Source organism: Sceloporus occidentalis, unplaced genomic scaffold (assembly GCF_023333645.1).
Source record: "Sceloporus occidentalis isolate IW3139 unplaced genomic scaffold, rSceOcc1.0.p SCAF_299, whole genome shotgun sequence".
Taxonomy (NCBI): domain Eukaryota; kingdom Metazoa; phylum Chordata; class Lepidosauria; order Squamata; family Phrynosomatidae; genus Sceloporus; species Sceloporus occidentalis.
Window position 1 is genome coordinate 114874 of NW_028317279.1, and position 144179 is coordinate 259052.

Genomic DNA, 144179 nt, shown 5'->3' on the forward strand with positions numbered 1-144179 from the left:
GAAACCGTCCTTGTACCCTGCCGAATGGACATTAGTCGTTTGGCAGCCGAAGCAGAGCAGGCCGGTACATCAAATACCCTTTTTAGAGACGCAACAAACTCCGGGTAATTGTGTACTAAAGGTTTCTGTGTCTCCCAAAGGGGATTCGCCCATGCCAAGGCCCTGTCTGAGAGTAAAGAAATTACGAAGCCCACCTTACTCCTGTCAGACGGAAAGGCCTGAGGTACCATCTCCAGATAGATACTGACCTGGTTCAGGAAACCTCTGCACAAATTAGGGTCGCCCCCATAACGCTCGGGAAGCGGGGTAGACCCTGTCAAGCCTCAGTGGGGAACTGAGATGGCAGAGCCAGAACGCAAATTGGCCCACGCGCTGGTCTACCTGGTCCAGCCTGGTAAAAACATTTGGTGGATTGCCTGCCCCTTCTGGGTTCATCACCCTTGTGTAATGTTAGGGACCAGGAACCAGACGGACACGAAATGTAAAATGCAATCACCTTTATTGTAATAACAATAGTGAACAAAGCCAAATCGTGATCCAAGAGCATATACCAAAAGACAAGCCGGGGTCAGGAACCAAGACGCGTACTCAGACAAGCCGGGGTCAGGAATACGGAGATCAGCAAAGTTAGGAACAAGCCAGGAATCAGGAGCCGGGAGGGACGACAGAGAAAGCCAGGTCATGCACAGGAATTCAGGAACACAGAGATAGCACTTGCAGCCGGAAAAAACAACGGCAAGGAGAAAGTGAAGTTTAGCTGCTTAAATAGCCAAAAGGGGCTGGCTGTGGGCTGGACAATGGGCTGAGTCACAGGAGTGTAGCCATGGCAACCCAGCCAGGCTGTATAGCCTCCAGCAATGCAGCAGAAAAGCAGGTAGACCATAACACTACCCTCTCCCTAACCCCCCTTCTCACTATCTACCCTCTCCCTTTGTAGTTCACTTACCGTGTAGTCCTGTGGTGGGTGCGCGAGGCCTCTGTGTCGCTGCTCTGCTGTGGTGCGCGCGGCTTCACTGCTGAGCGCCGGCATATGACGTCATATGCCGGCGCTCAGCGTGAAGTGCCGGCACCTGAGACAGACGCCTCACGCTCCCACCACTGCAATCGGGGCAGCGCTGAGGCAGGCGGCGGCAGGGAGCAGAGGAGACAGAAGGGTTTTCAGCAACCGCACGGCACCCCTTGGGCCTCCCTGACTGGCAGAAATCCAGGGCCCGGTAGTTCCGCCACTGATTCCATAGTTGACCTTAGCCCGTCAAAGTTTGCTTTTCTGAAATTGAGTGTTTTGGTAGTAGTTACCCATTCTTTAATTGTAGTCAGGGCTACACAATGTGTGCAACAAAAAAAAAAGACTACCACAAACATTGACAAATGCTGATGGTAGAATTATTGCATAAAAACTGTTAAATTACCAGAATTTGAAATACCTAAGGTTGTTGAGATTACAAGATTAACCTCTTCGTGACATGCTCATGCTTATCTGTAATTTTCTGTACCCACACAAGTTATCTATTGATTTTTTTTTCAGGACGAGAAGGGCTTTCTTGAGATGTCATTATTTGGATTGTATCATATCATTCATTATATAAAAAAAGTATAAACTATGGTGAAAAATGGAGAAAATGTATTTTTACTTGAAAAATCTTTTACTCGTCCATGAAAGTTAATGTAAAAAACTGCTTAATAGATTCTACTAAGTGTCCTGAGTTTAGAAACACCCAATGTTTTTCTGATAATTACAAGTAGCGTTTAACTATTTCAAAACCATTTTTTCCAAATCTGGTAATTCTGTAGCCATGTGCAATACAATTTACCCCTTTAAACCATAGATTGTTGAAAACTAGACATCCCAAGGTATTTCAAATCCTGGTATTTAAACCCTTTCCAGGCACTAATTCTACAACCAGCTGTAGTAAAAGTTTGTAGTAGTAATTTTTGTGGGGTTTTTTCCCCCACACACATTGTACTTTTGGTATTAATTTACCGCTCCTGGTATATGTCCCAATATGTGTTCAGAAACATCTCCTGAATACAGTGATACCTCCCATGCATGGGTTTGTCAGCTTGTTTGGTGACTAAAAGCCCAAATTTGGGAAGTGTGCATTTTTCAAATTGGAATCTTGACATATTGAAAATTCTGCCCACATATACCGTAATTATTATAAGACGACCCCAATTATAAGATGACCCTTCAAAATCTAAATATTAAGGAAAAAAAGAAAAAGCCTGACTATAAGACTACCCTATAGGAAAAAAAGTTTTACTAGTATATATTAATTCATATAAACTATTTTTTCATATTTAATAAAAGCTATGATTGATAAAAATATTTTTTGTTTTTATTTCCTTTTTTCGCCAACCTGCCCCCCAGTTATACACATCTGCCCCCAGGCTTGCCACTCTGCCCCACGATGTGCCTTTTAACCCTCTATATGCCACTCTGCCTCCAGAAATGTCTTATACCCTCCTATATGCCACTGTGCCCCATGATATGCCTTATACCCCTATATGCCACTCTGGCATATAGGGGGTTAAAAGGCATATCATGGGGCAGAGTGGCATATAGGGGGTTAAAAGGCATTTCTGGCGGTATATATATATATATATATATATATATATATAATTGCTAACAGCAATCGGTACATACAGCCCAGGCAATCGGTACATGCTGAAACCTGGGGACAATAGAAGTGTGATTACAGCCTCCCTATGCCATGCTCAGGGCCGGCCTTTGGGGTGTGCGACCTGTGCGACCGCCGCGGGTAATGTCCGCCGCTGGAGGAGCAGGCTCGCAAGGGAGCGGTATCGGAGGTCTTTAACAGACCTCCGGCTCCCTTGAGTGATTTTAATCCGGTTCAAGGATCTCCCGGCGCACAACACTGAAGCCGCGCCCACCGCTGTCCGTGCCCTCTGACCCGGAAGAAGACAGAAGAACTGAAGAAGAGGAGCGAAGAGAAGGAAAAGAGCTGTAAGGAGAAAAGAGGAAAGGTAGGAAAGCATTCAGTGAGAGTGAGAGTGGATTGGTATATGTGTGGATTAGTATGTGTGTGGATTGGTATGTGTGTGGATTAGTGTATATGTGTGGATTGGTATATATGTGTGGATTAGTGTATATGTGTGGATTGGTAAATGTGGATTGGTATATATGTGTGGATTGGTATACGTGTGGATTGGTATACGTGTGGATTGGTATACGTGTGGATTGGTATACGTGTGGATTGGTATGTGTGTGGATTAGTATATATGTGTGGATTAGTATGTGTGGATTGGTATGTGTGTGGATTGGTGTATATGTGTAGATTGGTATATATGTGTGGATTGGTATATATGTGTGGATTGGTATATATGTGTGGATTGGTATATATGTGTGGATTAGTGTATATGTGTAGATTGGTATACGTGTGGATTGGTATATGTGTGGATTAGTATATGTGTGGATTGGTAAGTGTGTGAGAGTGATGGGTGTTATGCTGTACCATTTCCAATGTCTTTTTCATTATCTAATTATGCTCTAAAAGTACATCATAACTCCCATCATTCTATACTGTTCCATACAGAGCTGGGAGGCAGAGGCCTTGCACCCCCACCGCAGGACTCCTGAAAGGTAAGTGAACTTCAAAGAGGGAAAGGGTAGATAGTTAGGAGGGGGTAGATAGGGAGAAGGGAGTGAGACAGGGGAAAGGGGGTAGATAGGGAGAAGGGAGTGAGAAGGGGTAGATAGGGCAGAAGAGAGTGAGAAGGGGTAGATAGGGCAATTATACTCCTATCATGCCAAGTCTGTGAGTAAATCCTGGAATCTGGGTATGCCTGGGCATGATAGGAATGTGATTGCTGTTAATCATATATATATATATATATAATATTATTTAATTGTTTTGTCCTATTTTGGTGTGTTACTTACTTTAAATAAAAGTGTTAGATTTTTTTATGGTGTGTGGGGGGTCATATTCGGTTTTGGCCAGGTAAATTCTGCACTTTCGGTTTCAGTCCACAATTTGTTTCGGTGCATCCCTACTACTAAGCCAGACAATGAAGTGGTTTTGTTACAAGTTTTTATTCTTTTCTTTTTTTGGGATGGGGGGGCGCCAGAGGAGTAGTCCGCACAGGGCGCCAGAACACCTAAGGCCGGCTCTGGCCATGCTATCCCCCCTTACACATCCATGCTATCCCACCTTACACATCCATGCTATCCCACACACACACTCATTCACAAACATTTAAATACTCATTCATTCCATTAATCACACATACTTGCTCAAAAACCCGGCTGTGCGAACAACTCCTCTGTCCCCGCTAGCATAAGAGACGCTGCTCACAACCAAAGCACCGGAAAGCAGCCTGGCCCCAGCGGACATTTTTTTCCAGCTATTTGAGGTCTGATTAGAAAATGACCTCAATTATAAGACGAGGGGTATTTTTCAGAGCATTTGCTTATAATCGAGCAAATAGGGTAATATTTGGGATATATCTGAAGCTGGTCAGTTCAATTTACCCCATCAAATCATAGACACCCCAGGCTGGTATTTTAACCCTTTCCATGAACTAATTTTACCACCAGCCTTTGTCAAAATTTGTGGTGGTATTTCTTGTGTGTTTTTTTTCACACACATTGTACTTCAGGAATTTACCCCTCCTGGTATATGTCACTGTCAAACAACACCCCATCAAATCATACATTCTTTAAAAATAGACACCCCATGGGCATTTAAGACGCCAAAATTTTTTATATTTTTGTGAATATATAGCGCACATTTTTTGGATTTGCTCATAAAAATTTACTTACATATAAATATATACCGCATTTGCTCGATTATAAGACAGTCCCCCAAAATTTGAATATTAGTTTTTTCATATTTAATAAAAAACTATGATTGAAAAAAAAATCATTTTTTGTTTTTATTTCCTTTTATTTGCCAACCTGCCCCCCAGTTAGGCATATCTGCCCCATGGCTTGCTACGCAGCCCCCCAGATATGCCTTATACCCCTATATGCCACTCTGACACCCGGATATGCCTTATACCCCCCTATTTGCCAGTCTGCCCCCTGATATGCCTCATACCCCCCTATATGCCCCCCCCCAACTTACCGATGCATCCATAGACCTGTCCTCCGTGCTCCAGACTCCCTGGTGTTGAGTGGGGGCAGCCGGTGGACGTCACAAAAGCCCCGACGGAAGTGTCGGGTCCTCCTCTCTGTCAGCCGGTGGACGTCTGCTCGATGCGCTGCTGGCCGGTACTTCCCCCGGGGCTTCTATGGTGAAGCACCGAAAGATCAGGTCACGCCGGCACTCCGTCATAGAAGCCCCGGCAGAAGCAGTGGTTGTCTGCGCATTTTGCACAGACGTCCACCAAGTGCCAGAGAGGCGGATCCAGATCCCCTGTAGTGCTGCGGAGGATCTGAATCTTAGTCTCGTAGTCAGACCTCTATTTGAAGTCTGATTATAAGATGAGGGGTATTTTTCAGAGTCTTATAATCAAGCAAATACAGATATATATATCTATTTGTGTTAAAAATCAATTGAACAGGTGTACCTAATAAAGTGGCCAGTTAGTGTGTGTGTGTATATACACACACACACTAACTGGCCACTTTATTAGGTACACCTGTTCAATTGATTTTTAACACAAATAGATAGTCAGCCAATCACATGTCAGCAACGCAATTCAAACTTGAGCATCAGAATGGGGAAGAAAGGGTATTTAAATTACTTTGAACGTGGCATGGTTGTTGGTGCCAGACGGGCTGGTCTGAGTATTTCAGAAACTGCTGATCTACTGGGATTTTCACGCACAACCATCTCTAGGGTTTACAGCGAATGGTCCGAAAAAGAGAAAATATCCAGTGAGCGGCAGTTGTGTGGATGAAAATGGCTTGTCGATGTCAGAGGTCAGTGGAGAATGGGCAGACTGGTTTGAGATTACAGAAAGGCAACAGTAACTCAAATAACCACTCACTACAACCAAAGTATGCAGAATACCATCTGTGAAAGCACAACACCGGGTGCCACTCCTGTCAGCGAAGATCAGGAAACTGAGGCTACATTTCACACCAGAATTGGACAATGGAAGACTATGGCGTAAATAACATGAAAGCGTGGATCCATCCTGCCTTGTATTAACGGTTCAGACTGGTGGTGGTGTAATGGTGTAGGGGACATTTTCTTGACACACTTTGGGCCCCTTAGTACCAACAGTATTGTTGCTGACCATGTCCATCCCTTTATGACCACAGTGTACCCATCTTCTGATGGCTACTTCCAGCAGGATAATGCACCATGTCACAAAGCGCACATCATCTCAAACTGGTTTCTTGAACATAACAACTAGTTCACTATACTCCAATGGCCTCCACAGTCACCAGATCTCAATCCTATAGCGAACCTTTGGGATGTAGTGGAAGGGGAGATTCACATCATGGATGTGCAGCTGACAAATCTGCAGCAACTGCTTGATGCTATCATGTCTATATGGACCAAAATCTCTGAGGAAGGTTCCTAGCACATTGTAGAAAGTATGCCATGAAGAATGAAGGCAGTTCTGAAGGAAAAAGAGGTCTAACCGGTTACTTGCAAGGTGTACCTTATAAAGTGGCCAGTTAATGTGTGTGTGTATATATATAAATATATATATATATATATATATATATATATATATATATATATATATATATATATATATATATATATATATATATATATATATATATATATATACACACTGCTGCCGATCTTGGTGTTGCTGAATGCCTCAACAGCGAGACATTACTGCATCCGTTTAACGTCAATTGTCGCCAACAGGATGTATTCGTGATGTGCCTGGCACGTCCATTGTTGTGAAGGATTTTTTTTTTTTTTTTTAATTAGCATGTGTAGATGAGTAAAATATTTTTTAAATGAAACAGACTTTTTTTTTAAAAAATTTCAGCATATTTTACTATTGCTTTTATAGTAAATAAGATGACATGATCAATAAATGGTATCTAAAGAAAGCTTCTTGTCCTGAAAAAAACCAGCTACGCACTAGCACCTCAACAATGTTAACAGCCTTGGTCACGAAGGGTCCAAAAGAAAAAAAATTAGCCCGGTCCTTAAGTGGTTAAACTGTATACTTAGTGCAGGCAGTATGTTGTTATTGTTACCTTATCTCAACAACAGAACATTTTCAAGCTGTGCAAATGATGTATAATCTTTCCAGATTTTAGGATACTGTATGTAAAATGGATAAAACCCTCCTTGCAGAACACAAAAATAAATGCTCCATGACTTAGACTCTTTTTTAAAACCAGCCTTGCTCTCATGTGACTTTATTTAATAGTGGAGATGCTGAGGCTGAAGGCTTAAATCCAAGGACTAGGATGAAGATCTTTAATGCGGTCCTATAAGACAAAGTCTGAATATGATAAAGGCAAAGAAAAGTTTAGGAAAAAAGATACACAGACATTACAGGAGCATAAATAGAAAAACAAATACATAGAATGAGACCCATGGAGATTGAGAGAACAAGCATTTACACAAAAAATAGAAGCACTCACAGTGTACTCACCAATATAAGTGTACTATTAACGACAACTTTATGTTCTCAATGAGATGCACTGAAAATCCTTTATAAAATCATCGTTTTACCCCTCAAAACACCTTCACTAACATGAATCCACAGTAGATTTGGAAAGTGTGATTTGCATGCTTTAGATGTCAGGTGATATAGTCTCCTCCTCTTTTCAAGCTTTAGTATTGTGCAAATTTTACACTTTCTGTTGGGACGTACTAAACAGCATATTGGGGATGATGGGATGATTGGCTGCAATGCTCAGCACTATATATAGGTGTCAGTATACTTTTTACACTCATGGTAAATCAAAGTATGTTCTTTTTGGTAGTTCTTGATACTAAATTGCAACGAATACATTGCAAAAAGAAGCTGCAAATGTTTAACTATTTACTTGCTGAAATATATACAGTTTTATAACTGAATCATAGTAAATTCTATAGAAATAGAAAAATGTTATGTAATCAAAATATTGATTTAATATGGTACATGTGTGTGTGCAAACACCATATTTTACCTGTCTTGATTGGCAGTATCTGGGAATAATATGGGAATGTTTTTATTTTTAATATGGGTGGAATACATTGCAAAAAGAAGCTGCAAATGTTTAACTATTTACTTGCTGAAATATATACAGTTTTATAACTGAATCATAGTAAATTCTATAGAAATAGAAAAATGTTATGTAATCAAAATATTGATTTAATATGGTACATGTGTGTGTGCAAACACCATATTTTACCTGTCTTGATTGGCAGTATCTGGGAATAATATGGGAATGTTTTTATTTTTAATATGGGTGGAATATTATAGTTACACATTCTAAGGAACATATTTGACCTTTTTCTGATAAGAATATGGCTATAAATATTTTTTTACATGGGGATTATGGGTGGAATATCATATTTACACATGCCAAAGAACACATTTGACCTGTTTCTGATAACAATATGGGAATATTATTATTTTTACATGGGGATTATGGGTGGAATATTATAGTTACACATGCTAAGGAACACATTTGACCCATTTCTGCTAAGAATATGGGAATATTATTTTTACATGTGGATTATGGGTGGAATATTATAGTTACACATGCTAAGGAACATATTTGACCTGTTTCTGATAATAATATGGGTATAATTATTTTTTACATGGGGATTATGGGTGGAATGGGTTGTTCCTTGGCATGGTTACAGGTGCCAAGGAACAATTTTGACCTTTTTCTGACAGGAATATGGGAATATTATTATTTTTATATGGGGATTATGGGTGGAATATTATAGTTACACATGCTAAGTAACATATTTGTCCCATTTCTGACAAGAATATGGGTATAATTCGTTTTTTTACGGGGGGATTATGGGTGGAATGTTATAGTTACACATGCCAAGGAACACATTTGACCTTTTTCCGATAGGAATATAGGAGTGTTATTATTTTTACATGGGATCATGGTTACAGATGCCAAGGAACACATTTGACCCATTTCTGATAAGAATATGGGCATTTTAGTATTTTTACATGGGGATTATGGGTGGAATATCATGGTTACACATGCTAAGGAACATATTTGACCTGTTTCTGATAAGAAAATGGGTATAATCTTTATTTTACATGGAGATTATGGGTGGAATATCATGGTTACAGATGCCAAGGAACACATTTGACCCATTTCTGATAAGAATATGGGCATTTTAGTATTTTACATGGGGACTATGGGTGGAATATCATGGTTACACATGCTAAGGAACATATTTGACCTGTTTCTGATAAGAAAATGGATATAATCTTTTTTTACATGGAGATTATGGGTGGAATATTATAGTTACACATGCTAAGGAACATATTTAGCCTGTTTCTGATAATAATATGGGTATAATTATTTTTAAAGGGGGATTATGGGTGGAATATTATAGTTACACATGCTAAGGAGCATATTTGACCTTTTACTGATAAGAATATGGGAATATTATTTTTTTACATGGGGATTATGGGTGGAATATTATAGTTACACATGCCAAAGAACACATTTGACCCATTTCTGATAAGAATATGGGTATAATCTTTATTTTACATGGGGATTATGGGTGGAATATCATGGATACAGATGCCAAGGAACACATTTCACCCATTTCTGATAAGAATATGGGTATATTATTATTTTTACATGGGGATTATGGGTGGAATATAATAGTTACACATGCTAAGGAACACATTTGACCTGTTTCTGATAAGAATATGGGAATATTATTATTTTTACATGGGGATTATGGGTGGGATATTATAGTTACACATGCTAAGGAACACATTTGACCTGTTTCTGATAAGAATATGGCTATAAATATTTTTTTACATGGGGATTATGGGTGGAATATCATATTTACACATGCCAAAGAACACATTTGACCTGTTTCTGATAAGAATATGGGAATATTATTATTTTTACATGGGGATTATGGGTGGAATATCATGGTTACACATGCTAAGGAACACATTTGACCTGTTTCTGATAAGAATATGGTAGTATTATTATTTTTACATGGGGATTATGGGTGGAATATTATAGTTACACATGCTAAGGAACATATTTGACCTGTTTCTGATAATAATATGGGTATAATTATTTTAAGGGGGGATTATGGGTGGAATATTATAGTTACACATGCTAAGGAACATATTTGACCTTTTTTCTGATAAGAATATGGGTATAATCTTTTTTTTACATGGGGATTATGGGTGGAATATCATATTTACACATGCCAAAGAACACATTTGACCTGTTTCTGATAAGAATATGGGAATATTATTATTTTTACATGGGGATTATGGGTGGAATATCATTGTTACACTTGCTAAGGAACACATTTGACCTGTTTCTGATAAGAATATGGGAGTATGATTATTTTTACATGGGGATTATGGGTGGAATATTATAGTTACACATGCTAAGGAACATATTTGACCTGTTTCTGATAATAATATGGGTATAATTATTTTTAAGGGAGGATTATGGGTGGAATATTATAGTTACACATGCTAAGGAACATATTTGACCTTTTTTCTGATAAGAATATGGGAATATTATTTTTTTACATGGGGATTATGGGTGGAATATCATGGATACAGATGCCAAGGAACACATTTCACCCATTTCTGATAAGAATATGGGAATATTATTATTTTTACATGGGGATTATGGGTGGAATATTATAGTTTCACATGCTAAGGAACATATTTGACCTGTTTCTGATAAGAATATGGGTATACTCATTTTTTTACATGGGGATTATGGGTGGAATATTATAGTTAGACATGCTAAGTAACACATTTGAACCATTTCTGATAAGAATATGGCTATAAATATTTTTTTTACATGGGGATTATGGGTGGAATATCATGGTTACACATGCTAAGGAACACATTTGACCTGTTTCTGATGAGAATATGGCTATAAATATTTTTTTACATGGGGATTATGGGTGGAATATCATATTTACACATGCCAAAGAACACATTTGACCTGTTTCTGATAACAATATGGGAATATTATTATTTTTACATGGGGATTATGGGTGGAATATTATAGTTACACATGCTAAGGAACACATTTGATCTATTTCTGATAAGAATATGGGTGTACTCATTTTTTTACATGGGGATTATTGGTGGAATATTATAGTTACACATGCTAAGTAACATATTTGACCCATTTCTGATAAGAATCTGGGTATAATATTTTTTTTTACATGGGGATTGTGGGTGGAATGTTATAGTTACACATGCTAAGGAACACATTTGATCTATTTCTGATAAGAATATGGGTGTACTCATTTTTTTACATGGGGATTATTGGTGGAATATTATAGTTACACATGCTAAGTAACATATTTGACCCATTTCTGATAAGAATATGGGTATAATATTTTTTTACATGGGATTATGGGAGGAATATCATACCCATATTGTTATCAGAAACAGGTCAAATATGTTCCTTTGTATGTGTATACTAAGGAACATATTTGACCTGTTTCTGATAACAATATGGGTATAATTATTTTTTTTACATGGGGATTGTGGGTGGAATATTATAGTTACACATGCTAAGTAACACATTTGACCTTTTTCTAAAAGAATATGGCTATAATTTTTTTTTTTACATGGGGATTATGGGTGGAATATAATGGTTACAGATGCCAAGGAACAAATTTGATGTTTTTCTGACAGGAATATGGGAGTATTATTATTATTTGTATATGGGGATTATGGGTGGAATATTATAGTTACACATGCTAAGGAACATATTTGACCCATTTCTGAGAAGAATATGGGTATAATTATTTTTTTACATGGGGATTATGGGTGGAATATCATGGTTACACATGCTAAGGAACATATTTGACCTGTTTCGGATAAGAATATGGGTATAATTATTTTTTGCGGGGGGGATTATGGGTAGAATCCCCAAGGAACACATTTGACCCATTTGACCCATTTCTGATAAGAATGTGGGTATAATATTTTTTTTACATGGGGATTATGGGTGGAATATTATAGTTACACATTTGACCTTTTTCTGATAAGAATATGGGTATATTATTATTTTTACATGGGGATTATGGGTCAAATATTATAGTAACACATTTGACCTGTTTCTGATAAGAATTTGGTTATCTTTTTTTTTACATGGGGATTATGGGTGGAATATTATAGTTACACATGCTAAATAACATATTTGACCTGTTTGATAAGAATATGGGAATGTTTTTATTGTTACATGGCGATTATGGGTGAAATATCATGGTTACACGTGCCCAGTAACATATTTGATGTGTTTCTTTTAAGTAAACGGGTATAATTATATTCATAGAAGAGGATTATGCGTGGAATATCATGGTTACACATGCTAACTCAAATATCTGGCCTTTTTCTGATAAGAATATGGCTATCATGTTTCAACATGGGGATTATGGGTGCATTTTCATGATTACACATGGTAAGGAACACATTGGACCTTTTTCTGATTGAAATATGGCTTATTATTTTTATTATTATTTTTCAGTGGGAATAATGGTGGAATAGCATAGTTGCACTATGATGTTTTGATATATTTTTCATTGTAATTGGCCATTAAGCCATCACTTCTAAAGAGGATTGCTTTTTCTTTTCTTATGCCGGTAAATATATAGTGCCCGAGGTGTGGCATAGTGCACCATTTCCACCAGTTTCATTAATTACCTAATTAAGATGGAATCATTGTCCATAATGTATTTTTATATGGCCAACGCTTTGCAAAAGTTCTTGTTATTTATTTCTCTAAAGCATTTTAATTTGTACCCTGCTGCCTGCTGACTACCACGCTTGGCTACCCTGCCCTGTGGGGCTGAGTACCTTGCACAGCTACCCTGCCTCTTGCGGCTTAATACCACGCACATCTACTCTAGATGTATTTTCCTCTATTGATGTGAAAATGTTAGACTTCCTTACAAGACAAGAGGGAAGCTTCATATATTTAGGCTGGTATTGAGAATTTTTCATGGTTTATGCCAAATATAACAAAAGGAAAATATATTATGGAAAATTTTGCGTTATTTTTTTTTGCACTGTACACAAACAAAATATTTTGGTGGTCTACCCATTTGTCCCCCACAATTCTGGTGATACCAATTTCACAACACACAGGATCTGTTTTTCGTCATGGTCAATGTCACCAGAGCAGTTACAAGAGGCACAAAATGTCCAGCCTTCTGAGTTGCAGTAACGTGATAGGAGAGTGCTTGTGTGAGTCCTGTTCCGTTGTTTTGACCATTGGTGGGCTGTATTTCTCCATTTTTCTGGCTACAAATGTGTGTTTTGCGGTTTGTTTAGTGGTCAGGTATGAGTGATCCACTTGCCTAATCTTGGTATGTATCCACTGTCTAACTCTATTACTGTCAAAACTTTTAATGTATTTTAGTCCATTACATATAACGTACGAATTTAGGATTACGTGCACTCCACAGTCATAAGAATTACTTTGTTTTGGGCAGTCAGTGCTCACAATCCAAGTCCAGTCTGCTTCAAGAAACTCTACAGAGGAACAGAGAGTATGGATGCCATAGAGCATTTTTTGGAGAACAGCACAGTATGTGTTATACTCATTGGTTAGAGAGTCCATTATTGTCACTGTTTTAGATTTTAGGTCTGATAAAGCCAAAAACCAGTGCAAACCTCGTCCATATTAGGTTAGGTCACTGTTAATTGGGAAGAGTAAAACATCATAGTTTAAAAGTGATAAGGAATCTGCAAATGTTACAAAGGATGCATGTCCTCCATTACTAACAGCATGGAAATAATGTGGTGGAACAGCAAAACAACACGTGGACATTACAGATTCCTTAACTAACTGTATTAAAGCAAATTCTATTACGTCTCCTTCAAGCCAGGCCTTTGGCTCAAGACATCGTGTCAGATTGTCGATTGGGCCTATATTTCCATCCCAAGGCTTTCCTACTATAAAGCTACCTGATTTTTTTGGTGTGCTTTCATACTTTGGAGACTGGAATTCAACATTCTCATCTGTGAATTGTGTAGGGCTCTTGCAGGATATTTGTGAAAAAGTTGGATCATCATTTTGTTGTGGTGAGACGGCATACTGGACTTCAGCATTCTCCTCAGTTAATTCTATGAATGTATGACTCTTGCAGGATTGTTGAAAAATTTGGTTGTCATTTTGTGGCAGTGAGATGGCATGAGATTTAACATCTGTATTCTCCTCTGTGAATTTTCTGGTTGTGATGAGTTTGCCATCTGGGAATCTGGTGCTGCCTCAGTTTGACAGTCATAATCTTTTTTCCTAGCCTTTTTCCGTCCTGATTTCCCTTCTTTCCGATGTACTCTTTTTCTCAGAGAAGAAAGATTATAGGTGAAATTATCTGGGATGAAAATTCCAGATGCCTTTTGGACTGCAATTAAATGAAAACAAAGTCCAGTGCTTTTACAGGAACATTTTGGCTTTGGTGACAAGCACACAGAATGTACCTCATTTTTAAATCGACTTTTAACAACAAACACCTGCAGTTGTCCATTCAGAGAAACCAAATTGTTTTCAATGCATAAGTTTGCAATTGCTGTCTGTGTCATTTTGTGAACAGACTCTTTTTTAAAGCTAGAAACAATTGTGGGATTTTCTGATTTCACCTTCTCAACAATTTTCTCAACTGGCAGGTATAATGGGAAACATGTGTTCTCATTGGGGACTTTCTGCAACTTCTTGAATGTTTTTTTCAACGTATACATTCCAAGACTATAGTAAGCCCTCTGGAACTCATCAAGGTAAAACAATTGTAAATGAAGTAAACACAGTAGAAGGCAGTCCAAAGATAATTCTTTCCACTCTGTAGCATTTTTCAGTATTTTGTTTATGCTTTCACTTGCTTTATTCGTTGACGCCTTATCTTGAAACGCTGGAAACTTCTTTGTATAGAACCGACTCGCAAATTTGAATATGTGTTCATGCAAATTATTTTCAAAATATTCAGTTAAAGTGGGACCACAGGATTTTGAACTTTTCATACTTGTTCATCCATTCTTCTGCACTTTCACAATCTTTAAGCTGTTCCACATGATCCTTTAATACCTTTATATCATCTTTTTTTCCTCCGGCAGATTTGACCCAATATTCAATATCTTTCAAAATATGATTTCCACATAAAACAAGTGAAATAGATGGTGCCACTTTCTTTACAGCATTAAGAATTCCTTTTTCACGATCAGTCACAAATGGAATAGTTTGGATGTCCTTTAGATTTAACTGATTCACAAGTTCTCCAATGAACAGTTCATGGTATTTTTGAAACTTCCTTTCATGAATCATAAATGCTACTGGAAAAATTGGGTTTGTTTCCAAAATTGTATTTCTAATGACAAAGGTCGACATGTAGAAATCACCTAGATTAAAGGTGGTGTCATAGGCAAACATTTGTTCTGTAGGCAAACATTTGTTCTTGTAAGGCAGTTTTTATCAACTCTTTCCCCAAATCCAATAACTCTTTTGACCAAGGAAACACAACAAGATCAGGATAAATTGTGACATGCCTTACAAAATCTGTTTGCTCTGCCAGCTGCAGTATACAGAATATTTCATCTTTACCAATTTTTTGTCGGATACTTTCTGAATAGAGAATATTTTATACTTGCTTCAAATTTCTTGGGCGAGTTACTGCTGCTCTTCCATCATCTCCTCCTGCCGATGCCTCACTGTGTAATTTTGAGTATACATTTCTTGGAAAATTGGAATACTGATTTCTACATTCTGTTAATAGTGATGGAGTGGATGCTATGAAAGAACGGTTGGATTTTGAATTTCCATGTGGGGTTGGAAAATGGACAGAATGATCACCAAGATACTGTATAATTTTGATATGTTTGTGTGGCCCAGTCATGTATTGCCATACCTGAAAAAAGTATAAAATAATGATGTTTAACAATAAAGATCAATTATGGGAGGTTTTGCTATCTCTCATATAATTTGCCAGAGGCATGTGTATATTGTTTGTTTGGGGGAAGCAAGGATTATAAAATAACATGTCCTCCCATCAACCAAGTAAACCTCACGTGCGTATTTATGAATACAGAGCATGTTTAATCTCGCACAGATGGCATACGGGATCCTACTGCCGGTGCCTGCAGTGGGCTGTGATGAGCTGCTTTTTCTAAGGCGTTACATGCTGTTTGCATGTCGTTTGTTATGACAGCATGTAGCATCCTAATGCGTTAAGAGATTCTGTGAAGTATTGTAATGTGATGTATGTAGGGCTACGTTTGAGTAACCAGGCCTCAAATTTCTGTTGCACGCCATGTACTGTTCTTATTTATTTTGCACAAGCACAGTTTAATGTAATTAGAGTAATTAATGTATCATTTGACAAAAAACGACGATTTCTATATTTGCTGTACCTGTTTCCTGAATGTCAAAACATATTGTTTTCCTTTGCCACGTGGATCCTTTAAAGCAAAATACCTACAAAAGGATTATTTTAATACTTAATTGTAGTAAACATAATGTAAACTATAAATAAAAGAATAGAGTTCAAAATATAAAATTAAATAGTACATTATTTACCTGGAGTAATAATTCTACTACTGTCACCATTTAGGTTTCCAGTACTTACTTGGTTCCCCAGTCTTGGGACCAGGGTTGCCAACTCTTCCACGCATAATCCCTTTATATGAAAATAATTATACCCGTTTACTTAAAAGAAACACTTCAAATATGTTACTGGGCACGTGTAACCATGATATTCCACCCATAATCCCCATGTAAAAAATATCTATAACTATATAGATAATATAACTAAATAACTATATCAGAAACAGGTCAAATGTGTCCCTTGGCATGTGTAACCATGCTATTCCTCCCATAATCCCTATGTAGAACAAATATACCATCATTCTTGTGTTCAAAATATTTTATTGACATTTGTTATAAAAGGAAATAAATACATACAAATATAAAATACAGAATGTTTGTCACAACCCAAAAGAGTTTGTTTCTCCAACTGAAGTTCTGCTATTTCTTTAGTTAACTGAAGATTTGGATTTAATTTATTGGTACATTCGATTTTTGCCAATGCTATGTATAGAGCTGAAATAGAGCTACCTTTTTGTTTTCTAAGAAAGGCATCAGTTTGTACATTTTACTGCACCCCAAAGAGTAAAATCCTGAACTGACCCGTTATCGTTTATCTGAATAAATTGTTGAACTTCTTTGTACAGATTTTGTTTGGCTAGATCAGTTTTTAAATTAAATTCATTGAGTCTCCAGTCTGGTCTGGGATTATAATTAAGACAGTCTGTTAACGTAATTGCCAATTCGAGAGGAGATAGAGTTTTTTAAAGCTGTTAAATTGGTATACAACGCGTTGATCCTAGAGTATGAGAGATGCCTATTAGAAAATAATGTGTAATCCTTCTCTGTGGGGTGCTGAGTCCTCCATATGTTAAATAAATTATGTTTATCCATAAGTCTGACAAGTCTCAGAGCCATACTCCCTGTCAGAGTCTTACCATCCTTTAATCTCTTAAAATGTAAATTTATTACACAGTTCAGGTCTCCACCAAATATTAATGTCGCTTTTCTGATTTCCTCTGTCCTTGTAATAAGAGAAGCCAAAAATTTTACAGGATAATCGTTAGGAGCATACAAGTTTACCAAAGCAGAAAAGAGTAATTTCATTTACAAATGAGAATAATATATCTGCCATATGGACCATGCTCATGAAATATATAATTAAATTTGACAATTATCGCAGCACCCCTCTTTTTTTTATTTGTTAGATTAGAAGAGTATACTATAGGATATTTTTGACCCATTGACCACATGCTAATTTTTGACCCATTTCTGATAAGAATATAGGTATAATATTTTTTTACATGGGGATTATGGGTGGAATATCATGGTTACAGATGCCAAGGAACAAATTTGACCCATTTTTTATAAGAATATGGGCGTTTTATTATTTTTACATGGGGAATATGGGTGGAATATTATAGTTTCACATGCCAAGGAACACAAATTAACTATAATATTCCACCCATAATACCCATGTAAAAAGTATTTATAGCCATATTCTTATCAGAAACAGGTCAAATATGTTACTTAGCATGTGTAACTATAATATTCCGCCCATAATCCCCATGCAAAAATAATAATACTCCCATATTCCTATCGTATCATGGTTACAGATGCCAAGGAACAAATTTGACCCATTTTTTATAAGAATATGGGCGTTTTATTATTTTTACATGGGGAATATGGGTGGAATATTATAGTTTCACATGCCAAGGAACACAAATTAACTATAATATTCCACCCATAATCCCCATGTAAAAAGTATTTATAGCCATATTCTTATCAGAAACAGGTGAAATATGTTACTTAGCATGTGTAACTATAATATTCCGCCCATAATCCCCATGCAAAAATAATAATACTCCCATATTCCTATCGGAAAAAGGTCAGATTTGTTCCTTGGCATCTGTAACCATGATATTCCACCCAAAATTCCAATGTAAAAAAATATACCGATATTCTTATCAGAAATGGGTCAAATGTGTTCCTTGGCATGTGTAAGTATAATATTCCACCCATAATCCCCCTGTAAAAAAAATTATACCCATATTCTTATCCGAAACAGGACAAATATGTTCCTTAGCATGTGTAACCATGATATTCCACCCATAATCCCCATGTAAAAAAATGAGTACACCCATATTATTATCAGAAATAGATCAAATGTGTTCCTTAGCATGTGTAACTATAATATTCCACCCACAATCCCCATGTAAAAAAAATAATTATACCCATATTGTTATCAGAAACAGGTCAAATATGTTACTTAGCATGTGTAACTATAATATTCCGCCCATAATCCCCATGCAAAAATAATAATACTCCCATATTCCTATCGGAAAAAGGTCAGATTTGTTCCTTGGCATCTGTAACCATGATATTCCACCCAAAATCCCAATGTAAAAAAAAATACCGATATTCTTATCAGAAATGGGTCAAATGTGTTCCTTGGCATGTGTAACTATAATATTCCACCCATAATCCCCCTGTAAAAAAAATTATACCCATATTCTTATCCGAAACAGGACAAATATGTTCCTTAGCATGTGTAACCATGATATTCCACCCATAATCCCCATGTAAAAAAATGAGTACACCCATATTATTATCAGAAATAGATCAAATGTGTTCCTTAGCATGTATAACTATAATATTCCACCCACAATCCCCATGTAAAAATAATAAAATGACCATATTCTTATCAAAAATGGGTCAAATTTGTTCATTGGCATCTGCAACCATGATATTCCACCCATATTCCCCATGTAAAAAAATATTATACCCATATTCTTATCAGAAATGGGTCAAATGTGTTCCTTAGCATGTGTAACTATAATATTCCACCCACAATCCCCATGTAAAAAAAATAATTATACCCATATTGTTATCAGAAACAGGTCAAATATGTTACTTAGCATGTGTAACTATAATATTCCGCCCATAATCCCCATGTAAAAATAATAATACTCCCATATTCCTATCGGAAAAAGGTCAAATGTGTTCCTTGGCATGTGTAACTATGATATTCCGCCCATAATCCCCATGCAAAAATAATAATACTCCCATATTCCTATCGGAAAAAGGTCGAATTTGTTCCTTGGCATGTGTAACTATAATATTCCACCCATATTCCCCATGTAAAAAAAATATTATACCCATATTCTTATCAGAAACGGGTCAAATGTGTTCCTTAGCATATGTAACCATGATATTCCATCCATAATCCCCATGTAAAAAAATATTTATAGCCATATTCTTATCAAAAACAGGTCAAATGTGTTCCTTAGCATGTGTAACTATAATATTACACCCATAATCCCCATGTGAAAAAATGAGTACACCCATATTCTTATCCGAAACAGGTCAAATATGTTCCGTAGCATGTGTAACCATGATATTCCACCCATAATCCCCATGTAAAAAAAATTATTATACCCATATTCTTATCAGAAATGGGTCAAATATGTTCCTTAGCATGTGTAACTATAATATTCCACCCATAATCCCCATGTAAAAATAATATTACTCCCATATTCCTGTCAGAAAAAGGTCAAATTTGTTCCTTGGCATCTGTAACCATGATATTCAACCCATAATCCCCATGTAGAAATAATAATATTCCCATATTTTTATCAGAAATGGGTCAAATGTGTCCTTGGCATGTGAAACTATAATATTCCACCCATAATCCCCATGTAAAAATAAAAACATTCCCATATTATTCCCAGATACTGCCAATCAAAACAGGAAAATATGGTGTTTGCACACACATGTACCATATTAAATCAATATTTTGATTACATAACATTTTTCTATTTCTATAGAATTTACTATGATTCAGTTATAAAACTGTATATATTTCAGCAAGTAAATAGTTAAACATTTGCAGCTTCTTTTTGCAATGTATTCGTTGCAATTTAGTATCAAGAACTACCAAAAAGAACATACTTTGATTTACTATGAGTGTAAAAAGTATACTGACACCTATTGATAGTGCTGAGCATTGCAGCCAATCATCCCATCATCCCATCATCCCCAAAATGCTGTTTAGTACGTCCCCCTTCTGTTGCTTCGTTTATAAGAGTACTTAGCAAATTCCATGTCACTGGACAGAGGAAATCATAAATCTGATCCTGCTCATCGAAACTTTTAACCCGTTTCATTTATATGATCTTGGTCGATCTCATAGTAAGTGAATAACTTTTTGTGCATGCTACGCCCTCAAATTGTAGATGAACCAGCAATTTACATTTTAAAATTATCGGTTTAAAAAATGAGGTGTTTTAAAAACACCAAATTATATAGAGGGAAATAATATTTTATTTGTTACAAATTGTTTGGTTCTATGAGGAACCCTTCAAAATAGCATTTAATATGGGACATAAAAAGAACTAATTAAGTCAGCTGTTTTTAATTCTGTTACTGAACAGTTTACAGATTTTGTAAATGAGCCTGTTTCTCTTGCTCAGTGTGGCAGTGATAAGGGAACACAACTAAAACTAAATGTCATAATTTAAATTTACTCCATCTTTGGCAAATTGCCAAATTAGTTGTTTCATTTTACCTGTGGATCACAATAAGAAGGGATAGTCTTAACTACATTACTGTATATACATTAATTATTTGGGGTTTTATATCAAAACGTTTCTCAAATGTATGTCGTGTTCATACGAATCATAGCATCTGCTGCGTTGCATATAAAATGTCCTCAAAGGTACAATATATAACTAACCCTAAATAAACAAGCAGCACTAATTTATTGAGATTAAAGAACCCAATGCTATTTCAAATTATGAAATATATTTTTTTGGTCTATGGGGAGAAAAAGAAAAAAATGTCTGCAATTATTTGTCTTTAAATAAGTTATTTATTGATATTGCCAGCCTGGGACTTTTCAGGGAGTGCAGCTTACATGGAACAGTACATTGTTTGTATGAAACACACACAAGGTTCCTTCATTTTCACTTTACGGTATGGCATTTTTTTTTACAAAGGTTTCATTCATTCAGAGAAATGTTTGGTCTACAAAAAATGTATTTAGTGTAATGTGATGCACTTATTTCACAACATTTGACAAGAAAAATAACCATATTCACATTCACGGAATGAGCTACAGAACTAAGATTAACCCCTTTGTGACAATGACTGATTTTATTTTCTGTACCCTTCGTGACAATGTCGGTTTTAACATTTCTGCGCTGCTCATGTTTAGCTGTAATTTTATTCTTTCACGTTTACCGTTTACTGAACCCACACAAGTTATATAGAAGGGCTTTCTTTAGATTTCGTTGATTTGATTGTATCGTATTATTTACTATAAAAAAAAGTATAAAATATGGTGAAACATATACAAATAAAGAGCTTTTTCTATCTTTTACTTGAAAAATCTTTTACTCTGCTGAAAAAACCTGCTGAATAGATTCTACTATTCGTCCTGAGTTTAGAAATACCCAATCTTTTTTTGCCTTTTTCTGCACGTTATTGGCCAATAAGTACAGGTAGTGTTTTGCTATTTCAAAAACATTTTTCCAAATCTGGTAATACTCCCCCCCCATGTGCCCTTTCCGGTATCTTTGAAGCTGGCCACTGCAAGTTACCCCATCAAACCATGTATTTTTGAAAACTAGACACCCCAGGGTATTTCAAATGCTAGTATTTTAACTCTTTCCATGCACTAATTCTACCACCGGTCTTTGTCAAACTTTGTGGTAGTCAGCGGAAGTTGTCTACGCGAATCGCGTAGAGTTCTACACGCTGCCCGGACTAAGCACCAGTTTAGCACCACTAAACTTCCGCTCAGGGAGTGCTCTGTGAAATGCCTTTTAACCCCCTTAATGCCACTCTGCCTCCAGAAATGCCTTTTAACCCTCTATACGCCACTCTGCCTCCTGAAATGCCTTATACCTCCCTATATGCCACTCTGCCCCATAATATGCCTTTGAACCCCCTAAATGCCAGAGTGGCATATAGGGGTATAAGGCAGTTCTGGAGGCAGAGTGGCACATAGGGGGTCAAAAGGCATATCATGGGGCACAGTGGCATATAGAGGGTTAAAAGGTGTATCATGGGGCACAGTGGCATTTAGAGGGTTAAAAGGCATATCATGGAGCACCGTGCATTTCTGGGGCAAAGGGGCAAGCCTGGGGACAGATGTGCATAACTGGAAATAAAAACAAAATTTTTCTCAATCGTAGCTTTTATTAACAAACAATTGTTCACATAGTTTACATGAATTAACATTTACTGGTAAAACTTTTTTCCTATAGGGTCATCTTATATTCAGGCGTTTTCTTTTTTTCATAAATTAATATTAAGATTTTGGGGGGTCGTCTTATAATCAGGGTTGTCTTATAATCGAGCAAATACGGTCGTCCGAAAAAGGCATTATCCGCAAAATGCCAAAACAAAACAAAAAAACGGCCGAAAATAATCGTCCGCAGGGGCTGGGCTGCTTACTTGTGCGTTGGTCGCACAGTGTGCGAGCAGTATCTCGGCCAGGAAAAGCACATCACGTGACCCTGCTCGATTCCTCCTTCCACTGGGGGCGGGGCCAGAGAAGTTGCTCCTACAGCCGGGACCCTGCAGAAGTCTGCGAGTGAGAAATCTGCAGTTTAGGTTAGGTGATGGTGGACGGTGTATGAGCAAGTATGTGTGATTAAGGGAATGAGTGAGTTAGGGCTGCAACTAATGATTATTTTCATAATCGATTAGTTGGCTGATTACTTTTTCGATTAGTCGGATAAAAAAATGTAAATATTGAATTTATTTAAAATAATTTAATAAACAAACATGATGTTAAAAATAAACAGCAGAATAAATTTTTTTTATAAAATGCATTTCTTGTTTTTATTTCCCCACCTGCCCCCTCAGTTATGCACATTTGAGCCCAGGCTTGCCACACTGCCTCCCAGATTTGCCACATACCCCCAGATATGCCACATACCCCCAGATATGCCACTCCACCCTCCCACATATCAGAGTTCCCCGTGATCTCTGACAGCCGATGAAGGTCTGCGCGATGGACGCTAACCGCACCTCCTCCCGGCTGCAGCGGATGTTGTGTATGCGAATCGCGTAGAGCTCTACACGCTGCCCGGACTACGCACCGGGGACTCAGAAGTACCAGTAAATTGGGGGGGGGGGGGGAGGCAGAGTGGCACATAGGGGTCAAAAGGCATATCATGGGGCACAGTGGCATATAGGGGGTATAAGGCATTTCTGGGGCAGAGTGGCAAGCCAGGGGAGAGATGTGCATAACTGGGGGGGTTGGAAAAAAAAAAAGGAAATAAAAACAAAATATTTTTCTCAATCATAGCTTTTATTAACAAACAATTGTTCACATAGTTTACATGAATTAACATTTACTGGTAAAACTTTTTTCCTATAGGGTCGTCTTATATTCAGGCTTATTCTATTTTTCATAAATTAATAGATTTTGGGGGGTCGTCTTATAATCGAGCAAATACGATAAGTAACACACCAGAATTGGGCAGAACAAAAACAATAACAATATTAATATACACAGTATTGGCTCGAATATAGGCCGCACCCAAAAAAATTCTGCCCCCCCGAGATATGCTGCCACTCTGTCTCGAAGATGTGCCCCCCGATATATGCTGGCACTCTATCCCCCCTGAGATATGCTGCCACTCTGCCCCCAAGATGTGCCCCCCTGAGATATGCTGCCACTCTACCCCCCCCCAGATATGCTGCCACTCTGTCCCCAAGATCCCCCCCCTGCCAGACTTACCGGTGCAGACTCCATGGGGTCTTGCGGGGCCGCCGTAGGAAGTACCGACAAGGAAGATTGTTAACGTACGTTGCGCAGACGTTCATCGTCTGCGGTGATCCGAGCATAAACAACCTCCGCTGGCGGCATGTCTGCACAATGTGCTTTAACAATTTCCCTTGCCGGGACTCCCCCCCCGTGGGAATTCCCGGCAAGGGAGATTTTTAAAGCACATCGTGCACACGTGCCGGCAGCGGAGGCTGTTACTGCGCATCGCCGCTGCCGGTGAACGTATGCACGATGCGCTTAGACAACCTCCCGTGCCGGCACTCCCCCCCCCTGTGGAAAGTGCTGGCAGGGGAGGCTGTCTCAGCGTATCCTAGAGTAGGATACAGGTCCCCTGCACCGCTGCGGGGGATCTGCATCCTAACCCTGCTGCCTGCCCGGCGCCCGGAACTATATGTCCTGGGCGTCGGGCGCTAGACTGAATATAGGCTGCACCCCCACTTTAAAGACTTAAAGTGGGGGGAAAAAAGTGTGGCCTATATTCGGGCAAATACGGTATATATGATTAACAGCAATCACACTCCTATCATGCCAAGTCAGCCAGTACATGGTGGAATCTGGGTATGCCTGGGCATGATAGGAGTGTGATTGCTGTTTATCATATATATATTAATATTAATGATCTTGATTTTTTTTGTCTAATTTTGGTGTGTTAATTACTTTTATTAAGTGTGGCTATTTTTTTATTTTTTTTAATTTAAAGGTTGGGGGGTCATTTTCGGTTTCGACAAAGTGAATCCTGAAATTTCGGTCCAGAATTTTCATTTCGGTGCATCTATATATGTGTGTGTATATAATATAATATAATATAATATATATATATATATATATATATATATATATATATATATATATATGTGTGTGTGTGTGTTTAGCATTGTTCAGGACGTAGCGTTTAGAACTTAATTTGATGCAACCCAACTATTTGTTTAAAGCGGGGAAAGCCTGTATTTTATAGTTCTAAATACTAAATAAACAGTGTTTACAGGTTAAACATGCAATTTTTTGTGCATCATAGCAGGGGAGGGCTGGCAGCCTAAGGCCTGGGGGGCAAGTCAAGTCAAGTGGCCCATTGTGCCACCGAATCAGCCCATCTTTTCCTGATTTTCTAACGCATATTGATTATAAAAATACATATATGATTCAAATGTGGTTTAACATAAGTAAATTTAATAGCAACAAAGGATAGTAAAAAAACCGCAAAACCTAATGTCCCCCTGATGCTCAGCCAGGTATTTGTCCCCCATGATACTGGCTGAGAATTATGGGACGTATAGTACACATCAGCAGGGAAAGTGTTTTTAAGGCTAATATGAGTACCCTACCAGGATCAAGTAGGCCCATACACTCTCAAATATTAATTCCCTGGAAGAGCTGATTGGGGACAGAGCTGACACTGGAGAGCTGAATGGGGACAGTAATGACATGGGGGGCTGAATGGGGACAGAGGTGACACTGGGAGGGGCTGATTGGGGACAGTAATGACATGGGGGGATGAATGGGGACAGAGGTGACACTGGAGAGCTGAATGGGGACAGTAATGACACGGGGGGCTGAATGGGGACAGAGGTGACACTTGGAGGGGCTGATTGGTGACAGAGGTGACACTGGTGAGCTGAATGGGTACAGAGGTGACACTGGAGAGCTGAATGGGGATAGTAATGACACTGGGAGGGGCTGATTGTGGACAGAGGTGACACCGGGAGGGTATGATTGGGGACACAGGTAACACTGGGGAGCTGAATGTGGACAGCAATGACATGGGGGTGCTGAATGCAGACAAAGGTGACACTGGGAGGGGCTGATTGGGGATAGAGGTGATACTAGAGAGCTGAATAGGGACAGCAATGACATGGGGGGCTGATTGGGGACAGTAATGACATGGGAGGCTGATTGGGGACAGAGATGACACTGGTTGGGGCTGATGGGGGACAGCAATGACATGGGGAGCTGAAAGGGGACAAAGGTGACACTGGGAGGGGTTAATTGGGGACAGAGGTGACACTACCTTTTTTTTTTTTTTTTTACCGAATACAAAAGAATAATATATAATTTGTACAAAGATTGGTTTAATAACCTTCTTCCACTTCTTTGTCTAGGCCTCCGTCTCCTCGTAGCTGCAGACTGCCGTTTCTACTTTGTGTCACTAACATCCGGTGCTCCAGCAGTCTGAACGCGAGGGGGCGGAGCTTTCACTCCTGACGCTGCTCCCATCATCACCAGGCAGCCAATCTAATCTAAACGGCCGATGCGTGCTGCTGATGCCGCCGGCCGGAGCTTCTTTAATACTTTTTTTTAAAATTTATTATGGCAAGCCAATCTGGCTTGCCATATTAAATAAAAAAAAAAAATTAAAGTAGCGCCGGCCGGCGGCATCAGCAGCACGCATCGGCTGTTTAGATTGGATTGGCCGCATAGTGATGGGAGCAGCGTGAGGGGTGAAAGCTCCGTGCAAGGGGGCGGAGCTTTCAACCCTCACGCTGGCACTGCTCCCTTCACTAGGCGGCCATCGCACACAGCCGCTGGGTGCTGATGCTGCCGGCCGGCTCTGCTTTTTTAAAGGATCGGCTTGCCGCTTGCCATAGTAAGTAAGTAAAAAAAAAAAAAAAAAAAAAAAAAAAGTATTATAGTAGCACCGGCCAGCGGCCGTTTAGATTCGATTTCGGGCGGCCTAGGGGGCAATTGCCCCCCTGCCCCCCGGCCCAGCCCGCCCCTGCATCATAGAAGCCACTCTCTTAATTCTCTGCTCTCAGAATCTGCATAATTCCTCCTCATTATGTTATCGCTCTCATCATTTTAGTATATTTAGCACTTTTTCCAAGTCAATATAAAATAAAGTTCTTAAATATATTACTGTACATATTTTTTTTTTTTATTTGGGGCTTTATAGCAAAAAGTTTATCTCAAATGTATGTTTTATTAAATACATTTTTGGACTAAGGGGAGAAAAAGTCTTAATGTTTTGATTTTTTGTGTCTTTAAATATGCTGTTTTGGCACTTTAGTTGGAGGGCAGTTCACTTGGAACAGTACATTATTTGTATGAAAGATACACAAAGCTAGTTATTATTGCTTCAGTTTTATGGCATATTTTTTACAAGCAGAGGTTTCATTCATTCTGAGAAATGTTTGGTCTACAAAACACTTCTTTGGTTGTAATAGTGTAGTGTAATGTGATGCACTTATTTCACATTTGACAAAAAAATAACCATATATTCAGTGAATGAGCTATAGGACTTAAAAAGTAATTTAATGCTGAAGTATTTCTGCTGACTGCATGTACAATCATTTTACAACGTATATAATTATATATTTTTTTAACTTCATATGTCAGTATGCACTTATTTATGATATATAATATTTATAATATATTGTGAGCTACAATCATATAGCCACACAGTCTTAGGGCTGGAAATGCCATACAAGGTTGTATCTCTTTAGAAATCATAGTCCATTTATTAAAAGGTCTGTCACACAAAACATAAATAAAACCAAGAAAAGAAAAGCATTGCTCTCTGAGCACTAACATTTGTAAATTACTATACAGTGAAGGAAAAAATAATTTGATCCCCTGCTGATTTTGTACGTTTGCCCATGATCAGTCTATAACTTTAATGGTAGGTTTATTTGAACATTGAGAGATAGAACAAAAAAAATCCAAAATAACGCATTTCAAATAAGTTATATATTGATTTGCATTTTACTCAGTGAAATACGTTTTTGACCCCTTTGCAAAACATGACTTAGTACTTGGTGGCAAAACAGTTGTTGGCAATCACAGAGGTCAGACGTTTCTTGTAGTTGGCCACCAGGTTTGCACACATCTCAGGAGGGATTTTGTCCCACTCCTCTTTGTGGATCCTCTCCAAATCATTAAGGTTTTGAGGTTTGGCAACTCGAACCTTCAGCTCCCTCCACAGATTTTCTATTGAATTAAGGTCTGGAGACTGGCTAGGCCACTCCAAGACCTTAGTGTCCTTCTTCTTGAGCCACTCCTTTGTTGCCTTGGCCGTGTGTTTTGGGTCATTGTCGTTCTGGAATACCCATCCACGACCCATTTTCAATGCCCCGGCTGAGGGAAGAAGGTTGTTACCCCAGATTTGACTGTACATGGGCCCCATCCATCATCCCTTTGATGTGGTGAATTTGTCCTGCCCCCTCAGCAGAAAAACACCCCCAAAGCATAATGTTTCCACCTCCATGACGGTGGGGATTGTGTTCTTAGGGTCCTCCTCCTCCTCCTCCAAACATGGAGAGTTATGAACAAGATCCTCCCTGTGTAGTTCTAGGCTGATTCCTCATCGTTCTCATGTTCATTGAAACTCCATGAGGTGAGATCTTGCATGGAGCCCCAGACCTAGGGAGATTGACAGTTTTTTTGTGTTTCTTCCATTTGCGAATAATCGCACCAACTGTTAGCACATTCTCACCACATTCTCTACAGTCTTGTCCCTGACATCCTTGAACAGCTCTTTGGTCTTGGCCATGGTGGAGAGTTTGGAATCTGATTGATTGCTTCTGTGGACAGGTGTCTTTTTATACAGGTAACAAGCTGAGATTAGGAGCACTCCTAACAGGTCAACAGGTCGGGTAGGAGCCCAATTGCAGGTGATATCTGAGGCTTTGTCTGTACTCAGAGATGCAAATTGACAGACAGGTAAGTGCAGACAAGAGATAGCAGTCACACACCAGGCTGGTATACAAGAACAGAGTAGCTATTATGATATCTAAGGAAGTAAAATATGAACTGTTCCCTAAGATAATGGTCTCTTTTGAAATAAACTCAAAAAAGAAATTGCCCATGGGGAATACTAAAACATATAATTTTAAGAAGGCCAATTTCAATAAGATAGGGGCAGCTTTACAAATTTAGTATTTTCAAACAAATATTAGCAGGGTACGCTTCTCAGTATGTACCACTAGGAAGCAAATATAAAAGAAACAAATTGAAACTGATGTGGCTTAGTGGGGACGTTAAGCAGAAAATTAAAAATAAGAAAATGGCTTTTACAGCATTTAAATCAGATATAAGGAAGCCAATAAAGAATGCAAAAAGGTGATTAGATGGGCTAAACTAGAAAATGAGAGAGTGATAGCGAAAGAGAGCAAAACTAACCCCCAAAATTCTTTAAGTACATAAATTCTAAAAAAACAAAAATGAAAACATAGGTTCATTAAAAACAGAGATGGGAGTGTTGGTTAAGGAGGACCAGGAAAAAGCAGATACTTTAAATAACTATTTTTCCTCAGTATATATTAAGGAGGAACCTATGGCAATGGATATACATAGGACTACTGAAAAAAAATTGCAGTCAGACTGTGATTGGATGGCTCAGGACAAGGTGCTGCAGCAACTAAAGAAAGTTAATGTTAAGAAACCTTCGGGGCCTGACGGTATTCACCCACGAGTACTTAAGGAGCTGAGTCAGGAAATAAGTGAACCTCTGTTTCTAATCTTTCGGGATTCTTTTCATTCAGGAATTGTACCAGATAATTGGAGGAAGGACGATGTGGCTCCAATATTCAAAAAGGGTTCAAACTCTGTACCCAGAAATTATAGACCTGTGAGCTTAACTGTGGTTGGGAAAGTATTTGAAGGGCTGTTTAGGGATAACATTCAAGAATTCATTGGGAAGAACAGTATTATTAGCAAAAATCAGCATGGTTCTATGAAACATAGGTCCTGTCAAACTAATTTAATTGCATTCTATGAAGAACTAAGTATAAGTGTAGATCAGGGTGTTGCAGTGGATGTAATTTACTTGGATTTTGCCAAGGCATTTGACACGGTTCCACACAATAGGTTAGTATTCAAACTGAAGGAAACTGGTCTAGATGCAAATTCTTGTTCTTGGGTAGAACATTGGCTTAGAGATAGAGAACAGAGAGTTGTTATAAATGGTAAATTTTCAAGCTGGTCAAAAGTGGTAAGTGGTGTCCCTCAGGGTTCTGTTCTGGACCAATTTTATTCAACATATTCATAAATGACCTGGCAATAGGCGTTGAAAGTCATGTTTCTGTGTTTGCAGATGACACTAAACTATTTAACGTAATACAGTGCGAGCAGGATATTACAGTGCTGCAGAGTGATCTAGATAGACTGGGGGACTGGGCACACAAATGACAGATGAAATTCAATGTAGATAAATATAAAGTTATGCACTTCGGGGTAGGGGAATGCACAAGCAACCTACACCCTAAACGGTAGTGAATTAGGGGTAACTACAAATGAGAAGGATTTGGGAATTGTTATAGACAACAAACTAGGCAACAATGTGCAATGTCAGTCAGCAGTTGCTAAGGCCAGTAAGGTATTGTCGTGTTTAAAAAGGGGCATCAATTCACGGGATAAAAATATAATTTTGCCTCTGTATAAATCAATAGTAAGGCCGCACCTTGAATATGAATTTTGGGTACCTATTCTAAAGAAGGATATCATAGCACTAGAAAGGGTGCAGAGGCGGGCTAAAAAATTAATAAAAGGAATGGAGCGCTATAGTTATGAAGAAAAGTTTACAAATTGAACTCTGTTTAGTTTAGAAAAACAGCACCTCATAGCATTATATAAATATATTCGGGGCCAATACAAACCATTGTGTGGAAATCTGTTCATAAACAGGACTATGCATAGGACACGTGGTCACACATTTAGACTGGAAGAAAGGAGATTTAGTCTAAAGCAGAGGAAAGGGTTTTTTTACAGTAAGGACAATAAAGATGTGGAATTCTCTGCCTGCAGAGGGAGTTTTATCTGAGTCTGTACAGACGTTTAAACAGCAACTGGATGGATACTTGAAAAAACATAATATTCGGGGATATAATCTTTAATTATGGGGAAACTGCTTATTGATCCAAGGAGAAATCTGACTGCCATTTTGGGGTCAAGAAGGAATTTTTTCCCTGGTTAGTGCAAGATTGGAAAGAGCCAAACTGGGGTTTTTTGCCTTGATGGACGCATGTCTTTTTTCAGCCAATATAACTATGTAACTATATAATATATGGAAGGAAGATATATTCTTCTAGTCTGTAAGATAAATGATAAAGTGTACTCAATTCTGAATATTTACACCCCCAACAGAGGTCAGATTCGATTCCTGAATGGTGTCATGAATCAGATACATGGACCTAATTCAGGGAACATTAATCTTTGCTGGAGACTTTGTCTAGCTGACCCAGATATTGATAAGCTCCTAGCAAAGGGAGTAAAGATAAAATGGTCAATTTATGGCCTAGCAAGAAAATTTAAGAACTTTATAGGTAAACATAAAATATAAGACTTATGACGAATGCTTAGTACCGAGGTAAAGGAGTATACTTTTTTCTCTAAAGTCTTTAATTCTTTTTCCAGACTGGCTATGGTGATGGTGAAAGATGAGACAATCAGGTGGTGTAAAGACATTTTGATTAACCCAATATCGTGGTCAGACCATAATCCAGAGCTCAAAACTAATTATAACCCTGTAAGAACAACATGGCATTTGAATAATAGCATTCTAGGTGATAAAGATTATATAACACTATTATTAAAAATATCCGATCACTTTTTTAATTTAAAACTTGACTGTGTAAGCCTAAGTAATATTTGGTGTGCTTACTTAGAGGACACTTAAGTAGTAAAACCGCATATCTCAATAAACATAAATCCAAAACCCTGGCGGAACTATATATATTACATCTGATAATATGACCCCGGGACATGTAGAGGAACAGGCTCGTCTCAAATTAGAGGTTAATGAGCAGCTGATGAGCAAACACCATCTTACTTAGAGTTAAACAGAAGGAAATAAACCAGACAAATTACCGTGTTTGCTCGATTATAAGACAAGTTTTTTTCAAGAGCAAACAGCTCAAGAGCTATCGCCCAATATCTCTAACATAAAAAAGAAAATCTATTATGTGATTATATTGGAGGACTTGATGCATGGCAACCAAACAGGCTTCATTCAAGGAAGGAACTCCTATGATATTTGAAAGATGAAAAATCTTTGAGGATTCAGTCAGATCCAGGGATCCCATGTTGGCTCTGTCACTAAATGCTGAGAAGGCCTTTGACAGAGTCAGCTGGGTCTTCCTGGAGGAAACAATTAGGACTATGGAGTTTGTATACGAATCCAACAGCAAAAATAGCGGGCCAAGGAATTGAATCAAATTGGTTTAATGTAGGCAATGGTACATTCCAGGGATGCCCCCTGGCCCCAATGTTTTATATTATCTCCCTTGAGCCTTTGGCGATTAAAATAAGGGGAAACCCTCAGACAAAAGGTAAATAAAATGGAAAAGAATTAGAAATTAAAATGTCTTTATACGCCGACGACATGCTCTCGACGCTGGTGGATCCATGGACATCAATTCCAGCATTGATGGCCGAGATTGAATCATATGGAGCTTTATCGAGTTATAGACTAAACATAACTAAATCCCAGGCAACATGTATATCAATATCAAATGAGGAACAGGCATTAATTGAACACAAATTCCCATTTATGTGGTTGTCACGTCCTACCCAGGCTGTGGCGCTGCATATCTCACTCTTGGTTCAGTTTCCCTGTTTTGCTTCAATCCATTCCTGGATTTCCTTTTACTTTGTTCTGATCTTCCATTCCTTGCTTCTGTTTCAGCTCTTTGCTTCAGCTTTGTTTCCTTTATAAGGTGTGTCCCACCCGTGTGTTCTGTTTGTCTGAGTCTGCAGTATAAAGGTATGTCTCAGTGCTATGTGTTTGGATTTCATGTTTGGTTTGTTTCGTACCACTGTTACCACGCGTTAGGACCCACCGTCATTGGAGTACTTTGGCTTAGTGGTAGGCTAAGCATACTATGGCCATAAGATGTGACGGAATCTCCAATAGTTATGAAATAGTCCTAGGCTAGTTTCTGTATTTGTGTGTCAGTCTGGTATGAAACCTGTGGGGTGTCCTGTCCTGTCTTGTATACCCCCGGTATAGAGGGGTGTCCTGTCCTGTATCCCCGGTAGAGGGGTGTCCTATCTTGTTCGTGTCTGATCTTGTGTATTCCTTGTCTTGTTCACTGTTGTGCCCTGTAACATGCATATCTTGTCTGGTTATGTTTATTCCTTGTCTTGTGCCCTGTATCATGTATATCTTGTCTGTTATGTTTCTTGCCTGGTCTCCCTATACCTTGCTTGTTATGTTTCAGCTATATACTCTGCTTAGCCAACAGAGGGCAGCATTCTGTCCGAACATATATTAGCCATATGTGGTAGTGTGCTCATTTGCATTTAGTCAAATAAAATATATTCCCATGATCCTTTCGTGTAATGGTTTAATACAAAAAAAACCCCAAAATAAATAGAAAAAAAGAGTTTGCAAGTTCGACAGAATTAATGTCCGCGAGTGCGGACATTTAACTGTTGCAGCGGGGAGACCAGCGGATCATGGGGATATATTTTATTTAAATAATTAATAAATGAAAATGAACACACTGCCACATATGGCTAATATATCTTCGGACAGAATGCTGCCCTCTGTTGGTTTTACACTGAGTAGCATAATAACTTTGGATTTCAAGCATATGCTACTTAATGTAAAACCAACAGAGGGCAGTATTGTGTCCGAAGTTATAGTAAGTTATTTATGCTAAGTTAAATGTCCGTACCGGCGACTTTGTTGGTCGCTGGCACTGACATTTAACTGACACAGCGGGGAGACCACTGGTCTCCCTGCTGTGTCAGTTAAATGTCCGTACCGGCGACTTTGTTGGTCGCTGGCACGGACTTTTAACTGTTGCAGCAGGGTCCCAGGTTGATTTTTTTTTCTGCCTAGCAACTAGTGGTAATGGGCCGTGCGAGTGAGCCTATTGGTCGCTTGCACAGCCCTTTACCCTACGGATTTCTGCTCCCGTTATCCAACGCAGCATCGCAGGGGTTAACGGGAGCGGAAATCAGGAGTTAAAAAGGCAGTGCGAGTGAGCCCTATTGGTCACCTGCAGGGTCTTCCTCTGGCATCAACCAATTGGTTGATGCCAGAGGAAGACCCTGCAGGTGACCAATAGGCTCACTCACACTGCCCTGTAACCCCTGACGACGAACCTGCGGATTTCCACTTCAGTCAACTCCCGCGATGCTGTGAAGATAAGGTAAGTTAGATGGGGAAGGGACCGGGGAGAACAGTAGACGAAGGCGAAGATTCTTCGTGTGTGAGTCTTCGTCTACATTTTACCGGCACTGTCTTCTCTTCTTCATGTCTTCGGAACGAACACGAAAACGCACTCTTCGTGTTCGTTTTCATGTTCGCCCGAAGACGAATGCACCTTCTCTAGACTCACTTGCTTCTATAATCATTCAAGATACAGCTGTCTCCTGGATCTCCTCATATCTGTCTAACCGTTCCTTCTCTGTCAAGTTCTCTGGCAAGACATCATTGCCCCTTCCACTTTTGGTTGGTGTTCTCCAAGGTTCAGTTCTTGGCCCTCTGCTGTTCTCTCTTTATACTTGGCAAACTAATCAACTCATTTGGCCTCCAGTATCAGATGATATCCAAATCTACCAGTCTTCTCCTGATCTTTCTCTATCTCTCACGTCCCGTAATTACCAATTGCTTGTCTGCTATTTCTTAATGGATGTCACAACGCTACCTGAAACTTAATCTTTCCAAAACTGAACTTATCTTCCCTCCCTCCATCTCCACTCCACTACCTGAATTCTCTATCACCATTAACAACACGACTATCTCTCCTACTAACCAGGCCCGATGCCTTGGGGTCATCCTTGACGCTAACCTTTCCTTCATCCCTCACATTCAGTCCCTCACCAGATCCTGCCGCTTGCACCTAAAAAAACATCTCTCGTATCCACCCATTCCTTACCCAAGAATTCACAAAAAATCTGGATCATTCACTTATCATTTCCCGTCTTGACTACTGCAACACTCCACTGTCTCGACTCACTCCTCTACAGTCTATCCTAAATGCTGCTTCTAGGCTTACTTTCCTTGCATGTCGCTCTTCTTCTGCTTCCCCCCTCTGTGAAACCCTCCACTGGCTGCCAGTTAAATTTAAAATCCTGGTACTGACATATAAGGCCATCCATAATACTGTTCCTCCATACATTTCTAACCTCATTAGCAAATACTCTCTTACTCGATCCCTACTTTCTTCCCATGGGCTAAGGCTCTCCTCCTCACTTATCACCTCTTCCTTTTCCCATCTGCAAGATTTCACTCGAGCTGCCCCATATATCTGGAATCTACTCCCAAGGAACCTTCAGCATTCACCCTCCCTCCCGAAACATCTAAAAACCCACTTCTTCAGAGAAGCATACCATCTTAGCTGCTAGAACTTCCTTGTCATCGATAAAATTACCACACTACCTCTCACCCTTTCTCTGTGCCTTATGTTTGTCACCCCATTTCCCTCTAGATTGTAAGCTTGCGAGCAGGGCTCTCTCCACCAAATGTATCGGTTTGTCTTAGTCTGTCAATTCTTGTCTTGTCATATCCCTTGGATTTATGTATTGTATTAAGCGCTGCGTAAACTGTTGGCGCTATATAAATAAAAGATAATAATAATAATAACCTGCTCCCCAGATGGCTTTATGTCCTCCAGATGATTCCAGGAAAGTTACATAAAGAAATAAGGAATTTACAAAAAAATATTTTTTAATTTATCTGGCGGGGCAAAAAGCTCAGAGTTAGTAGAAATTAGACTTGCGCATTCGTCTTCGGGCGAACATGAAAACGAGCACGAAGAGGCCGGTTTTTTGTTCGTTCCGAAGACACGCCGAAGAGAATACAGTGCCGGCAAAACGTAGGAGAAGACGAAGACTCCCAACCACGAAGAATCGTCTTCGTTTTTGCCGCGCAGCCGCCAAAATTTCAAACAGGAGTGAGCTGATCTCGTCTGTCCAATCAGCTCACTCTTGTGACGTCACGCTAAGGGTCTCGTCCAATGCCTGTGCTGCTGTTTTTTGAATTCTGAAGGCGCCTTTATAAGACCAGAGCTTGCCTGAGAGATCCATTCATTTTTCGCTGTGACTGCTTTGGCAACACTCCTGTGCTGCATCCGAGCGTTACAGAGAGATTGTTCTGTTCTGTGTGAGACTGGTAAGCCTTAGCCTGCCATTTCTCACAGTGTACTTCATCCTCACTTCAGTGCTACTTAATATAATTAATAATAATAATTTGATTAATTTTTTTTTTTTTTTTATTTAATTTGTCATCAACTGTAGTGTAAGTGCTGTTGAGTTGACAGTGCACCCAGTGTCTCAGTGGCACTGGGGTGCCCTTGCCCTGGGCTGGCACTAGTGCCTACTGCCTGTCCTGCTTAAATAAATTAAATAGAATTTATAACTAATAATTTAATAGAGTCTATAATTTAATAGTTCATTATAATATTATATATATATATATTTGTCAGTCATATATATATATACACTATAGTATACTAGTGTAGAGTGTACTGTAGACATTCATCTACTAGTGTCTAATTTAAAATCAGTAATATTAATTAATATAATTAATAATTGAATTCATTATAAAATTATATATATATTTGTCAGTTATAGTTAGTAATAGTATACTAGTGTAGAGTGTACTGTAGACATTCAAGACATCTACTAGTGTCTAATCTAAAATCAGTAATATCAATAATTCTATAATTCTTTCTTATCTTAATAGTTAATTAAATAAAAGTAATAATATTAATTAATTACTACTAGTGTAGTTCAGCTAATCTTATTAGTACTGGTGCTGCAGCTCTATAGTTTGTGCTTTGTTTTAGCAACAGCAAGAGACCAAGTCAATTTTTCTTAATTAATAATCTTTCATTTTATTTCATTTGTTTTGCTCACCTCAGTCCATCAGTGAAGTGAATTTGTTGGGCTAGTGAGTGCAGCCGCATAAGTGCTGTGTGTTTTTGTTCAGCAAGCAGTGACGTTAACTGTTTTGCAAAGATTTTCTCATTTATTTTACATTTTATTTCAATTTTATTAAAAGTACCCTTAGTGTTTTGCTCACCTCAGTCCATCAGTGAAGTGAACTTGTTGGGCTAGTGAGTGCAGCCGCATAAGTGCTGTGTGTTTTTGTTCAGCAAGCAGTGAAGCTAACTGTTTTGCTGTGACATTTCTAATTCTTTTCAAGAAAAATTGACTGTGACGAGCTGTACTAAGCAAAGCTTCAAGCTACTAGCTGTAGTACTAAAATAATTCTAATCTTCTTTAATCTTAATCTATAATATATTATAAATAATATAACAATATAAATTCTAATTCATAATCTATAATATAAGTAATTCTAATTCTAAATTCTAATTCATAATCTATATTCTTCTATCTATAATACATAATATATAAGTACATTATTTCTAATCTATTAATATTATATAACTTAATATTAATTAATAAATCATATACTGAATCTGATTTAACCTCACTTTAGCTTAGTGGGTTTGAGAGCGTCTGCCTAGAGGTAGACTTATAGTAAGAAAATATAGCTTTAGGCTAGCATAGTAGTAGGCTAAGCTCTTAGGCCCGTGTAAATTCAAATTAAAAATAAAATACTGCTAGTTATTAAATAGTTAATAATTTAAATAACTTTAGCACTTTGCCAGATTGCACACAACAGCACAGTGCAGTAGTGCATAGTTTTACTTTTTAAGCAGTAGCACTGAAGAGAACTTCCTCTAATTTTTTTGTCTTTAATTCATTTTTCCTTTTTTTTTTATTTTGTTTTATTTTTTATTTTTTTATAGTTTTTTAAACACTACACTACACTACACACACAACACAAAATTTGAAATGGATCCTCCTTTTGGGACTAAAGAGGGACAAGCTCCATCTACCACCACCACCACCACCACCACCAGCACCACCACCACCAGTTCTAAGATGCAGCCTTTGCGTCAGTCTAGTCGGCCAAGTAGGCCAAGCTCTCGCTTATCATTTGGGGAAGCATTGCTTGAAGGATCATCAAGTAAAGGAAAGGCACCAAAAGCAGGCAGTAGTAGTGCGGCTAGGCCCACAAGCTCTATGGTTTTTTACGGAAAGCCTAAAGCACCAGAAGCACGTTCAAAGTTAAAGGGTAGCACAAGTAGTACCAGCCCAGTGACTAAAAAGAAGTGCCTTTTGCCCCAAGCAGCATCTTCCCCATCCACAAGCAGCATGCAAGGTACCAAGCAGAGCCAAATTAGCAGCAAGACTCAGAGGGGTCCCAAACAAAAGCGATCTCATTCCTTTGTAGGGAAAACCACCACCACCACCCCCACCGCCTCTACCACCACTAGTGCTGCACCTACTGTTCCCACTGGTACCGCCACGCCATGTCCTCCTAGTACCTCTAGCAAGCCACCAAGTCCTTACAACATTTTTGTAAAGACAGTTAGAGAGAGGGCTACACATAGTGGGACTCCACCTAGCGAGGTAGCAGAGGAGCCTGAGACTGAGAGGCCAAGTGCAGAGTCTATTCTTCCTGCTCGCACTACTACTAGTCACGAGTCTCACGACGATATCAGTCTTAGCTCCAGCCTAGCAGGAATTCCATTCGATCTGGCTAATGAAGAGCTAGACTATGAGCCAGAGGAAGTAGAGGAGATGAGTGGTCAGGAATCAGATTCCTCAGGGAGCAGTGTCCAAATGACTAGTGCACAATTTTCCCCTGAGCCTCCACCTTCTCCGCTACGATCATCACCATCACCACCACCACCAGCAGCAACAGCAGCAGCAAAACCTAGCAAATCTAAAGCATTTAGCAGTCCCACTATGGCCAGTACTGTTACCACCAGTCCCACCACCACTAGTTCTGCCTCTGTTCATCCACCCCGAGCAGTAGGAGCAGCACCCAAGGCACACTCCAAGGCTATGCGCGCCCCAATTTGGGAGCACTTTGAAAATGTTGAAGAAGGGCGCTATGGAAAGTGCAAACATTGTGGGAAGCTAATAAGCAGAGGGAAAGTGTCTGGCCATTTTACCAGTGCTAGCATGAAGCATCACCTCAGCACTCAACACAACGCTGTGCTATTGGGGAAAGATGCAGAAGTAAAACTTAGTGCAGGCAGCATAGCTGGTGGCCGTGGAAAAACCCCAACAGCTTCTTCTTCTGAGCCAATAGCAGCAGCAGCAGCAGCAGCAGCAGCTAGTGCTGGCAGCCAGAGACCAAGGCAGGTTGGAGCACTGCATGTCCAGCCCACCCTGGAACAATTTGTGGCATTCCAATCCAAAAGGTCAATGCCCAAACAGCAGGCCAATAAAGTAACGCGACTGATTGGTCAGTTCATTGCTGTTGGAGGGGCATCCTTCTCTATGATCGAAGGGGAGCCTTTCAAACAATTGATGGCGGCTGTGGCTCCACAATATACAGTTCCGTCACGTTCCACTTTCAGCAGGAACATTGTCCCCTCATTGTATCGGTCCTGTGTTGCAGCAGTGAAAGAGGAGCTTTCCAAGGCTGCTGGTCAGTGTGTTCATTTCACTACAGATTTGTGGAGTGCACCTAGCGGCCAGCATGCCTTTCTTTCTTTGACAGCACACTGGTGGCAGCCCGGTGTGTCTAAGGAAGCTGCTGCAGCAGGCTACCGATCTTTCCTTCTCCATGCAGAAGTGATGGATGAAAAGCACACTTCCCAAAATATTCTGCATGCAATGAGGAAAATGTTTAGCCTTTGGGTGGGAGCAGAGGCGGGCACCAATGTTGAAGTTGGTTTTGTGGTAACTGACGGAGGTGCCAATATGGTGAAAGCGCTGCGAGATGGTCATATTGTTGGTGTGCGCTGTGCAGCCCACATCATCCATCTTGTAGTGAAGGCAGCAATGTCAGAAGGAACTAATGTGGCAGCAGTAGTTCTGTCCCGCTGCAGAAAGATCGCTGGGCACTTTCACCATAGTGTTAAGGCTAGCCAACTTTTGAGGGAAGAGCAAGAGAGGTCAGGTCTTCCCGTACACTGCCTACGCCAGGATGTCAGTACACGGTGGAACTCCACGTTAGACATGCTGGAGAGGATTTTGGAGCAGCAGAGGGCAATCCATAATCTTGCCTCAGAGCACAATATTGGGATTACCTCTCCATTGAATAGGGAGGATTGGACAGTGATCGCCCAGCTAGTGGCAGTCCTTAAACCATTCAGGGATGCCACAGAAAATTTAAGCTCAAACACTGCCAGTCTGGCCCAGGTAATCCCAGTGTTCTCCCATCTAGGCAGCAAGATGGATGTGTTCCTTGGAAACCGTGAGGCTGTTCAAGGTGGCACTCTACATCCTGACGTAGCAGCCATAGCCAGGAAGCTGAAGGATCTGCTAAAAGTACACCTTCGCAAACGAATGGAAGAGAGTCCCGAAATGATGCTAGCGTGCCTTTGCGATCCAAGAATTAAGGGAAAGCTAGCTTTGAAATTTAATGTTCTCAGTAGCTACCGGGAGCAATTGGTCAACAAGGTGCGTGACTGGCAGCGTAAAATGGGAATGCTGTCCGAGGAGGGAGAGGTGCAGGAAGAGGAAGAGATGATGTGGTCTGCTACTCCTAGCAGCAGCATCAGCAGCAGTGCCACAAGCAGCACAACACAGCTAAGTGGAGCAGCTGCGTTTTGGGAAGAGGCACTTGGGAGTATAGTTGGACCATCTGACAGAGCTAGCAGCAGAAAGGAGAGTAGTGCTGCTGAAATGGTCAAACTTTACCTCTGTGAAGTTCCTTCTGCGCATAATGTTGATCCTCTTAGCTACTGGGATGAAAAGAAGAGTGTGTGGCCTGCACTCTCATGGGTTGCGCAGCAGCTACTATCATGTCCGCCAACCACTGTTCAAAGTGAGCGCGTGTTTTCTATGACTGGAAACATACTGAGTCCACAGCGCTCACGCATGGCACCTCATCTGATGGAGCAGATTGCCTTTCTTAAATTCAATCTGCCCAAATTGGGTTACCCAGCTCTTAGCTTGGAAAGTTAATTTTTTTTCTCTGTAATGTTTAAGGTAGTTTCTCCCCCTGGTTGCACGTGTTTGTGGTGTGGCAACGTCTGCTACCTCCGCCGGTGTAGCCAATTTACGCTAGGGCCTAGTGTCTGAGTTCTGGAAGTCCGCTCCCAAACGCCAAGGACTGACAGTCTTCGGATGCTTTGCCCTGGGGTGAAACAGGTGAGCGGGTCGTCAATTGCCCACTCATTCACCTTTTTCCGTTTCCAACGCTGCTGCTGGTGGTGGTGCCAGTATCTTTTGCCAGTTCGCTTCCTGGCTGAAATCATGCCTCAAATGTCCCTAATGGAGAGGGTAGTTTCTCCCCCTGGTTGCACTTGCTGCGGTGTGGCAATGCCTGCTACCTCCGCCGGTGTAGCCAATTTACGCTAGGGCCTAGTGTCTGAGTTCTGGAAGTCTGCTCCCAAACGCCAAGGACTGACAGTCTTTGGATGCTTTGCCCTGGGGTGAAACAGGTGAGCGGGTCGTCAATTGCCCACTCATTCACCTTTTCTAATGCTGCTACTGCTGCTGGTGGTGGTGGTGCCAGCGTCTCTTCTCTGCCAGTTCGCTTCCTGGCTAGTGTCATGCCTTAAATGTCCCTAATGGAGAGGGTAGTTTCTCCCCCCTGGCTGCGTCTGTTTGCGGTGTGGCAACGCCTGCTACCTCCGCCAGAGTGGCCAGCTTACGCTAGGGCCTAGTGTCTGAGCTCTGGAAGTCTGCTGCCAAACGTCTAAGACTGACAGTGTTTGGATGCTTTGCCCTGGGGTGAAACAGGTGAGTGGGTCGCCAATTGCCCACTCATTCGCCTTTCCCAATTCTGCTGCTGCTGCTGGTGGTGCCAGCGTCTCTTCAATGCCAGTTCGCTTCCTGGCTAGTGTCATGCCTCAAATGTCCCTAATGGTAAGGGCAGTTTCTCCCCCCTGGTTGCACTTGCTGCGGAGTGGCAACGCCTGCTACCTCCGCCAGTGTAGCCAGCTTACGCTAGGGCCTTGTGTCTGAGTTCTGGAAGTCCGCTCCCAAACGCCAAGGACTGACAGTGTTTGGATGCTTTGCCCTGGGGTGAAACAGGTGAGTGGGTTGTCAATTGCCCACTCATTCGCCTTTCCCAATTCTGCTGCTGCTGCTGGTGGTGCCAGCGTCTCTTCAATGCCAGTTCGCTTCCTGGCTGGTGTCATGCCCAAAATGTCCCTAATGGTGAGGGCAGTTTCTCCCCCCTGGCTGCGTCTGTTTGCGGTGTGGCAACGCCTGCTACCTCCACCGGAGTGGCCAGCTTACGCTATGGCCTAGTGTCTGAGCTCTGGAAGTCTGCTGCCAAACGTCTAAGACTGACAGTGTTTGGATGCTTTGCCCTGGGGTGAAACAGGTGAGTGGGTCGCCAATTGCCCACTCATTCGCCTTTCCCATTTTTCACTGCTGCTGCTGGTGGTGGTGGTGCCAGCATCTCTTCCGTGCCAGTTTGCTTCCTGGCTAGAGTCATGCCCAAAATGTCCCTAATGGTAAGGGCAGTTTCTCCCCCCTGGCTGCGTCTGTTTGCGGTGTGGCAACGCCTGCTACCTCCGCCGGAGTGGCCAGCTTACGCTAGGGCCTAGTGTCTGAGCTCTGGAAGTCTGCTGCCAAACGTCTAAGACTGACAGTGTTTGGGTGCTTTGCCCTGGGGTGAAACAGGTGAGTGGGTCGCCAATTGCCCACTCATTCGCCTTTCCCATTTTTCAATGCTGCTGCTGGTGGTGGTGGTTGTGGTGGTGCCAGCATCTCTTCTGTGCCAGTTCGCTTCCTGGCTAGAGTCATGCCCAAAATGTCCCTAATGGTAAGGGCAGTTTCTCCCCCCTGGCTGCGTCTGTTTGCGGTGTGGCAACGCCTGCTACCTCCGCCGGAGTGGCCAGCTTACGCTAGGGCCTTGTGTCTGAGCTCTGGAAGTCCGCTGCCAAACGTCTAGGACTGACAGTGTTTGGATGCTTTGCTCTGGGGTGAAACAGGTGAGTGGGTCGCCAATTGCCCACTCATTCGCCTTTTCCATTTCCTTTTCCATTTCCATTTCATTATTTTCCTTCTGATACACAACCAACCAACCAAACATAACACACACAATAACACAAATAACACAGTGACATAATACATAACACATATAACACACAGTGACAACACACATAACACACATAACACATACACGTACAATGCACAAATCACAAGGACCTTTCCTCTTGTTATTTGTCCTGGCCTTCACTTCTACACTCACTAGCATTAACGCTATAACTCACACTTCATACTATAACATTTTTCCATCCACATACCTGCCAACAGACCCAACTTTTTCAGGGACAGTCCTGCTTTTTTCCAGTCCTGTCCCATCTAATTTAGCTATCTAGGTATGCAAATACACGTTGGTAGTTATAGCTCGGTAGGTAGCACTAGTATAAACATTAAATAAATATAATAAAGTACTAAATAATAAATCTAACTTTAAAATACATTTAAATAAACCCCTTAATTTTTTAAAACCCATTAAAATTAAAATTAAATTATTATTTAGACATAATACATCTTTAACCAAACCAGTGCACTGCTACTAATCTTAAACATAACCGTACATTAACCCTAAGCTATTTTTTAGTTCTTGTCCAACATTTTTCCATCCGCATACCTGCCAACACACCTAAGATTTTGGTGGACAGTCCTGCTTTTTTCCAGTCCTGTCCAGTAAAAGTTGGGTTGTTGCAAAGTATGCCATTGTGAATAGGTAGCAAATGTTAGGCATGTATTACAAGTGGTCCAAAATCAATTTAAAAATGTAAAATAATCCCTATTCTTTTATTAAACATCTATGGATGTCTGACTGTGTATGATAAACGGAGGCCAAGTTCCTTGGAGCATTTGTCTCTAGGTCATTTTGTGTACAGTACACCTCAGTACGTGTGTGCAACTCTATTGGTCGTTTCGGCAGGGGGCTGGCCTGCCATCAACGAATGAAGTGCGTTCTGCAATTCACTTGTTGATGCCAGACCAGCCCCCTGCCGAAACGACCAATAGAGTTGCACACACGTTCCTTCACGGCAGCTGCTGCTGCTCCGATGTGTTGTTAACCCCGTATTAACCCCTGCTAGGCAACCGGGAAGGAAAAGAAGATTAAACGAGCACGAAGAATGTCCGCGAATATTCGCCCGAAGAGAAGACAGGCACGGGCGAATATTAGCGGAATACGAAGGTTTTTTTCCCCCCGAAGACGAGCACGAAGACGAACACGAAGAGCCCCCTGGTGCCCAAGTCTAGTAGAAATACCCTATACCTCGATCTGAACGAAGGGGGGACTTGGAGTACCTAATCTTCAAGAATATTGGGAGGCCAGAAGTGAAAATGTGTTAAGTTTCAGTATTCAAGTAGCTTAGCATTAGTTTAGCAGTTAAAGATCGTTAGAGTCTGTCCCAGAGATTAATCTACATGTATTTTACATGTATCACTGTATAAATTGATAGAATCCATAGACTTTCCTCTTTATACAGCAAATTGCATGTTGCATAAGCTAGCTGCTCTCAGCTGAACTGACGCTTAGTACTTCATAAGCGGCTAAATCACGCCAGTTCTCTGTTAGGAATAAACCTTTAGTTTCGGATTTCCAGTCAGGTGAGATGTAATTAGGATGTAATTAAGATTTATACGTAGCCTGGGCTTGTGCTTTAACAACAAAGCAAATCCGTAATTAACATTATAGCTTTTAGGCTTTTTTCCGGTTTTCCCACAAGTATAATGCTTTAAGTTTCGGTATTCAAGTAATTTAAAGATTGAAGACTAATGAAGTTTGTCCCAGAGGTTGATCTACATGTGTATCTGTACAAGGCATTTAATAAGGCTGGTTACTCACAATTCCGTAGACTTTCTTCAGGGAGGAGTTATTCTGCAAGTTGCATAGGGTATCAGCTTTCAGCTGCCATATCGTGGCTTTTTGTGTCATTAACAGCTGGCTCACGGCAGTAAAGCTCCCGGGGGGGGGGGGGACAGCAAGGTATGAGCGATTTTGAAAAGCTCAATGTCCAGGGCCTGACAAACACTGCCGCGAGGTATTGATCGTAGCTAGACCGAAGGTACGCTGCATATTGCTGCGTGTTGTCGCTCTCAACCCCCCCCCCCGCTTGGTCGGCACTCAACCAGAAGAGGAAGGGAGGAGGTTTATTTAACTTTTATTTATTTTTTTATTATTAGTGCATTGTGGCAGTGAAGTGTGTCTTTAAACATAAATTCAGAGGCTTAAGGCTGCATCTTTATACATTCCCATAGTTTGATTTTTCAGCACTCTAGATCACAAATAATCCCTTAATAATTGGTTGAAGATTACCCCTAAATCTCTCATAAATGCTTCCAAAAAAGACAAGGAGAGAGAAGGAAAGAGACAGAGAAAAGGCTCATAACCTTAAGTCAATAATTGGATACTACTCTCCTAAAACGGACATCGCAGTACGAAAATCACTCCGAGGTATAATGGCAACTTCTGAAAGACCCAATTTAGACCCCACTTCATACGAACCCCTTGAATCATCATTTAATACCACCTTAGAGAAAGCATTGGACAACCTCATAGAACAGATTAAAGGGGACTTTAAGGATCACTTGACAGAGTTGAAGCATGAGATCCAACTGATCTCACAAAATATGGGTTAACGCACTACTGAGACACAGAACCTGAGAAGCGAAATCGATCACCTGCAATCCCAGAATAAATTATTGAAAGAGGATTTATATAAAATGCAACTCAAAGTCACGGATTTGGAGGATCGCTGAAGGAAGAGAAATCTACGCATAAGAGGAATTCCGGAGTCTGTCAAAAAATTATCAACTAGATACATTTTGCAAGAAATGGATCACCACTGTGTTTAATGAAGATAAACTGGGAAGTTTCCACTTTGAACGCTTGCATCGATTATCCAGACCCAAAGGCCTTAACGCATCAGATAATCCAAGGGATGTAATTATTCGTTTTACCCCTTAAGGACCGGGCTTATTTTTCTTTATGTACCCTTTGGGACTGAGCCCGTTTTAACACTTTTGCGGTGTTCGTATTTAAATGTAATTTTCTCCTCACCCATGTAATGTACCCACACAAGTTATATGTTTTTTTTTTCAGGACAAGATGGGCTTTATTCAGATACCATTAGTTTGATCATATCATCTAATTTACTATAAAAAAAATTAATAAAACATGGTGAAAATTTGAAAAAAAACCACCTTTTATGACTTTTATTTGAAAAATCTTTTACTCATCTACAAAAGCAAGTAAAAAAAACCAGCTAAATAGATTCTACTATTTGTCCTGAGTTTAGAAATACCCAATGTTTTTAGGTTTTTTTTGCTGTTTTTTGTAAGTTATAGGGCAATAAGTACAAGTAGCGTTTTATGATTTCCAAACCTTTCTTTCCAAATCTGGTCATTCTGCCTCCATCTCCTCTTTGGAACATCTTTGAAGCCGGTTAACTCAATTTATCCCCATGAAACCATATATGTTTGGAAACTAGACACCCCAGGGTATTTCAAATGCTGGTATTTGAACCCGTTCCATGTTCTAATTATACAACCACACTTTGTCAAACTTTGTAATAGTACTTTTTTTTTTTTTATTTATTTTTTCCACACAAATTGGATTTTAGTTATAAATATATATGGTGTATGTCCCTGTCAAACAACACCCCAATATGTGTTCAGCAACATCTCCTGAGTATGGTGATACCCCACATGCATGGTTTGTCAGGTTGTGTGGGGGCTAAAAGGTAACATTTGTTACATGCGTAATTCACGGTTTCAATTTGAAATTTTGACATCCGTTAAAAACTTTTTTTGGACCCAACTTTCAGAAGTGGCAGGCTACAAGAAAGCCTGGGCTTTCTCCAAGAGGGGATTTGATCTAGCACCGTTAAGCAATCCCTCAGCCATGGAAAAGACACAGGGGACACTTGTCAGTGCAAATAAAGGCTCAAAAATGGTGCAGCAAAAAAAATAAAAAATAAAAAAAAAAGCAGTAAATGTACAAAAAATTAAAACAATGGGCAGCTGTGTGGTACAGCTTGAAGCAGTTACCAAGACAGAGTGCAGGTTCTCCAGGGCAATCTGGACAGTAAAAAGTGGTGTCCTTTCTTTTCCCCATAAAGATACCCTGCATCTTTATGGGGGACTCTGCTTCTTCTTTGTAGGAGGAAGTCTAAAAATAAAATGGGTAGCCCCAATTCTGCTAGACTCCATCACCGCCTGGGGAACAGGTGCATCTTGGTACAAGATACCCGAAATAACTTGAAGTTGAAACTGCAAAAAAGACAGTTGCATTCCGGGATTTGCTTTTTTGTGCAACAAAAAAGCGTTGTAAGTTGCAATTTGCATGATATAAATTGCAACCTTCTTGTACCAGGCCTTTGCCTTCCTCATAATGAGGTAGGGCTGTAGGAGTTGATCTGACATGTTCTTATTATAGGCCTTGATGCACACTGGCTGTCTAGTGACCCCAGCTCTGCCACGGACAGAAACCTCCACAGTTCTCTAATTGTGGATGGTGCTCAGCATGCACACTTCTTTTCTGTCCATGAACTTCAATGTCAAGAGATCCTCTTGACGTAGAGCTGAGGTCTCCCCCTTTCGTAGTCGGGTTTGTGCCAGATCTTGTGAGAAACCCACGCAGTTCTTTCTAATAGTACCGCAAGCTACTGTGTCAAAACAACACAGCAGCTTGAACAAAGGGACGCTTGTATAAAAGTTGTCCACATACAAGTGGTAGCCTTTGTTCATTAGGGGGAATATTAGGTCCCACACAATCTTGGCACTGGTGCCCAGATGTTCTGGGAAACCTGGAGGGTCAAGATGGCTATCCTTTCCCTTGTATACCCGGATACCCAGTCTCGCTTTCGCTGAGCTTATACAATTTTATGCCATACCTGGAGCGCTTGGAACGAATATACTGCTTGAATCCCAACCTTCCTTTATACTTCATCACGGATTCATCCATGCAGATATCCCTTCCAGGTGTAGGAGCCTCTGCAAACTTGGCAGCGAGATGGGTAATCAGGGGGCGGATTCTATAGAGCCTGTCAAACTGTGGGTGCTCCTTAGGGGGGCACAGGCTGTTATTGGTAATGGGCATGAAATGAAGAATCATTTCATACCTTCTCCTACCCATCGACTGGGTGTAAATGGGGGTACTAAGGATGGGACTGGTGCTCCAGTAGGAGCGGATGGAGTTTTTTTTTTAATAATTCCCATCAGCATAGTTAATGCACAGAATTTAAGAAATTCTGGCACGTCAATGGGGGTCCATGGCTGCTTTGCAAAATAGGAGTCGGGGTTAGCAGCACGGTACTGCTGGGCATAAAGGTTTGACTGGGAGACAATTTCTCCCAAAAAAATCTGCACAAACTGCAATGGGGTGAATCCTGTAACATCAATATTGATGCCAGGAATTGCAGTAAAAGGAGGGATAGCTGGCTTATACCTATTAGGTGCTACCCACTCATCAGGTGCCCTGCCACCACTACTTGTGGTATTGCACATCAGCACTTTTTTATCCACATTTTTTCAGGGTTTATTTTAGATTGTTATATTATTTTTAGCACCTTTTTTGCTTACTGTATTTTTTTTTTATATATATATATATATATATATATATATATATATATATTTTTATTTTTTTTTTCATTTTGCCGGCTAGGGGTTAATGATGCAGCGCAGGTATAATGGTCCGCACCCAGCAGCCACAGATACACCACTAGATGTATCTGTGAACTGACCAACATCAAAATCTGACGCTGTGTCCGTGGCCTCAGAATTTGAGGCCAAAAATTCATAGGCCTCCTCCGCAGTATACCTGCGCTGCATCATTAACCCCTAGCCGGCAAAATGAAGAAAAAAAATAAAATAAAAATAATAAAAAAAAAAAAAAATATATATATATATATATATATATATATATATATAAAAAAATACAGTAAGCAAAAAAGGTGCTAAAAATATAACAATCTAAAATAAACCCTGAAAAAATGTGGATAAAAAAGTGCTGATGTGCAATACCACTGCCTATGCAGTGGTATTTGAGGCTTGGGGTGTCAACCCCCTGAGTGACGAAAGCAATTTGTAATTGCTTCTGAGGCTACTGCCAGGAGAAGGGCAGCGCCATCTTGGAAGGTAAGGTATGCATGGCGGCGCCCTGATGCTAGAAACTTCGTTTAAGAAATGATCAAAGGTCGTTTTTTCCACTAAGTTGGTATCGAGGCATTTTAGTAACACCAACTTAGTGAAGGAAACGACCTTTGATTGTTTCTTAAACGAAGTTTCTAGCGGCAGGGCGCCGCCATGCTCACCTTACCTTCCAAGCTTGCTTACCTTACCTTCCAAGATGGCGCCGCCATTTTTAAATGAAACACCGTCTTTTATTAACTATTATAAACGCTCCGGGGAGCAATCTAACCGCTCCCGGCGTTTTTTTTTCGGTGTTGCTGAATGCCTCTATGTCGAGGCATTACATCAACACCATCTGAATGAAGAAAGCAATCTTTGATTGCTTTCTGAAAAAATTTAACACCGTGACGTGTCAGGCACGTCATAGGTCGTTAACTGACAGTTTTGCATGACGTGCCTGACCCGGCAATGGACGTTAAGGGGTTAATAACGCTAATATAAAAGACCTTGATGAAAGCAGCTAGGGCAAAGACGTTTGCAGACCCTTATTTTCAGATTTCTCTCTCATTACAAGAAATACCATATTTGCTTGAATATAGGCCGCACTCCCCCCCCACTTTAAGTCTTTAAAGTAGGGGTGCGGCCTATATTCGGGGTTTAGCGCAGGAATGCGCAATTCGTATCGCCCGGGCGCCGTATGCAGTTCCGGGCGCCGAGCAGGCAGCAGGGTTAGGATACATCCTACTCTCCGATACGCTGAGACAGCCTCCCCTGCCAGCACTTCCCACAGGGGGAGTGCTGGCACGGGAGATTGTCTAAGCACATCGCGCAGACGTTCACCGGCTGCGGCGATGCGTGTAAACAACCTCCGCTGCCGGCACGTCTGCTCGATTTGCTTTAACAATATCCCTTGCCGGGACTTCCCTAAGGCAATAAACGGTAGACACAGATTTAATAAACTGATACTTAGTAGTAAAGTACTTTTGGATCCATCTGAAATTGCTAAAACCTTTAGAGATTACTATATGTCATTATATAACCTGAGACAGAGCGATATTCCGATATCACGCATAGAACATTCTATCTCGAAATTAAAAAAGGGGAAATTCCTGGACCCGGACAGTTACTCAGCTTTATTTTATAAGGTACTAGACCCGCTGATTTCCCCCTTACTGTTAAGGGTGTTCAATAACATAAGTGAAAAGGGAGTCATTGTGAAGGAGATGCTGCAGGCCCTGATCTCCAGAAATGCCTTTTAAATCTCTATACGCCACTCTGCCTCCTGAAATGCCTTATACCTCCCTATATGCCACTCTGCCCCATATTATGCCTTTTAACCCCCTAAATGCCATAGTGGCATATAAGGCAGTTCTGGAGGCAAAGTGGCACATAGGGGGTCAAAAGGCATATCATGGGGCACAGTGGCATTTAGAGGGTTAAAAGGCATATCATGGGGCACAGTGGCATATAGTGGGTATAAGGCATTTCTGGGACAGAGTGCAGATGTGCATAACTAGGGTGGCAGGCTGAAAAAACCCGAAATAAAAACAAAATATTTTTCTCAATCATAGCTTTTATTAACAAACAATTGTTCACATAGTTTACATGAATTAACATGTACTGGTAAAACTTTTTTTCCTATAGGGTCGTCTTATATTCAGGCTTTTTCTTTTTTTCATAAATTAATATTCAGATTTTGGGGGGTCATCTAAGAGACTGGATACAATATTGGGGGAAATCTGGGATATTTGAAAACACTTTAAAAGAAAAATGGAATAGCGAACAAGATACTAAATTCAACCCCCATATCAATAGGTGAGTATAATATTCCAAATATGGATCTCTGTATTTGAGAGTTAAACATTATATACAAAAAGCACTTTACCAAGACCAACCAGACTCTCAACTGGATAAACTAACCCCCCCAAAAATAATAAAAACCACTATGTCATAAATAACCATCAGACTCCTGAGGAAAATGGGAACAAGAATAGCTACAGCTAGATGGAAGTACACAGAGAGCTAACTAGATAGAACCATGGAATATTATTAGGAAATATACTCATAATCTAAATCTCTAAGAGACATTTTTTAAATAATCCATAGGTGGTATTTGGTCCCAAAGACATTACAGGCAATTAATCCCCAGAGATCAAGTATGTGTTGGAGATGCTCGAAGGAGGAGGAGGAGTCATGGTATCATATATGGTAGTTATGTAATAGAGTAAATAATGCTTGGATAAAACTATTCCAAATAATCTGTAATCTGCTGGGACAATGGATAGACCCCGATCCTCAAATAGCTTTATGACATCAGAACTGGATTTAGATTAAGAAAAACCTAACGGGAATGAAAGGTGATAAAAAAGCTATATAAACAAAGATGATAATAGCTAGGAAGTGGGGGGAAACAAGATTCAATCACCTTGTTGCACATCAGGAATCAAGTAAATTTACAAAAAATAATGGAAAAAGGATATTATAGCTGCATCGGTAATTTAAAGAAATATTAAGAGACAAATAAGTCAATGGGGCCTGATGGGATACACCCCAAGTTATTAAAAGAGCTTTTTGGTGTACTAGCAAACTGTTTAACAAATCATTGGTAACGGGAGTCGTCCCAGGGGATTGGAAATTAGTGAATGTTGTGTCCATTCACAAAAAAGGCAGTAGGGAGGAATCGGGCAACTACAGGCCTGTTAATCTTACATCTGTAGTGCGGAAATTAATAGAAACAATGTTAAAGGACAGGATTGTTGAACATCTGAAGTCACATGGGTTTCAAGATCAAAAACAACATGGGTTTACCTCAGGAAGATCATGCCAAATCTTATTGGCAAATTACTTAGGTAAACTGGAAAAATGGCCAGAGCTGTGGCAACTGGCATTTAATGTGGATACATGCAAAGTAATGCATCTAGGGCATAAAAACCCAAGGACAGAGTATAGAATAATTTTGATACCGTCTTAACCTCAACGTGCGAGGAAAGGGATTTAGAGATAATTATTTCTATAATAGCAGGTAATGCTAGCAGAATGCTTGGTTCTATAGCGAGAGGTATTAGCAGTAGAAAGTGGGAAGTGCTCATGCTGTTGTACAGATCACTGGTGAGACCTCACTATTGTGTACAGTACTTGAGACCGTATCTCCAGAAGGAAATAGATATGTTGGAGAAAGTTCAGAGAAGGGCTACTGAAATGGTTCATGGATTACAGGATAAACCTTACCAGGACAGGTTAAAGGATCTAAACATATATAGAGCCTGGAAGAAAGACATGACAGGGGGGATATGATAGAAACATTTAAACACTTAAAGGGAATCAACAAGATAAAGGAAGAGTTTATTTAACCCCTTCGCGACCTTTGCCGGTTCAGGACCGTCATGACATGAAGGTCACTAAATGACCTTTGACGGTCCTGAACCGTCAAAAAGTAAAATAAGCTTAGAAAGTGATCAACGATCACTTTCTTCGCTTAAACGGCGTGACTGTAATGCCTCGATGTCGAGGCATTCAGCAAGGCCAAGATCGGCATCGGGGGCCATGTCTGGCCCCTCCCGGAGGCGTCAACAGCCGCCATACATTGTATGGCGGCGGACGCCCGTTTTAAAAGCGTTTAGGAGGCGATCAACGATCGCCTCCTAAACTTAAATGGTGTCGCTGGAATGCCTCGATCAGGAGGCATCCAGCGACACCAAACACTTACCTCTGGGTGGGCTGTGACCGCTCCGGAGAGCGATCACAGCCGCCGCTGCCGGTGATCTTCGCCATCAAGCAAGATGGCGGCGGCCCGGGAAATAAAACAAAAAAGACGAAAAAGTTCGCTAGAGGGTCTCCAGACCCTCTAGAGAACTGGCTCCACTTGCTGGTTGAATACAGGTACTGCATTCAACCATGCAAGTCAATGGAGCCCAGCTTTCTAATCACTATGTGATTAGTAAAATATTAAAAAAAAATAAAAATAAATAAAAAATGGAAAAAAAAATTAAAAAAAAATGTGCTAACATTTAAAAATTATTATGCAGTGATGTCACTAGATCACTGCACTCAGGAGATGTTCCTGAACACACATTGGGGTGTTGTTTGACAGTGGCATATACCAGGACCTGTATATCTATAACTAAAGTACAATTTGTGTGAAAAAAAAATAAAAAAAATTACTATTACAAAGTTTGACAAAGTGTAGTTCTATAATTGGTGCATGGAAAGGGTTAAAATAACAGCATTTGGAATACCCTGGGGTGTCTAGTTTTCAAAAATATATGGTTTGAATGGGTTAAATTGAGTTAACCGGCTTCAAAGATGTTCCAAAGAGGAGATGGAGGCAGACTGACCAGATTTGTTAAAAAAGATTTGGAAATCATAAAACGCTGCTTGTACTTATTGCCCTATAACTTACAAAAAACAGCAAAAAAACATAAAAACATTGGGTATTTCTAAACTCAGGACAAGTAGTAGAATCTATTTAGCTAGTTTTTTTACTTGCTTTTTTAGGTGAGTAAAAGATTTTTCAAATAAAAGTCATAAAATGTGTTTTTTTTTCAATTTTTCACCATGTTTTTTTAACTTTTTTATAGTAAATAAGATGATACGATCAAAATAATGGTATCTGAAGAAAGCCCATCTTGTCCTGAAAAAAACAATATATAACTTATGTGGGTACACTAAATGGGTGAGAAAATTACAGCTGAACACAAGCACCACAAAAGTGTCAAAACAGCCTCGGTCCCACAGGGTACAAAACGAAAAATGAGCCCGGTCCTTAAGGGGTTAAAAGAAGACATACTACCACAACAAGAGGACATAGTCATAAGCTAGAGGGGCAAAAGTTTAATGGTAACATCAGGAAATATTACTTTACGGAAAGGGTAGTGGACGCATGGAATAGCCTTCCAGCAGAAGTGGTAGGTGTTAATACAGTAAAAACATTTTAGCAAGCATGGGATAGGCTTAAGGCCAAGCTAGATATAGGATAAGGGCAGGTACTAAGGAAAGTACTCAGAGGTTTGGCAGACTGGATGTGCCTAATGGTTCTTATCTGCGATCACTTTCTATGTTTCTATGTTTAGACCGATCAGAATCGTATATCAAACTAGCCTCCCCCTAAGAGTGCTAGGAGTCCCCCTAAGTCTAATTCAATCATAGGACCGCCACACTTTGTCTGAGTCTTGTTAGTGTCATAAGCATCAAGTAAACTTTGTATGAGCTATAATAATGGCTACATATTACTTTTGCTTTGATGTATGTATTTTTTTTGTCTTGTATTTACAGAAAAAATATATATATATTTTAAATCGCCTTAAAGTCATGTCTACAAATGCTTGCAGGTTAGGAAACAATATCGAGACAAATGACTGTGACACAACAATACCAGGGTACTTTTATATAGAAAAGACAGAGGACAAGAAAAGTGGAGGGGTGGCCCTATATGTGAAAGATAACATAAAATCTAAACTAACACAAGTTGGTGAGGAGAACATAGTCAGTTTGGGTTACATTACAATTTGGTGAGCATACAGTAACCGGTGTAGGTGTGATTTATAGACCCCCTGGACAAGTAGAAGACCAGCTAATCTACTAATTGAGGAAATAGCTAGAATGACAGTGAAAGGGAAGGTTATAATTATAGGCGACTAATCTTCCTGATGGAAAACCAAAGTAAACGATTGTGTCTGAAGTGCAGATATTCTAAACTCCCTACCGGATATTACTCTAGGTAAGGCGTGTCCAAGTTTTTTCTGCAGTGGGCCACTTCATCAGAATTATATACATGCAAGGGCCGCATGTATATCACTGTGAGAAAATATGGCCTTTAATAAAATATGCAGATTAAAATAAAGTAAATGATACAAAACCTTTACTTTATCTCTCATTGGTTTCTGGGCCCAGAAAGTTTTGTGACTACAAATTCAGGATTCTGGATAAGTAAAACTGAAATGGTTCTATTTATCCTAGGGATGCACCTAAATGAAAATTCTGGACCAAAACCAAAAATTCAGGGTTCACTTAGCCGAAAACGACCTCCCCACCTTTAAAAATAATAAAAAATCCCACACTTTTAATAAAAGGACGTTACACACCAGAATTGTCCAAAAAAATTAATAATGTTAATATAAATATAAATATATATATATTCCAGATAAACCATTCCAGATCCTATCCCTCCCCGTCTCTCTGCCTTCACAGCTATATACAATTCATCCACACATTAATTCATCCACACAGTTCATTCTCTTGCTCACTCTTTATTTCAATATTTTTACTATCTCCTTTCTCACTAGCTACCTCTCCTCCCTTTTCTCACTTTTTCTATCTACCCCCTCTCCCCCGTTCTTACTATCCCTCCCCTGCCTCACTATCTACTCCTTCTCCTCCCTTCCTCATGATCTACCCTAGTTCACTTACCTTGCAGAGGCCTCTGTCTCGCTGCTCTGCCACGGTGCGTGCAGCTTCACTGCATCATATTCCAGCGCTCAGCATGAAATGCTGGCACCGCGACAGAGCTAGAGGCCTCACGGAGGAGATTAAGGGGCGCCGAGCGGTTGCTGAAAACTTATTCATGAGCGACCACTTGGCGCCCCTCTCTCTCTTCCATGTCAAAAAAAAATAAATAAATCGGGGAGGCCACTGATTCTGGGACAATGACTGGGACCTGGGACCTAAAGTCCCATTGCGGGACTGTCCCGGGCAATCTGGGAGATGTGGTCACCCTAATTCCCACAAGTAATAGTTTCTCGTGGCGCATCCATCCTAGCGCTTATTGGGGCTAACTTATTATCTAAACAATGCGTGTTCCAATTTTCATGTGGTAAAATGCAATTAAGTCAATGCAACATGAATTAACATATAATGTTGGTGACTAGACTGTTTGTTAAAACACACTACTTTGAGTACTTTATTTATAAGAAAGAATAAACTTGTATTATCACTAGAGCAACTATATAAGCTCTACTAACCTTTTGAATATAATTAACTACATAAGATTAACCCTTCTCAAATAATATGTTGCATCTCACATTTTTAAATTTGTATGTTCTCTTTAGGTACCATCATGTTATGGCTACTTCCCACTCTTCTGGTCCTGCCTTGCATTTTACCTTTGGAAGCTGAGAGCTGCCCACAGTATTGTATATGTGACAATATCCGATTGTATGTAGCATGTGCCAATAAAAACTTGACTTTAGTTCCTTCTTCCATCCCCCAGGTCAGTATGGCTTGTATCTTTTTTCTGCAATATGTTTACTAATATTACATGATGTTCCATTCTATTTATAACGTACCATCATATTATGTAGTTCTATTCAAATATGGGCATAATACAAGGTTTGCAATAATATGTAGGACATAACTGATACAGTAGGGGAAAAGTGCGGTTGTTGTATAGGGAGAATTATTGAGATACAAGAAAAGGGAAGACAAGGATAAGAACAGCAATAAAAAGAAGATGACAGCTAGTAAGAGCAAATAAGTAAACTAAACAGAATATCTAGTCTTGCCAAAGAGAGCTGGTGTTACAGTTCCCTTGCGTTGCGCGCAGTGTGTTTGAACTTCTCTTGACCTGCCCAGGGAAGCAGGAACGGAGCAGAGTCACGTGAGGTGACGTGCATTCACGTGACTCTGCTGGGTTCCTGCTTCCCCTCGACGGAGCAAGAGATGCTGCTGAGCAACGCGGAGTGAAGCAGCAGGGCCCCTGCGTATTATTTTCGGTGGGGTTTTTTTTTTTTGTTTCGGAATTTTGCCAAATTAACCCTGTATTAATATGCATTATGAAGCTAAAAGGCCATATTTTCTCTCAGTGAAAAATGAGTGCGGCCCACACACACATACATTTCTGATGAATTGGCCCACTGCAGAAAAAACTTGGACACCCCTGCTCTAGTCCTATAGGACTACATCATAGGTGTAAACCACAAAAACAGAGATCCAAATTCCACGTGTGAAGTGCAAATAATAATAATTAAATGAATACTCCCCAAGATTGCAGCTTCCAAAAACACTCTTCCTCAAGGTGTTCAACGATACAACAAAACAACCAAGGAGCGCATATACATGAGGAGAAAAACAAAAACAACACAAATAGTGTAATATGTATGTAAAAATGAAAAGTAAAAAAGGGTGTAAGATCCACTCACAAACTTGCTGAATAAGTCAGGCTCATCAGGGTTCAATAGTAGCAGAATTTTTATATCTTCTACAACTCTATAGAAATAGAAAAAAACCACAAATGGTGCAGTATCTAAAACAAATCCGCAGAGAGGAAGGTCTGGATACACTTACAATTATTGCAGGCACAACTATATCGTAGTGTGCAAAAACGCATATAGAATGAAGTCCCAGATCCTCTGTATAGAATGCTCTCTCGGGGTTATGTCAGCTCTCTCTCGACGCGTTTCGCCAGTGCTATACTGGCTTCCTCAGGAGAAAAGTTCGAAAGTTCAAAATCCGCATGTATCTGTGTCACAACCATATGCGCTCCTTGGTTGTTTTGTTGCTACATCATAGGTGGCCAGATAGGTTCAGTATATACAAGCAGCTGATTATTCCCACCTAATCAATAAACGTATTATATAGAAGCCAGACAGGAAGGCACAAAATGTTAAACGCTTCAAATCAACAAGCAAAAGAGGCATGAGGCAGGTGATATCAAGCAACAAAGACAGCGTTGGAGTGTGAAATAAGGAGTTCAGAAGCAAATTAGATTTGTAAAAGTAAAATACATGAAAACTATAGATACAGGGTGAAGAGAATAAGTGGCTCCATGTTTTCAGATTTGTCACAGGAAGAAATGCAGGCGAGCAAATTTGCAAGGTAAAACTGGAAGAAAATCTCCATACATAGACATTTAGATAGGCAGTCTGTTCATTTATGCTTAGCTCTTTTTTGTGAACAAGTGGGTGGGCAGGGGTTATGCATATCATACATATTGAGAAGATCTCTGTTGTTGTGTTACATACCGTAGTTGTATTGGAATAATGCATTTCTATTAACAGTAGAAAAAACTGTAATTTATGTATGTCTTTACAGTACACCAGAAAACTAGATCTCCGAGGCAATGATCTGAAGTTTATTCCTAGTCGAAACTTAGCAGCTGTACCTTACTTATTGCACCTTAACCTTCAAAAATGCAACATTGAAAGACTAGAGGAAGGAGCTTTTCGTGGCCTTGGGCGTTTGGTGTACCTTAATCTTGGCTTCAATCATATCCGCTTTATACTCCAGGAGTCATTTGATGGGCTATCATCCCTCCAGTATCTAAACCTGGAGAAAAATAATCTAGAAGAGATCATGCCCGGTGCCTTCAGTCAATTAGGTTTTCTAAATTTTTTACATCTTGGAGATAACTACTTGGTATATTTGCCAGATATGTTATTTCAGGGACTACAGCAAGTGAAATGGATACGTCTTTCTAACAATAAGATTAACATCATAGCTAATGAGGCATTTTTAGGCCTAGCAAATCTAAAGAGGCTAAGCCTGGATCATAATGAACTTCAATTCCTGCCTACAGAACCGCTTTCAAGACTGTCCGGACTTATCAAGCTTGAAATGGGATGGAATCCAATCACCTTCATTGGAGAGGAAGCTATTCAGATGGCATCTCTAAAACAGCTTTTTCTTAATAACATGGTACTACAAGATGTTTCATTCAAAGCATTTGAAAATAGTCCACAACTGTCTTTGATTGACTTGAGTAATAACCAGATAAGGACAATCCAGGCCCTGGCTGGCTTGGAGAAGCTGAATCATTTGAATTTCACTGGGAATACTTTACATTGTGATTGCTACCTAAAATCTTTCAAAGAGTGGGCCAATTTATTAAGAGTAAAGGTTGATCTTATTTGCTCTGGCCCAGTCCACTACTTTGGAGATCACTTAGATTCTCTGAGATCTAAAGATTTGAAATGTACTAGTCATTTTGATGAAGAGGATCACGTATTAACATCTATGGAAACTATAAATCAAAGTTCCTGCCCACAGGGCTGTGACTGTAAACCGGATTTAAAACACTCTAGTTGTGCAAATAAAGGTCTCAATGAGATTCCCAAAGGTTTTCCTGAGGACACAATCCTCCTTGACCTGCATGGAAATGCTTTTAACTCTGTACCCAAGAGAATGTTTTTAAACATGAAACATGTGACATCTCTTCATCTCCAGAACAGCCAGATCAAAGACCTACGATTAGGGGCATTATTTGGTATGACCAATTTGGTCTACCTTTACTTGTCTAATAACCAGATTTCTTCTATCAACCCAGCTTTATTCCAGGACACACCTAAAATTGGCTATTTATACCTAGATCACAATAGATTCACTAGGATTCCAAAGGGAACATTCCAATTTCTTCCTAACCTTTTTTCTCTCCATATGCAGCACAATTCAGTTAGCTTACTCAATGATTACAGTATGTATGGAGCAGAAAATCTCCAGTGGATCTACTTAACAGGAAACAATATCAGCTTTGTTGCTCCTTTTGCTTTCAGAAACTTACAAATACTGAAGAAGCTTCATTTGGATGGGAACTTGTTAACAAAGGTGCCAACTAAAGCTCTTAAACAAACCTCTTTCATTGAAGAGCTAAAGCTATCAAGGAATCCTATTAAATACATAGGGAACAGTGCCTTCTTGCCAATATCTCAATCATTACAACACTTGCATCTTGATGGCATGGGGCTGGAAAAGGTAGGTGTAAGATACCAGACACTAAAGATAAAATTCAGATTCTTGTAATTTTAACCATTTCATCATATAAAATATTTCTGTACTGATGCATTGCCAAATGATTATATAAATAGCAAGTCAAATAATATCCATTTGAGTAGTTTAACTTACATACATAACTTTTTTCTATATCTTTGGGACCTCAGGGACTATCACATATGTCTTATTAAAATGTGTTTCATTAAACTTAAAGATTTATTCCATACAAAATCATTGATTTATATTATTTTTAAGTTGTGTCAACAAAGTCTGCAGTGCTGTACTACCAGATTGTACAAATACAATCGTCTGAACCAGATGAGGGCTGGTAAGGAAGCAGATGGCATATACACCTTGAGCTGATTTGATTTGGCTCATTTCCAGGTTAATAATTCTGGAGGTTTTAAATCTAATCACACCTGTAATCACTGTGTTGTATTAAAAATCAAGGACATTGACCACATTTATGCCAAATGTGAACCTTTTTTGCTCCTGTGGGTTTTCTATGCAATTCATTTTGATGATATTGAGTTTTACAGGAGTGGGAACTGCACATGAATTATGCTACCTCACAGTTGTGTCTTTGAGCTGCTACATTAGTGGGCATTTTAGATGGGTTTGACCAGTTATCCCATGCTGTCTGGAGAAGTAGTGAGATTTGGAAATCGTTAGGTAAGATTTACATTATATAAGGAGCAAAAGGAACTATTAGAACATCATTTTGTGGGCGTGTAGATAAAAAGGTTTTATAGCAGGCTGTAAAAATTCCTGTATAATATGCACAATTTACACCTTATACCAGAGTACAAATTGTGCATTATTAATCCCGTTCAAACTACATAATTGTGGAGACCAGCTCCGATTTTCCCCTACTGCACAATCGCTCCATGAGAGCGAATGTGTGCTCCACCATTGAAAGAGATAATAATTAATTATAATCAAACAGCACCTCCAGTTCAGCAGTTCATACTGATCTAATTGGATTCACCAATGTCGGTGCCCTAAACTTGTCACTAACAAGTGATCTGATTTTTTTTTACTTTACAGCATATACCGTATTTGCCCGATTATAAGACAAGGTTTTTTCAGAGCAAATACTCTTCTTACTCGCAGCAGCGGAAATTGTCTACGCGCATCATGGAGGTTGTCTACATGCATCGTGCAGATGTTCACTGGCTGCCAGAAAGGAAGATCCCCCGCAGCGCTGCAGAGGACCTAGATCCTCCTCTCTGGCAGCCGGTGAACATCTGCGCAGACATCCTCCGATGGTACCTGACACTTCCGCCGGGCCTCCAAAGACGGAGCACCGGCGTGACGTGAGCTTCGGGTACTCAGTCATAGCAGTCCCAGGTAGCAGCTGAGGTTGTCTGTGCGCATCGCGCAGATGTCCACCAGCTGCTCCCACTTGACACCAGGGAGTCTGGAGCACGGGGGACAAGTCTAGGGATGCATCGGTAAGTCAGGGGGGGCATATGGGGGGGCATCAGGGGGACAGATTGGCAAATAGGGGGGGATAATGCATATCTGGGGGGCAGAGTGGCATATATGGGGTATAAGGCATATTTGGGGGAGAGTGGCATATAGGGGGTATAAGGAATATCAGGGGGCAGATGTGCAGGTTGGCAAATAAAAAGGAAATAAAAACCAAAAATGCATTTTTCTCAATCATAGTTTTTATTAAATATGAATTAATATTTACTAATAACTTTCTTTTTTTTCTAAATTAATATTCAAATTTTGAGGGGTTGTTTTATGATCAGGGTAATCTTATAATTCAGGGAAAAGAAAAAATGTCGGTGCGCTAAGCTAGTCTCGGGCTCAAATAATACAAATGTATAATATAAGGCCTACCAAACAGTGTGAGCATATTTGCAGTGTGTTGGCTGTACAATGTATACAAAAAACAAAATACTGTCTGCGCTTCTCACCCTAATAAAGTTGGCAACAAATATATAAACATAATATAAATGAGAGGTTTTGGTTATATGAATTGGCGAAAGCATAATTAAGCTCACCCGCCACGTCAAGGCGCACTCTCAATAGGGTGAGATCCTACTCTCACCTCCTACATAGTGGGCACACAAAGCAGTTTATACTGCTACAGTTAAGACTGCTAATCTTATAATTCATCAGATACAGTATCAGCCAGGGACCTAATCTGGTAATTATATATTAAGGTGTGTACTTTATTTTTTCCAAAAAATGGAGTGTAAAGTTATACCTACACATTTGACACAAGTGGTTATTACACAAAAGATTTTAAGGTAACAGTGCCCACCACTCTATTTGGTTGGAATAAAAGTAAAGGAGCCTGCAGGAATTAAAATACCGTATTTGCTCAATTATAAGATGACTCCCCAAAATTTGAATATTAATTTAGGAAAAAAAGAAAAAGCCTGAATATAAGACTACCCTATAGGGGAAAAAACATTTTACTAGTAAATGCTAATTCACATGTAAACTATGATTGAAGAAAAAATTATTTTTGTTTTTATTTCCTTTTATTTGCCACTCTGCCCTAGTTATGCACATCTGCCCCAGATATGCCTTATACCCCCTTATGTGCCATTCTTCCCCCCCAGAAGTGCCTTACACCCACTATATGCCACTCTGCCTCCCTAATAAGCCACTCTTCCCCCAGATATGCCTTTTAATTCCCTATTTGCCACTCTGCCTCCTAGATATGCCTTATACACCCATATATATGCTACTCTGCCTTCCTTACATGCATTTTAACCGCCTATATGCCACTCTGCCTCCAGAAAACCATTGAACCCCACCCATGCCACTCTTAACCCCCCTATGCCACTCTTAAACCCCCCAATTTACCAGTGCATCCCTTTACTTGTGACCCATGTTCAGACTCCCTGGTGTCTAGTGGGGCAGCCGGTGGAAGTCTGTCCAATGCAGACCTCCGCTGCTGCTGCCAGCACTTTCTCTGGGCCTTCTATGACTTAGTGCCGGCATCACATGACCTTCCGGTGCTTCACTATAGAAGACCCAGCGGAAGTGCCGGCAGCAGCAGAGGCTGCCAGAGAGGAAGATCCGGGTCCCCTGCAGTGCTGGGGATTAGAAGACAACCTTGAGCAAATACGGTACTTAAGCGTTTTATAAAAAAGATTCCTATGCACAGTTTACTATGATTAACAAGGTCAGAATGTTGCTGATTAGGTCAGTAAACAATCCAAGTTATTAAATCTCCATATTGACCAGTCATGGGGATCCTGTGCATTCTGACATCACATCTTTTTTACCACTACCTTGGGGCAGGCCTAGAAACATTCAACATAAATACAAAGATGATACCCACTTCAGGTGGGTTCTTAGTCCTCCAACCTGTAAAAGGAAGTCTGCATTGGTGAGTCACTGATGCTATTTTGGGGTCATACTTTTAATCATACAGTGCATCCTATTAATGCACTCTAAATACGGGGAACATTTTATAAACTATGTCCCTTATCTCTTGGGGTTCTCAACAAATGTAAAGGTGAGTCCATACATATACTTTCTTGGTCTCTGTGTGGCATTAAACACATCTCCTTGTGAGGCTGCGAGGCAGGTATAATGGTGGAGTCTGGTATGCAGGTACGTAAGCCGAAGTCAGGAACGAAGCCGTGATCAGGGAAATAGCGAGCTGCGAGGTCGAAATCCAAAGCCAGATTCAGGAAGCCAAAAATATCAGGAACGCCATTTAGTAGCCAAGGGTCGGGATATAGAGAGCAGCAGAGTCGAGGGAAAGCCAGGGTCGGTACACAGAAATCGATAGGCTAAAGCATAAATGCACTAGAGCTCAATAGGAAGAACAATCACTCAGCTAATCTCAGTGCTCAGTTTTTAAACTTGCCGCCTGGGGGAAGCCTCGCCCCCAGCCGTGACGTCATCCGTGCGCGTACCCCGGTGTCTCCATTCAGGGACGCATAAAGTTTGTTGAGGGCGTGCGCGCCTAGCGGCAGACATGCAGGCAGAGGAGGAGGAAGCTGGAGACGCACCGCGGGATTCAGTACCCGCGGGCATCGGGTATTCGGGTGAGTCGCTTCGGCGGACCCGGAGTTGCGGGCCCTGACACTCCTACAGTCTTTTAACCCCTTCAAGTCCCGGAGCAATTTTGCCATTTTTGCGCGATGCCGGTTCAGCGATTATTCTCTTTTCCTGTGAATAGTGCACCCATGTAAACTATATATTGTTTTTTTTCAAGAAGAGATAGGGCTTTCTTTTGATACCATAGTTGGATGATTAGCTGAAAATTTAGAAAAAAACTTTTCCCTCTGAATCCTGAATCCTCTGAAATTAGGTAAAGTGATGGAAAATCCCCTCCAAGTTTATCAATTCAAGTGTCCTGATTTCAGAAATATCTAATTTATATGTTTTCCATACTTTCCGAGCACTTATAAGGAACATACTATAAGGTGTACATTATTCGTAGAATTTTTATGCGCACGGGGGCAGGAGGATTATACTGGGTAGATGTTGTGTTAGGGCAATGGGATGTAAGGTTTTTTTTCTTTTCTTATATATATTTTGTATATTTTTGTATTTTTTTGTATTTTTTTTAAATATATAATTAAAAAAAAAAATGGTTAGCGGTCCCTCTGAGGGACCTCTTGAACATGTTATTAATGCCAGTGATGTCACAATGACATCACTTAGCTCACTATTTTTTTTATTATTATTTATTGTATTTTAGTTATTTTTTATTTTATTTTTTCAGCATGGGAGGAGAGTGAGAAACTTGGTTTCTCGCTCTCCTCCCTACGATCCCCCTGCACCGATCACACTGTGATCTATATGCAAGTCCCTGCAGGGGATATCCTGTCCTCCGATGACCATCCGGGTGACGCGACCCAGAAGGGAATGCCCGATCGTGCGTTTGGCATGTTGTAGACAGTAGGGACAGATTGTTGAAGGGGCTTTGTGATCATCCAGTGATCATAGTACACACTGATGGTAATGACTGTCAAGGGCAGGTGACCGAAGAGAAGACCACGAGGTCGGGCGCCATCTTTGGCCTCAGCCACTACCCAGATGTCAAGGGGAGATTTTGAAGAATTAAAAGACCTGATCAGGTCAGAGAAAGCTGACTTACAATCGGATCTGAAGAAAGACCTTGCACAAGTTACCACCGAGATTGCAGACCTAGGCAAGAAAACACAAACCCTGGAGACCCATCAAGCCCAGCTGAAAGAGGCACAAGGGACCACGAGGGAAGATCTTCATCATTTCCACAATAAACAGAGAGCTTCAAGATGCCTGCAAGGACCTCGATAACGGTTCCCAGCACTCCAAGAGTGTGAGGGATCCCCGAACAATTGTCAGATCGGTACTAATTTTTTATTACTTACCTACAGAACTTTTTATGCTCCATAGGGCCCTGTGGCCTAAACCCAGTCCCAATAAACAACCTAGAGACATTGTCATGAAGCTATACTCCATGCAGTGAGAGACAATACCCCAAAACCCCATGTCAGGCCCCACTGGGGATTGAACCAGCAAACCCGCCTGGTTTGCTGGTTCATACTACTATACTATACATACTAGTTTTGTCACAAATATTTATCAAATATGAAGAATTACATATGATAGAAAAATATATATATATTTTTTTTAAAAGTGTAACTTGTCCACAAACTAGATGTTTAAAATTTTAAACAAATGAAAGACAGTCACATTGTGCACAAGGCCAGTAAAATGCCTAGTTTTGTATTATCAAGATCGATATTTATCAATGAAGATTAATATATCATAAGATAGAAAGATAATACTAAAATTTTTGTTTTCCACAAATTAGAGGTTTGGTTAGTTGCATAAATGTCCAACTGTCTTACTCAACTAAACTCTACTCACAAACAAAAGTAGGGATGCACGGAAATGAAAATTCAGGATTCACTTGGCCGAAACCAAAACCGAAAATGACCCTTCCTCCTTAAAAAAAAAAATAAATAAATAAAAAATTAAAAGTAAGTAACACACCAAAAAAATGCAATAACAATATTAGTATATATAAATGATTGTTAACAGCAAGCTGTCACTGTCTCTCACTCCAACTCTCATCAGTCTGTAATTGCTGCTACTGACAAGTTAAAATGACGTTCCTACACATATATCTAATGCTTGTCTGTCCTTTCACTTTGTAAATTCTGATTGGCCAGAGTGAAAAAAGTAAGGAAAAACCACAGTTGTTGGACCTATTAATCACAGCCATGACCATCAATGAGACCACCTCTCTTTTTTTGTTGGCTACTTCTACCTATCAGTCATTTATATGTACCCTCCTACAGACAGTCCCTTCTTACTTTACCTCATCAAGGAGTCACAAAATGGCTTGTAATAGCGATGGGTACATGTGGCAATGAATAATGAAATTTCTGCACTTTTGCAATTTTTTTGGCAGTTTCGTCTCGGATTACTGTCGTAAATTTGTCCAAATCCATATGAACAAGTCTACAGGGAAGCGAAGTGGCAGATGAGGCATGCCCCCCCAACTGTCCCAAATTGGGCGGGAGAGTCCGGATTTGGGACTCTGTCCCGTTGTCCCACCTATCGCTACCTCTGTCCCTCTTTGCCAGAGCCGTAGAAAGGGAGAGGAGAGAGAGGCGATCCCTTGCAGCTGCGCCAGAGGTGAATGTACAGCAGCCCGATCAGCAGCCTGCTGGCCTTCTCATTTATCTAGCATAGCCTTATGTCTATCACATGCATGTTTAAACTCCTTCACTGTACTAATCTCTACCACCTCTGTTGAAAGGCTATTTCATGCATCCGCTACGCTCTCAGTAATGTTTCCTGATATTACTTTAATACCTTTGCCCCTCTAATTGAAGACCTAGGCTGTTTATTTTTTTTATTTTTGTACCCTTTGTGACCAAGGTTGTTTTAACCATTTTGCGGTGTTCTTGTTTAGCTATAATTTTTGCACTTGCTGATAATAATGAACTTTATTTTGTTAATTATTATTTATTTTATTAGTTTTGGACTTTTTTTTTTTATTTTTTTTTTACATTTTGCTCGAACTGGATGGTTCCCCTGATGGTGACATCACTGCATGAATATTTTTAAATGTTACCAAATTTTTTCCCCCATATTTTACTAATCACATAGTGATTAGAAAGCTGGGCTCCATTGACTTGGATGGTTGAATGCTTTACCTGTATTCAACCTGCAAGGGTTCAAGAGGGTATGGAAACTTCAAGAGGGTATGGAAACTTTCTCTTGAAAACTTTGGCAACTTGCCAGAGGCAAATTCTCCAGAGCAGTCACAGCACTTCCTGGGGTGGGTGTTTGGTGTTGCTGTATGCCTCCATTGAGCTACCCCATTGAAGTTTAGGAGGCGATTTTAAGATGATGCATTACAGTAATACAGTTAAAGCAAAGAAAGTGATTGTAGATCACTTTCTAAGCTTGTTTAATGCCATAACATGCCAGGCACTTCATTGGTCGTTAACTGAACATTTTTATGTGACATGTCTGACCCATCATAGGTCGTTAAGGGGTTAAATATACTCTCCTCCTCTATCATGTTGATTCGCTTTATTTACTTAAATAGCATATACCCCTGTCATGTTTTTCTTACAAGCAATACATATTAGGATCCTTCAAACTTTCCTAGTAAGCTTTATCCTGAGTCTATTTATTAGCCCTTCTTTGAACTCTCTACAAAATACGCATGCAGGCAACTTCTGTCCTTGTTTCGGCAATACCTCCTAGCGAGTTTGAAGTGGTTTATTGTTTGTACTAACCAAGCCACCAGATCCTCCCATCTGAATATAAACTAAAATGCCTTCTCTTTCTATACTGTCTATAGAAAGAGACTGTCTATAGACAGTAAGGAATGCTTAGTTATGAAGAAAGGCTAGAGAAGTTGAATTTGTTTACATTAGAGAAAAATGTGTCAGAGTGGGATATGATAGTGTTATACAAATACATACAGGGGCACTACTAGATGCTCTCAGATGACCTGTTGTCACGGACTGGGTCCAAACAGATGACTGAAAGGACCCAGCACGCCCGAAGATTGTATGCAGGAGTCACAGTGCAGTAGTGGAGTTGGACAGGGCTTGGTTGCAGGGTGACCACACTCACCCAGGAGTTGAGCACCTAGGGTTGTGCAGCCAAACACCAGCGCCCTGATATAGCAGCGGTTGAAGTCCAGAATGAAGTAAAGTGATATCCTGCAGGCACCCTGGAGCAGGCATGAAACATATCACTAGAATCACGTGCAGGATGCTGCAGGCAGGGAGTATGGAAGCTAAGCAAAGGCTATAGCAGAAACATAACAAGCAAGGGACAGGGAGACCAGGCATATAACATAACCAGACAAGACATACATATTACAGGGCACTACAGTGAACCAGACAAGGAATAAACATTACTAGACAAGATATACATGATACAGGGCACAACAAAGGACAGGGAAGAAGGCAAGGAACACAGGGGAAGGAGTGAGGAGCCGGAATCCTTGGACGCTTCTCCTTTAAGCAAGGATAGGCCATATTAACTAGGACAAAGGGAGAGGAGAGAGGAAACAGAATCCTCTCAGATGATACAAGGAAGAAGGGCAAAGGTACATAAGAGACAGACAAACATGAATACAGAAACTAGCCTAAGACTGTTTGATAACTATTGGAGATTCCGTCACATCATATGGCCATATTATGCTTAGCCCACCACTACGCCAAAGTACTCCAATGACGGTGGGTCCTAACGCTAATGCCTGCTGACAGTGGTACGAAACAAACCAAACATGTAAACCAAACACATAGCACTGAGACATACCTTTAGACTGAAGACTGAGACAAACAGAACACATGGGTGGGGCACACCTTATAAAGGAAACAGAGCTGAAGCAAAGAGCTGAAGCAGAAGCAAGGAATGGAAGATCAGAACAGAGCAAAAGGAAATCCAGGAATGGATCGAAGCAAAACAAAAGCTCCGCAGCCTGGGCAGAACGTGACACCTGTACAATAATAGGACTGTGCAAAGAGGCACATCCATTCAGTATCTCACAAAGGTGAGTACACCCCCCACATTTTTGTAAATGTTTTATTACATCTTTTTATGTGACAACACTGAAGAAATTACACTCTGCTACAATGTAAAGTAGTGAGTGTACAGCCTGTATAACAGTGTAAATTTGCTGTTCCCTTAAAAATAACACACACAGCCATTATATCTAAACCTTGGCAACAAAAGTGAGTACACCCCTAAGTGGAAATGTCCAAATGTGTCCCAATTGGCCATTTTCCATCCCCGGTGTCATATGACTCCTTAGTGTTACAAGGGAGCAGGTGTGTTAAATTTGGAGTTATCGCTCTCACACTCTCATACTGGTCACTGGAAGTTCAACATGGCACCTCATGGCAAAGAACTTTCTAAGGATCTGAAAAAAAAAGATTTGTTGCTCTACATAAAGATGGCCTAGGCTATAATCACTACCCAAATATTTTCTGCAATCAGTAGGGATTAGGACTGCTTTTTCAGCAGTGTTGGCTCACTTTACTCACAAGAGAAAACAGGCTGGGGTACTCATAGGGTTGGACGTTTAAAGGGCGTTTAACACAATATTCTGGGAACATTTGAGACGTATCTTAAAATACTGTTTTTTGGGCCACGATTTCTGAGATTGAGAGCCACCTTGCTATGCAATCTAAACATCTCAGACATTATCAGAGAGGTGATTGAGGAACTGAGGCTTTGGAAACCACTTCATTTCTCTCTGATGGGCAGGACCCACCTTGTAAAATTGGTCAGTTTCCCAAAGCTACTGTATCCCTTGTAACAACTGCCAATACTATTGACCCCTAGGTCATAACAATTAAATCTCTTCCTATGGAACAACTGTAGGAGTAGAAGCAACAACAGCCAAACATTATGGACCAAATATTAACATTTATTTTCAGAGTAAACTACACTTTCTATTTTCAATGGATTGTACCTTTAAGATATTGGTGGCATTCATCGACACAGAACACTCACCCCAGGATGCGCCGTGACCACTCCAGAGAGGGTCACAACCGCCAATGTGAGAGACCTTGCCACTCACAAGATGGCGGCGTCCATTAAAATAAATAACAAAGTTGGGAAAGTTCGCTAGAGGGTCTCCAGACTAGGGTGCCATTCAGGGACTGATTCATATATGCACACTGTCACATACACACATAAAATACATTTTATATATTATATACATGTACACCCTGATTCACAATTATTATATATTCATTATTAAGAAGCCTTGGAAACCATGTTAATTTCAGATTTAATAATATACATACAATCATTACAGACATGAATAGATATAGAATGTTAACCCTTCTAATACCAGACATGAGTAGATTCAGAGAATTAACTCCTCTATTACCAGACATTACACACACAGTCACACACAGAGTCAAACACACATACCTGGTGCTGGCTGCAGCATACTCTGAGTTGGTGTTAAGGAGGGACTCAGCCTATCAGGAGAGGCTTCTGAACTCTCAGGCAATCAGGAGAGTTGAGAAGTCTCTCCTGATTGGCTGAGCCCTCCTCACTCAGACTCCTCATGTGGTCACCCTACTCCAGACCCTCTTGAGAACTCTGGCTCCACTTGCAGGTTGAATAGAGGTACTGCATTCAACCATGCAAGTCAATGGAGCCTAGCTTTCTAATTGCAGTTTGATTAGTAAAATATTTTTAAAAAATAATGGAAAAAAAATAGCTAAAAAAAAGTTGTAACATTTAAAAGTAATTATGCAGTGATGTCACCATCAGAGGAACCATCCAGCAATTTTTTTTTTTAAAGTCCAAATTTAAAATTAGCACTGTATCTTCCCAAAAATCTTGACATGGAAAGAGTTAAAGTAAAAAGCATTTCAAATACCAAAGGGGTGTCCAATTTAAAAAAAAAAAAGAATGGTTTGAAGGGGCCGGCTGGAGTGGCCGGGTTCAAAGATAGGGCAGAATCACTCGCAGTGACGCGTCCTGGGGTTGGTGTTTGGTGTCGCTGGATGCCTCGCTATCGAGCCATTTCAGCGATACCTCTTTTAAAACGGGCGTCCGTTGACTCCCCGGGGAGGGGCCAAACCAGGCTCCTGATGCCGATCTCGGCGTTACTGAATGCCTCAACATTGAGGCATTACAGCAACGTCGTTTAAGCGAGGGAAGTGATCGTTGATCACTTTCCAAGCTTTTTTAATTTAATGACAGTTCAGGACCGTCAAAGGTCATTAACAGACTGTTTTTGCGTGACGGCCCTGAACCGTCAAAGGTCGTTAAGGGGCTAAAGCAGGCCATCAGGTATACATACAGTGAAGGAAAAAATTATTTGATCCCCTGCTGATTTTGTACGTTTGCCCACTGACCAAACATGATCAGTATATAATTTTAATGGTAGGTATATTTGAACAGTGAGAGACAGAATAACAACAAAAAAAATCAGAATAACGCATTTCAAATAAATTATAAATTGGTTTGCTTTTTACAAAAATAAGTATTTGACCCCTTTGCAAAACATGACTTAGTACTTGGTAGCAAAACCCTTGTTGGTAATCACAGAGGTCAGACCTTTCTTTGGCCACCAGGTTTGCACACATGTTTCCACTTCCATGTCTGACGGTGGGGATGTTCTTGGGGTCATAAGCAGAATCCCTGCTCCTCCAAACACAGAGAGTTGAGTTGATGCCAAATAGCTCGGTTTTGGTCTCATCTGACTACAACCCTTTTACCCAGTTCTCCTCTGAATCATTCAGATGACCGTTGGGAAACTTCAGACAGGCCTGTACATGTGCTTTCTTGAGCAGGGGGGCCTTCCAGGCACTGCAGGATTTCAGTCCTTCATGGTGTAGTGTGTTACCAATTGTTTTTTGGTGACTATGGTCCCAGCTGCCTTGAGATCATTGACAAGATCCTCCTGTGTAGTTCTGGGCTGATTCCTCATCATTCTCATGATCATTGAAACTCCACAAGGTGAAATCTTGCATGGAGCCAAAGACTAAGGGAGATTGACAGTTATTTTGTGTTTCTTCCATTTGCGAATAATCGCACCAACTGTTGTCACCTTCTCACCAAGCTGCTTGGCAATGGTCTTGTAGCCCATTCCAGCCTTTTGTAGGTCTACAATCCTTGGACAGTTCTTTGGTCTTGGCTATGGTGGAGAGTTTGCAATCTGATTGATTGATTGATTGATTGCTTCTGTGGACAGGTGTCTTTTATTCAGGTAACAAACTGAGATTAGGAACACTCCCTTTAAGAGTGTGATCCTAATCTCAGTTGGTTACCTGTATAAAAGACGCCTAGGAGCCAGACATCTTGCTGATTGATCAAATACTTATTTCACTGAGTAAAATGCAAATCAATTTATAGTTTATTTGAAATGTGTTATTCTGGATTTTTTTTTTTGAGGCCAACTAAACCTAAAAAGCCATTAAAGATGAAAGGGACTAGTACCAAAGTTACCTGTGTATGTCATGTTGCATGCTCCCACAGAGATTCTATGTTTGGCTCTTTTAAGTTTATTTTGTCATCTTGCTTCCATTATGGCCCCAGAGAATTGTCTCTGGGGCCATAATGTGTCCTACCACTTATTTCAGATTTGTCCTCTCAACCAGTGCCTGAGCCAGGCACTCTGATAGCCTTCCAGCCAGCTCCTAATCCTGCACCTGTTCCTAGACTGGTTTCCAAACTAGCCCCTGATCTTTCACCTGTGACTGAACCTGTCTCTCAGCTACCACTTGAGCCAGGCCCCGTCCTTAAAGGCCTGCAAGTCATTCCAAGAACTGGTCCTCTTTCTTGAAACGGCCTAATGGTCCACCCCTAAAGGTACTGTGACAGAAACCTCCATCACTGGAGCCGCTGGAGAGGCCTGACAGCCAGCCTCCTCCCTATTGACTATGGGCCCTGACTTTGCAAAGACTACCCCCAGCAGTATCTACCCCCAGCAGTATCATCTCACCACTTGCTGAGGAGATTATCTCCGGCAGACAGCCAGGATCTGCAAGCAGGGAGTGACCAATATTGTTTCAGTTTAATATCAGACCCCCCCCCATCCCATGTGTTTATAAGTCAGCCTTATATTTGTCTTAGATGACTGGCTTGTATGTCCATTTGGTGGTGTCAGTCTACTTCCGCTTTGTGTCTAGGCCTTGCATTTTGTCTCTTTCTTATGTTTTGGTAATGATTTTCTGTCCATTTTTTTTCCATACGATCTTATCACCATTTGGTAACGCAGTAAAGGGGAGGTTGACAATTTTGTGACATTCGTCAATACTAATGACTGAAATGTACAGTGTAGTTATAGCTCATAAACAGATTAATTATCTAAGTATAAATTTACAGCTGATAACCATAGTGGTGTAATCTTGAGACAGGTGTATTGCAAGCCAATTTAAGGCAATATATATCTTCATGCCTCTTCTCCTCATCCATAGCATCTTCATCTTGGTATTCCTAAGGGGCAATTGAATCACCACTAAGGATTTATATCAACAACATGCAATACAAACAATGGAATTAGCATGAGTGTTTGAGTAAGTGTGTGTGTGTTAGCACGGGAACCAGGGAGTCTACCGGGACATCCCTGGCCTTTGCTGCTACCTTCCCCATAGTGAAAACTGGTTACAAGATGAGTAGTCACTCTGGTTCTCTGAGCTCCTCTAGGGAAAAGGGTCTCCCAACGAACTGTATCACCAGTCAACACACCAGAATGTAAAAAACACATTTTAATAGCAGGCTGGTGGCTTGCAGCAGAGGCAGGCAGATGGCAGAGGCAGACGGCAGCGCAGGCTGGCAGACAGAGTCAGATGCAATTGGGCAGTAGGGGAATGTTGAGGCTGGCAGCTGTGAACATGATCCCCGGTTTACTGGGGGGGGGGGAGTATTTTTTTGGCATCACATACTAGGTATGTCACAGAACCAATGAGTATGGGTATATGTAAATTTCCCCTCCCCTGGTAAAATGGCTATACAAACTGTGCCCAGTCCCAATAAAATGCGTTGTGTCTGGTGGTACAGTTGTTTGCTTTTTGCCTTGAGGAGCACCTTTACTCTGAGAACCGGAGCAGCTACCCATCTTGTAGCCAGCATTTGCTACATGGAAGCCGAGATCAATGCCCAGAGATTTCTTACTAGACCTACTGAGGAAATTACAACACAAATTATACCTTGTTTATAGTTATTTCAAATAAGTAGAAATACTTATTTTCCTTTGTCAACAAGGAAATTGAAATGGTTAACTGTTACAGGTAAGAAAAACAGCACATTATTAAATCGATGAGATGCAAAGGTTCTATGTTTATGGTACACTTTATGTTTATTCATTAATTTTTTGTTAACATAAAAAAATTTAACATTTTTAAAATATATTTTCTTTTCAGATTTCAAAAGATGGATTTTTGGGACTAGGACAGAATATCAAAAGCCTATATTTGGAAAATAATAAATTACAGAACCTTCCCAACATGAAGAACTTTATTAATCTAGAAGTCATTAACTTGGCCAATAACCCATTTCAATGTGATTGCCAGCTTCTCCCTCTCCATAGGTAAGCTTGTTTGATACAAATGGTTCAGTTTTAGTCATACAGTAATAACTTTAGTTTTGGGATTTAGATATTAAACCCTTTACTATTTTTTTTTATTATGGGGGGGCAGTAATGGGGCAGGAGGGAGGAAAATTGCACTCTAATGTAAAGTAGGGTCACTACCAGAAACTCTATACTTCAGTTGTGAGTTTATTCTATTTGTTTTTCCACATGCGGGTGATGCCTAAGATATGGAAGATTTTAGGCAACATTTGCTTTCTGTTTGGATCCCTTGGGTGCACCCTCAATGCGTTTTCCATCTTGTCCTAATTGGTAAATGTCCTGCGCAACCTTCTTTCAAGTGTACAAACTGTTCTCTTCATATCTGTATTATCAAACCAAGGTGCATTGTTGTACACATGCAACATGCATGTGTACAACAAAGCACCTTGGTTTGATAATACCAAGGTGCTATACTCTCTAGGATGTCTCTCATGATTTTGTTGTAGAGTTGGACTAAAGAGCTGGGTTCTTCACAAGTGCCCATCAGTTCACTTAGATCCACATTTGAAGTTACATGCAACTCTTTTTAATGAGCAGTGTTTGACCAGGTTCTGAAGCTGGGGTCTGGCCCATTCTGATAGATAAAACAGCATGCATGCAGGTCAGATTACGGCATTTTAAAACCAATATGCTTCAGTGCAGAATATTTTCTTCTTTCATAAGTTTGAGTGTTAGGAACTGGAAAATGGAATCTGAGCATTACTGAATGAATGATCATATTGAAAACTCAGTTAACAACTGGAGGCGAGCCAATTTTATGGGTTCAATGTACCTTGTTTCTGGGGTGAAGGAATCTCTTAGCATTAAGATGGTCCAGGGGAAGTATATTTCAATCTGCTGTGTATCTCGGTGTAGTAATACCATCCGTTAAAACTTGGTAAATGTGAAATGTGGAGTCCAAATTGGTCCTTGGATATTTGTGGTAAATTTTAAAGGTAAGGAGGTTAAAATTAACATACTTCCTGTAGCGGTCAGGAGCATGAGAAAAGTGTGGCAGCCAAAAGGGGCAACTGAAAGCATTGTCCGATGATCTCCTCACTCACCTTTCTAGGTGTAAGAAGCTATCTTGTTCGCACTTCCAACAAGCAGGTGTTACCCTCTTCTTGAACCTTCTTGAACTGTTGTATCATCGTAGATGGCTGCTAAAGCTGACATTTTTTGCCTCCATTATTGAACTCCAGCAGGTAGTGAGCCTGTCTTTGGAATTCCTTCCACTATTTAAAGTTCCTTGCTGGACCTACTATTTGCCTTTGCAAGGGATCTACATAGAAACACAGAAACAGATAAGAACCATTTGGCCCATCCAATCTGACCGACCTCTGAATACTTTCCTTAGTCCCTTGCCTCATCCAATATCTAGCCTAGCCTTATAGGCATCCCATGCTTGCTTAAATGTCTTCACTGTATTAACATCTACCACTTCTGCTGGAATGCTATTCCATGCATCCACTACCCTTTCAGTAAAGTAATATTTCCTGTTGTTACTTTTAAACATTTGCCTCTCTAGCTTAAGGCTATGTCCTCTTGTTGTGGTAGTATTTCTCCTTTTAAATAAACTCTCTTCCTTTATCTTGTTGATTCCCTTTAAGTATTTAAATGTTTCTATCATATCCCCCCTGTCACATCTTTCTTCCAGGCTATATACGTTAAGATTCTTTAAACTTTCCTAGTAAGTTGTTTGTTTGTTTTTTGTTTTTTTTTGTTTTTTTTTATCCTGTAATCCATGAACCATTTTAGTAGCCTTTCTCTGAACTTTCGCCAACATATCTCTATATAATTCTGGAGATACGGTCTCCAGTACTCAAGTGAACTCCAAGTGAAGTCTCACCAGTGCTCTTATAGAGCGGCATGAGCAATTCCCTCTTTCTACTGCTATTTTGTAATAAAGAAATATCGTGAACCGAAAAAAACCAAAAAAAACGTGTCACTCAGGTAGGGTGTAATAAAAAATTAAATAATAATAATACTTCCCTAATTGGACCGCAGCTCCCAAACAACACTCTCCTCAAAGTGTAAAATGCAAACAAACCAAAAAATGTATGGGGCGCAGGAACATATATAGGAAAAAAACAAAATGGAAAACAACACAATATAGTGTAGATTGTACTTCCAATATTAATGATTAAGTGATATATTGCACTCACAGGAAAAAGAGGCAAATCCAACCCTTCAATATGGACTGTAAAAAGGCTTTAATATTCTTCAATGAAAATCTAAAAAACAAATTTAAAATAGTGCAGTATCTTAGGTAAAAAGTATATACCAAATAGAAATGCACTCACAATTTCTTCATGCATAAAATGCATATACAGGCATAGGTTAAAGTCCAATTGAGTCTTTTTCTACGCGTTTCGCCCTTAGGCTTCTTCAGGAAATCAACTGGTAAGGTCTCTGCGTGTATCAGCAAAGTCTGTAGTCTGTAAACAGACTACAGACTTTGCTGATACACGCAGAGAAATCAACTGGTAAGGTCTCTGCGTGTATCAGCAAAGTCTGTAGTCTGTAAACAGACTACAGACTTTGCTGATACACGCAGAGACCTTACCAGTTGATTTCCTGAAGAAGCCTAAGGGCGAAACGCGTAGAAAAAGACTCAATTGGACTTTAACCTATGCCTGTATATGCATTTTATGCATGAAGAAATTGTGAGTGCATTTCTATTTGGTATATACCTTTTACCTAAGATACTGCACTATTTTAAATTTGTTTTTTAGATTTTCATTGAAGAATATTAAAGCCTTTTTACAGTCCATATTGAAGGGTTGGATTTGCCTCTTTTTCCTGTGAGTGCAATATATCACTTAATCATTAATATTGGAAGTACAATCTACACTATATTGTGTTGTTTTCCATTTTGTTTTTTTCCTATATATGTTCCTGCGCCCCATACATTTTTTGGTTTATTTTGTAATAAAAAATGAAAACCTCTCACACACGCACACACACACACAAACAGACTCAGGCAGTCTCTCACACATGCACACAGACTCAGGCAGTCTCGCACACACACAGACAGACTCAGGGAGTATCTATCTCTCACACACACACACAGACTCAGGCAGTCTCTCTCACACACAAAGAGACTCAGGCAGTCTCTCGCACACTCACACAGGCAGTCTCTCTCTCACATACACACAGACTCAGGCAGTCTCACACACACACACAGACTCACAGTCTCTCACAGACGCACACAGAGACTCAGGCAGTCTCTCACACACACGCACACAGAGACTCAGGCAGTCTCTCTCTCTCTCTCACACACACATGCACACAGAGACTCAGGCAGTCTCTCTCTCTCTCACACGCACACAGAGACTCAGGCAGTCTCTCTCTCTCTCACACACACAAGCACACACAGACTCAGGAAGTCTCTCTCACACACACACAGAGACTTAGGCAGTCTCTCACACATGCACACAGACTCAGACAGTCTCTCTCTCGCACACACACACACAGACTCAGGCAGTCTCTCTCACACACAAAGAGACTCAGGCAGTCTCTCGTACACTCACACACAAAGTCTCTCACACACACACACACAGACTCACAGTCTCTCACAGATTCAGGCAGTCTCTCTCTCTCTCTCACACACGCACACAGAGACTCAGGCAGTCTCTCTCACACATGCACACAGAGACTCAGGCAGTCTTTCTCACACACGCACACATAGACTCAGGCAGTCTCTCTCACACACGCACACAGAGACTGAGGCAGTCTCTCTCACATGCACACAGAGACTCAGGCAGTCTCTCTCACATGCACACAGAGACTCAGGCAGTCTCTCTCGCACACAGAGACTCAGACAGTCACGTAAATAAGTAAAATCTACTGTAAAAAATGCACTTTGAACAATTTCAAGCTGTTTAGCATATATATATATATATATATATATATATATATATATATATATATATATATATAGCAGTTAATCAAAGTGTTCACTAGAAGTCTGGAAAAAGTATGCACTGGTGCTTTTTAGATAATTGATTGTTAATTGATTGTGAATTGTTTATGTGACAAATGCTATTAATAAAACAAAAAGCCACTAAACATTTTTATAAATCTTGAATTCTTCAAATCAAGGTGAAAACTGCAAGAAACAATTTGACTCAAATTGGTATATGCCGTTTTCACCTTTTTTTCAAAAAGTATTTTTTATTTTTTTTTACAAATCTATGATGCCTCCTTTTGATGTTTTATCAATTGCATTTGTCACATTTAAAAAAATCTCAAGCAATCATCTAAAAGGCACCAGTACATACTTTTAATTACCATTAATTAACTCTGTCCCCAGTTTCCCATAGGCATCTTTGTCACTAAATAGCTTCCCATAGTCCCATGTTTAGTGACAAAGATGCCTACGTGGTTAAAATACCACCATTTGAAATACCCTGGCGTGTCTAGTTTTAAAAAATACATGGTTTGATGGGGTAAATTGAATTAGCCGGCTTCAATTTGAACATGGGGGCAGTAGGACCAGATGTCAAAGTTCCAAATTAAAAAATGCGCACTCCCTAAATGTGGCATTTTACCTTCCAAAAAAAATGACAAACCCATGCATGGGGGGTACCACTGTACTCTGGAGATGTTGCTGAACACATATTGGGTTCTTGTTTGACATACATCAGGAGCTGTAAATCCACACCTGAAGTACAATTTGTGTGATAAAAACACAAAATAAATTACTGCCACAAAGTTTGACAAAGGGTGGTAGTAGAATTAGTGCATGGAAAGAGTTAAAATTCTAGCATTTGAAATATCTTGAGGTGTCTTGTTTTCAAAAATATATGGTTTGATGGGGTAAATTGCATTGGCCAGGTATAAAGATACCTGAAATTAAACATGGGGCAGAATGACCAGATTTTGGGGAACAATTGGTTTTGAAATAGCAAAATGCTACTTATTGCCCAATAACTTGCAGAAAAAACCATAAAAGATTTTTCAAAGAAAAGTGAAAAAAAGTGTTTTTCATCATATATATAATAAGGGTACAACAAATAAAAAACAGCCTGGTCCTTAAAGGGTTAATCTGTATTTAAAATTGAATTAAATAATAATAAAGATTATACAAAAAATAATAATAAAGTGTTTTTCATGGTAGTTCATCCCCCGGAGATGTAACCATGTTTGAATACTAAGAAACATAACCCCTGTTAAAATGCCAGGTTCTTGTGATGTTAAAGAATGAGACAAAGATAAATAATGTCAGAACTTTTCACCTTTTAACCCCTTCAGGACTGGGATTTTGATACTAACGTGTCGCTAAAGGACCAGAGCCATTTTTTGTGTTTTTGCTATGTCTTTCTTCAACTGTAATTTCTCACTTATCAATTAGTGCACCCACACAAATCATATATTGTTTTTTTCAGCACAAGTAGGGATTTCATTTGAAACCATATTAAGCTGGGTAGTACATTGTTTTGTTTGAAATAAACTGGAAAAAGTGGGGGGGGAATGCATTTTTTTACAGTTTTTTATACATACAAATTGTACACACATTGAACCAATGGGAAAAAAAATTATCCAAAATATATTCATTAACTTGTCCTGATTTGAAAACCACCCAATATGGCCAGGATTTTCAACTATTTTGACCAGTATAGAGCAAATATTGCAAGGCATGCATCACGTTTTTAAAATATAATTTTTTTCAAATTTGGCATGGTAGTCTAATAACTGCAATAGTTGTCACAGATACTGATTATCCCCCCACAATTATATGTTTATGAACAGTAGATAAGTCAAGGTGTACAACTAGGGTCATTTTGACACTTTTCAAACAGGGATTTTGTCACCAATTGCTGCCAAATTTTGAGGTATTTTTATATTTTTTTGTGGTTTTTTTTGCATATGTTGCTTTAGATTTCATATTATATTTTGTATAGAATATGTGCAACTGCAGAAAAAAAACAAATTGTGTTCACCAACATCCCCCGGTTCCAACAAGGCCTCACATGTATGGTTCATGCGTTTTTTGAGGAAGCTATGAGGGCAAAACAGGAACATGCGCATTTTAGTTTTCAAATTTGGAATTTACTGGTTATTGGTTTACGGGGCCCATATGCTATTTGGGACATTTTGGAAGCCCCCCACTGTAAATTACCCCATAAAAGTATATATTTATGAACAGCAGACAAGTCAAGGTGTTCAACTAGGGTAATTTTGACAGTTTTCAGGCAGCCATTTCTTCACTGAAGTCTGCCAAAGTTCACAGAAAATGTATTTTATTGCGTTTTTTTTTTGTTTTTTTTATAACTTCTTTATTACAAGGAGAAGACAAAGCATACCATATAACAAAACAATGGTACACAGAGACAAAGTGACAGATGAGATGCATACAGGTACAAGTAATGCACAATTCCAAAAACACATATAGTGCAGGTTAGAAAAAAAACCCTTCCTCAAGCACAGAACATCTAGCCACAACACAAATATGTCGAGATCCGTAACTAGATCAAAACCCCGGTATGGGGCGAATACCTTTGAGGACCTGAAGACAATACCACTCCGTGGTATTGAACGTTTGAAACAGGGACAACCTGGTGGCGTTGTCTAAAGTTGCGATATATGGGGACCAGCGACCGAAAAGATATTTAACTTTGCTTTCCTTATGAAGGACAGCCTCAAGCCAGTCCATATGGAACAAAAATTGCAGTCGCGACAGAACCAGAGGAAGCAACGGAGGTTGAGGAGCAATCCATTGGGACAGTATCGCCCGTTTTGCCACTGCGGAAAGTATAAGCAAGAGAAATTTAGCCCTCGCTGCAGGTGGGGGAGTGTGGTCAGGGAATATACCAAAAATAGCCCATTCAGCAGAGATGGTAAAGCGAATGCCCAGAGTGTCGTTCATATATGTTTAAAGAGCATCCCAAAATAGGGCAAGACCACAAGCCATGCGTGAGATCGGCCTTTGACATTTTAGACAGCGGGAGTGATCCGCTAAGCCCGTTAAAAAAATGAAGTTTAGGGGTGACATACGCTCTATGCACAATCTTGAGGAACATTTCACTATAATCCCTAGAAACCAGGACCCTAGAATTGAACATATAAACTCGCAGAATCTGGCTCGGAGGTAGGTTCGGAAAGTCAGCCCTCCAAGAGGGAAGACCTGCGCCGTGAGACTCCCAATCGAGGACAGGCCGGAGCAGACTATAGATAGTAGATGTCTTGAGCAGTATGGCAGGGGACAATACCGTTACCTGGTCCAAGGGACTGTTAGAATTAGCCCCAGAGAGATGAGGGAGCAGGGAATTAATATAATGACGAAGTTGAAAGTAGTGAATAGGGTGAACACGAACAGTAGGGAATTTAGATTGGAGCTGTAAAAAGGACAACAGTTTACCCCCACGTGGATCCAGAAAATCGCCAATGGTGCGACCCCCCACCCGGGCCAGGCGTCGAAAGACAATATCCTCCCTCCCATGCTGGAATTGCGGGTTACGAATCAAAGGCAGGAACTTAGAATAGTGAACCTCCAGGCCCAAGCGCCGCCGAACACGCCCCCAAGCCTTAACAGTATGATACAGAAACGGGTTGGATACGACCACCGCGGGCAGGTCAACTGTAGATAGATGCAGGAGAGAGGCCAAAGAAATGGTAGGAGACAAGCCTTGTTCCAATGACACGTTGGTAAATTTAGATCCTCCACGCAACCAATCAGCCGCAAAACGATAATTAGAAGCCAAATTATAGTCTAACAGATTAGGTAAATTCACCCCCCCATTGCGAGCAGGCTGTTGGAGTTTAAACAGGGAAATTCTAGCCTTTTTATTGCACCACAGGAATTTACGCAGCAGTGCATTATGATGTTGGATATCTTTCTTCCTTAAGGTAAGAGGTAACATATGGAGCGGATATAAAAGTTTGGGGGAAAAGGCCATTTTGTACAAGTGGCAGCGTCCCAAGAAGGAGAGGTTTAATTTGGACCACGTTTTGAAAGAATCCTCCATGTGATGCAGCAGAGGAGAAAAGTTAAGTTTATAGAGGTGCGCCAAATTGGTAGGAATAGTGAGACCCAGATATTTTAAAGAGGGAAGTTGGGTCCAATTGAAGGGGAACGTCCCTCCCCAGCCACGTTTAGCTTGAGGAAAAATAGGCAGCGCCTCTGTTTTGAGCTTATTTATGAGAAATCCGGAGGCTTTATGAAAACAGTCAAACAGATTAAGAAGGAACGGCATGGCCGCTTTGGGGTTGGAAAGGTATAACAGAAGATCGTCAGCAAAGGCAGCGATCTTAAGCTCAACCTCACCGACTCGGATACCCTCAAGCTCAACAGAACGCTCAACAATTCGTATGAGGGGCTCAAGTGCTAGATTAAACAAAAGTGGGGACAGAGGACAGCCCTGACGAGTACCCCTGCCTAGAGAGAACCAGCGGGAATTCACATTATTCACTGTGACTTGGGCCATAGGCAGATGATACAGTGCACGAAACATCTGTATAAAGGGCAAGCCAAAATGATGGAATTTAAAGAAACTAACAAGATAAGGCCAGGAAATTCTGTCAAAAGCCTTATCAGCATCACAACTAATCACAATGGAGGCTTTACTATCTGTAATTTTAGCAGTAAAAATTGCGGAAATAACTCCCCTAATATTCCGCGTAGAGTGGCGGCCCTTAACAAAACCCGTTTGAGAGGGGGAGGTAAGCTTCATTAATACAGGTTGTAGTCGAGAAGCCATGATTTTAGCATAAAGTTTAAGATCCTGGTTCAGCAGGGAGATGGGGCGATAAGAGGACAGCAAAGCAGGGTCCCTGTTGGGTTTCGGAATAACTATAATGCGGGAAGCCGTAAACTCCTTCGGGGGTATCTTTCCCTGTAGAAATCCATTAAAAACATCAGTAAGATGTGTCGGTAAATAAGTAGAAAGTAATTTATAATATTCGGCACCCAGGCCATCTGGTCCCGGGGATTTACCTTTAGAGAGGGACTTTATGGCAGCCGCAATTTCGGAGGGGGTGAAAGGCGTAACCAAACGTTCTCGATCTTCAGGCGTCAATTTAGGAATACCAGCCTGGCGAAACAGGTGAAGCATCATATCAGGATCATTGGATTCAGGGGAATAAAAAGCCTCAAAATAGTCAGCAAATAGTCGCGTGATTTTGTCTGGTTCAGTCACGACCGATTGAGAACCATCACGAAGCTGAGTTACACTATGATATTTAAATTTAGAGTGGCGCATAAGGTTGCCCAAGAGCTTACCGGGCCTGTTACCCCAGGCAGACAAGGCAGACAAGTTTAGCTTCGGCCTCTCTCCTGCGTCCCACCACATAAGCAATAACATGGCCCCTGACAACTGGCTTAGAGGCACCCCAGAATAAATCCGGGTCATCAAGATGGACATGGTTATCATCAGCATAGTCATTCCATTTGGCAATCAGGAATTGCTTAAACGCTTCTGAAGTATAAAGGTAGCTAGGAAACCGCCAATTACGGGACACCTGATATGGGGAGGTTAGCGAGATCTCTCTCCAGATGGGGGCGTGATCAGAGATCACTATCTGGCCCACGTGGGCAGCCTCCAACCTATGCAGCAATAATTCAGGCAGGAACAGATAGTCCAGCCGGGAAAACGAATTATGGGGATGGGAGTAGAACGTGTATTGTTTGTCTGTTGGATTAAGAAACCTCCAGGCATCCCGCAAACTAAGGTGATCCAGCAAGGGCAGGGAGGAGAGCCCGAGAGGGCGGGAGGAAGGGCCAGAGACATCCAAAGTGACATTAGCCACTAAGTTAAAATCACCCCCCAAAATCACATTAGGGGCCGCAATCCCCAGTAACAGCGAGTAAACTTTGGCCATAAAAGCGGACTGGTCGGAATTTGGGGCATATAAATTGACAAAGGTAAAGGATTCATTAAACAATTTGACCCTAAGAATAATGTATCGCCCTTCCGGGTCAGCAATCTCTGATTCGACAACGAAAGGCAACTTGTTGGAGAGGAGGATAGTGGCACCCCTGGATTTCTTGGTGTACATAGCGGAATAACAAGCGCGCAACCATGGCGCTTTTAGCGTATTTCTGGCAGGGTCACACCAGTGGGTTTCTTGGAGGTAAATAACATCCGGACGCATACGCTTGAGATGGGTGAGAACTTTTTTACGCTTAACAGGGGTGTTCAAACCTTCTACATTCCATGACGCAATACGCAAGGAGGACGGCGCATCACACCTAGTATCGGCTTGCATCAGAACTATTATGGCAACGGAGCCAGGTTTTCACCCGAGGAAGAGACCGAACAAAAAATAGGCCGGAACAGGTCGGTCCAGGGGGGTCCCAGCCAGCCCTCCCAGACACCTTACAGACAGAACATAAAATGGAATCGTACATCACCATTTGAAAAGAGCTAAGCTTCTCCCAATTTTTTTGTTTTTGCATAAACCAGAACTCGGCACATGTAATTTTGTGCCTAGAAACACAATAAATTAACCAAAAACAATAACAATAACCACGAGCAAACAAAACAGTGCATGGTAGAAAACGATGACTCGTACGATACAAAGCCAGGCACCAACGGCTGACTGAAGTCTCAAGCCCTAGGAGAGACAGGTGGAGAGGAACCAGGCAAAGAAGCAGGGCAAGAGCGAGAAGGAGGGGGGGAGGCCTCAGGCACCACCGAACTGTTATCTGGAGAAGACCTGGAATCAGCACGTAGAAATTCCTTGGTAGAAATTACCCCATGGGTAATCCTGAGCTTAGCCGGATAGAGAAGAGCGAACTTCACTCGCTTGTTATAGAGTTCAGTACAAATTTCGGAGAACTGACGTCGTTTGACCGTTACTGCAGCAGAAAAATCTTGGAAGAGTAACAGCTTGTGCTTGTGATTAAAAAGAGCTGTGACCTTTCGATAAGCGTCCAGGAGCTTGACCTTGTCAGTATAGTTGAGGACCCGAAAAATCACCGCCCTAGGACGAGACGAAGCAGCCGCAGGGAGTTGACCAATACGATGTACCCTCTTGATGACCAATTCACCCTGAGGAAGCACCAGGTCTAAAGACTTGGGAAGCCAAGTCGTTACAAGGTCATGTAGCGCCGTGCCCTTAACCTCCTCAGGCAGGCCAACCAAACGTATGTTGTTACGTCTACTACGGTTTTCAAGATCGTCAATACGGTCTTGTAAGGACGTGATCAGACGATCTTGTGAGCGAAGAGAGGCAGACATGGAAGCGGTCCCGTCCTCTATATCAGAGACCCTGGATTCCAGAGAAGTGATCCTCTGTCCCTGAGAGACCAACTCAGCAAGAACGGCATTGATGGAGTCAGACAGCTTCTCAAGCTTTGAATCCAGGAGTGGAGATATAACACAAACAAGGTCTTGAGCTGTCAGTGGATCTTTGGAGGAGGCAATAGACACGGAGGGCCCCTCCGCTCCAGTAGAGCCTGACCCAGGAGGAGGCACTTGCTTGAAGGTCGCTGTAGACTTATCTCTTGCCTTGCTTTGCCTGGTGGATGACTTAGATGGAGGATCCATATATTTTTCCATGTGTAGACAAGGGACCGTGAGGAACTCACCCCCCAAAGAAAAAGAAAACAGGGCAGCACAAGGAAGAGAGAAAAGAGAAGAAAAGAAGGGTATGGGGGTAGACACAGAAAGTAAAACCTGGTCACAGATCCTTTGATAACATAAAGTAGCAGAACAGGTATGTACACAGCACAGTAGACCACCGAAGCAGTGGTCTCAACACGGCGACCACAGATAAAAGGAAATAAACACAACCCCCAAAAAGAAGAAAGAAAAAACCCGTACCCTACCACCCCACCTAACTAGAGCCCAACCTTCCCCCAAATCTAACTAAGTGCCAGAAATGTCAGTAAAGCAGAGCAGGAGCAGTCAACCAAAATGTGATCCTGGACACTGGAAGCTCGTCGCAGTCCCACTTGTGATGCACACCCTTCCCAAACCGAACCCCAACCACCCAACCTAACTATAACCCACCCTGAACCCCTACCTAACTAATGACGGACCCAAAACCCTTCCCTACCCTCCCAACCTAACTACAACCCACCCGAACCCGCCACTAACTAATAGCCGGTGAAAGAACAAAAACCCCAAAATGGAAAAAATAAAAGAACAAAATGAGCCCAGCCTTGCAGGTGCACTGCCGGGGCCCACCAGACGAATATATATATTAGCCCCTGCTGCCGATATATATTATCACCTGCTGCTGATATATATATTAATATTAGACCAGGGGTGTCCAAGTTTTTTCTGCAGTGGGCCACTTCATCAGACTTGTATACGTGCGCGGGCCGCACTCATTTCACTGTGACAAAAAATATGGCCTTTAATAAAATATGCAGATTAAAATAAAGTAAATGACACAAAACCTTTACTCTTCCTCTCACTGATTTCTGGGCCTTGAAAGTTTTGCGACTACAAATTCAGGATTCCCTAGATTTATTCTAGGGATGAACTAAAATGAAAATTCTGGACCAAAACATTCAGGGTTCACTTAGCCAAAACCGAAAATGACCCCCACCTTTAAAAATAATAATAAAAACTCACATGTTTAATAAAAGTAGGTAACACACAATTGGACAAAATTAGCAATATGACTTGGCATGATAGGAGTGTGATTGCTGTTAGCCTAGGCAACCAGTAAATGCTGGTACCTAGGCATGATGGGACTGTGCTCGCTGTGATTGCTGTTAGCAATCACACTCCTATCATGCCAAGTCAGCCAGTACATGCTGGTACAGGGTGGCTGTAAGTGATGTGCAGACCCCATACTGCTGGCAGCATCACTACACAAGGGGGGCAGCTAGCTAGGTTTCAGCATGTACTGGCTGACTTGGCATGATAGGAGTGTGATTGCTAACAGTAGTCACAGTCCCATCATGCATAGGTTCCAGCACTTACACATCCATCCAGTAAATGCTGGAACCTAGGCATGATGGGACTCTGATTGCTGTTAGCAATCACACTCCTATCATACCAAGTCAGCCAATACACGCTGGTACAGGATGGCTGTAAGTGATGTGCAGACCCCATACTGCTGGCAGCATCAATACATAAGGGGGGCAGCTAGCCAGGTTTCAGCATGTACTGGCTGACTTGGCATGATAGGAGTGTGATTGCTAACAGCAATCACAGTCCCATCATGCCTAGGTTCCAGCACTTACACATCCATCCAGTAAATGCTGGAACCTAGGCATTATGGGACTGTGATTGCTGTTAGCAATCACACTCCTATCATGCCAAGTCAGCCAGTACATGCTGGTACAGGGTGGCTGTAAGTGATGTGCAGACCCCATACTGCTGGCAGCATCACTACACAAGGGGGGCAGCTAGCTAGGTTTCAGCATGTACTGGCTGACTTGGCATGATAGGAGTGTGATTGCTAACAGCAATCACAGTCCCATCATGCCTAGGTTCCAGCACTTACACATTGTGACAGGGAACAGGGCATTGTGGTGGATAACATGTACATTTCCCACAAAATACTGCAGTGCAATGTATTCGATAACCCCAGGGAGAATGTTTTGTTACCAGCAAAGTAATGGTAATGTTGTAGTTATGTTTGGGTCCCTGGGGTGGAGCATTTGGAGAGAAGGGAGGGCCAGTGCTCCACTCCACAGTTTACTTGCAGCAGGTGATGCAGCCAGTCCAGGAGTTCTGGTTCAGAGATTTACTCACCTGTTACCAATGAGCAGCAGGGGGCTGCTACAAAAAGGAGCCCTGTAAGTTAGTCAGGTGAGAAGCATACAAGCAGTGAGTGAGACTGCATTTTCTCCTAAACAAATCTGCTGAACGGTTCCTAAACGAAAAAGGTCTGTGCTAAATGTTTTTTGTTGGTAGCGGGTAAGCCGTCCAACGATAGTTAGTTTGTTTGTCAGTAAGTGCTCAGAGAGCAAGGCTTTTCTTTTTGTTTGTTTTATTTATGTTTGTTTACAGACCTTTTAATAAAAAGGACTACAATTCTAAAAATAATTCAGCCTTATGTGGTATTTCAAACCTTAAGACTGTGTGGTTACATGATCCCAGCTCACAACATCCATCCAGTAAATGCTGGAACCTAGGCATTATGGGACTGTGATTGCTGTTAGCAATCACACTCCTATCATGCCAAGTCAGCCAGTACATGCTGGTACAGGGTGGCTGTAAGTGCAGACCCCATACTGCTGGCATTATCACTACACAAGGGGGGCAGCTGGCCAGGTTTCAGCATGTACTGGCTGACTTGGCATGATAGGAGTGTGATTGCTAACAGCAATCACAGTCCCATCATGCCTAGGTTCCAGCACTTACACATCCATGCTAACACACACACTTATTCATATAATCATTAAAACACCCTCCCCACCCCCTTACCTGTACTGCAGCTCCCTCGATGCCGCTCACAGACTTCAGCAGGGGGCGCGGCCTCCCTCTGCCTTCTCTGCTAAAGCACAGAGGAAGTAGGAAGTCACGTGAACTCCGCTTCCTCTGTGCTGTCCAGAAGACCCTCCCACAAGTAAGTAGCAGGGCTTGAGGTGCGGCTCGTGTAAGATCGGTTGCCCTGGCTGCCGATCTTACGCGGGCCGCACCTCGAGGTCTCGCGGGCCGCATTTGGCCCGCAGGCCGCATGTTGGACGCCCCTGTATTAGACCCTGCTGCCAATATATAAATAAATATTAGCCCCTGCTGCCAAAACATATATAAATATTTGCCCCTGCTGCCAATATATATATAAGTATTAGACCCTGCTGCCAATATATTTTATAGTGAAAAAATTGGACCCTACTCAAGCATTTCCTTGGGCCCCGCTCAACGCTCCCTTGCATGCAATCACTCCCTCCGCTACCACACCAAAAAAATATTTGCCACACTGACTGCAGATCAGGGGAAGACTGTGAGAGTCAGTCCTGCACCAAGAGGTCCTCTCCCCCATAATCATCCCCAGAGTCCCTTTGTCCCCTCATTCACTAAACCATACCGCTCTTTTACTTACACCCTGTAGTTCAGGTATAGATCAAATAAAAAACACATGGAAACGGCACATGCAACTGAATAAGATAAAAAAAACCTTGTATTTGCAGGTATACATAAATAATGTATGGAAACATAGCATTGCAGGTATAAACCAACAGAACACACAAACCCAGCATTGCAGGTATAGATCAACTGGAAATCACATGTACACAGCACTGAAGGTATAGATCAAATAAACAAATGTAACAAAAAACAACGATAACTCCAGCTCACCATTTAGATGTTTTGCAGAGACGCTTCAAATTGCAGGGAGCACGGGATAGAAGGCCGAGCCATATCCTCGGTTAATCCAAATAATAGTGTAGAATTTCCATGTGCACCATGATTTGTATCAATTGCACCCGCTCCCTTGATTTGCTTTTGATTTGATTTGTATCAATTGCACCTGCTCCCTTGATTTGGTTTGTATCAATTGCACCCGCTCCCTGTGTTGACTAATTATGTGTTAACGAGGGGGTGTGAGCATAGATCAATCTCTAGACAAAGTCATTTATATATAAGGTGCAGTAGCAGCAACATACTTTTAAGCCATGATTAAGAACCGTAAGGTTTGAAACGCGTTGGCGTATTTTTTCTCAATCACTTGAGCACATCTCTTTTTTTCTCTTTTTTTGTCTATCATGTTTTAACTGGTCTAATTAAATTTTGAATTTTTAAACCCTTATTTGTGGAGCTGGATCTTCTATCTACACTATTATATAGATCAAATAAGCAACACATGGAAACAGCACTCCAGGTATTGATCAACTGAATAAGACATACAAATCCTATATTTGCAGGCAAACATAAATAATGTGTAGAAACATAGCCGATACAGAATAACACAAAACCCAGCTTTGCAGGTATATATCAACTGGAAATTACATATAAACTCTGCATTAAAAGGTATAAACCGCCCTAAATTACAGGCATAGATCACTGGTCGCACACCCCAAAGCCAACCCTGGCATCCACATTTCCCGCATAGAACCTGACCAGCACCTAAATTACACATACATAGGATGTGCCATTTTTGTCGCCAAACAGCCTAGCATGAGTCAACATTGTCCCCAAACAGCTGAACGTACGCCATGTTTGTCCCATAAACAAACTACCTGTGCCATCTTTGTCCCCAGTGCTTAAACACCCTGCTTATACAATCTTTGCTTTTTTGACAAATCAATAATACACCTATGATTCACACACTTTTACAGTCACTCATTAATTCACTTTCATTCAATCACTTATTCTTTCACACAAATGATTTGCACATATTCATTAATGTATCCACACATTAATCCATTCATTCTCTCTCTCATTCTGACTCTTTATTTCAATATTCTTGCCACCCTCCCTTCTCTCCCTCCCACCCTATCTACCCCCTCTCCCTCCCTATCTAGGGAATTTAGAGTTTACTTCTTAGAATTTAGAGTTTGTATGACCTTCACTAAGGGGCACTAATATCAGCTTCTGCTCTAGTGATACATATATTGTACTTGCTTCAGCAAAAATGGAGTGGAGTAAATCAATATTTAAATGCAGTTGTTGTAATCCAAGAATGCAACTACACAAACACTAGATAAAGAAGGTCAATAACTAGCACTGGAGGGTCATTACAGCACCGAGGACAAGTATGACCGACATGTTGAATGTGCACCATCCAACCCTGTCCAGAACACATTTACAGAAAATGAATACCGGTACATAGAAAGTCCCCCACAATGGGGCACAGAAAGGATCCAGTCATGCATGCCTGTCTGGAAGTGTCGCAAATGGAAAATGGGTTAGCAACAACCTATCTACCTCTTCTCACTCCCTATCTACCTCTTCTCACTCCCTATCTACCCCCTCCTAACTTTCTACCCTCTCCCCCCTTTGAAGTTCACTTACCTTGTAGAAGTCCAGCGGTGGGATCGCGAGGCCTCCGTCTCCCTCTTCTGCCGCAATGTGCGCGGTTTCACTACTGAGCACCGGATATGACATCATATTCTGGCGCTCAGCTTGAAATGCCGGCACCGTGACCAAGGCAGAGGCCTCGCGTGGAACAGTGAGAGGCGCCGAATGGTTGCTGAAAACGTATTCATCAGCGACTGCCTCTCTCTCCTCCACGTCCAGGGCAGCCTAAGTCAACTGGCCCATTGCGCCATCAAAGCGGCTGCGAGCGACATTGAAAACGACCGCCGTGCGGCAGTCACTCCACCAGTGCTTAATGAAATTAAAGCGGCCGGCGTGCACGCACCGCACTGCCCAATGGCCGTGCCTCAGCTCTTCATCCCACCCATTTTAAGACGTGGGATGAAGAGCACAGCCATGCACGATGCAGGGGCGTACCTAGAGTATTTGGCACCTGTAGCAGATCCTGTATGTGGCACCCCCACACACACACACTTTAAAACTGCATAGTTTCTATGGTTAGACAAACATTGACAGGGGTACAGCATAATTGTTATCATTATATACTTAGGGATTATGTGGTACCACGTGTGCCTATACATTGTTCCAGACACTGACAATACTGCACTACAACCCCTATCTCTATATACTAAGATGTGGTGTAGGCTTACCACTTTAGTGACTGGCATAGTATATAGTAGGGATGCACCGAAATGAAAATTCTGGACTGAAACTGAAAATTCAGCATTCACTTGGCCAAAGCCGAAAAAAAACAACAAAAAAAACACAAAACTTTAAAATACTTTATTAAAAGTAACACCAAAATTAGTGTTTATATATATATATATATATAAACAACAATCACAATCCTATCATGCTCAGGTTCTAGCATGTGCTGGCTGACTTAGCATGATAGGAGTGTGATTGCTGTTTGCAATTATATATATATATATATATATATATATATATATATATATATATATATATATATATATATATAAATACTGTTATTGAATTATTCCGTCCAATAAAAGTGTTAACACACCAAAGTTGGACCAAAAAAAAATTGATGACAGCAATCACACTCCTATCATGCCTAGGCAGCCACTACATGCTGGAATCTGGGCATGAAAGGAATGTGATTACAGCCTCCCTATGCCATGCTGCCCCCCCACACTTACACATCCATGCTATCTGAAACCTTCATTCACAAACATTCAGCATAACACCCATCACTCTCACACACTCACTAATCCACTCTCCCTGAATCTTGTCCTACCTTTCCCCTGCCACTGTCACTTTTCCTCCTCCTCTTCGTTCTTCCTCTTCTTCTTCTTCTGGGTCCTGTCCTTCTGGGGGAACTGAGCGCGGAAGACGGTGGGCGTGGCTTCAGTGTTGTGCGCCGGGATTTGACATCAAGTCCCGGCGCACAGCCACAGTTGCCGCGCGCATCATTTCTGGAGGCGTGGTGGCACCCCTCAGATGAGCGGCAGCCGGGGCGGACCGCCCCCGCCAGGTACGCTACTGGCACGATGGCCGCATTCAAACCCGCTCGCAGCCGCTTAGTTTTGAACTTTGCGGCTGCGTTGAATGCTCGTCTGCCGTCCGTCCAGCCCACTGGCCCGGATTTAGGGCAGCCTATTACAAAATTATGTAGGGGGGGCCATGGCCCCCTCTGGCCCCACCCTGCCAACGCCACTGTCCAGGGTGCCTGCAGGATATCTCCAAGTTTTGTTCGTTTTGTCAGATCCAAGTTTTGTTCGGATTTCCACATCCAGCCAAGTTTAGTTCTGCTTTGTTCTGGGTCTTTACAGTTGTCTGTATGGACCCAGTCCCGTGACATATGGCAGCAGGCAAAAGGCCAGGAGTTTGCAGAGTGGAGACTGCAGCGCTTTCAGCTCATCTGCTTCTGTGCTATGCTGGTTCCGGTGTTTTGTCAGCTCTTCCTGCCTGTTATGATGCATACCTGTTTCTGGACCTGAGTCTGCAAGAGTCGGCTTCCTCATCCCTATTCTGTTACCGATTACAGAGGGGTGTCTTGTAGCTATAACCTTTGTTCCTGATTCCTTTCTTGGAGGAGGTCAGTCTGCTAAGCACTGTTCTGGTCATCTGGTGTAGAGGACTGCATTGGGAGGCGGGTCCTGCGGGTCCCACGGGCCTCGCCAAAAAACTTGGCGCGGGCGGTCCTGCTGGGGCTGCGGGCGGGAGCGGGCGGTCAGGCACTGTACCTGCGGGTCCCGGTAATCCCGCGCAGTCCCGCAAGGCTGTCTTCTCGCTGCTCCATAACAGTGTCTCCTATCTTGCTCCGCCCAGGAACAAGGCGGAGTCACGTGATGTGACGTCACTTTCTGTGACTCTGCCTTGACTGGGCGGAGCAAGAGAAGAGACGCTGTGAGGGAACAACTTGCGGGACTGCGCGGGAAATCAGGTAAGGAGGCGGGCGTGATTGGCCACAAATGTGGCGGGAGCGGGCGGGATTGGCCACAAATGTGGCGGGAACGGAACACCCACATTGCGGGAGCGGGATTAAAAACAGCGGGAGCAGGATTAAAAAAGCAGTCCCGCGCAGGGCTCTAATCTGGTGGTCTCTTCTTCTGGTCTGCATGGGTTCCAGACCCATGAGTACGTGCTTCCAGTGTTTGATTCTTGTGTATGACCCGGCCTGCCTGACTATTCTGGTGCCAATTCCTGCTTGATTTTGGACTACGTGGATTTCTGGACTCCTGACCTTGGCTCGTGTGACTACCCGTTCTGGCTCCTGACCTTGGCTTGATCCACGACCACCTGCTTGTCTTGTTTTGGATTCTTATTTATTTTATTTTAATAAACATTTTCGCCAGTACCTTTTTGCCTCTGTCCTGATTCACTGGTACCCTTACACTATCTTCTTTATCTCTCCCAATTCTCTTCATCTATCTTCTTTCTCTCCCGTTTTTATCTCCTTTTTATCTCGTCTTTCTATTTAACTTTTTATCTTTTGCATTTCTTTTCATCTCTCCACTTACTTCTAATGTCTCCCTTTTCTACCCAAACTGCCTTTCTCTTTAATCTTTCCCTTTTCATTTTTATCTCACCTCCTCTTCTCTTTATCTCTCCCCTTTCTCCATATCTGCCTCTTGTCTCAATGTCTCTACCTATTTTCATGATCTCACATTGTTTTATCTCTCCCTTTTCTCCATCGCCATCTCACCTCTCTCCTCATATTTCATTATCTCACTCCTTTCTCTTTTTCATCTCTCTTCTTTCTCTTTATCTCTCCCCTTTGTCCCATCCGTCTTCCTCATTATTTCTCCCCTTTCTCGTTATATTTCCCCCTACTTCCATATCTTTCTTCTTTCTCATTATCTTCCCATCTCTCCTCATATAATTTTCTTTATCTCTTACCTTTATGAAGACAGTGGGGAGAGCTCAAGATCTGTTAATACAGACCTCTGTCTCACCATTGTTCCTTTATTGTTGAGTGCTGGGATATGACCTCATATCTTGCAACAATATCTCAGCAACAATAGTGACAGGCATTGCAAGGGAGCAGTGAAGCAGTGGTCTCTATGAACAGACCTCCTATCCCTTTAGTTAGGGATTACCTTTGGAAAGAGCTGACAAAGTGGGGGACACCTGTGTCCAGCTGCCTGCCTGCCCATGCAGAGAGAGGGATGGTGAGGGCATATCATTTGATCTCCCCAGACAGCACCTTAGGCAGAGCCCCAGAGGCTGCACATCCCTAAAACAAATAAGTGGTCCATACCTGCCGCACCTTCCTAGTGAAGCCACTGTTGCTGATGCACCAAATTATACTTTACACATGTAACTCATGTTTAATCTTTTGCTTTTCAATCTGTTTACTAATAAGATAAATCACAAAATCATCTTTGGAACTGTAATTGGAAATCTTTTTATATGACTAGACTACAGTAAATCTGAAGGTAGAAACTGTTTGTAGCCAATAATTACTTACTGTCAATGTTTAAATTTTCAGGTGGATTAACACTCTAAATCTGAAGGTGGGGGCAGTTTGTGCAGCTCCTAACACAGTTAAAGGTCAAAAGATCAGACATGCGCCCTTCCTAGTCTGCTCTACTGGGAATAAAGGACTACAAGCGTAAGCAAAACTAAAATCAATTAGCAGGACAAAGCAACCCTTGTCATGTGACAGAAAAAACAAATATTTGTGGGGGTCACAATGAGGAAAATGTATTTTAATAAAATATAAATTGTGATAAAGCATAATTTAAACGGCATATAACAATATTTGATGAAAAAAACACAAGTAAATGTGTCTTAATATGACAGATGTTTTTGTTGTTCAGCCAAGGTCATTACACATGTAATAAAAAAAAAAAAAAAAACAATATTTGTTTTCTTTTTTTATCATAAAGATCCTTACTGCTTAAAAACAATGGGCAAATACAATGTATTGGATGACAGGCCCACTTATACTATTAATGGGTCAACAAATGAAATCTCAATGTGTCTACTTGCTGCAGTAGACCAGCTTCATATAGTTTGAGCATCAGAAAACAATATTAAGTTCTGAAGTTGCTTCTAAACTGGTTTACTGCTGTTCCTGCATCTTAAACCTCTCTAATCAATGGTTTCCTGAAATATACTGAGTCTAGGTTGTGGTTTTTTTTTCATGAAACCACCATTATCAGCCAGTAAGCAGACATAAATTTTAACACATTTTCTGATATCAAATAATGTGTTTCCCCTTTATGTATGCCCTATGTTGCTCTATTAATAAAAGAAAAGAAAAATGTGTTCTTAGGTGCAGCTCAACAAAAAAATCTCAAGTCTCATACAGACAAATTTAAAAGAAATGGAGCGCTATATAAATAATAAACAAAAATTAATATTTGGAAAATTACCCAAGGTTCAAAATAAGAATATTTATGTAGGAGCTAAGTTAGTCTTTTACTTTTCCACATGATTCCAGAAATTGTTCTAATCTTCTTGTTCCACAAAATATTTTACTAATCTACAAAAGATAATGAAAAAATCTGCTGAATAGATTCTATTATTTGTCCTAGGTTTTGAAATACCCAATGTTTTTATGTTTTTTTTTGTAAATTCAAAGGGAAATAATAAGTGGCGTTTTGCTATTTCAAAATAGTTTTGCTCTCTTCCAAATCTGGTTACACTCTGCCCATGTCTTATTTAGGACATCCTTGATGCCGGCCAATTCCATTTACCTCCATAAAACTATATATTTTTTAAAACTAGATATCCTAAGATATTTTGAATACTGGTATTTTAAAACTTTTCATGCACTAATTCTACCACCAGTCTTTATCTAAGTTTGTGGTAGTATTTATTATTATTATCTTTTATTTATATAGCGCCAACAGTTTACGCAGCGCTTAATACAATACATAAATTCAAGGGATATGACAGACTAAGACAAACCGATACATTTGGTGGAGAGAGCCCTGCTCGCAAGCTTACAATCTAGATTTTTCTCAATCATAGCTTTTATTTAAAAAAAATAGTTTACATGATTTAACATTTACTGGTAAAACTTTTTTCCTTTAGGGTCGTCTTATATTCAGGCTTTTTCTTTTTTTCCTAAGTTAATATTCAGATTTTGGGGGGTCGTCTTATAATCGAGCAAATACAGTATTTATTTTTTTGCTGTCCCAAAAATTGGATTGTAGTGGCACACCTATAGATACATAGTTATATAGGCTGAAAAAAGACATGCATCCATCAAGTTAATGTTAATTGCTGTTGATCCAACAGAAGGCAAAAAAAAAAACTAGGGGAAAAAAAATCCTTCTTGATTTCTCCTTGGATCAAGAAGCTGTTTCCCCATAATTTAAAAATTATATCCCTGAATATTATGTTTTTGCATCCAGTTGCTGTTTAAATGGCTGTTCAGAGTCTGATAAAACTACCTCTGCAGGCAGAGAATTCCACATCCTTATTGTACTGTAAAAAACCCTTTCCTTTGCCTCAGATGAAATCTCCTTTCTTCCAGTCTAAATGCGTGACCACGTGTCCTACGCATAGTCCTGTTTACGAATAGGTTTCCAGACAATGGTTTGTATTGGCCCTGAATATATTCATATAATGCTATCATAATGCGCCATTTTCTAAACTAAATAGATTTAAATTAATTAACCTTTCTTCATAACTAAAGTGTTTCATTCCTTTTATTAATTTTGTAGCCTGCCTCTGCACCTTTTCCAGTGCTATAATGTCCTTCTTTAGAATAGGTGCCCACAATTGCACACCATATTCAAGGTGTGGTCTTACCATTGATTTATAAAGAGGCAAAATTATATTTTTATCCCGTGGATTGATGCCCCTTTTTATACATGACAATACCTTACTGGCCTTAGCAACTGCTGACTGACATTGCACATTGTCTCACTTGTTGTTATCCCTAATTCACTACCATTTAGGGTATTGCTTGTGCATTCCTTACCCTGAAGTGCATAACTTGAAATTTAATGTAGATAAATGCAATCTGCCATTTGTGTGCCCAGTCCCCCAATAAATAGTCACTGTATGTAAGAATAATATGAATGGTGCACAAAGCTCCCACCTGCGCCCAACAGGTGCAATAACCATGCCAATAGCAAGCAAAAAATGATACAAGATGTATTACAGCATGTAAATAAAAAAATAAATACACTTACTTGACCAATAATAGCAAAAATCTGAGTGACAGAAAAGTGGGGGCTGTCTGAGACCCTCAACATTTCAGTGAACAGGCCTTTGTGATCGATCGAAAAAACAGTATAGTGTATAAGGTAATAGTATGCACCTGTGTGTAGTCATGACGTCACAGTGCTATGCAGAAGACCCAATGTGTTTGCCTGGGACAGTGCTGCAATGTGACTTTAAGTCCTGGGTCTCGGCCAGCCTTAATCGGAATGAGACGTCTGAGTGACTCTGAGTTCAGAAGCCTCTCCTGATAAGCTGAGTCCCTCCTTCACACCAATCAGTGTAAGCTGCAACCAGCACCAGGCATGTGCGTTTGACTGTATGTATGTGATGGTGTCTGTTTGTCACTGTGTTTGTCACTCTATTTGTCTGTTTGTGTGACTGTGTGATAGAGTGACTGTGTGACTGTGGTAATAGAGGAGCATCTAGCAGGCGGTGAACATTTGTGGGATGTGCACAGACAACCTCCTCTGCTGCCGGCACTTTCGCCAGGGCTTCTATGGTGGAGGCTGACAGACAGGAGGATCAAGGTCCCCTTTAGCACTGCGGTGGTTCTGGATCTTAGTCTTGTAGTCAGACCTCTATTTGAGGTCTGATTATGAGACAACCTCGAATATAATACGAGGGGTATTTTTCAGAGCATTTGCATGTATTATATATATATATATATATATATATATATATATATATACAGTGAAGGAAACAAATATTTGGTCCCCTGCTGATTTTGTACATTTGCCCACTGACAGACATGATCAAATAAACCTATTATAGTGAGAGACAGAATAGCAAACAAAAATTTGGGACATGACAACTTCACCACATCAAAGGGACGATGGATGGGGTCATGTACCGTCAAATCTTGTGTGAGAACCTCCTTCCCTCAGCAAAGGCATTAAAAATGTGTTGTGGATGGGTATTCCAGCATGACAATGACCCAAAACAAATGGCTAAGGCAACAAAGGAGTGGCTCAAGAAGAAACACATTGAGGTACTGGAGTGGCCTAGCCAGTCTCAAGACCTTATTTCCATAGAAAATCTGTGAAGGGAGCTGAAGGTTCGAGTTGCCAACCGTCAGCCTCGAACCCTTTTTTTATTTTTTTTTATTTAATCAAAATATAACATGTTAGATCGCATCAACAGAAGCTATAAAGATATGCTTACAATACATGGAACAGCATGTAAATTCACATACATATTCACAATTTCGATAGATTTACAATACATAGAACAGCATATAAATTTCCATACTTATTCACAGATTCACATATATAATGATGCGTCTAAGAGTACAAATAATATAAAACACAATTAGACTAGGATTACAAAAAACTATGCCATCCATACAATTCATTCATACAGTCAAGCAGATTTTAAATAATTAATATATATATACGTTATATTATAACTTTTACTATCAAGAAAAGGTGTCAGGATACTGAACCATTCAAGGTCTCCAAATGTTATGGAATTTATGAAGTCGCTGATGAGATAGAAAAAAGCCGCGTTCCATTAACCCCTTGATGACAATTGCCGGTCCGGGCACGTCACGGAAATTCAAGTCGATAACGACTGCAGACGGGTGCAGAAAGCGATCTATTTTCGCTTTCTACACCGAAACAGCGTTGCTGTAATGCCTCGACCTCGAGGCATTCAGCAACGCCATTATCGGCACAAAGGGGCCATCTCTGGCCCCTCCCTGGGGCGTCAACATCCGCCATACTTCGTTTTAAAAGCGTTTAAACTTAAATGGTGTCGCTGGAATGCCTCGATCAGGAGGCATCCAGCGACACCAAACACTTACCTGGGGATGGACTGTGACCGCTCCGGAGAGCGGTCACAGCCGCAGCTGCCGGTGATCTTCGCCATCAGCAAGATGGCAGCGGTCCGGGAAAATTCAATAAAGAAAAACAATAAAGTCTAAAAAGTTCGCTAGACGGTCTCCAGACCCTCTAGAGAACTCTGGCTCCACTTGCAGGTTGAATATAGGTACTGCATTCAACCATGCAAGTCAATGGAGATCAGCTTTCTAATCACAGTGTGATTAGAAAAAATAAATTAAAAATAAAATAAAATTAATAATAATTAGAAAAAAAATAGTAAACAACCAGTAAAATGTAAAAATAATTTCCCACTGATGTCACTATCAGGGGAACCTTCAAGTTGAAAAAAAATGTTAAAAAAATACAAAAAAAAAGGCAAAAAAAAATAAATATATATATATATAAAAAATATATTTTTGTGAGCAAGTCCTAAAATTAGCATATTAGCTTAAAACAATTCTCGCATGGAAAGAGTTAAAATACTGGCATATTAAATGCCCATGGGGTGTCTACTTTAAAAATGTATGATTTGATGGGGTAAATTGAATTGGCCGGATTCAACAAGGTCCCAATTAACACGGGGGGAAGGATGGCCACACATCTAATTTCCAATTAGAAAAATGCACACGTACCAAATGTGGCCTTTTAGTTCCCCCAAAAAATGACAAACCCATGCATGTGGGGTATCACTGTACTCAGGAGATGTTGCTGAACACATATTGGGGTGTCGTGTGACAGCGGCATATACCAGGAGCTGTAAATTCATACATAAAGTAGGTGTGTGTGGGAAAAATACACACACAAAAATACTACTGCAAACTTTGAAAAAATGCTGGTGGTAAAATGTGTGCATGCAAAGAGTTAAAATACCAGCATTTAAAATACCCTGGGGTGTCTAGTTTTCAAAAATATATGGTTTTGTTGGGCACACTGAAATGGCCCGGCTCAAAGATGTACCAAATAGGGCATGGGCAGTGGATCCCCAAATGCCAAAGTTCAACATTGAAAAATGTGCATGCCCCAAATGTGGCCCTTTTGCCCCCGAACAGCCAGGCAAAATCATTCATGTGGGGTATCACTGCGCTCAGGAGATGTTGCTGAACACATATTGGGGTGTTTTGTGATAGTGACATATACGAGAACTTTTTAATTCATACCTGAAGTAAAATGTGTGTGACAAAACAAATGCAAAAAAATAAAGTTTGACAAAGGCTGATGGTAGAATAAGTGCTTGGAAAGGGTTAAAATACCAGCATTTGTAATACCCTGGGCTGTCTAGTTTTCAAAAATATATGATTTGATGGGGTAAATTGCATTGGCCGGCTTCAAAGATACCCGAAATGGCACATGGGGGGAAGAATTACCAGATTTGGAAAAATGGCTTTGAAATAGCAAAACGCTACCTGTAGTTATTGCTCCATAACGTGCAGAAAAAAGCAAAAAAACATTGGGTATTTCTAAACTCAGGACAAATAGTAGAATCTATTTAGCAGGTTTTTTTATTACCTTTTATAGATGAGTAAAAGATTTTTCAACTAAAAGTTAGAAACAGTAATTTTTTTCTAAATTTTTCACCATATTTTATACTTTTTTTAATAGTAAATAATATGATACAATCAAAACAATGTCATCTAAAGAAAGCCCTTCTTGTCCTGAAAAAAACAATATCTAATGTGTGTGGGTTCAGTAAACGGGAAAGAAGAAAATTACAGCTAAACACGAGCAGCGCAGAAATGTTAAAACGGCCATTGTCACGAAGGGTACAAAAAGTAAAATCAGCCTTTGTCACGAAGGGGTTAAACATTGGTGTCTGATTTGATTCACTACATGATCAAGAGAAATAGGTGATGATTTCAACCATTGTCTGGCTACCATTATCTTCATAGCCAGCAAACTGTAACCACCTTACCTGTGGCTACGGCTGCAGCAACCTCCCGCAGATGCGGTCGGACCTTGCGCGTGCTCAAGCTACTCCAATGATAGCCGACCGTTTACTCCTGTGGCTGTATACGCATGTGCAGCCCATTCCTCCGTCTATTTGTGCACTTGGCTTGGAGCGGGGTTATCTGCCTGGAGCCTATTTTAGGGCTCCTAAGCTGTCCACTAGCTGCCTGTCAAAGAGATTCATTGCTTGTTCTTTGGGCTCTGCTCGTGCGTCTCAGTTATCTTGTTTGTTCTCGTTCTGACCTCGGCTACGTCTCACGGCTATCCTGACTTCACCAATCCTTGACTTCGGCTACGTCTCACGGCTATCCTGACTTCTCCAATCCTTGACGCCTGTTCTGGTTTGTGTCTGGGTTCTGCACTGTGGATCCTCAGCTACTGATCCTTACCATTCCTGGCCGTTACACAAACATTGTACAATCAAAGCCCTTTGATTGAATTGAAATCCATTTAAATCAAAATGTAGGAGAGCTCTTTGCAAGGTGGGTACTATATTAGAGTTCAAAGTTTCAGAAATGATCTTAAATAGATCTTGCCAGACACATTGGATCTTTAAACATTCCCACCAAATGTGGGTATACGATCCTAATGTCAAACCACATCTCCAACACAAGGGAGACGTGTCATGATTAAATTTAATCTGTTTCGCCGGGGTTATATTCCATCTCCACATTATCTTATAATGCAGTTCAATCATGTTAAGGCATGCAAGATTTTATTAATTTCTTTTTTTTTAAGGTGTCTGGGTCATCTTAATATTTATATTTATTTAAATTTTCAAACAGTTTGACACAAATGTAAAATACATCAGTAGGGCATTACAATGTCAATTCTTTCTTGCCAACAAAAAAGTATATAAACTTAAATAGACATTAACGCTTAATTAAAACGAAACAAAATATCCAGTCCTTATTCGTTACTATATTTAGTACTACAATAAATTGTATATTTGTTTAAGGACAAATTATGAGCAATCAAACACACCGAATGAAAGAAAAACAACAAAAAAGTAAATTACAGGATATTTAGTATAAGCTGTAAGTGTAAAAGCCAAAGGTCAGTCACAAATACCATATCATTCATACATCAGTCATACTTGGGAGGAGATGAGAGACATATAGGGGCTAGCTGTTGGTTATAGATTGAGTCGTGATAAATTGTCCGCCCAGGGGTAAAAAAAAAAAAAAAAAGTAGGTAAATATTAGGTAGTAATTTATGTATATATATAAAAAAGGAAGTAAAAAGATTAATCCTCAGATAGAATCTCTAACATTCTAAGAATCAATATCACAAACATGTTTCCAAGGTCGCCAGATATTGTCAAATTTGGCAAGTTTATTAATTTTGGTATAATATCCTCTTTCCATTAGATACTGATGGTTAATTTGATTAATAACTAATCTCCAGTTAAATAAACCTGCCTGTCTCCAGTGCCTATCTATGCATATCTTTGCGGCCATAAGAACATGCGTAATTAGGATTCTATGATTTAGACAATAATTCTCAAGTCCCAGGTGGAAAAGGAACACCTGTGAATCTAGTTGTTCCTGACAGGGGAAAAGTGAACCGAGTAGTTGCCAAAGATTGTTTCTTAAGTTTAACAATTGCGGGCACTCCCACCAAATATGGGCAAAAGTGCCCGTATGGGAGAGGCAACACCAGCATCTATTTGAATGTACAGTGCTGATTTTGTTGAGTCTAGTTGGGACCAGGTACCATCTATAGGTTATCTTAATGTAAGTCTCTATTAGATTTATTGAGTGGACAAACTTTTTTGTATAGACAAAGGCCTGACGCCATTGGTCCAAGGAGAACTCAATACCTAGATCACTTTCCCACTTCAGGGTCTTTCTCATCTTTTTGCAAAGATAATAAAAGTATAGATGAGCTTGAGATTTGTTTCTTATTTTTATGTGTTGTTAACCAATGTTCTAATTCATGGTTGCTATCAATTCCTACCTGATTGATCAGGTTCTTCATCCTCAAATAAGAGAATAGTGGTGGTAAGGTAAAAGATTTACATAACTGGGGAAAGGGTATAATGGAGTTTTGATTTAACAAATTACCAATGCAGGAAATGCCGCATCCTTGCCATCTGGTCAAGTCTATATCTCTAATAAAAAAATCGAATGGCCTCAATAGGGATGAAGGGCATAAGAGTTCTCTTTATTCCCATAGTTCGTTTTAGTTTGGAAAGTGTTTTAAGTGTGTCAAAAATTATGGGATTCAAGACTTATGTTTTTCAATCTAAGTGTATCCGCCCAAAAAAGAGAGTATAATTCACCAAATCCAATGTCTAATTCCTCTATATATAGCCATTTTGGGAAGTTATTGGATTTTTTATCCCAAGCCAGATAGTGGGTCAGCATTGTAGCTCTATTTAGTTTTTTAGTTAAGATATTATATGTAATTCTTGGTCTTTTCTGCTGCCAAATAAATTGGTCCATAATTTGCTGAATCTGTTTCAAAATAGGGGGGTGGACTCTTAGAGGAATTGTCCTAAAAAGATAGAGGATTTTCGGGATTAAATATCCATTTATTAGGTGGATTCGGCCAAGCCAAGAGATTTCTACGTTTTTCCACCTTAAAAGCTGTACTTTCATTTTGTCGATTCATTTATTATAGTTGAAATTAATAAGTAGAGGGAGCTCTTTTGTAATATTAATTCCGAGGTAATCTATAATGTGAGAGTTCCAGTCAAGTGAACACAAGGACCCAAGCTCAGTTATTTCGTCTTGCGTAAAGCAGGTCATAATAACCTGCGTTTTGCCAAGGTTGATTTTATAATTAGAAATTGAACTATATTTATCTATCGCTTTAAAGAGTGCGGGAAGAGAAGAAGTTAAGTTCGTCATTGAAAGAATTACGTCATCTGCGTAAAGAGAAATCTTGAATGACTCTGAATTAATTTGTATACCAAATATATCAGGCGATTGTCTCAAGAACTCCGCAAAAGGCTCTATGGTAAGAATATAAAGTAATGGGGCTAATGGGCATCCTTGGCGGGTTCCATTTTTTATAGGGAACCAATCTGAATCCAATAGATGACCGACCACCTTGGCAGTTGGATTAGTATAAAGATTCATGACGAAATTCTTAAATGTTCCCTCAAAACCGTAGTTTGTTAGCACCGCATCTAGGTATCTCCAATTCACCCGATCAAACGCCTTTTCGGCGTCAAGCGCCAAAAAAGCTGATTTGATTCGAAGGGAGTTGGCCTTGTGTAAAAGGTTTAAGATCTTACGGGTGTTGTCCATAGGACTCCTGCCTTCCACAAATCCTGTCTGATCCTTATTAACAATATTTGGTATCACTTGTTTTAGCCTCTGTGCTAATATTTTAGAGTAGATCTTAATATCTAAATTAATTAAGGAAATAGGCCTATAGTTCACTGTAGAGCTTGGGTCCTTGCCTTCCTTGAGTATTGGAATTATCGCTGCTTGAAAAAGTTCTACTGGTGGTTGCACCGTTAGGGAGAAGGAGGAATATACTCGCGGTAGTAGCGGGGCAATCGTTTGCTGAAGCGATGTATAAAAAAGAGAAGAAAATCCGTCAGGGCCGGGAGCTTTTCCTAATTTCATTTCCTTTATTGACGTCATGATTTCTAATAATGAAATTGGTTGATTTAGAATTTGTGATTGTGAGGCCAAAATCTTTGAAAGATTTAATTTCTGTAAGAATTTATTTATTTCTAAATCCGAGTGTGGGGGCTCGGGAAGGTTATATAAAGTTTTATAATAATTGGCGAAAGCATTGGATATATCTTTAGGGGTAAGAAAATGGTTATTTCCGACTATAATCTTTTTAATGGTTTCAGCTTTATATTTGGCTTTAAGTTTATTAGATATTTTCCCTACCCTATTGCTAGAATAATACCATTTCTGGCGAAGTTTTAAAAGCATCCAATTGATTTTTTTCCTGTTCTTTAGTTACGATTTCCTTTCTAATAACTTTTATCTGATGAAACATAGGAAGGTCCCTGTTGTTTTTATTAATTCTCTCTAACTCTGCTAATTTTATATGCAATTCAGTCAATGTAAGTCCCCTTCGTTTCTTCTCTCTAGTGCCTATTTTTATCAATACTCCCCTCATGTAAGCCTTAAATGCGCACCAAAGAATAGGATCGGATACTTCCCCGTTATCATTAACCTGACAAAATTGCTTAGCCTCCTGTGACAATTCATCTAAAATTGATGTGTTTCTCAATAAGGATTAATTTAATCTCCATTTATTTCTTATTATATAATCAGGATTATTAATGATCTCTAGAAAGACCGGTGCATGGTCCGACCATGTGATATTTCCCATCTTGGAGTCTTTCACCATTTTCAAAGAATTTGGTTTTGTCAAGAAAAAATTATTAATTTCTAATAGACTACTAATCCAAATATTTAGATCGATCGGACTTTTTAGATCTGATTGCCAGGTTTTCAATGCAGTATAAACAGAGGGAGTTTCTAATTCTTCAAGCAGTATATAGCATTTTTTTAGGCTTTTTGGAATATTCTCTGTAGAAAACATGGCGCAGATCTTGTGACTCAGGGTGGATGAAGTCTCAACAAACAAATGAGATCTAATATATAGGGTTATCCTAAAAACATTGAAAGATTCCAGATTGCCAAATTCCAATTCCTCCGAGAACTGGGGAAATGATTTTATTTTATCCTGGACCAGGATATCTGTAATCCTTTTGCTCCTAAAGTTAGCCCAATTTCTCAATTTTAATTGGGAGATATTATACTGAAGAGTTTCAAGCGGAGCTGTCGAGACTATTTTATTAAGAAGGCCTAATCGGGGCTTAATAAACTCCCAAAACTCCATAGAACTATGGAGGGTGATCGGTAGGTTCTTTCTAATTAATTTTAGCTTAGAGTATTGTAGCCAAAGTATGCATTCTAAGTTTGAAAGTCCTGTCAGCTCTTGCTCTATCACAAACCAGTCTACGTTGCTCTTATATTGTAATTTCAAAATATGCGAAAGCATGCTTGCTTTCGATACTTAGCGATGGGACATTAAGTCCTCCCTTACTTTTACTAGCTGCTAATGTTTTCCGTGCTATTCTAGATCTCTTACCTGCCCAAAATAAATTATCGATATTTTTTTGAAAGACTGTAGTCCAAAACAGCGGGAGCCTGACCGGAATCATTTGAAGAAGGTATAACCATTTTGGGACTATGTAAGATCTAATAACGTTCATCTTCCCGAGCCAAGAGATAAAAAGGCCTTTCCACTCTTTAGTTTGTTTAATCAGTTCGTCCCGTAGTTTACTAAAGTTAGCTTCTATAATTTCAGAAATCTTAGTTGGAATTACAACCCCCAAGTAGTCGATCTTATCAGCTGCCCAAGAAAATTCAAAGGATTCCTCTAAACTAGCTTTTAATGAAGCCGAAAGGTTCATCATTACGGCTTGGGTTTTTTTGTTTTATAGTTTGAGAAAGAGCTAAATAGATTAATTTTGGCCATCATACAATCAACTGAATTTAACGGATCATATAGAGATAGTAATATGTCATCCGCATATAGAAAAAGTTTATTTTCCAGATCACCGATTCTTATTGCTTTAATTCTATTATTGGACCTGACTCTAGACACTAATGGTTCTAGTGTGAGTATGTATAGTAAAGGTGACAACAGGCAACCCTGTCGGGTCCCGTTATTTAGTCTGAACCATTCCGATCTAAAGCCTTGACCTACTACCATCGCAGTTGATGTCGTGTACAGGGCCATAACGGCTCGAATAAATCCTTCACCAAAGCCATAGGACCTCAATGTCTGATCTAAAAAAGTCCAGTTAACCCGGTCAAAGGCCTTTTCTGCATCCAAGGCCAGGAAAATCGAGGGAATTTCATGAGTTGTTACATATTCAACTAAGTCAATAATCTTTCGAACGTTATCGCTGGATTGCCTTCCTTTTATAAAACCAGTCTGATCTCTCTAAATTAGTTGTGAGCATAAAGGTTTTAAACGAGCTGCCAGTATTGAAGAATAGATTTTTGTATCCAAAAAAACGATTATAGATTGGTCTATAATCGGACACTTTCATACAGTCTTTCCCAGCCTTGGGTATAGGAAGAATGATAGCCTCGAACATGCCATTAGGAAAATACTTATTTACACTAATTTCATTGAATGTGCTAGTTAAATGCGGAACTACCAGTTTAGACTATTTTTTATAAAACAATGCTGTGTATCCGTCAGGACCAGGGGCTTTACGTATTTTTTATTTTTTTTATCGCGTCTCTTACTTCACTCTCCAAAAATGGAGCATCCAATTGTTCCGCCAACGTATCAGATAATTTCGGCAATCTGGAATCTTTCAAATATTGTCTCATCTGTGCATCATCTTGGGCTTGGCCATCAATAATATACAGAGTTGTATAATACTTGCCAAAAGCACTCCGAATGCCATCTGGGCTAGAAATATGTTTGTTCCCATCTATAATTTTAAGGATTCTATTTTTTAAATTTCTATTTTTTAGTTGATTGGTAAGCTGTTTCTCTGCATGATTCCCAACATAATAAAACTATTGCTTTAACTTAATCAAATTATAATTTGCTTTACTTATTAAACAATCCTCAATTTCTTTTTTAATTTTAATCATATTCAAGATATCTTGTTCCTCTTGAGATTGGCCACACTTTCTTTTTATGTTGCTCAGAGATATATATAAATCAGACAATTTTTCTTTTCCCTGTTTTCTATTATATGCTTCTTTTTTAATTAGGTATCCTATCAGGACACATTTGTAAGCGCACCATATATTACCTAAACTCACATTATCTGTCAGATTCTCCAGAAAAAACTGAGTAGTCGTCTGGGAAATATAATCAAGGGAATCCTTACAACTTAATAATGATTCATTTATCCTCCTGGGACGTGGACTTAAGTGGTATTTCGTTTCTATTTCCAAACAAACTCGATCGTGATCTGACCAGGCTACATTGCCTATTCTTATACATTTACAATCTGAGATCACGTTTGCAGTAGTTAATATTAAGTCTATACGTGAAAAAATCTTATGTCGACCCGAAAAAAATGTATAATCTTTATCTTTCGGTCTCAGCGTCCTCCAAATATCATAAGGTTTATATTTACCAAGAGTAGCACTGAAGGCTTTAGATAAAGTAACTTGATTTCTATTAGAAGTTCCTCCTCGGGAACTAGTGCTGTCCAGTTCTACATCAGGAGCACAATTAAAGTCCCCATACACAAGAAGGTTCCCTGGATATATTTTTGAATTTTTTGTAATGTGCTATTTAAAAAATGATTCTGTTTGTAATTTGGTGCGTATATATTTAAAATGGAAAAGATTCTTTCGTCTAGTTTACATACAATAAAAGCGTATCTAGCATGGGGATCCTTCTGTTTATAAATCAACTCAGTGTCACGTACAAGTAGTAAGGAGACACCATAGTCAGGTATGACTCCAGGACAGAACAGTTCATACAAGCCGAGGTCAGGATTCCGGAGAGCAGGATAGTCGATAAACATAGCCGAGGTCAGGATTCCGGAAATACAGGAATCAGCAAGGTAAACGCTATCTGTGTGCTAGCACAAGGCATAGACGACCATCAGAAGGCAAGGTGTAACAGGTCTGAAGGGTTTAAGTGGAGAACCGCGGAGGAAGTCTGAATCAGCCCCTCATGACATCACTTCTGGTGTCCGGGAATCGCGACCATTTTGAGTGTGGCGAAGTCTCCCTTCATAAAGGTCTGCAGTTAGGGAGTTCGCCACTAGAGCGCAGTAGCAGGACGCCGTGAGCCAGGAGGTCTGCCTCTCCTGCACGGCACTTCGGAGGACGTCAGCGGAAGTGGCCGTGCGGTGGAGGGGGGTCTCACTCTCCCTCGTGGCGGCTGCTGCGGAGGTGGCTGTGCGTTGGAGGGGGGTCTCCCTCTCCTTCGTGGCGGCTGCTGTGGAGGTGGCCGTGCGTTGGAGGGGGGTCTCCCTCTCCTTCGTGGCAACTGTTGTGGAGGTGGTCGTGCGTTGGAAGGGGGTCTTCCTCTCTTCCGCGGCGGCTGTTGCGGCAACGTGGGAACCAAGGACAGGTGAGTAACACTCAGCTTTAATTTTATTAGAAATTAAGATGGCTACTCCTCGTTTTTTTTACTGGGTAGTGATGAATATTCAAACATAGTATATCTTTTATTATTCAATCTATGGATATCTGCATTTTTCAAATGCGTTTCTTGGATACAGCATACATCTATATGATGGTTATTTATATAATTAAATAAGGAATATCTTTTATGAGGCAGATTTAAACCTTGGACGTTCAGCGAAATAATCTTAAGTAATTCTTCCAAATTTCATATAGATTTTATTAATAACGTATAACTGATAAAGCTTGACTGGGAATAACCCTACTAATACATACACACATTCCATACACAAAAAAACCCACAAAAATTAATGGAAACCCAGATACTATTCAAACACCGGAGAAAAAAACCCGACAATCTCCGGGGGCATAGTATCTCCACCTTGTTGAGGAGCTATGCGAGAGCATTTCATATATATATTCAAGAAAGACAGAGGGGGGAAAGGAGAAAAAAACAAAAAAAAACAAAAAAACAAAAGGTCATTAGAATTGTTAAATTAATGTATTGAAGTATGTATACATACTAGGTTATTTTTCAGTCAAATCTTTTATCAGCTACGGCCGATCAACAAGTAAGCATCCCTCCTATACTCCTTTGAAACCCAAATATAAGTGAAAATCTAGAGTGTTCTAACCATCAATCATATATATACCAGATTGATCCTAAATAGTTAGTGAGAATATATTGAAAAAGTGTATTCCCTTAAATTTATTACTTATAAAAGATACCAATAATTATGTTAAAAAATATAAGATGTAATCAGAAGAAATTAAATTATAGCCAGATATGATAACCACAGCTCATACAAGTGTTAATAAGTTCATTCCCAAATACAGCATGCAATAAAGACCAAGCTCCAAAGGTCAAGTGACAATTTACTAGGGCTGCAACAACTAATCGATAAAATCGATAATCGATAATGAAAATCGTTGCCAACGAATTTCATTATCGATTTTTATCGATTATAAAATATATAATCAATTTAGTCTGACTCACGGCAGCAGCTCCTACTTACCAGTCCCTCCCTGTAATCACTGTGACAACTGGCCCCGCCCAGAAGGCCAGAACCACATGGCTGTGACACTCATCTAACTGTAAGTATAAAATTAATATTTGGGCTGCTGAAAGTTAGGGGAGGTGGGGGTTAATTTAGGGGCAGTTATGGTTAATGGGGTGTTTAGGGGCAGCTATGGTTAATGGGGTGTTTAGGGTTAATTTAGGGGCAGCTATGGTTAATGGGGTGTTTAGGGTTAATATAGGAGCAGCTGTGGTTAATGGGGTGTTTGGGGTTAATTTGAGGCAGTTGTGGTTAATGGGGTGTTTAGGGTTAATTTAGGGGCTGTTGTGGTTGATGGGGTCTTTAGGGTTAATTTAGGGGTAGTTATGGTTAATGGGGTGTTTAGGGTTAATTTAATGATGAGGACTGAGGGTTAATTTAATTAATTTAATAAAGTTAACTTAAGGTGCAGTTAGAGGTAAAGGGGGGGCAGACTAAGGGGAATCTAAACCCTGGGGGCAGTGAAGATTAACCCAGTACTTATTAATAAAAGTATGGTGTCAGTGTGCTGTGAACAGGTCTGTGACTCTATGAGGGGACTATGAGATATCTGGGGGTATAAGGCATATCTGGGGAGGATGGAGTGACATATCTGGGGGTATAAGGCATATACGGTATATAAGGCATATGTGGGGAGGGCAGCGTGGCATGTCTGGGAGGCAGTGTGGCATGTCTGGGGAGGATGGAGTGGTGTATCAGGGGGTATAAGGCGTATCAGGCACAGTGGCATATGTAGGGGTAGAGTGGAGTGACATATGTGGGAGGCAGCGTGGAGTGGTATATGTGGGAGGCAGCGTGGAGTGGCATATGTGGGAGGCAGCGTGGAGTGGCATTATGTGGCATAATATTAAATTATTTTAAATAACATGTCCCCAATAGAGAGGCATATAATACCTTGTACCTGATTAAGTAATAGACAAAGTGTAGTTTAAATTATAAGATTAATATGTGTGTGCATTCCCTTCTAGTGGACATCTCAAATTCCATTTACCCCCCATTACTTATAGTTTATTAGAAACAGTAGTCGCACTATGTGGTATTTAAATCAATTCATTTATCAACTACCGTAGATCAACAGGTAGACACCCCTCCTATGCACCTTTAAAGCCCATATATAAGTGAAAGTCAGAAAGAGTTTTAACCATCAATTATATGCATACCAGATTGATTTTGAATAAATAGTACTAATATATTAAAGAAATATATTCCAAATAAAGATACCAATAATTGTATTAAACATAGCCTAATAAAACTTCAATACCATAGACTTTACGTGCAGCAGAAAAAAAAACAAAAAACCTCCCACTCTTGGCAAATACCGTATTTGCTCGATTATAAGACGAGGTTTTTTTCAGAGCAAATGCTCTGAAAAATACCCCTCGTCTTCTAATCGGGGTCGTTTTATAATCAGACCTCAAATAGAGGTCTGACTATGAGACTAAGATCCAGATCCCCTGCACCGCTGCAGGGGACCTGGATCCTTCTGTCTCCCCCCCGCCCATTTAACACTCCCACCCCACACACACTTACCGGTGCTTCCAATTTCCTGCTGTATAGCGGGGCAGCGGGTTGACGTCCACGCGATCCGCGTAGACAACTTACGCTGCAGCCGGAAGGAGGTGTGGCTAGCAGCGGGGGTTGTCTGCGTCCATCGCGCAGACCTTCCCTGACTGTCAGAGATCAGAGTTCCCCGTGCCGGTGCCGCTGCCCCGGTATACAGCAGGAAATTGGAAGCAGATGGGGGCAGATGTGCGTAACTGGGGGGCAGGTTGGAAAATACAAAAAAAATATTTAATAAAAATATATTTTTCTCAATCATAGCTTTTATTAAAAAATTTAATAGTTACATGAATTAACATTTACTGGTAAAACTTTTTTCCTATAGGGTCGTCTTATATTCAGGCTTTTTCTTTTTTTCCTAAATTAATATTCAGATTTTGGGGGGTCGTCTTATAATCAGGGTCGTCTTATAATCGAGCAAATACGGTACATCCTTTAAATTATTATTACAAAACATGTACTGATTTTTCTTTTAGCCAGCTTCTAGCTTTGTCAACCGTTGATAACTTAATTGGTTGATGTTGAGCAGACATAATAATCAGTTTTACCGGAAATCCCCAGGAATATCTAATATTTTGCTCTCTCAATTTCTTAGTCACCTCTTTAAGTTTTGTTTAGTATGTAAGGATAAATCTTGAAAAAAACATAAAATTTTGAAATTTATCTACTTTCGGGACATAATTACTCGCTCCCATTAATATTTTCTGTCGCATAAAGAATGTTGAAAAGCGGATAATTATATCTCTGGGTTTCCCTTCAGCAATGTTCTTTGGTTTTATTGTTCGTATTCCGCGAATATTCGCCCGTTCCTGTCTTCTCTTCGGGCGAATATTCGCGGACATTCTTCGTGCTCGTTTAATCTTCGTTTCCTTCCCGGGTGCCTAGCAGGGGTTAATACGGGGTTAACAACACATCGGAGCAGCAGCAGCTGCCGTGAAGGAACGTGTGTGCAACTCTATTGGTCGTTTCGGCAGGGGGCTGGTCTGGCATCAACGAATGAATTGCAGAACGCACTTCATTCGTTGATGGCAGGCCAGCCCCCTGCCGAAACGACCAATAGAGTTGCACACACGTACTGAGGTGTACTGTACACAAAATGACCTAGAGACAAATGCTCCAAGGAACTTGGCCTCCGTTTATCATACACAATCACACATCCATAGATGTTTAATAAAAGAATAGGGATTATTTTACATTTTTAAATTGATTTTGGACCACTTGTAATACATGCCTAACATTTGCTACCTATTCACAATGGCATACTTTGCAACAACCCAACTTTTACTGGACAGGACTGGAAAAAAGCAGGACTGTCCACCAAAATCTTGGGTGTGTTGGCAGGTATGCGGATGGAAAAATGTTGGACAAGAACTAAAAAATAGCTAAGGGTTAATGTACGGTTATGTTTAAGATTAGTAGCAGTGCACTGGTTTGGTTAAAGATGTATTATGTCTAAATAATAATTTAATTTTAATGGGTTTTAAAAAAAGAATTAGGGGTTTATTTAAATGTATTTTAAAGTTAGATTTATTATTTAGTACTTTATTATATTTATTTAATGTTTATACTAGTCCTACCTACCGAGCTATAACTACCAACGTGTATTTGCATACCTAGATAGCTAAATTAGATGGGAAAGGACTGGAAAAAAGCAGGACTGTCCCTGAAAAAGTTGGGTCTGTTGGCAGGTATGTGGATGGAAAAATGTTATAGTATGAAGTGTGAGTTATAGCATTAATGCTAGTGAGTGTAGAAGTGAAGGCCAGGACAAATAACAAGAGGAAAGGTCCTTGTGATTTGTGCATTGTACGTGTATGTGTTATGTGTGTTATGTGTGTTGTCACTGTGTGTTATACGTGTTGTGTGTTATGTGTTATGTCACTGTGTTATTTGTGTTATTGTGTGTGTTATGTTTGGTTGGTTGGTTGTGTATCAGAAGGAAAATAATGAAATGGAAATGGAAAAGGAAATGGAAAAGGCGAATGAGTGGGCAATTGGCGACCCACTGTCAGGAACAAACTGGAAAGGATACGTTCAATCAGGAACAGAGCTCAATATGCAGGGCAGAGGCGTTAGCAGACAAGGCCCAAGCGGAGTCAGGAAGCCGAGGTATGGTACACAGGCGGGCAACGAGGTACAGGAGGATCAGGCAAACCAAAGTCAGGACACGAGCCGAGATACGATACACAGACGGGCAACGAGGTACAGGAGGATCAGGCAAATCAAAGTCAGGACACGAGCCGTTAGTTGATACGGGTAAGGCAGGAGCAAGGTCAGAGGAAAGCCAGGTAGGTACACGGAGAATCAATCACAAGGAACGCACTCAGGAAATGGCAGGAAATGGCAGGGAGCAAAGCTCAGTGCTCGGTTTTAAACTTGCCGCTCGGGGGAAGCTCCGCCCCCGAGTGGGAGTCTACAGCGGCGAGCTCCCGCGAACACTGTTTGGGGAACTAATAAAGTTTCTAGAGGGCGCGCTCGCGCGCGTCTAGCAGAAGCCGGCCAGACGGAGAGACCAGCAGGAGACGCGCTGGATCCGATGCCCGCGGGTAGCGGGCATCCAGGTAAGGTATCGCGTCGGGTCACCGGACCCTGCCGTGTACCGCGCCGGGTCGCCGGATCCCGGCGGTTACCGTGCCGGGTCGCTGGACACTGACAGTTCCTCCCCCTAACGGAAGGCCTCCGGCCTTTACGAGGACCAGGGCGATTGGGATGCCGTCGGTGAAAGGAGGAAACCAGAGCGGGTGCATGGACCGTATTGGCCGGTTCCCAAGAGTCCTCGCTAGGATCATAGCCTTTCCATCGAATTAAGTATTGCAGATGGTTGCGAAAGAAACGTGAATCCAGGATCTCCTTAACCTCGTATTCAGGGGAATCGTTGACGATGACCGGAGTGGGAGGACTAGCGTGTCTACCAGGAAATGGGTTCATGACCCAAGGTTTAACTAAGGACACCTGAAAAACTGGGTGAATGGACAAAGTAATTGTAATTGTAATTTTACTGCTAAGGAGGAGATAAGTCTTACAATAGTGAATGGACCAATGAACTTAGGGCCCAACTTCTGCGTAGGACAAGTCAACTTAAGATGTCTTGTGGAGAGCCAGACCTTGTCTCCAGGTTGGTAGGATGGGGCTGCTCTCCGGTGCTGATCTGCGAAAGATTTATAGCGGTGTTGAGCCTCAACCAAAGTCCTGCGTAAATGTAGGAGAGTTCTTGACAAACGTTTAACATGTTCGGCAACCGAGGGTACTGGGCTGAGGATCGGTGCTCCTGGTAGCATTGAGGGGTGATATCCGTATGAGGCAAAGAAAGGAGACGTCTTAATTGAGCGGTGGAAGTGATTGTTATACGCGAATTCAGCGAGTGGTAGGTATTGGTTCCAATCATCTTGTAAATACGTAGTATAGCACCTCAGATATTGTTCGAGCGTCTGGTTGGTCCGCTCTGTTTGTCCATTACTCTGAGGATGGTAGGCAGAGGATAGGTTACGGCTCATGTGAAGTTGTGTGCAAAATGCCCTCCAAAAATGCGAGGTAAATTGTGATCCTCGGTCGGAGGGCCTCGGGGGAACATAGATGCGACCCTGGTGATAGTATAATCCTTGGCGTCTTTGTAGAGTGGACGTCTCTGAGTTATTAACCCTCGAGTGTTCACGTACGGAGTATCCTGTTGTGCGGGATCTTTCAAAGGTGCTTCAAACATGCGAGACAAAGAATCAGCTTTTATGTTACGTGACCCAGGCCGATATGTGATGTGTAATTGGAAACAAATAAAAAACAGGGCCCATCTAGCCAGGCGAGGTTGTAACTGCTTAGCTGATCGTAGATATTCAAGGTTTTTATGATCAGTATAAACAGTCACTGGGTGAGACTCCAGGAGATGTCTCCACTCTTCAAGGGCCAGTTTTATGGCTAATAGTTCCCGCTCCCCGACACAATAATTCCTCTCGGCGGGGGACAGAGTGCGTGAGAAATAGGCCACAGGGTGTAATTGTTCATCTGTGGCCTGTCTTTGGGATAAAACAGCTCCTACGGCAGAGTCAGAGGCGTCAACCTCGAGAATGAAAGGAACTTGAGGGTTAGGCATTTGAAGAATTGGAGCGGAGACAAACTTGGTTTTAAGAAAGTCAAATGCTTGTTGAGCGGCCTTTGACCAGATGAATGGAGTGGTCTTGGAGGTCAAAGCTGTGATGGGTTGTATGTGTTTGGAGAAATCTCTAATGAACTTTCGGTAATAATTAGCGAACCCAATAAATCGTTGCACTCCTTTATGATCCGTAGGTGGTGGCCAATGGAGGATGGCTTCCACTTTCTTGGGGTCCATTTGGATGCTGGTTGGTGAAAGGATGTAGCCCAAAAAGTCCACGCTTTGTACCTCGAACATACACTTCTCTAATTTAGCATATAGACCATGAGTTCTCAATCTGGTAAGTACTTGACGTACATGCTCTCTGTGAAGTTTCAGGGTGGCAGAGAAGATGAGAATGTCGTCTAGGTATATGATAACGAAGTGGTCCAGGATATCACGAAAAATATCGTTAACAAAATGCTGAAACGTGGCTGGAGCATTACAAAGTCCAAAGGGCATCACTCGATATTCGAAGTGGCCATAGCGACACCTGAACGCGGTCTTCCACTCATCCCCCTCACGGATCCTCATTAGGTTGTAGGCACCCCGCAGGTCGATCTTGGTGAAGATTTTAGCTGTACGAGCATGTTCAAGTAACTCCGGTATGAGTGGTAGAGGATAGCGATTTTTACAGTGATATTGTTAAGTTCACGGTAATCAACACACGGACATAAACTGCCATCTTTTTTGTGTACGAAAAATATGCCAGCACCCGCCGGAGATGTGGAAGGACGGATAAATCCCCTGGCGAGGTTATCCTCGACATAGTCTTTAAGAACAGCGAGTTCAGGTTCCGACAACGGATAGATCCGACCGAAGGGGATGGCTGAACCGGGATACAATTCTATAGGACAGTCATACGGCCTAAACAGGGGTAGAGTCTCTGCCCCTCTCTTCTCAAAAACATCCGAAAACTGACGATATGGTGTAGGTAAACCTTAAAGTGAGGTGGCCGACTGGGTGATGCAAACAGTAGTGGGTGACAGACAGGTCTGGTTGCAGAAAGGCGAGGTGAAGCGGAATACCCTACCGTATGGGAATAAAAGAGTCAGGAACAAGAGAAAACCAATGTGGATAAATAAAAACGTAAAGGGGGTAATAAATGGCAAAAAAGGCATTTAAGCTACTAAAACAGGAAGGCAGTGAGGAAGCACTAAAAAGCTATCGGGAAAAAAATAAAATATGTAAAAATCAGATAAAAGCAGCAAAAGTGGAGACAGAAAGACTCATTGCCAAAGAGAGTAAGACAAACCCCAAAATGTTCTTTAACTATATAAATAGTAAAAAGGTTAAAAATGAAAGCGTTGGCCCCTTAAAAAGTAATGAGGGAGAAGTTATAGACGGGGATCAGGAAAAAGCTAATCTATTAAATATATTCTTCTCTGCTGTATTCACAGAGGAAAATGAAATGCCAGGTAATATACAGCAGGATGAGATAACTGCCCCATGTCGCCTGTCTAACCCAGGAAGAAGTGCAGTGCCGCCTAAAAAAAATCAAAATAGACAAATCACCAGGTCCAGATGGCATTCACCCCCGCGTTCTAAGGGAGTTAAGTAATGTAATAGACAGACCCCTATTTCTAATATTCAAGGACTCTATAGTGACAGGGTCTGTTCCCCAGGACTGGCGCATAGCAAATGTTGTGCCAATATTCAAAAAGGGGACAAAAAGTGACCCGGGGAATTATAGGCCTGTTAGTTTAACTTCTGTTGTGTGTAAACTGTTTGAGGGTTTCCTAAGAGATGCTATTTTGGAGTATCTCAATGAAAATAAGTGTATGACTCCATATCAGCATGGGTTTACAAGGGATCGGTCCTGTCAAACTAACCTGATCAGCTTTTATGAGGAGGTGAGCTCAAGACTGGATCGGGGTGAATCGCTGGATGTCGTATATCTTGATTTTTCCAAAGCATTTGATACGGTGCCACATAAAAGGCTGGTACATAAAATGAGAATGCTTGGGCTGGGGGAGAATGTGTGTATGTGGGTAAGTAACTGGCTCAGTGATAGGAAACAGAGGGTGGTTATTAATGGTACATACTCTGAGTGGGTTACTGTTGCTAGTGGGGTACCACAGGGGTCAGTTTTGGGTCCTATTCTTTTTAATATATTTATTAATGACCTTGTAGAGGGATTGTATAGTAAAGTATCAATCTTTGCAGACGATACTAAGCTCTGTAACGTGGTTAACACAATAGAGGACAGTGCACGATTACAAATGGATCTGCATAGGTTGGAGGCTTGGGCTGGGATGTGGCAGATGAGGTTCAACACAGATAAATGTAAGGTTATGCACATGGGGAAGAAAAATCCAGGCTGGGAATATGTATTAAATGGGAAAACACTGGGGACGACTGACATGGAAAAGGACTTGGGAGTTTTAGTTAACAGTAAATTTACCTGTAGCGACCAGTGTCAGGCAGCTGCTGCTAAGGCAAATAAAATCATGGGGTGCATCAAAAGGGGCATAGATGCCCACGACAAGGAAATAATTCTACCACTGTACAAGTCACTAGTCAGACCACACATGGAATACTGTGTACAGTACTGGGCACCAGTGTACAAGAAAGATATAGTGGAGCTGGAGAGGGTTCAAAGACGGGCAACAAGAGTAATAAGGGGAATGGGAGGACTACAGTACCCAGAAAGATTATCAGAATTAGGGTTATTTAGTTTGGAAAAAAGACGGCTTAGGGGGGATTTAATAACTATGTATAAATATATAAGGGGACAGTACAGAGATCACTCCCAGGACCTATTTATACCCAGGACTGTATCTATAACAAGGGGACATCCTCTACGGTTGGAGGAAAGAAGGTTTCTACACCAGCACAGACGGGGGTTCTTTACAGTAAGAGCGGTGAGATTATGGAACTCTCTGTCAGAGGAAGTGGTAATGGTAAACTCAATAAAAGAGTTCAAAAGGAGCCTGGACGTGTTTCTTGAAAGCAATAATATTACAAGTTATGGATATTAGATTAATAGGGACAGAACGTTGATCCAGGGATTTATTCTGATTGCCATATTTGGAGTCGGGAAGGAATTTTCCCCCTGGTATGGGGCAATTGGCATCTGCTTCATGAGGGTTTTTTTGCCTTCCTCTGGATCAACACAGTAGGGACACAATATGTATATAGGTTGAACTTGATGGACTTTGGTCTTTTTTCAACCTTATGAACTATGTTACTATGTTACCCCCGTCTCCCAGTTAATACAAGGGTTGTGGGTACGAAGCCAGGGAAGTCCCAATATAATAGGAGAAATAGGAGAAGGAACAATGTCGAAGTGAACAGTCTCCACATGTCTGTCTCCCAACTTGACGAGCAGAGGGATGGTCTCTAAGACAATAGGACCGGTCTTTAAGGGACTGCCATCGACTAGCAAAATGGAGAGGGGGTGCTTCTTACGTCGAGTAGGGATGGAGTGAGTTTGAACATAAGTGGAGTCAATGAAGTTACCGCTGGCGCCGGAGTCGATCATGGCCGGAAGATGAGCTATAGGCCTCTTACCCTTAGCGTGGCGAGCCCTGGATCTGCAGTCCTTGAAAATATGCCCAGGTTTGCTGCAATACAGGCACAATCCCAAGGTCCGGCGTCGTTCTTTCTCCGCAGCTGACAAAGGACCTCTGACGATGCCAATCTGCATGGGCTCCTCCTGGGAGGAAGGTGCTGGAGATGGTAGTTGAGATCGCACCGGAGGCCCGGCAGAGTTGGTTACCAACCGTTCTCTTCGTCTTTCACGAAGGCGACGATCAATCAGGGTGACAAGGGTAATAAAGTCCTCTAAACTGGTAGGGGTAGAAGTACGGGCAAGTTCGTCTTTTACGGCCTCCGAGAGACCCCAACGAAATTGGTCGTGTAATGCAGCCTCATTCCAGGAAGAGTCGAGAGCGAGACGGCGGAATTCGGTGATATACTCCTCCACTGGTCTTTTCCCTTGCTTAAGGTTTCTTAGAGTGGATGTGGCAGAAGAGGCTCTAAAAGGGTCGTCGTAGAGGGTGTCCATAGCTTGCCGGAAAGAAGGCCAGGAATCCAGGACCGAGTTTTGATTGTGGATCAAATTGTGTGCCCACATCTGAGGTTCATCTGCCAGCAGAGCGATGACAGTGTGAACCTTAACATAGTCCGAAGCATAGGTTCTGGGCTTCAAATTAAACAGGATTTGACAGGAGGTAATGAATGTACGGTATTTGGTACGATCTCCCGCAAATCTATCAGGAAGCGGAATAGCTGGTTCAAAGGCAGGAACTCCCTCCGGGGCTGGAGCAGGTGGAGTAGCGGCAGCCTCGGATGCAGCTCCCTGATGAAGTTGAAGTTGATGCACCTGTTGCTGAAGGTGATGTTGGTTGGTCTGCATCTCTTGGAAGGACTGAGTCATAGCTGTCATTTGCTGAGACAGGGTAGTGAGGGCCTCTGTAAATCCCGCGGGCTCCATCAGGGCTCAGTTATTATGTCAGGAACAAACTGGAAAGGATACAGAGCTCAATATGCAGGGCAGAGGCGTTAGCAGACAAGGCCCAAGCGGAGTCAGGAAGCCGAGGTATGGTACACAGGCGGGCAACGAGGTACAGGAGGATCAGGCAAATCAAAGTCAGGACACGAGCCGTTAGTTGATAAGGGTAAGGCAGGAGCAAGGTCAGAGGAAAGCCAGGTAGGTACACGGAGAATCAATCACAAGGAACGCACTCAGGAAATGGCAGGAAGCACAATAACTGAGCACTGAGCAAAGCTCAGTGCTCGGTTTTAAACTTGCCGCTCGGGGGAAGCTCCGCCCCCGAGTGGGAGGCTACAGCGGCGAGTTCCCGCAAACACTGTTTGGGGAACTAATAAAGTTGCTAGAGGGTGCGCTCGCGCGCGTCTAGCAGAAGCCGGCCAGACGAAGAGACCAGCAGGAGACGTGCTGGATCCGATGCCCGCGGGTAGCGGGCATCCAGGTAAGGTACCGCGTCGGGTCACCGGACCCTGCCGTGTACCGCGCCGGGTCGCTGGACCCTGACACCCACTCACCTGTTTCACCCCAGAGCAAAGTATCCAAACACTGTCAGTCCTAGACGTTTGGCAGCGGACTTCCAGAGCTCAGACACAAGGCCCTAGCGTAAGCTGGCCACTCCGGCGGAGGTAGCAGGCGTTGCCACACCGCAAACAGACGCAGCCAGGGGGGAGAAACTGCCCTTACCATTAGGGACATTTTGGGCATGACTCTAGCCAGGAAGCGAACTGGCATTGAAGAGACGCTGGCACCACCAGCAGCAGCAGCAGAATTGGGAAAGGCGAATGAGTGGGCAATTGGCGACCCACTCACCTGTTTCACCCCAGGGCAAAGCACCCAAACACTGTCAGTCTTAGACGTTTGGCAGCAGACTTCCAGAGCTCAGACACAAGGCCCTAGCGTAAGCTGGCTACATTGGCGGAGGTAGAAGGCGTTGCCACACCGCAGCAAGTGCAACCAGGGGGGAGAAACTGCCCTTACCATTAGGGACATTTGAGGCATGATTTCAGCCAGGAAGCGAACTGGCAAAAGATGCTGGCACCACCACCAGCAGCAGCGTTGGAAAAGGAAAAAGGTGAATGAGTGGGCAATTGACGACCCGCTCACCTGTTTCACCCCAGGGCAAAGCATGAAAGTCTGTCAGTCCATGGCGTTTGGGAGCGGACTTCCAGAACTCAGACACAAGGCCCTAGTGTAAGCTGGCTACATTGGCGGAGGTAGCAGGCGTTGCCACACCGCAGCAAGTGCAACCAGGGGGGAGAAACTACCCTCTCCATTAGGGACATTTGAGGCATGACACTAGCCAGGAAGCGAACTGGCAGAGAAGAGACGCTGGCACCACCACCAGCAGCAGCAGCAGCAGCATTGGAAAAGGTGAATGAGTGGGCAATTGACGACCCGCTCACCTGTTTCACCCCAGGGCAAAGCATCCAAACACTGTCAGTCCTTGGCGTTTGGGAGCGGACTTCCAGAACTCAGACACAAGGCCCTAGCGTAAGCTGGCTACATTGGCGGAGGTAGCAGGCATTGCCACACCGCAGCAAGTGCAACCAGGGGGGGAGAAACTACCCTCTCCATTAGGGACATTTAAGGCATGACACTAGCCAGGAAGCGAACTGGCAGAGAAGAGACGCTGGCACCACCACCAGCAGCAGCAGCAGCAGCAGCAGCATTGGAAAAGGCGAATGAGTGGGCAATTGACGACCCGCTCACCTGTTTCACCCCAGGGCAAAGCATCCAAAAACTGTCAGTCCTTGGCGTTTGGGAGCGGACTTCCAGAACTCAGACACAACGCCCTAGCGTAAGCTGGCTACATTGGCGGAGGTAGCAGGCGTTGCCACACCGCAGCAAGTGCAACCAGGGGGGGAGAAACTACCCTTTCCATTAGGGACATTTAAGGCATGACACTAGCCAGAAAGCGAACTGGCAGAGAAGAGACGCTGGCACCACCAGCAGCAGCAGCAGCAGCATTGGAAAAGGCGAATGAGTGGGCAATTGACGACCCGCTCACCTGTTTCACCCCAGGGCAAAGCATCCAAAGACTGTCAGTCCTTGGCGTTTGGGAGCAGACTTCCAGAACTCAGACACTAGGCCCTAGCGTAAATTGGCTACACCGGCGGAGGTAGCAGGCATTGCCACACCGCAGCAAGTGCAACCAGGGGGAGAAACTACCCTCTCCATTAGGGACATTTGAGGCATGATTTCAGCCAGGAAGCGAACTGGCAAAAGATGCTGGCACCACCACCAGCAGCACCGTTGGAAAAGGAAAAAGGTGAATGAGTGGGCAATTGACGACCCGCTCACCTGTTTCACCCCAGGGCAAAGCATGAAAGTCTGTCAGTCCATGGCGTTTGGGAGCGGACTTCCAGAACTCAGACACTAGGCCCTAGCGTAAATTGGCTACACCGGCGGAGGTAGCAGACGTTGCCACACCACAAACACGTGCAACCAGGGGGAGAAACTACCTTAAACATTACAGAGAAAAAAAATTAACTTTCCAAGCTAAGAGCTGGGTAACCCAACTTGGGCAGATTGAATTTAAGAAAGGCAATCTGCTCCATCAGATGAGGTGCCATGCGTGAGCACTGTGGACTCAGTATGTTTCCAGTCATAGAAAACACACGCTCACTTTGAACAGTGGTTGGCGGACATGATAGTAGCTGCTGCGCAACCCATGAGAGTGCAGGCCACACACTCTTCTTTTCATCCCAGTAGCTAAGAGGATCAACATTAGGCGCAGAAGGAACTTCACAGAGGTAAAGTTTGACCATTTCAGCAGCACTACTCTCCTTTCTGCTGCTAGCTCTGTCAGATGGTCCAACTATACTCCCAAGTGCCTCTTCCCAAAACGCAGCTGCTCCACTCAGCTGTGTTGTGCTGCTTGTGGCACTGCTGCTGATGCTAGGAGTAGCAGACCACATCATCTCTTCCTCCACCTGCACCTCTCCCTCCTCGGACAGCATTCCCATTTTACGCTGCCAGTCACGCACCTTGTTGACCAATTGCTCCCGGTAGCTACTGAGAACATTAAATTTCAAAGCTAGCTTTCCCTTAATTCTTGGATCGCAAAGGCATGCTAGCATCATTTCGGGACTCTCTTCCATTCGTTTGCGAAGGTGTACTTTTAGCAGATCCTTCAGCTTCCTGACTATGGCTGCTACGTCAGGATGTAGAATGCCACCTTGAACAGCCTCACGGTTTCCAAGGAACACATCCATCTTGCTGCCTAGATGGGAGAACACTGGGATTACCTGGGCCAGACTGGCAGTGTTTGAGTTTAAATTTTCTGTGGCATCCCTGAATGGTTTAAGGACTGCCACTAGCTGGGCGATCACTGTCCAATCCTCCCTATTCAATGGAGAGGTAATCCCAATATTGTGCTCTGAGGCAAGATTATGGATTGCCCTCTGCTGCTCCAAAATCCTCTCCAGCATGTCTAACGTGGAGTTCCACCGTGTACTGACATCCTGACGTAGGCAGTGTACGGGAAGACCTGACCTCTCTTGCTCTTCCCTCAAAAGTTGGCTAGCCTTAACACTATGGTGAAAGTGCCCAGCGATCTTTCTGCAGCGGGACAGAACTACTGCTGCCACATTAGTTCCTTCTGACATTGCTGCCTTCACTACAAGATGGATGATGTGGGCTGCACAGCGCACACCAACAATATGACCATCTCGCAGCGCTTTCACCATATTGGCACCTCCGTCAGTTACCACAAAACCAACTTCAACATTGGTGCCCGCCTCTTCTCCCACCCAAAGGCTAAACATTTTCCTCATTGCATGCAGAATATTTTGGGAAGTGTGCTTTTCATCCATCACTTCTGCATGGAGAAGGAAAGATCGGTAGCCTGCTGCAGCAGCTTCCTTAGACACACCGGGCTGCCACCAGTGGCTTTCAAAGAAAGAAAGGCATGCTGGCCGCTAGGTGCACTCCACAAATCTGTAGTGAAATGAACAGACTGACCAGCAGCCTTGGAAAGCTCCTCTTTCACTGCTGCAACACAGGACCGATACAATGAGGGGACAATGTTCCTGCTGAAAGTGGAACGTGACGGAACTGTATATTGTGGAGCCACAGCCGCCATCAATTGTTTGAAAGGCTCCCCTTCGATCATAGAGAAGGATGCCCCTCCAACAGCAATGAACTGACCAATCAGTCGCGTTACTTTATTGGCCTGCTGTTTGGGCATTGACCTTTTGGATTGGAATGCCACAAATTGTTCCAGGGTGGGCTGGACATGCAGTGCTCCAACCTGCCTTGGTCTCTGGCTGCCAGCACTAGCTGCTGCTATTGGCTCAGAAGAAGAAGCTGTTGGGGTTTTTCCACGGCCACCAGCTATGCTGCCTGCACTAAGTTTTACTTCTGCATCTTTCCCCAATAGCACAGCGTTGTGTTGAGTGCTGAGGTGATGCTTCATGCTAGCACTGGTAAAATGGCCAGACACTTTCCCTCTGCTTATTAGCTTCCCACAATGTTTGCACTTTCCATAGCGCCCTTCTTCAACATTTTCAAAGTGCTCCCAAATTGGGGCGCGCATAGCCTTGGAGTGTGCCTTGGGTGCTGCTCCTACTGCTCGGGGTGGATGAACAGAGGCAGAACTAGTGGTGGTGGGACTGGTGGTAACAGTACTGGCCATAGTGGGACTGCTAATTGCTTTAGATTTGCTAGGTTTTGCTGCTGCTGCTGGTGGTGATGGTGATGATCGTAGCGGAGAAGGTGGAGGCTCAGGGGAAAATTGTGCACTAGTCATTTGGACACTGCTCCCTGAGGAATCTGATTCCTGACCACTCATCTCCTCTACTTCCTCTGGCTCATAGTCTAGCTCTTCATTAGCCAGATCGAATGGAATTCCTGCTAGGCTGGAGCTAAGACTGATATCGTCGTGAGACTCGTGACTAGTAGTAGTGCGAGCAGGAAGAATAGACTCTGCACTTGGCCTCTCAGTCTCAGGCTCCTCTGCTACCTCGCTAGGTGGAGTTCCACTATGTGTAGCCCTCTCTCTAACTGTCTTTACAAAAATTTTGTAAGGACTTGGTGGCTCGCTAGAGGTACTAGGAGGACATGGCGTGGCGGCACCAGTGGAAACAGTAGGCGCAGCACTAGTGGTGGTAGAGGCGGTGGGAGTGGTGGTGGTGGTTTTCCCTACAAAGGAATGAGATCGCTTTGGTTTGGGAGCCCTCTGAGTCTTGCTGCTAATTTGGCTCTGCTTGGTACCTTGCATGCTGCTTGTGGATGGGGAAGATGCTGCTTGGGGCAAAAGGCACTTCTTTTTAGTCACAGGGCTGGTACTACTTGTGCTACCCTTTAACTTTGAACGTGCTTCTGGTGCTTTAGGCTTTCCGTAAAAAACCATAGAGCTTGTGGGCCTAGCTGCACTACTACTGCCTGCTTTTGGTGCCTTTCCTTTACTTGATGATCCTTCAAGCAATGCTTCCCCAAATGATAAGCGAGAGCTTGGCCTACTTGGCCGACTAGACTGACGCAAAGGCTGCATCTTAGAAGTGGTGGTGGTGCTGGTGGTGGTGGTAGTGGTGGTGGTAGATGGAGCTTGTCCCTCCTTAGTCCCAAAAGGAGGATCCATTTCAAATTTTGTGTTGTGTGTGTGTAGTGTAGTGTAGTGTAGTGTTTAAAAAACTATAAAAAAAAATTAAAAAAATAAAAAGAAAAACGAATTAAAGACAAAAGAATTAGAGGAAGTTCTCTTCAGTGCTACTGCTTAAAAAGTAAAACTATGCACTACTGCACTGTGCTGTTGTGTGCAATCTGCCAAAGTGCTAAAGTTATTTAAATTATTAACTCAAGATTAACTATTTAATAACTAGCAGTATTTTAATTTTAATTTACACGGGCCTAAGAGCTTAGCCTACTACTATGCTAGCCTAAAGCTATATTTCCTTACTATAAATCTACCTCTAGGCAGACGCTCTCAAACCCACTAAGCTAAAGTGAGGTTAAATCAGATTCAGTATATGATTTATTAATTAATATTAAGTTATATAATATTAATAGATTAGAAATAATTGACTTATATATTATGTATTATAGATAGAAGAATATAGATTATGAATTAGAATTTAGAATTAGAATTATTTATATTATAGATTATGAATTAGAATTTATATTGTTATATATTATTTATAATATATTATAGATTAAGATTAAAGAAGATTATAATTATTTTAGTAATACAGCTAGTAGCTTGAAGCTTTGCTTAGTACAGCTCGTCACAGTCAATTTTTCTTGAAAAGAATTAGAAATAAAATAAAATGTCACAGCAAAACAGTTAGCTTCACTGCTGGCTGCACTCACTAGCCCAACAAGTTCACTTCACTGATGGACTGAGGTGAGCAAAACACTAAGGGTACTTTTAATAAAATTGAAATAAAATGTAAATTAAATGAGAAAATCTTTGCAAAACAGTTAACGTCACTGCTTGCTGATCAAAAAAAAACACAGCACTTATGCACTCACTAGCCCAACAAGTTCACTTCACTGATGGACTGAGGTGAGCAAAACAAATGAAATAAAATGAAAGATTATTAATTAAGAAAAATTAACTTGGTCTCTTGCTGTTGCTAAAACAAAGCACAAACTATAGAGCTGCAGCACCAGTACTAATAAGATTAGCTGAACTATACGCTAGTAGTAATTAATTATTACTTTTATTTATAGCTAATTTAATTAACTATTAAGATAAGAATTATTGATATTACTGATTTTAGATTAGACACTAGTAGATGTCTTGAATGTCTACAGTACACTCTACACTAGTATACTATTACTAACTATAACTGACAAATATATATATAATTTTATAATGAATTCAATTATTAATTATATTAATTAATATTACTGATTTTAAATTAGACACTAGTAGATGAATGTCTACAGTACACTCTACACTAGTATACTATAGTACAGGGGTGGGCAATTAATTTTCCCATGGGGCCACATGAGAAATTGGAATGGTTTTAGAGGGCCAGACCTCTACAAACTACAAACTCCGAAGCCTTGTCCATTTTATTAATTTATGTGCTGTTTAATAAAGTTATTCAAGCCTACGTCATTGGTAGAGGTGCTTGAATAAGTAAGGCCTGAATAACTATTAGCACAGCACAGAAGTGAACAAAATGAACAAGGCTTCGGAGTGCATACCGTATTTTTCGCTCTATAAGACGCACCTGCTGATAAGACGCACCTAGATTTTAGAGGAGAAAAAAAAGGAAAAAATATTTTGAGCTAAAAAATGGGCTAAAATATTTATTACAATAACTGAATAAGCTATGAACACAGTAAGACACACGCAGTAAGACACACACAGACACAGTGAGACACACACAGACACAGTAAGACACACACAGACACAGTGAGACACACACAGACACAGTAAGACACACACAGACACAGTGAGACACACACAGACACAGTAAGATACACACAGACACAGTGAGACACACACAGACACAGTAAGACACACACAGACACAGTAAGACACACACAGACACAGTAAGACACACACAGACACAGTAAGACACACACAGACACAGTAAGACACACACAGACACAGTAAGACACACACAGACACAGTAAGACACACACAGACACAGTAAGACACACAGACACAGTGAGACACACACAGACACAGTAAGACACACACAGACACAGTAAGACACACACAGACACAGTGAGACACACACAGACACAGTAAGACACACACAGACACAGTAAGACACACACAGACACAGTGAGACACACACAGACACAGTAAGATACACACACACACAGTAAGACACACACACACAAACACAGTAAGACACACACACACAGTAAGACCTCCCTCCCTAACCCCCCTTCTCAGTATCTCCCCTCTAACTCCCTAACCCCCCCTTCTCAGTATCTCCCCTTTAACTCCCTAACCCCCCCTTCTCAGGATCTCCCCCCCCGCCCCGGTCACTTACCTTAAACTCCTGTGTTGGAAGCGTGAGGCGTTTGTCTCGGGTGCCGGCGCTTCACTGCTGATCGCCGGCGTCTGACGTCATATGCCGGCGCCCAGCGTAAAGCGCCGGCACCCGAGACAAACGCTTCCAACACAGGAGTTTAAGGTAAGTGACCGGGGCGGGGGGGGACACCGGACTCATTGGTGAGTCACCAGGACACTCTTTGCGGGCCGGTCCGAGCTATTCAGCGGGCCGGATGTGGCCCGCGGGCCGTGCTTTGCCCAGGTCTGCTATAGTATATATATATATGACTGACAAATATATATATATAATATTATAATGAACTATTAAATTATAGATTCAATTAAATTATTATTTATGAATTCTATTTAATTTATTTAAGCAGGACAGGCAGTAGGCACTAGTGCTAGCCCAGGGCAAGGGCACCCCAGTGCCACTGAGACACTGGGTGCACTGTCAACTCAACAGCACTTACACTACAGTTGATGACAAATTAAATAAAAAAAAAATTACATTAATCAAATTATTATTATTAATTATATTAAGTAGCACTGAAGTGAGGATGAAGTACACTGTGAGAAATGGCAGGCTAAGGCTTACCAGTCTCACACAGAACAGAACAATCTCTCTGTAACGCTCGGATGCAGCACAGCAGTGTTGCCAAAGCAGTCACAGCGAAAAATGAATGGATCTCTCAGGCAAGCTCTGGTCTTATAAAGGCGCCTTCAGAATTCAAAAAACAGCAGCACAGGCATTGGACGAGACCCTTAGCGTGACGTCACAAGAGTGAGCTGATTGGACAGACGAGATCAGCTCACTCCTGTTTGAAATTTTGGCGGCTGCGCGGCAAAAACAAAGATGATTCTTCGTGGTTGTGAGTCTTCGTCTTCTCCTACGTTTTGCCGGCACTGTATTCTCTTCTGCGTGTCTTCGGAACGAACAAAAAAACGGCCTCTTCGTGCTCGTTTTCATGTTCGCCCGAAGACGAATGCGCAAGTCTAATAATTATGATTGCTCCAAGCTGCCGCGGAAGTTGTATTGCTCAAGAATTGATATAAATTAACTAATTCAATAGGAGCATGATATCCTCCTTCTAGATAGTTAACTTAAGCCTTTCAACATGATTCTTAATTTGATTGGAATATGCAATCAGTATTCACATGATTAGAATGAGCAAGATAATCAATAGAAATGTCACTTAAATCCATCGAGGTATAAATTTATAATATAAATATTATAGATTAATAACATGATTCCAAGTGGCCAAGATCAAGCAGATTAGAATGTCCTCTACCACTATCATTTTAATTTAGACAAATTCCAAAGTTGATTCCAATATTGATTCATAAACATGATTAAAGAGAAAATAGATAAAAAATACTTTTTGGATGAGCCTCAACAGCCTCGACATCAAAAATCTGTGGCACGTTTCCCCGCCAGTAAGGCAGTAAGGTAGTGAATTTCCTCAGGTCTCAGGTCTCACTCCTGTTTCAGGCATAACAGCAACCTGGCCAGCTCCACCGAGCGGGAGACATCAATCGGGGGCAGCCACACCTCAGGATACTCTCCCGGGGTTGCTGCGTCCGAGGACCTTTTGACGAAGCCGGTGGGTAGGAATTTTAGGCCTCGGCCGGGGAGAACCACACAGTGAAATTCCCAGCAGAGTCGCGGGGCATATCAGGGAGACAGATCGCAGGACATCATCACCTAGAATTCATCTCGCGCGCTCCAGCGCTCCGCCCCGTGAGCGTCTCACGTCATCACGCCCAGCCTAATTGGTCATTCAGCCTCGAAACCTTAATGACTTCGAGAGGATCTGCAAAGAAGAGTGGGCCAAAATCCCTCCTGAAATGTGTGCAAACCTGGTGGCCAACTACAATAAAAGTCAGACCTCTGTAATTGCCAACAAGGATTTTGCCACTGAGTAAAATGCAAATCAATTTATAATTTATTTGAAATGTGTTAGTCTGGATTTTTTTGTTGTCATTCTATATTCTATATATTCTATATATTTTTTTAGTTATTTTGAGGGGACAGCAAATTTATGCAGGCTGTACACTCACTACTACATTGTAGCAGAGTGTCATTTCTTCAGTGTTGTCACATGAAAATATATGAAGTATTTACAAAAATGTGAGGGGTATACTCACTTTTGTGATCTACTTTATGTGTGTGTGTGTATATATATATATATATATATATATATATATATATATATATATATGTATATATGTGTGTGTGTATATGTATACCTGCTGTTTTTCTAAATGTAACAATAAGAACAAAAGCCAGCAAAAACATTTTGGCAGTTGATCTATCATTAGATAAGCTGGACAGCATGCAAGAGAACTGCCTGATCCCTGCTAATATGCTGGTAATAGATTTGGTGCCAAAGTGCTTCCTAACTGGCTAATTAAAAAAAAAATACATTAATGCATATACACACATCAGGAGTTAAGAATCTTGCTGTGAGCTTGCCATCTAGCCTTATGGTAGTTTATACAAAGTTCATGGCAGCAATGGTGGGCTTATGAGGGCCCTGCTCGTGAGCTTACAGTCTACTGGAAAATTATAGGTATTTGAAACAAATGGAGGGGTAAAGCTCTCTTGCAGCAATAATTAGGGCTAAGTGGTTTCAGAATGCAAAAAAGGATAAATAAAATGAACAGAAGGGTGGCCTAGTGCGTGGCTTCAGATGGTGTTCTGCAGAAGGCTTGATCCTCAACAGGAGAGGAAAAAAAGAGAGATAAATAAGAGAAAATAGTTTTAGGTGATACAAAGGGGCGGGGTTATATATAAAAGGGGTATAGGAGGCCTGGAGGGGGAGGGGTTTAAGATAAAGGAATGTACTTTCCTAAGGTACACAAAATTTGGCTAAAAAAGAAACAAGGTTCCTAAAATACATATTTATTTTACATATACAGAAAACAACATGCATAATAATACAAAATATGAATTTGTAAATTCATATTGCTTGCTGATCTGGCATACCTTTTGATTCTTGCAAGGGCCTCAGAGGGTGATCTGCAGTGTCATTGGGGATGTTTCATGAAAGAAAGAAACATAACTCTCTCTTTTCCAACACAATGTGAATTTTTTTTTTTATCATACAAACCTTAATATATTTATATAAATATCCTTATTTTTAAATGAAAAAAGTGAGAGATGGGCAACCCCTATTATCAGCAGCTAAAAAGAGGATAGCATACCTTGTATTTTATCTATAGATTGTGTTTCTGTATTGTACATATATATATATATCTATCTATCATATATATATATATATATATATAATATCCAAAAATAGGTACCGGCACTCCAGGGACTACTTTAAATAACTACTCGAGAAACTCCAGTTTTCCAATCAACGTTTCAGTCTATTTATTGTAGACTTTCATCAGGACGTATCAGAAAAACAATGTGAGTCATATTTATACCATAAAAGGATAGCATTAACAAGACTTACCACACCTGTAGTGCTCGAGGTATTCAGACCCGGCGTGTACAATTCCCGAGTGCGCATGTACGTGACGTCACCAATACTTCCGGGTCGTCATGGCAACATTTACGTGCGTCTGAGACCCGGAAGTATTGGTGACGTCATGTACTTGCGCACTCGGGAATTGTACACACCGGGTCTGAATACCTCGAGCACTACAGGTGTGGGAATACTGACCAAAAATTCTTCTCTTGAGGAAGCCCATACGGCGAAACGCGTCAGAAGGATCACACGGGACCTCCCCTTTGATCGATTTTTTTTGGCGGACTTTAACCCATCGCTTTTATATGGACGAACTGTGAGTGCATTCTGAATAGCAATAATAGTTTTACTGAGGATACTGCACCATGTTCAGTTTTATCTTTTAGATTCTGTATGAAGATGTATTAAAGATTTTTTCAACATAATTTGAAGGGCCTTAAGCATCTTATCCGTTTGTGAGTGCAACCACAATTATACTCATTTTTCAGTATCTATACTTTTCATACTATATATTTATTTTCTTCCCTTACATGTACCTGCGCCCCAACCATTTGCTTATCTGTACATTTGCACCCTGAGGAAGAGTGCCTTTTGGGCTGCTGCGGTCATTAGGGAAGAATATCACATTTTTTTCTTTTTCACTTTTACCCACTTTATTTTTATATACACTTATAAACACGAGAATTAAGCATATTGTATCTTGTTTAAATGTCCTGATGAAAGTCTACAATAAATAGACTGAAACGTTGATTGGAAAACTGGAGTTTCTCAAGTAGTTATTTAAAGAAGTCCCTGGAGTGCCGGTAACTATTTTTGGATATTGTATGATTTGCTGTTACAGCTACTTGGCACCGGGCAGAAAAAGTGGTGATTGGAGTGCAATTGTTAATTTTGGACTTATATATATATATATATGTGTGTGTGTGACATATGTGGCATATGTTGTGTACTGCCATCTAAACGGGATTCTTGTGCAATCTACATGCATTTAAAAGAGGAATTACAGCTGAGCATGAATATGGTAAAATGGCAAAAATCTCCAGGATTTAAGGAACAATATACCAAGAGAGAAAAGAGGGATTAAAATGATAAACCTAGCAACCGCTCGGCGCCCCTCAGTCTCCTTCTCGAGGCCTCTAACTCCGTTGCGGTGCCGGCATGTCATGTTGAGCGCCGAAATATGGCGTCATATTTCGGCGCTCAGCGGCACAGCAGGAAGCAGCGGCAGAGCAGGAAATTGGAAGCGTCGTGTTCCCACCGCAGGTTGGTAAGTAAAAAAACTTTAACTACAAAGGGGGAGAGGGGGTAGATAGTGAGAAGGGGAGGAGGGTAGATAGTGGGGAGGGGGTTTAGATAGTGAGAAGGGGGGAGGTAGATAGTGAGAAGGGAGGGAGAGGGGGGTAGATAGTGAGAAGGGGTAGAAAGGGGGAAAGGTAGATAGTGAGAATGAGTGAGAGAATGAATGAATGTGTGGCTGAATTGTCTGAATGAGGGAGATAATTAATGAGTTTGTGAGAATGCATTAATGAATGTGTAAATTTGTGTGAATGAGAAAGAATAAATGATTGTGTGAATTAATTATGTGAATTAAAGTATGAATTAGTGCTGGTCAGGTTCTATGTGGGCAGTGTGGACGCCAGGGCTGGCTTTGGGTTGTGCAACTATATGCCTGTAGTTTTATCTCTTGCTATGTTTCATTGCATTATTATTGTATACCTGCAAATACGGGATTTGTATGTCTGATTCTATGCCTCCAGTGCTGAGTTCACATGTGAACAATATCATGACTTTAAGTCTGACTTTATTGGTCGCTTGTACGGACATTTAACCCGGCACAGACTAACTAATTGAACAGGGAGGGAGACCAGTGGGATGTGCCGGGTAAGTTGCAGCATTGAGGTTTTAAAACCCCAATGCTGCAACTTATCCTGCAGATGCCACTGGTCTCCCTCCCTGTTCAATTAGTTAAAGACCAGTGGCATCTGCAGGGTAAGTTGCAGCATTGGGGTTTTAAAACCCCAATGCTGCAACTTACCCGGCACATCCCACTGGTCTCCCTCCCTGTTCAATTAGTTAAATGTCCGTACGAGCAGACTTTATTGGTCGCTCGTACGGACATTTAACTAATTGAACTAATTGACCAACAGAGTCGCTCGTGCAGACTTTTAAAACCCCAATGCTGCAACTTACCCTGCAGATGCCACTGGTCTCCCTCCCTGTTCAATTAGTTAATAAAGTCGCTCGTACGGACATTTAACTAATTGAACAGGGAGGGAGACCAGTGGGATGTGCCGGGTAAGTTGCAGCATTGAGGTTTTAAAACCCCAATGCTGCAACTTACCCTGCAGATGCCACTGCAGTGGGATGTGCCGGGTAAGTTGCAGCATTGGGGTTTTAAAAGTCTGCACGAGCGACTCTGTTGGTCGCTCGTACAGACTTTTAAAACCCCAATGCTGCAGCGTAGAGTTGCTCATAAGTACATTTAAACTCCTGGCGCCAGAGCTGCGTTAACCCCGTATTAACCCCTTAACCGGGAAAACAAAGAAAAACCGAACACGAAGAATGTCCACGAATATTCCCCCGAAGAGAAGACAGGAACAGGCGAATATTCGCGGAATACGAAGATTTTTTCCCCCCGAAGACGAGCACGAAGACGAATTCGAAGAGCCCCCTGGTGCCCAAGTCTACTATATATATATATTGTAAATGTCTCTATGTATGTGGAAGCATAAAACATGGGCTATTGTTCTAAATCACTGTGATGTCACAATCCTATGTCATCGTGGTCACCACATAAACTGGGTATTTCTGAACTGAAATGTCATTTGATGCTCCTGCTCTTAGAGATTTGGATTCAAAGCATTTAATTTTGAGAAAGGAACTGGAGAACGGCAAAATGAGGGTGTTTGATCTTCTTCCAACTGATGTGGAAATGGTGGACGTTGAATATTATTTAGGCAACAGGATAGCACTGAAACAACTCTGGGATGGAGAAGATGATGGCTTTGCTGTAACTAAAAAAAGAAAGATGGAAATCTTTGAGGAAAGCGGAAAAGCTATAAAGAGGCAGTTGGAAGGTGAAGAGGATGAGATTTTGACACCAAAAGGGAAAAAGGGAAAATATTTTGGAGAAGGCACGACTCCTGTGAAACGGTCCAGAGATGGAGAGGATGGGGACATGAGGATGAGGATGAGGAGACTGTGCTAGCTACAGCACCTAGCTTTACTTATGTGATGTTGAATAAAATGTTTGAAAGGATAGTTTGATAAAAACAATTCTGTTACAAAGTCTCAGCTCCAGAGGCACTCAGCTGATGGTATTAAAATCTATCAGACTGCCAAAACACATAGTGGCAACAATAAACTGATTCAAAGACTTAACTCAGCTCAGGAAAGTCCAATCGAATGGGATTTCCCAGCCCTGGTCACAACAATCTAGAGATTAACACCTCTATGCTGAGATAGAGATACAAGAATACCTTTTGTACACCTACGTTGCAGAATAAGACGTAAATGCAGAATTAGAACCATAATTCTAAGTATTGTGAATGGCTCAAACTTTTACAAAAATGTGTTTCATTTGTGTCATTTTTTTCTCAGACTTTTTCAGAGAATGCACATCGTGTGACATAAAAGTAGGCACTGACAGGTTTTTGCCACAGAAATTCAAACTCCTTATTAAAGGTTTCTGTTTTGTGCCGTCTTACATTTTTAAGTAATTCATTCTTCTTCTTGAAAGACCATACTTGGGAACCTGCCAGGCTGGGATACCCAGAGCCCCCCCTCTTCTTCTGAAGGGGCTATATGGGGGACGGAGAAAAATTTCACCAGGCATGGCATGGTTATAGCCCGAAACAGTCTTAAGTGGGCCGACAGTTGAACAGGAAGTGGGTGGGGAGTGGATGTGGCCAAACATGGTTCCCCTGCCCATAAAAAAGGTGCATTCAAATGTATTTAACCCCTTCACGACACTTGACATGCCAGGCACATCACAGAAAAACATCCTGTTGGTGACAATTGACGTGCCTGGCAAGGTGTGCATGTGTGATTATGTATCTGATCATTTAATTATAATCCCGAGTTCAGACAGCATTAGTTCATTAAGTATTGAGCATCCTCATGTCTGGAGGTAACATGCAGGTCACAGCGATTCTGCATGGTCATTTTTTTTTTCTACATGGTAGGTGTGTATACAGGTGAAGCTGATGTTACGCAGTACAAAATTTGGTGTATGAGGGAATATCACAGCAAATAAATAGCCAAGTCACAACAAATAATATAATCTACATAGCAGGCTTTTCATCAGATTTTATGGATGAGTAAACTATTTTTAAAATTTTATGATAACATTATATAAATCAATGCAGGGCCAATATAAAGAGCTCTTCAGTGACCCGAGGTCACCCTCTGAGACTGGAAGAGCAGAGATTTCATAGACGACAAAGGAAGGGATTCTTTACAGTAAGGACAATAAAGGTTTGGAATTCACTGCCTAGGGAGGTGGTGGTGGTGTTATCAAATACATTAGATGCCTTCAAAAGGGGTCTGGATATTAATTTTTTTTTAGAAAGTCATGACATACAGGGCTATAAATAGAATTAATATTTTAGAGATTCTTGATCCAAGGAGAAATCTGATTGCCTTTTGGAGTCAACAAGGAATTTTTTCCCCCCTGATGGCAGAATTCGAAGTAGCTTAATTAGAGTTTTTTGGCCTTCTTTTGGATCAAGAGCAGGAAGGTTAGGTAGAAGGGTTGAACTTGATAGACTTAGGTCTTTTTGTCAACATTATGTACTGTGTATGTAACTGTGTGAAATAAAAGTGAAAAAAGGTGCTTGTTGGGTGGGTACACTAAACCAGAGAAGGAAATTACAGCTAAACACGAGCACCGCAAAAATGTTAAAACAGACTCGGTCATGAAGGGTACAAAAAGACAAAAAAAAGCCTGGTCCTTAAAGGGTTAATCCTGTCGTTTTTCTAAATGTAGCAATAAAAACAAAAGCCAACCAAAAAATGCTAATATGCTGGTAATAGATTTGGTGCCAAAGTAAGTTCTTCCTAACTGGCTAATTATTATTATTACCTTTTATTTACTCAGTTACACAACAATGTAATATTTCATTGGGGCAGTTGACACATTAATGCATACAGACACATCAGGAGTTAAGAATCTTGCTGTGAGCTTGCCATCTAGCCTTATGGTAGTTTATTCAAAGTTCATTGCAGGAATGGTGGGCTTATGAGGGCCCTGCTCATGAGCTTACAGTCTACTGGAAAATTATAGGTATTTGAAAAAAATGGAGGGGTGAAGCTCTCTTGTAGCAATAATTAGGGCTAAGTGGTTTCAGAATGCAAAAAAAAGGATAAATAAAATGAACAGATGGGTGGGCTAGTGTGTGGCTTCAGATGGTGTTCTGCAGAAGGCTTGATCCTCAACAGGAGAGGAAAAAAAGAGAGATAAATAAGAGAAAATAGTTTTAGGTGACAAAAAGGGGCAGGGTTATATATAAAAGGGCTATAGGAGGCCAGAGGGGGAGGGGTTTAAGATAAAGGAATGTACTTTCCCAAGGTAAATAAAATTTGGCTAAAAAAGAAACAAGGTTCCTAAAATACATATTTTTTTTACATATTGTCACGTACAAGTAGTTAGGAGACACCGTGGTCAGGTAGGACTCCAGGACAGAACAGGTCAAATAAGCCGAGGTCAGGTTTCCGGAGAGCAGGATAGTCATATAACGTAGCCGAGGTCAGGATTCAGGAAAACAGGATAAACGTAAACGTAGCCGAGGTCAGGAATCAGGAAATCAACAGTGTCAGACAAGCCGGGATCATACACGAGAATACAGAATCAAAACGCTATCTGGGTACTAGCACAGGACATAGACAACCAACAGAAGGCAATGTCAGACATAACTGAGGAGGTTTAAATAGGAACCGCAGAGGAAGTTCAAATCTCCCGCCAAACCTCATGACGTCACTTCCAATCGCCACCATCATGGTTGTGGCGTAATCTCCCCTCATATATGCCTGCAGTTTGGGAGTTCGCCGCGCGAGCGCCGAAGCCAGACACCATGTTCCCGCGCGGCAGTTCAGAAGACGACGACGGTAGCGGCACCGTGTTGGAGGGCGGCCTCCCTCTCCTGCGTGGTGGCTTCTGCGGTGGTAGCCGTGCGTTGGAGGGGGGTCTCCCTCTCCTGCGTGGCGGCTCCGGTGGCCGTACGTTGGAGGGGGGTCTCCCTCTCCTGCGTGGCGGCTGCAGAGGCAACGTGGGAACCGGGGGCAGGTAAGTAACAGTACCCCCCCCTTGAAAGGGCGCCCTTTCGGTGCGAGACGGACGTTGTGGTACAGAGAGGCATGCCGCAGGTATCCAGGATCATTCCTCAGGACCGAGACCCCTCCATTGTACCAGATACTGTAAACTGCCCTGTTGCCGCCGGGAATCAAGAATTACCCGGGGAGTACGTCTCTCCGAAGCCCTCCTGGCAGTCTCGGTAGTTGAATTCTCGCCTCGGGTAAACCGGTTGCAGACTAGGGGCTTCAACAACGAGGCGTGAAATACCCGAGGGATGCGAAGCGTTCTGGGTAGTGCAAGTTCGTACGCCACTGGATTGATCTGCCGTAGAACTGGTAAGGGCCCAATAAACCGTGGGGCCAATTTCATGGAAGGAACCCGGAGTCTCAGGAATCGCGTAGACAGCCAAACTCTATCGCCAGGCCGGTACGAGGGGTGGGAGAGCGCCTCTTGTTGGCCTCAAGTTGCTGGAGCAAAGCCGCGTGCTCTAGTGCAGAATGTACCGAAGCCCAGGGGGTACGAATGGAAGCAAGTCTCTCCTCCAGATCTGGAACAGCCGAAACTGGTAATGTCTCTGGGAGGGACTGCGGATGGAGACCATAAAGGCAGAAAAAAGGCGAAATCCTGGTAGACTCCTGGGGTGTGTTGTTCCTTGCAAACTCCGCAAATGGCAACAGATCGACCCAATCATCCTGATGATCATTGATGAAGAGACGCGGGTACTGTTCCAGATGTTGGTTTGCTCTCTCCACCAGACCGTTCGTCTGCGGGTGATATGCCGAAGAGAAGGCCAACGTGATGCCCAAGGATTTTGCAAATTCACGCCAAAATCTTGCCACGAATTGGGTACCTCTGTCCGACACGATTTCGGACGGTACTCCGTGGAGCCGCACAATCTCCCGGATGAAGATATCCGCCAAGGTAGAGGCGCTGGGTAGTTTCCGTAGCGGAATAAAGTGGGCCATTTTAGAGAAACGGTCGACCACTATCACGGTATGTCCCCTGAGTCCAGGTAACCGAAGGACAAGGGAGAGGTCGAAGAAGGCCAGCCGGACGAGTGCGAGAGGACTTGTTGGCCGCGCATCTCGTACATGACTGAACGAACGCCGTAACGTCCCTGCCCCAATGAGGCCACCAAAAAGTCCGTGAAAGTAGCTCCCTGGTACGTGCCACTCCTGAATGTCCTGAGGTCCTGGCCCCATGTAGAGTGCGTAGAACGGGTACCCGCAAACTGGGAGGGACGTACAGTTTCCCTGGAGGCAAGGAATCCGGAGCTTGACCTTGAGAGCGAGTGACGCGATCCAGCAGAGGGGCGTAACCCCGTAACCGAATGGCTGCAACGACCTTGGTAGAAGGGACGATGGGTTCAGGCTCTCTACTCTCCTCTTCTGGTTGCGTATGCATGCGGGATATTGCATCCGCTTTAGTGTTCTTTGAACCGGGACGGTACGTCAGCACAAACGGAAATCGGGAGAGGAAGAGAGCCCACCTTGCCTGGCGAGGATTGAGGCACTTAGCCGACTCCATGTATTGGAGATTCTTGTGATCGGTCAGAATCAAGGTAGGTACCGAGGCCCCCTCCAGCAAGTGACGCCACTCCTCCAAGGCCAGGATAACCGCCAACAGTTCCTTATTCCCGATATCATAATTCCTCTCGGCTGCAGAGAAGTGTCTGGAGAAGTAGCCGCAAGGGTGTAGTGGTCCGCTGTACGAAGCTCGTTGGGAGAGTATAGCTCCCACCCCAGATTCAGAAGCATCCACTTCCAGGACAAACGGTAGAAGAGGATTGGGATGCCGTAACACTGGAGCCGTCGTGAACTTCTCCTTGAGAAGAGTGAACGCGGACACTGCTTCGGAGGACCACTCAGACACATTGGCCCCTTTCTTTGTTAAGTCCGTTAGGGGAGCGACAATCCTCGAGTAATTCCGGATGAAGCGTCTGTAGTAATTGGCGAACCCGGGGAAACGTTGCAGAGCCTTGAGACCCGTAGGCCGTGGCCAATCTTTGATCGCCAGAACCTTTGATGGGTCCATATCGAAACCCTCAGGAGTAATCACGTACCCCAAGAAGGTCACCTTGCGGGTCTCAAAAACGCATTTATTCAACTTGGCATACAGCCCGTGCTGTCCGAGACGGCTCAGAACTTGACGAACCTGGTCGCGATGGGTAGATAAGTTCGCCGAGTAAATCAGGATGTCATCCAGGTAGACGACCACGAACTTCTGGAGAAAGTCCCATAGACAGTCGTTAATAAACTCCTGAAACACCGCCGAGGCATTGCACAGACCGAACGGCATGACCAGGTACTCATAATGTCCTGAACGAGTGTTGAAAGCTGTCCTCCATTCGTGGCCGGCACGAATACGGACCAGGTTATAAGCCTCACGGAGATCCAACTTGGTAAAGATTTGAGCCCCACGTAATCTGTCAAAAAGTTCCGAGATGAGGGGGATAGGATAGGAGTTCCGCCTTGTAATCCTATTCAGGCCTCTATAATCGATGCAAGGTCTTAGTTCTCCGTTCTTCTTCTTGACGAAGAAAAATCCAGCTCCGTGACTTGTGGCGGATGAAGTGGTCTGCCGTCAATGGCTTCAATTCTCACAGGCGTGTCTTTCTCTGTGAGTTCTGCTTGGCTTTTGCAGTTGCATTTAGCTTGGACACACAAGCGAATCCTGAGCTGGGGCGAATCTCCTAAGTGACATCTCTAAGTGAGGAGTTACAAGCAAAGAAGGAGAGTATATTCATTACTATTGCAAGGGGGAGCACTGTGTTTGTTTGTGTTGTGTTCAGTGTAAAGTTTTGTTGAAAAAAGCAAAAAAAAAAGGGTAAGGGCTATTTCAGGTGTGTTGCTAATTAAGTAACCTTCTCTGTGAGTTCTGCTTGGCTTTTGCAGTTGCATTTAGCTTGGACACACAAGCGAATCCTGAGCTGGGGCGAATCTCCTAAGTGACATCTCTAAGTGAGGAGTTACAAGCAAAGAAGGAGAGTATATTCATTACTATTGCAAGGGGGGGCACTGTGTTTGTTTGTGTTGTGTTCAGTGTAAAGTTTTGTTGAAAAAAGCAAAAAAAAAAAGGGTAAGGGCTATTTCAGGTGTGTTGCTAATTTCTCTGAGTTCTGCTTGGCTTTTGCAGTTGCATTTAGCTTGGACACACAAGCGAATCCTGAGCTGGGGCGAATCTCCTAAGTGACATCTCTAAGTGAGGAGTTACAAGCAAAGAAGGAGTTAAAAAGCAAGAAGGAGGGTAAAGTATAAATCCTTGTGATTGCATATAATATATTTATATATATTTTGCGCCTTACTGTCTGTTTTTGCCAGTTATTGGAGCTATCCCCATTGCCAAGATGTCCTCCATGTTTGACAATGCGGTCAGGTGTACATCTTGCTCAATGTATGCAATCCTTGAGCAGCGCTTCGAGGGTGCATATTGCTGTGCGAGATGTGTGCGGGTTGCTCATTTGGAAGCACAAATCCTGAGTCTAGAGGAGCAACTGGCAACACTGAGATCTATTGACAACTTGGAGAGGAGTCTGCTGCTCACTGAGCAAGCTCTCTCGCAGGTAGAGGTGGGGGAGGATAGTGGGATGGAGGTACAGGACAGTCAGGCAGCTAGCTGGGTTACAGTTAGAAGGCGGGGTAGGGGGAAAAGCGCCAGGGAGGCTAGTCCTGATCTAGCACACCCCAACAAGTTTGCCCGGTTGGCAGATGAGGGGGATGTTAGTTCAGAGTTAGCAGTACTGCAGCAAGTCACTGCCTCTGACCACCAGAGGGGTGTCTGCTCCAGTAAGGAGGGAAGGAGGAGCGCAGGGCAGGCCAGACAGGTGCTGGTAGTGGGGGACTCAATTATTAGGGGGACAGACAGGGCGATCTGTCACAAAGACCGGGATCGCCGAACAGTGTGTTGTCTGCCTGGCGCTCGAGTTCGGCACATCGCGGATCGGGTTGACAGATTACTGGGAGGGGCTGGAGAAGACCCAGCAGTCATGGTGCACATTGGCACCAATGACAAAGTGAGAGGGAGGCGGAGTGTCCTTAAAAATGATTTCAGGGACTTAGGTAGCAAGCTTAAGGCAAGGACCTCCAAGGTAGTATTTTCTGAAATATTACCTGTACCACGTGCCACACCAGAGAGGCAGCGGGAGATTAGGGAGCTAAACAAGTGGCTCAGAAGCTGGTGTAGGAAGGAGGGGTTTGGGTTCATGGAGAACTGGGCCGACTTCTCTGTCGGATACAGGCTCTACGGTAGGGACGGGCTGCACCTCAATGGGGAGGGTGCAGCTGTGCTTGGGGAGAAGATGGTCAGAAGGGTGGAGGAGTGTTTAAACTAGGGAAAGGGGGGGAGGGAAACTACAATATAGAAGGGGAAGATAGTGTAGATAGAGAGCTGGGGCTTATAAATGTACCTGGGGGTGGAGCAGAGGGAGGGGTTAGAATAGTTAATAGGGATAGGCTTCATAGGGAAAAAAAACATACACCTCTAAATTGTATGCTTACTAATGCCAGAAGTCTGACCAATAAAACTGACGAACTGGAGTTAATAATGTCTGAAGAAAATTATGACATAGTGGGTATAACAGAGACATGGTTGGATGATAGCTATGACTGGGCGGTTAACATACAGGGGTATAGTCTATTCAGGAAGGATCGGAAAAAACGAAAAGGGGGAGGAGTTTGCCTTTATGTAAAGTCCAGCCTAAAGGCCACACTGCGGGAGAATATATGTGAGGGAAATGATAATGTGGAGTCATTATGGGTAGAAATATATGGAAAGAAAAATAATAAAATACTGATCGGGGTTTGCTATAAGCCACCAAATATAATGGAAGCAGCAGAAGATCAATTATTAAAGCAAATAAACAAGGCAGCTAATCACAATGAGGTGGTTATTATGGGGGACTTTAACTATCCCGACATAAACTGGGAAACCGAGACCTGTGAATCTCATAAAGGAAACCGGTTTCTGACTATAAGTAAGGATAATTATCTGTCCCAAATGGTACAGGACCCGACCAGAGGGGGCGCCCTACTGGACTTAATATTAACCAACAGACCTGACAGAGTAACTAATGTGCAGGTCAGGGGACATCTAGGAAATAGTGATCACAATATG

At 41.5% G+C, this 144179-nt stretch overlaps 1 protein-coding gene and 1 non-coding gene across 2 annotated transcripts; one reads left to right on the forward strand and one right to left on the reverse strand.

The window, feature by feature from the left end:
- The first annotated feature begins 339 nt into the window (after positions 1 to 339).
- On the forward strand, positions 340 to 74686 carry LOC149275151 (chondroadherin-like protein). The gene is made up of 4 exons (XM_089504940.1): positions 340 to 394; positions 56522 to 56682; positions 58503 to 60158; positions 74516 to 74686. The coding sequence occupies exons 1-4, from the start codon at positions 340 to 342 to the stop codon at positions 74684 to 74686; spliced, it is 2043 nt and encodes a 680-aa protein (XP_089361066.1).
- On the reverse strand, positions 47155 to 47284 carry LOC149275152 (small nucleolar RNA SNORA35). Its single transcript, XR_016279409.1, has one exon. It is a non-coding gene; the product is annotated as a small nucleolar RNA SNORA35 (small nucleolar RNA).
- Positions 74687 to 144179: the final 69493 nt, after the last annotated feature.

Coding starts and splice junctions, on each gene's coding strand:
- LOC149275151 (XM_089504940.1), top strand. CDS start 340: ATGGCAGAGCCAGAACGCAAATTGGCCCACGCGCTGGTCTACCTGGTC. Junction 395..56,521: donor GGTCTACCTGGTCCAGCCTG/GTAAAAACATTT, acceptor TGTTCTCTTTAG/GTACCATCATGTTATGGCTA. Junction 56,683..58,502: donor TTCCTTCTTCCATCCCCCAG/GTCAGTATGGCT, acceptor ATGTCTTTACAG/TACACCAGAAAACTAGATCT.